This window comes from Ischnura elegans, chromosome 1 (genome assembly GCF_921293095.1).
Source record: "Ischnura elegans chromosome 1, ioIscEleg1.1, whole genome shotgun sequence".
Lineage (NCBI taxonomy): Eukaryota > Metazoa > Arthropoda > Insecta > Odonata > Coenagrionidae > Ischnura > Ischnura elegans.
Window position 1 is genome coordinate 168774156 of NC_060246.1, and position 130356 is coordinate 168904511.

Below are 130356 nucleotides of genomic sequence, written 5' to 3' on the forward strand. Positions count from 1 at the left end.
CATTAAGTGAGATTTTATTCTACTCCAGACTCCACGTACGAACGTGGTTTAGGACGATAGGATTTTGAAGTCAGTGTTCTGTAATTTCGCGATAGATGACAGCGCCGTAGCAAATAAATCTATTGGTACTATTGCTAAATCGGGAACAGGTGTGTTATTTATGTACATAACGACCCATAGAAAACCCATTAGGGGGGGCCGAAAACACTTACTTGGAGATGCCACTGTGATTATATTGAACTAATTACGTCGAGAACTAATTTAGAAGGCATGATTTGAGAACGTCTTGAGGAGAGATTTGCAAACGTGCCATATAAACCCAATCTATATTCTCGACCCCAACTTACCTCGCGCAAGGTTTAAAATACCTCGCATTTCAAGTTATAAAGTGAAGATTTAATATTTTGTGTAGCTATAAACATGGAAAGTGCCAGGAGGCTGCCATGCGCCCGGGTTCACGTACATAAATGAAGTGACATTTACTTGTACTTGAGTTCACTTGGAGCGCAATTGCCGAGGAAGAATGCGTATTCGTCGACAGCAAGAGGGTTGCAGGAGGAGGGGGGGAGACTCATTGACCCCTCTTCTGGCCCACTCGGAAGGGCCGGCTGGCTGTTGTCCAGCACGTGTTCTGCTGGAGGCGACTGGAGAGGGGAAGGGGGTGGATCTCCTCCCTTCGCAATGTCTTGCAGCGCGAAAACAAATGAAGGGGGCGATGCGGAGACGACTCCAATTGACGCCACACACGTCACCACTGCTCTGACCGCGCCAATATCTTGTTGACTCGAATTTGAGCCGAGAAGAGCTCCAAGGCGGCCAATTGATTTCGCACTTAACCCACATCATCTCTTCTGCAGACCTTCAATCATTGAGCTGAAATGTGTTTAAAAAAACTAAATTTAAGCCCCTTGCTCACGTTGAAGGTTCAGAATGCCATCAATTTTGCGCCATGCGTTAATTTTGACGTCTATCAACTATGAAATGAAGAGTTAGAACTGATAAATTTTTTCTAAATTAATCACTCTTTCTCATTACTCAGCTATTGTTTTCAGGTTATTAATTAAACTACATCTTTGTAGCAGACGCTTTTCATTAATCCGTGTATTAAAATGAGGTCGATTGTGATCCCACATAACAATGAGACAAAAGTAGTCATCTCTCTTATCTGGAGTGTACCACTGAGAATTAGCACGTATGATTCTGCTGATTCCCTTTGACGGAATTTTGAGCTTCTGCTCCTGGTGCGTGAGGAACCCTCGACGGCATAACTAAATAAATTTGGAGGCGAAATCAAATTTAGAAATGCTTCCACTTTTATGAAGTTCCATTGTGAGTACCTCAGTTCCCACGGCGTTATAGATTACCTATACAGCCTCCAATACTAAAGAATAGTTTGTGGATCGATGTCGATCTAACCAAAATTTGTGTTGCTGCTAATTTACTAATGACATAATTATCATGTTATGAGCGTGCTGCGCCCTCTCTTTTCAACGCAGGTCCACAGAGGGATAGGCGCGTTTCTAATTTTAAAATGTAGAAAAAAGGCAGGGTCTTATATACAAATTTAATTGGAATGTTCATGTACAAATTGAGGTCAGAGGACCTCTTTAAACACAACATTGGAAGTAATTATACTATCCTCTATTAAACGCACATGATGACTCATACTTATGTATCAACAGGAGACTTGAATGTGGAATCAGACGCATTTTGACAAAAGTTATTTAAAGAATGCGAGATATTCTTGCAAATGAACAAATATATCAGTTTGTGCGCCGTTAACGTCAGGAATATTTACAGTTTTTTTTATTATTTAAAAACCAATTTTAGGAAACAATAGCAATATTTAGGAATTAAGATATGCCGTCGCATGTTCTCTGATAAATTCTGTGCATTTTGGTACCTCATTTGTAGAGTTTGGTTGCGTATAAGTTGAGAAAAAGATATCTATACAGTAGAAATATTATAGAAGATTGGAGTGGAAAGAATGCGAATATAATAATAATGACATAATTGTAATGTTGTTGAAGTGGAAAGAATGCGAAAAACGCGGTGAAGGCGATTGAGGCAGATTGCGCGAACCGCACCTTATTCCATATCCTCTGTGACATTGGTGATCCGAGAACTGAAAGAGCCAAGGGCTGCCAACCGTGCTGAATTTCGTCTCATTATGATCTCTCCATACTGCTTCTTCAATTTCACGGTTTCCTCAAGCAATTAATTCCTCCTGCTCTTCAGATTCATTGCAAACCGATGCTCTGCGTAGCGGTGACCCGCACGATAGGAGTTCGTGACGTCAACAACTTAGCCACGATAGGGTCAACGGTAATAAGGCGACGTTTTCTCTCCACGAATAGCTCGTGAAGGAGGCGCGTGAAGGGACGGATTTTAAAAACGGAAATATGAGGGTCTCCATCTTTTTCAAATTCCATCTCAATTGAAAATGAAAGTAAATAGCCCATGGTATCAATTCTCTTGGTTGCATTCGGTTCAAAGAGGCATTCAGGGGAGCGTTAATGAACCAGATTTTTTCATTCAGTGATACGCTTCATCCGCACAGGTCAATCTCAATGCCATTCATAAAATATACTCAAGCCCCCGTGTCTTAAATTTGAACGATTAAAACTACGGAATGCAGATTTTTTTTGCGTTCTGGAATTAATCATGGGTTGGTGGATCGGTGTAATGACTACCAGTGTGCCCTGTCCCAACCTCATGAATATTCCAGCGGACGAATCGTTCGAAATTAATTATCTCTCTCCCGATGGCATCATCACGCCGCTGGAAAATAAGGGATTTGATAGCAGCTGAATGGAGGACTTCTGGTCTGTTTCACTCTACTTATGTCTACTGGACTGAATGCGCGTATTAACCCATTAATGCCCAGAAGATTTTTTCAAAATATTTTACTTTTTTCGCTCAAATTATGATTAGACATCATATCTGATGCGGGAAAAAATGTTTTTAAAAATCTCTAACATTTGCGTAGTACTTAATCCTATACGTATCTTAAGATACGCCTGGGCACTTGAGGGGTCAAATATGTACATTATCATCTGATTGTGTACATGCGCGTTTTTGCTGTATAATTCATTACTCATGTCTTCATAAGTAGTTTTTAATACTTGAATTTGTATTTTTATGCATCAATGCATCAAATATTATAATGCTGAGTATTATTATGGTATTATAACATGAACAATTTACATTTGCATTCTGAAATTTTACAGCAGTATGAGCCAGTATCTCAGTTTTCAATACCGTAGCCATCCCTGTACAACTACTTCATCCAAGTCTCATTTAAAATAGGTGAATCACCATTTGTTATTCTTATTGTTGTCCAGTAATTTGCCAGGAATTGATCGCACAGGTCCATTCCACTCATGAGAGAATTGAATTCTGCGATCGCCACTGGCATTGTAACATTATTTTTTTCTTTCCGGAAACAGAATAAAAAACAGCAGTTTTCATTTCATTATATATGCTATTGGTAATCATGGCAACTACGTTATTATCATTGTTAGAAACTATTCAATTTTACCTGAGCAGTCCCCCCGTTTTGATTTTTGAAGCTTTTTCTGGAAGGTTTGATGCTATTTTCACACTGTTCCACAGTGCCACACAAGCTCCTTCCAGTCAACTTTCTAAGCACTTTTCTGATACAAATAAGTTGTCAACAAATATGTTTGTACCTGGTGGTAATTTACACTCATCCACAAGTCCTAAAACTACATCTCCTCATTGACCAAGATCTGTTCTCTCAAGGTTGGCTCCAGCATGGTAAAGGTGGCCGCTTGATTCGTAAATACTCCATAATTTAAACTCAAATCTTACTAGTTTCCCTTATACATTTGCTTACAGCCATATCTACCATAGTAAGGGGTGATTGATTCATACACCAAACAGTATTTTCCAGTGCTTACAATTTTGAAAGTATTGTTCAAAATCTCAAGCAAAGGTTGAACTTCATCCTTCCCATCATTCTTCCCATTATCTGCCAGATGCAGAAACCTTAAAATTTCTTCAAACCTGTTCCTTCGCATTGACTGAGAAAATATTTTGATGGTGCAGTCTGGAGATGACCTCCAATAAAGCCATCGACTCGGTAAATGGTGATAACCTGAGAGTAGCAATAATCCAAACACTTAATAAATCTCTACGATTTGTAGCACTAAGAATGTACTAACATTTTTAACAATTGTTCAGAAAACTTTTCTTTAATTTTTGTGCTGACAGCGTTGATGGCTGAGCTATTTCAGCGATGATTCACCTCTGCTCCGTTACCAAGGTACGTCATATCTTCTCAATGGTAAATGGGAACCCCTATGCTGTTTTCTTGACTTATATATCAAGGGGTGTGCAACAAAAGCAGCAAAAAATCATTTACAAAAAAACAGTTGAGAAGTTATTAAAGCGCCGATTCCTCCTTGTGTCAGATATATCCTTCGGAGACTCGAACTGGAGTAGTTAGTACATAGTTTTGGGAGACGTAGCGTAGGGCATAGTTTATTTACCAATGGTCACCAAAGTTACTTATTTCCTATACTGATTTCCGGCTTGCAATCTCGATTTAATTTCCAGCGGAAAGTTTCATGAGAAACAAAGTAATCCGTTCCACCGTCGTCGATACAGAATAGCAGTGATGCCAGGACAGTGGCGGATACATATGCGGGGCGAAGGTGGCGCGCGCCCCTCTCTGACGGGGCCACTCGCATTGCCTAACATTGCAGGACTACAATTGTAACTCTTTTATAGCATGAGATGGCATTGCCTTGCATGTGTGTATAATCATTTTAAATAAGACTCTCCTAAACTTTGCATGTTACTTGATTATATTTCATTACGATAAAAGTAAAGGTAGCTCAAGATATCTTTTGCCCCCCCTTGAATTTTTATTTGTCAGCCGCCCCCCTTATTGTGCCAGGATAGGCAGTTTGATATCGCGAGCATTTACCATTCCAGAAATACAATACCGATTCATTTTATGCTTCCCATGAAAATACTTTATCACAATTAAAATGAGGCTACACCACAATTCTGAGAAAATACCTGTTTTTGCTGTACTTAAATATAAAATTGCCTTTGAGTCATCATACATTTAGATGGTTAAAATAATTATTTATTTATATAATCAATAAATAGAATGAAAGATAGCTGTAGGTCAAAAATTGAATTTTTAGTCCCACAAGTGCCCAGACGTATCGTTAGATACGTCAAAACTTTACTAATTAGTTTTGTTATGATCTTGAAAGAAAAATAAATCTCTTTAAAAATGTAATATTTCTTATACATTTAAAATAAAACAGGTAAAAACTGTATTCAGATAACTCAATGCTTCATAAGAAAATTTCATTTTCACATTCCCATAGCATGGCGATTTCTGAGTAGTTCATGACCAGGCATGTGAAAGTAAGCATGACAATTGCAAATATATGCTAAAATAATCTAAATCACTTGTATAACATTTGAAGGCTTTCTTCTGCCATATTACGTAAAGAAATAACATAATCAACAAACTAATGAGTATTTTGGAATTTTTAAAGTATGACGTATCTAAAGATACGGATGGGCATTAATGGGTTAAGAGGGCACACAACTTTCTCTCGTCCAATCGTATTTCGTCTCATTTGGTATTCATACTATTATTCCGTTTAAACTTACGCTACAATCAGGAACCTTTCGCAGCGCATATAGTAAACATTTTTCGATAATCGTCTCCTTCTCCCTCCTGCTGTAAAAGACTTCCAGCAAAAGGAAATGGATGGGGACATTTTTCAAATCTAAGATTCAGGCAGATTTCGGACTGGCTCCAATCGAATGGAATCGTTTCTGGATTGATATGGTGGAAGTTCGCTATATCCAAGATGAAAGAACACAAATGGTCATTTCCACGCTTTTTAATGCCAAAACTCAGCGGGGTGTTTGGCAGGGGGTGATCAATCACCAACATGCAGCATGCAATTGGACTCCCACATGCACACCACACGGTCCTAAAACGTCACGTATACTAGCAAATTATACTAACATATGCTGTTATAAATAATAATAAAATTAAGTTTTACATATGTTTGTAGGCTACACGACAAGTTATGCAATCTATTTATGAGTTCTATCGCTGCCGTTATATTCTCTCATTGATCGTGGAAAAAAGGACATTCTGAATCTGATGATTGAGCAACAATATTGGATCCACGCTTTAAACTACACCTTTTCAAAACCTATTGACGTGCTATTGACGTGGCAAAGGTGAAAACGATAAAAGAAATGGCGGCCTTGACACAGACAGATTCAACCTCGCGTAATGAACCAGCAGTTGAAAATGTAACCTCCACCTTAGACTCTCCTGGTGATAAGTCTAATAAGGGGCTGTGGTCCCATTACAAAGACTACTTTTGCAAAAGTGTTGAGAAAGTTGATTGTAGTGCTTCTTCTTGCGAAAATGAACTGTTGCAGTACCTAGGAGAAAAAACCTTGATCCAAAAGACGGTGAAAAAGTTTCCCATTTATGGGCTAACAGTGTCTTTCTGAGACTTAAAAATATTGCATTCAAGTATCTGTGTGTTCCTCCTAGCACTGTGTTTAGTGAAAGACTATTCAGTACAGCAGGAAATATATGCGAATCAAAAAGAAATAGACTCAATCCTGACAGAGTAAAAATGCTTGTTTTCCTAAACAAAAATATTGAATAGATTGTCATTTTGACTCTTACGTGTAACAGGTTTTATGTTTGTATTTTTTTATAATGTATGTGAGCATGCTTAAGCATATCACTTTGCTGGTTAAATAAAATACTAATTTAATGCATAATATATTATGTAAAACATCAGAACAGCATAAGTAATGCTGAATAGTCATTTAAATTTAATTACATAGTGCACGGTACATTATTAAGGTCACAATGCTTGTCTAAAACAGTCAGTGTTTATTATTTTATTTAACCTGAGGATATTGCTATCATAATATTTTGCTATTTTTAGTATATATACTTATTGGGCCACTTGTTTTGTTATTTGTTCCATTGAATTCTTAAATTTTAAGGACAGCAATGCTACAGATAAATCAGTATCCCACCTGTTAGAAGGAATAAGAATCGATGGAATCGGAATCGAGGATCGGGAATCGATTTGAAGGAATCTGAATCGAAAAAAAGTGGAATCGACTCATCCCTAGTTTATTTCCATTGATGCCATTTACATGAATATTTTCACCGTGTTGGTATTTGTAAGACGGATTTTCAGCAAGGACCCCGTTTAGGATAATTCTTCTTCGGAACTTGTCAAAAGATCATTTCAAGTTTACTTGTTGTACTGAGCATGTAGGAGCAATGGTGGAAACACATTTATCTTTTCTTCCGGCACGGCCACTGGTCTAGCATTGGCCCGAGGCGTGAGGGGAACCGGAAAAAGCCCGCGAGGAAGTGATCTGGAGTTCCATTGCTCTCTAAACGACGTTATCCTCGTGTCCTTTGCTCCGCTGGCGCAGCCGCTCTTATGGCAAGATGTCCGTGATGCACTGTAAAGTCAGTGGTTGGAATTAAAAAACAAGATTGTTGTATTAGAGTCGCTACAGATATATGCGTCCTTTTAAGAAGGCACCATTGCCGCTGCGAGATAAAAAACAAACGCTTTTCACAAATGTTATTTGAAACTGTTTTTCTGTCACAGACGATAACCATAGAGGGCCTCCCCTACAGCTACTCCCTCCCTCGGCTCAGCCCGTCTTTCTATCGATGAAATCGTTCTGGGAGCAGTTGCGAATTACCAAATCTATCATGAGACGACCTCAAAGTTTCATCTATCAAAGTATTCAGGACTGTAAATTTCCCTGAGCACAGAGGGGAGATACCATGAATAGGTCGACATCATTTGCCAACAAATGGTGTGGCGCCGCATAGAATTGTGGGCCGTTAGTGATTTCAACTCCTGCTGTTTGTTATTCTGAGGACATGACGATCGATTATACAAAGCCGTAATGATATATTTTGCCCTTAACCGAGATACATGACTTGGACTCGTGAGACATTGGATTTGTATGATGGAGGTTCTGAACTCATGGATGCCCTTTACCGATGAAAAATTGTAATTTTAATTTTGTTAGAAAGTGGTATACTCATAGCTTGTTCTGATACTAAATATCTACCAAATTTCAATATTTATATCAGTCTCTATATGGAATAAGGGTTCTTATGTTTGGAAAAACTGGCTCATACATTTGCTGGTATTGTTTCAGTTATACTATTAGTGGCTGTCCTAATGGAGCTAGAGAGCTAATTCCAGTTTTACAGAGCACATTATATGATCTAGTCTGAGTAAGGTTACAGTGATGAACTGATGTTTACAGTCAGAGTGGAACATGTCAAATTTAAATTTACTTTAAGGGAGTCTTACAAAGTTTTACGTGTAGCGGCTTCTCGAGGGCAATATTCAGATTTACCTTTGTCTCAATCAAATGGTGATCAGTTGAAATACTATTTCATATTGCATTGCTCGTTATTACTTAAGTTATTTTCTATACCACATTTTGCCTAGCATTGTCTCTGATTTATTTTATTACTTGGTGAGTTGAATATTCACAAATGGGGTGTGGCCACTCAGTCCAGCTAATAAATGAATCACTCAAGAGATTTGGTCACTATCATTACTTAATGTAATAGCTTATCCATTAAGTCCGTATGGAACTTTATTTTCTCTCCAATAAAAATGTATTGAAAACGTTTCTCCTACAGAGAAACAAGGTAGGCGTACATAATCTGGTAATTCTTGTGAACTGATAATAATACTACTCTCCTCAAATTGGCCTATAGTCATAAGCATGTATTTTTTCACCAGAGGTTTTATTTCATTATGCCTCAAACTCCTAAATAATGACATAATGTAGATATTCCAACTTTATTGACATTTTTTTATTTGAACGTTGACATCCGACCTGAAGAAGCAGATTGGAAAGCCTACAATTCATTCCATCTTCAGAGACGAATAAACACGGCAGAGAACTTGAAAGAGTCGCATCATTCATACCATCCTGCAAAACCCTTCTATCTAGTATGCTGTATCGTATCTCACTGGAAAGAGCATACAATATGTTGCTAAATGACACCTTTCACATCTATGTAACTCAATTAAGACAGCACAAAGAGAGATGGAAAAATACCCGTTATCCCTTTTTTCCGGTTTTGTGAAAATATTATGTGGCCATATTTCTGTAACTGCTTCATATAAAAATTGAAAATTTGGCAATTTTGGCTACAGCACTCACAATCATCCTATCGAATTTCAACAAAATCTAAAATGGCGAGGTAAACATTTTATTTAAAGTGATTTACATTGACATGGAATGGCTCGTGTTGAACTTGATGGAATTAGCAATGTACTCTGATATTCATCTCTATTACTATCTCTTTTTACCAGGTAGCGTATTTTGTGTTGCCGCGAGACTCGAGACTTTCTTGTCTCATTTCGAGTCTCGTCTCGAAAACGAGACGAGACTCGATACGAGACCGTTGGGTAGAATTCGAGACGAGACCACTTTTTGACGAGACGAGACGATACCACATCCACGAGACTCTCGAAAGTCTCGAAATACAGATGTATGTTTTGCATTGATATTTTATATAGCTTTATCCCTAAAACTATGTCCTTCTGATGAGATGAAGTAAATATTACCTTTTTCTTAAGTAAATTTAATTCAATAATAACTTATGAATAAATTATCTAACTATAAAAAAAGAATTTTTGCCGAAAAGTCAGTTTCTGAATTTAAGAGCCAAGTAAGGGGGTGTTAACCCGTCAACGCCGTCATGCTTACCCACTACGCTTCCTGATCTTCTTTGCCTAAAAAATTTAGATATCGTCGAGATTGTATTTGTCGTCAGATATTTTATTTTAAATGAAAAGGAATTACTCTATTTTTAAGGCATGTTTTTTTCATTCCAATAAAATATTCATTATGATTTTATGTCCTCAAGGTCTTTTATCGATTATCTTTATTTAAACCGGCGAGTTAATGAATTTGGCCTTAAAAATGAACGCCTTTCATCAACTGTACTATCTTGAAAACTGCTGCCTACTCTGCTTGTCAAGAAGGGTCAGCTCCTTTAAGCATGAGATACGATATCCATACATCTCTTTGTCCTCCCTCTAATGTTCCCTTGTTTGTCATCACCTCAAGCCCAAAGTGTTTATGGGAATCTCTGTCGGACCGTAGATTGAAAAATAGACTAAACCTTTTAGATAAATTCAAGAGCAGTGTCTTTTCTGACGAAGTTAACCATATCTTGCGGACGCCAACGTACTACGGAAGATCAGATCATATAAATAAAATAAGAGAGATAGATTGCAGAACAGACAGATTCCGAATGTCATTTTTTCCACGATCAATAAGAGATTATAACGGCAGCAATAGAACGCGTAAATAGATTGCATGACTTGTAGTGTAGCCTACTAACCTATGTAAAACTTAATGCATGTTTCTGAATTTCTATTCTATATTCTATTTCTAACTGCATATAGTAGTATAGTTTATTATTATACGGGACGTTTCTTGGACGGTGTGGTGTGCATGTGGGAGTCCAAATGCATGCTGCATGCTGGTGATTGATCACCCCCTGCCAAACACCCTAGAGGTGGCTCGCAGGGTAATTTGTAAATGTAGATAGATGTAGATGTGTGTTTGGTTCGCCTCGTTAGTCCTAAGCGTACTAAGCGGAGGGGCCATGCGCTTCGCTCTGCATTTCTTTATTTCTTCTTTCGTGGACAGTAATCAACGAAGATAAGAGTCCTTCTAAACAGTCAGCGTATACTAGGACCCCTTGGAGATATTTTGATAGAGTTTCGAAACCACGCGTTTTAGTCCCCTCGATCCATTCATGCTGTGTGTGTGGTGCTCTTTCAGGCAGTGTTTTGTAATTCTCGTCGGGTGTACTTTCTGTGCGTGGTTATTTTTATAAATAGGAATCCGTACTACTTATGACTTCAGCAAGTTGAAAAAGATTAAAAATTAAAATTGACGAAACATTGAAGATTTACCAGCAAGAGATTCAGACGGAAGTGTAAGTTCGGCAAGTGATAGAGAAAATTATACGAACGAACACTGAAATTGACGCAATACGGCTGAAGCTCTGCGCTATAAAGGACGCTGTATTTTAATGGAGAATTTTTATAGTTCTTCCGCTCTTGCAAGACCACTGAAAAGCAAATACAAGACTGACTGTGTTGAGACGTTGACGCGAAGGATGTCCTAAAATAAGTGAAGGAAATGAAACTGCAGAGGGACGAAATATGTGGAAAACATCCTAAGCTTGTTTTTATTCTCAAATTGTTGGAAAAAATTGTATATATGATATTGTATATCTCCGCATTCTACAATGGCTAAATGAGAATATTATTGACAGGGAAAAAAGAGACTATGAAGTCTGTCTGTGTGTTAGATTATAATAAATTCATGGGTGGGGTGAATCTCAAGGACCTGTTATTGACTTCGTTCCTGATGGAAAGAAAACGCCATAAAAAGTGGTCTAAGAAGTTATTTAGGAGATTAGTGAATGCCGCAGTCCTAAATTCATAGGTACTTACGTCATTCACAAGAAAAACATGTATAAAAAGTTGGCCCTCGAATCATTTCGCCTACAGCTGGTCAAGGGTATATTCTTTAAATATGCAACTTCATACGGACCGTTTGTACAAGGCCGTCACTCCTCAGACAATTTAGAACCAAGACTCACAGAAAGACATTTCGTATGGAGAGTTCCTGCAGATGGGAAGAAATCAAAGCACCAAAGGAGAAGCGCAGTTTGTGACGAGCATGGGAAAAGAAGAAACGGCGTGCACTGGTGTGAACAACGTGCAGTGGGCTTATGCTTGCATTGTATGAGCTAAGGTTTTCCCGGGGTATCAGTTGTAGAAAAGTTTTTCGGGTTTTCCATCGGTTAATGTTTGTCCAAGACATTTCGAACAACGACTTGGTCGACGACAACGACGAGAGGTTCATCGTCAGAGGATCATCTGAATGGCTATGATGCTTGCATTTCTTCGAAATATGTCACACAAAGCAGAATTTCTAAGGTAAAATCATTTGAATATTCCCGTATTCATGGGCGTACCCAGCGAGGGGCAGCAGGGGGCGGCTGCTCCCCCTAGAAGCAAAAGTAAATTTAGTTCAAAACGAAATAATTTTTTTATATCCAAGAAAAGTGATGTCAGCATAAAACATGTAATTTAATAAAAAATCAAATTTTCGAGAGAATAATTTTAAAATTTAATAAAGCGCTGTTATATGTATTTTTTAAAATGTTGGTTTCCTCAACCTTTTCTGTGTTACAACGTGAACGACCACGGCTTGCCCCCCTCTAGTTTTGATCCTGGGTACGCCCTTGCCCATATTGACGTTTGAAACGACAGAATGTTAGTAACTTTATGAAACGATTCGGTAACAATAGAACGAAGTAAAAGCAATGGGTGAAGTCATGAATTTTCATTTAGGCAAAACGGGTAGTCCTATCAAAAATATCCAATCGTTTATGAAATTTTTAACCGTACACTGAAAAAACACTTTGGATATGAGAATCGTAGGTTTGGGTGTCACAACCAAAGCTGAGGTTAAGGAAAGGACTTGTCCATACATTTGGTTGTGTCACCCAAAGGGAATGGGTGATGAGGAGTTGGATGTTCCAACTACTCCTTTGGTTGCTACGTCCAAAGAAGATGGACGAGTACTTTGGGTGTGAGAACCAAAGCGTTGGGTAGCACATCAGAACAATGTTTGGATGCCGAATGAAAAGTTTAGATCACCTGCCCAAAGGATTGGGCGCCTACCCCTTCCTCCCTCCTATTCAGCCCACTACATTTTAATATTGTTCTTTTTCAACCCATTTCTAAATAGGCCACTAGGACAGTGCAACTAAAAAATGAGAAAACCTAGCTCTGTAGTTGTCATAATACGTATCTATTATCACATAATTCAACATATTTTAATGTGCGTGGGTGGAAAAATAAATATCCCCATTTGCAGAACACTAGAAAGAACATTTATTTCCAATATATAAACACACAGTTACATAAAATTCACTCCAAACACACAATTTTTCTCAATCTCTTCTTGTTCATTCTCCTTTCCTCGTCAATAATCTCCGTGCCAACGCTCTCGATGATTACTCCTCAAGGCTCTCGATGAATCCACCGTTATAATATCATAAAAAGTGCACAAAACACAGTGAGTTAATATCACTATCAAATTCTATGCCAATAACATAAAATATTATTAAATTACGATCACAACATATTATAAATATCATCGGGAAATACTAGAAACGTGTGACAATTTAACGTCAATAACAGAAATAAAGGTCAATGTTAATAAGCACAGCAGCACTTCCGACAAAATATGATCTGAGAGTTTGAACTTTGTTTTAATAAGCACATAGAGATAACAATGGGAATCTGAAGAACTCATAAGCAAAGGGTGGTAGTGCGGGCATGAGAATTAATGCAACATGGCGGTGAGAATAAACACAAAATGGCCGTGAGAATAAACAACAACTCGCAACTTACCAGCGAACACATGGATATAGGCTCCAAGTTCAGCCTTCGATAAGAAATTCGCCGTCCCCTCGTCCATAATCTCGAGCAGCAAGAGCAACGAAGCACAAGCGGCAGCAGAGTTCGCCCGTTTTGCCCACAACAAGTCCACACGTGTCTACGGCTTCCACGGCTGAACACAGAACTGCGGGTGCTAGAGAGCTTCATGAGATTGCCACCAGAGCGCGTAACAATAGATTTAGATTTCGCACCTAAACCGGTAGAGTGCACTAACCATAACTTTGGTTCTCCCATCCAAAGGACGTTGACTGGACGTGTTTGGTGTGACATTCTTTGCCTTTGGTTCTCACATCCAAAGAGTTAGTTCTGACGTCGCATGATCCTTGATGGCGCATCCAAACCTCCCCGCCCAAAAGGGTTTAGGGTGTAGCATCCAAACGTGTTCTCTCAGTGTATATCACTGAACTATATCATGTAATTATTTGAAATTAAAGCATGGCATGCTGAAGGTCTCGCTGGTTTATGGAAACAAAATTTTAAAATTTGAAAACTGAAAACATATCCATTGTGTTTCGAGGACGAGATAATTAAACAATAATGTTTTTCCAAATTCTTTAAAAAAGTATCATACAGTAGCAAATTATTTTACGTAAGTTTACAGAAAGATAGCATGCCGAAAAGGCGTAGTCATTTAAATGTCATCCAGCCGCTGATATGGGATTCAGTCAGGGGCGGTGTGGCCAGGTCGGCTGATCGGCGATCGCCGAGGGCCCCGAGCTCAGGATCGCCGATAATGTCATAATGCATAACCCTTACAACGCTATGAGGGAGTTGTGTAGAGAACTGCCATCAAGAGAACTCCGAGGGACCCGAGCTTCGGGGGCCCCACACAATGCTCGCGTACATCATGAATCGGCCGGCATGCGCTGTTCCGCTGATAGCGTCTCTTCTCCCTCTCCTGCCCCACACTTAGGAAATAAGACGTCGAGTTCGTTAGAATCTCCCTCGTGAGATGAGACCACGATGGCAACCTCAAGTGCGACCTCAGGTGCGGATATGTTAGTATATTTTGGGGACCACTACGGATCATGTGACATTCCATTTTTTCCCTAGTCCGCTCTTCCCAAAGCCTCCAGTTCCTTAGCGAAACGCGATATCCCCGCAGGTGTATCTGTGTAGTCGATACCCCAATTCATTCATTGAGAAAAATATCAGATTACAATGTCCGGGGATAGTTCACATCTCTTTTGTATGATTTTTTTTACTAACAATAAGTGGTATCTATTACCGTGGGAATCAGTGCCAAGTAGTTCTCCCATGACTGGAAGTAGGGAAGGAAGCGTTGTTGGAGGGGGAAGTTGCGCGCGCGCAGCACAAATATTCTCTATTTTTTCCTCACGTAGATCGCGAAATGCTTTGTTCACCTTAGTAGTTCAGTGAATGCTGGTCTGGTTAGTGCAGGTTAGTGAGAGATTTTCATCCTCTTTGAAGTGTTAATATGAAACATTTTTACAGAAGCGGTGCGCAGAAAAGAAATGGGAAGAAGAAAAAACTCTTCTATGTTAATAATATCCAAAAATAAAACTTCAGTGCTTGGCTGAACAAGAACAGTGGTTTCTGTATCGATTTAATACACACTGAGAGGCTAAATGCAGATTCAGGTACGTTGGAATATTCGTATTTTCATTTTAGTAGTTTAAAAATACCTTTTTGTGACGCGCTTCGAGTGAACTTTTCGTGCGGTTCATTCTTCTCTCCATAATAGCGTTTTTTAGTTATTTTTGTGCGAGTATTTTAATGTTTTGTGCACTTAGTTTCTATTTTCAATATACGTATTGCGCCAAGCGCAAACAAAGGAAAGAAACGCATTACTATTTCACAATCTACAGTGATACGCCTGATTCCAAAGGGCGGGGGACCGGGGGTCTGGGGAATTCTTCCCTGCTTATTTGGGATTTTTAAGACTCAAAAACGGTTGTTTTTGGCAAATTCTTTGATAAATAAAGACACTCCCGTGCACATGTAGTAGGCCGTTTTGTTAGTAAAAGTTTTATGGTGGTCATCTACATCTGCATACTACAAGCTTCCTCAATAGGCGTGTGGCGGGGAATGGCGGGATACCCGCCGCATTCATACGTAAAGGAAATGTTCTAACGAAATTACGCCTAGCATTTATTAAAGTCCCTTGTCGTGCGTGGGAGATAAAGAGTTCCCTCACCTATTCTTTCGCTTAAGTATCTCCATTATTTTATCATTTTTGTCGTATCTGGAAATTTAGTGGGGTTATAATATGATCTACGTATCGCTTGAAGATATCCATAATCAATTACTCAAGCTATCTAAGCCTAGCTCGCAGCCTCCGAGTCTCTAGCGGCTCCCAACCCAATTCGCTTAACACCTGTGTAACGCCTTCTGTGCGCCCGTAGCAGCAGTGGCGGCTCGTGAGTCAAATGCTAGGGGGGGCGCACTCCACCGGGGGGTCACAATTTTTTAATATTTCGTGTATTTTATTAAGTTTTTACGGCAATCTAGGAATTAAATTCTGTGATGCCATACGTTCCGTTTTTTTCAACAAAAATACCTAGTTTTCCTAATAAAGCTTGATTAATAAATACTAAATACAGTAGACTCTCGGTCATACGGATCGGCTTAGTCCGGACTCTCGATGATACTGATCAATGATCTTGAAGACTAAACATATATTTGCTGCGATATTTTGCAAATACAAACGAAAATACGTAACTTTAGGTTTTAGCGCCTACATTCTTCGTGCGGATATGCCCGCAATACACTTATGGTGTTCGTTTTTCAATCATAATGCGTTATTTGTCAAATCTATTCAACATTTGCAATGATTTAGGTAGCAATGACACTTGTAACACCTGAGGAGGGAGGAGAGTGTCACTGACTTCCACTAGGCAACAAACACTACTAGAATGCGCGCGCTTTGCTATTGCAGATGTAAACTTTGATGGCGGTGTTCGTGTTGCTTCTTGAATAAAGTATGATTTAAAATCAACAATTAAACATTTCTCACACATTTTAAACAAAATATGAAATACTCACAGGCCTTTCGTTATATTGCAAAAGTCCATCCTTCTTTCATTCTGTCCAGCAAAGTGATCAATTACACGTTCGTTGAAATCAGCGCTGGACAACAATTTCTTTCTGATTAAACACATGGCAAGGGCACTAGTCTATAAATAAACAAGGGACGACACAAAATAGGCCGACGAAAAATACGAACAAAAAGAACAAGGTGCCTGGACACAGAATTGGGACAATTTTTCCCTATATTTCCCTTAAAAAAACGAGCACTGTTGATTAATTCAAAATTGTCTTCTTGAATGTACACACAGCACTAAGAAACTTCTTAATCGGCAATTAAGCACAGTTAACCCCTCAAAAATGATGTCTGAACTCATTTCACTCCGTTCTTTCCGAGAGTCTTGCCGTTACTATAAGGAAGACTCAAGGGAGTTAGAAGTCGTGGTCCACTAATGCTGATTCAGCTGAGGGACGAATTTAAGGTCAGCAAAGGCATTCAAGCAAACAAAGGACGTCACGGACCATCTCCTTGAGTCTAAGATTCATATGTGGTAAACACACGAGACGCCAACGGGTCGCATTTGGAATAACCGTGTCTTCGAAATCATTGCCATGATATAATAGAAAATAAGTTCTAGATCGTAAAAGAAGACGACTCGACTGAGCCACAGATGGGAGCTGTAAGGATTTCCGCACTGATATGAACTCTTCGAGGCCACATAAATCAGACCCAAGTGGGCATTTTCCGTCAGACAGCTACCGCTCTGCCGCTGAGGAATTAGGTGAACATGAACTAATACAACAAGGACGGCTAGAAAAATGATGAACCTACACACAAAAGGTGCATTGTACGCGGCACTTCATGACATTAATTGAATGACTCTATTTAAAGTCGCGCTTAACGATTTAAATTATATTTAATCCTTCACCCTTTCACGCACGCAACTATTTCTTAAATTATAAATCAGTGGGGAATGTTAGCTGATTTTTCCTAATACTGCAGGTCTTTTGATAAATTTATCTGAAAAATAGGTACCGCATTTCTAATCATCGGGAAGATATGAATACATTGTTAAGGCCTAAATATTATAATATTAGTTTCCCCAAGGTTCTTGAAATTCGTAATCATAAGAGAACTGTGTCAAATACTCTAGAATAGTTTTCCTTCGTCAATACGGCCTTTAACTGGCTGGATTTTATGTGTTCCAGAATTCAAACACCAAAAAACGCAAGCATAATGGGAAAATTTATTTACTGTAGCAATACCTACCAGTAATTAAAAATTAAAATCGTATAACTACACCCAGTACAGTGACCATTCTGATTCCGTACGTCCCTTTTCTGTGGCAGCACCAAGTAGACGCCAGTTTATACGCCCGCCGGCCTGCGCAGCGATGTCAACTCACACGTCGCTCTGCGCATTCTCGGACGACGTCCCAAGACCTCCATAAGACACAACGTTAGACGCGTCATAGCACCAGCGGCCCCCACCACTACCACTCTCCACATAACTGCATGGGGATGGATTGGGACGTTCTGGCCAGCGCCCCACGGCTACAAATACGAACTTCTCGCGCCATTTCTTTTCGTGTTTTTCCAACACTTTCGATGTATGGGACTGAAAAAACGCTTTGATTAATCAGATGTATAATTATAAATTAATGGATATTTATTTTTTTTACTTTTTCAAATATTTGGGAGGGGCGGCGTCCGAGAGTCCTTATGGGCAAACCGCCACTGCGAAGCAGTTTTTGACGAGTCTCGAATCTTGAAAATTAGGAGAGAATGCGGTCTTCAAGAGACTCCACGGGAACCTCTACTGTCTATCTTAAATATATTTCTGTCATAAAATGATCCAAAAAGTTAGGAAATTGATCTCCTGAACTATTTTTCTGGATTTTCTGCGGGCGCGTTGCTTCTGTTTATTTGACGTACGCATGTTCAGCTGAATTATATGGACGAAACATATCGTTAAACATTATCTTTAAAAAATAGTTTGTGATATGTTTGTTAATTCAGGCTTAAATTTTTCTGTAAAACTAGTAAATCAATTTTTGCACAAGTTTTTATCTACACTAAAAAACAATAGCCAACGAGTATGGATAAAAGCGACGTACTTGTGACTACATCTTTACCTATGCCATGCAAAAACTAATTAGGCATAGTTAACACATAACAACCAAAAGTCTCCATCTGGCCCCTAAATATGCTCCGTGATATTTTAAATTTTTACATTTGCTCTTTAAAAGCATTATTCGAAAAGGTTATTTTAAGGTTTCATAATGTCAGGGCATTTTCAAGAAGCAAATTCACCAAATAGATAATAGAACCATAAAACATAATTAAATTTTAGAAGCTATGAGTTGCTACTTTCCATTATATTTTTTCTTACTAATTTTATCTTGTTTTTAGAGCCATAATAGCGACAAAATGCATTGCCGGGCATGCAAAATCCTAAAATTTTCCGGAAGGGGGAGGCGGTTGAATCCTCATAATGGGCGCCAAACGAGGGCCCCCAATCACCTTCCCTGGCCCTTCGAGGGCCCAGACCTTCCCTGTATTCAGTTAAATGCTTGCCGCTCTTGAGAGGTTAAACGCTGACTATGTTTCCTTGTTTCCTGCGATAAAAACCTTAGAAAATTTATCCAGAAAAAATTGGACTATTTTCTTAAGTGGAAATTTTTAGTAAGTACTTACTTCTACGGAAAATATTTTTTGGATTATTCTTGCATACGTATAAAGTATCACCAAGCGGCATTTGCAAACCTTCTTATTCTTTGAACACTATGAGAAAATGATGAGGAAGTGATAGTTCCAATTTCGCAGAGCACATCACCTCGGTAGAAAGACGAATAATAATTGAAATAAGTATGTAACTCTTCCGGCATGATATATCTTTCGAGGTTAGTGGAAGGTATTTATAATGTCGCTAAATTTTGTTGAGGATGTTACAATGCAAAAGGATAACTACAATTGGTTTTCCTTCGACTTTAATTTCTTTCATTTACTTTTATTTTGTTAAATCAAAATGTCCATTACTGGATCCTTTGACCGGCATTTATTCATCAGCCTCTCATTCTAACACCCTTCATCATATTTTCTCCAGAATCATATGTTACGGGCAGGTAAACTTACTTTAGAAGCATGCAGTCCATTCTACTAGGAGCCAGAAACCCCTCGGAAAAATCTATTTGCAGAATAGTGAAAAATTCCGGGGAGGAAAAAATCATTCACCCAGACTGGGTTTCGAACCCGAATACCTCGATTTTCGGCCTATTTCCTAAGCATAAGGCCTTTCCTAAGTCAAATAAAAAACTTATGTTAATTAAACTTTAATGACTTAAGTCTGAAAATTATTTTAATTACGTTATTAAAGCGAAAATTATCTCTAATACCAATTACATTATATTTGCGATTATTTTCTTAAACCTTCTGTGGATTTATCTGCAGGATATTTTTATGTCTACATTCCATTTTTAGACATTTACCATTGAACAGTTGAAAGAGAATAAATTCCCCAAGGCCGTACTCTTTGGTGGGCAAAGTGGGGGGGGGGGGGATTTAAAAGGCTGACAGGGGAGGGGGGGTAAAACACGGAAATATATCCTAGGTTGGGCAGAAGCACAGGACACAAAAAGATAAAAAACACTCAAAGAACTAAATTTTCGGTGGTATACATCCACCTTCCTCAGAGTTAGTTTGTTGACTGTAGGTAAAGGATGAAAGATAGCTGAGGGAAGGCGAAATAGTGGGGAGATAGGGTCCAAAGGGGGGGGGGAAGAGTGTGCTGAGGCAAATAAGGGATTATCGGTTGATATTTAAGCCGGGAGGAAGAAATGCTTTAAATAGCCAAATGTATGTTAATTCGATGGAATTAAATTTGAGTGGGTGGTCTGTGGGGGGAAGGGAGGCCAAAACTGAAATTCATTGATTGTAGCAATCATTGAATTGTCACTGATGAGTGGCCGCATGTTTCGCCACCGGGAAGGACGCAAAGTGAGGAAGTGCATGATGCCCTGTGGTTGTTGATCCTTAGGTTAAGGGGAGTTGAGGATTTGCCTATATAAAAGGAAGGACGGTGTTTACATTGAATAGAGTATATTACATACCTGAGAGTACAAGAGGCCGAAGAGGGGGGGGGGGGTCGAGAGGGTACGAGATGACTGGGGATAGAAGGAGGGGTGAAAATTTGGCAGGTAATATATCTGGGACGAGCACGAGGCGAAGGTATACTGTTGGGAGTAGTGGGTGACCTTTGTGAGGGGCTTGTTGAGCCGAATAGATCGGAAAGATTTGCTGGTCGTCTGAAAGTGGTAGTAGGGTTTGGAAAAAAGATTGGCTGTACTCTTGTTATTTGTTTAAGATTGGGAAAAGGTCTTTAAGAATGGATTGCAGGGATTATATTCCAGGAAAGTAAGTGGTGCAGAGGGAAAGGTCACGTGGTTTGTTTCTATTGCATGTTTCTGGGGGGAATCTGTGTTTGAGAATTGTTTTGTACAAGAGGGACTCTGGGTAGCCTCTCTGGGGGAGGGAACGGTGAAGGTTGTGGAGAAAATTATTCAGGGCATCAGGATTATTACAAATGCTGTGGCCTCGAATTGAAAGGGAATAGGGAAGGGAGCGTTTGGTGTGGGAAGCATGACAACTGCTAAAATGAAGGTACTGCTGCTTATTCGTGGGTTTAACGTGGACAGAGGTGAGATATTTCTTATTGACAAGAGAGATATTGACATCAAGGAAGGTAATCCGGGAATTAGAAATGGTTGAGGTGAAAAAAAGAGAGGATGAGGAGTTGAGAGTAGCAATAAAATTTTCGAGGGAATCATTACCATGGGGCCATAGGAGGAATATGTCATCAATAAATCTGAGCCTAAGGAGGGGTTTCAATGGATATTGGGAAAGGGAAATTCGTTCAAAATGGCCTAGGTAGAGGTTTGCGGAGGAGGGACTGAATGTACTACCCATTGAGCAACCTTTGATTTGTAAATAATGATTATTGTTAAATTAGAATGAATTGTGCGTTAGGACGATATTAGTTAGGTCTAAGAGGAAGTCGGTGCTAGGGGTATGAGGAGTTGGGCGTTGGGAAAGGAAGTGGCGGAGGGAGGAAAGACCTTCGGAATGAGGAATGGAAGTGTAGAGAGAAGTGACATCTATGGTGGACATGGTAATTTGGGTGTCAGGAGGAATTTGGGTGGATTGGAGACGGTCTAGGAAGTTATATGTGTCTTTGATAAGGGATGGTAGAGACAAAACTGGCGGTTGGAGGTAATAGTCAATGAATGCAGATATTCTTTCCGTGGGTGAGTTGAAAGATGAGACAATAGGACGGCCAGGGTGGTTGGGTTTATGTATTTCTGGTAAAATGTAAAAATGTGGAGTACGTGGGTTTGGGGGGGAAAGGATGGAGATGTCAGACGAAGAGAGGCCTTCCAGTGGGGCATGTTCCTCGAGAAAAAACTTGATGTTTTCCTGGAAGGTGGGTTTAGGGTCATGAGGCATGAGTGTGTATAAGGACGTATCTGTCAGTTGTCTTTCAGCTTCCTAAATGTAGCATTAACCATCTATTACAATAGATCATTATTAGATTCATCAAACAATATAATAGGCATCTCCTCATATATGCCATCCGTCCTCATTAAGCTAATATCTTTTGTTTTAAGGTTGTAAATAGTGATCAATCTCTATCACTTAAGTTAATAAAATTCCCTCTCAAAAACCCTCATTGGCGTAATTAACCAATTTTCATTGTCCTGTTCTGCATTTGATTCCCTACGTCAGATTATCTTGCTTTTCAGTTTAGAATAAAAATTTAAATCTCCCTAAACAAGTTCTGTTACTTCGCCTACATTAAATACACAGACGCTTAGCATAGTAGGCATGCTGGGTTTTGGAATACTAATACGAGTTATTTATTGCTCTTAGCCGCTTCACATCATTCTCAGTTGTCGATATTCTAATTATTTCCCCAACCCTATTTTCCTGGCTTATTGGATAGCTTAAAATTCATTGATAGTTATTACAAATTTAATTAACCTTCCTTCTGTTTGTATCCCCCACTCTGGCACTCCCACACGAGAACATTTTTAAAGTAGGCATTAAATAATACATTGACGTTGTCATGCCCTACATATGCCATGCCCTTCATTTGTGGAGCCAAGAGTGGGGACTCGAACTTAATTTGAGCAAATGCATGGCGGTACATTTCTTGCGGAATTCGTCCAACTCTAACCACGTTTATGCAGTGGATGGTATTAACATTAAGGCAACAGACGAAGTGAAGAACCAGGGAGTTACGATAACCTCGAACCTCACGTGGGGAACACATATAAAGAATATTTGCGGCATAGCCCTGAAGAAACTAGGATTCGTCAAGCGTCTTGTGGGAAGATTTTCGAATGAGAAAGTGAAAGAAAGGTGCTATTTCGCTCTCGTCCGACTGCACCTTGAATATGCAGCGAGCGTATGGGATCCGGTGCAGAAAGACTTAATCCGCGAACTGAACAAAATACAAAGGAAGGCTGCGCGTTTCGTCAAAAACTGCTACGGGCGTACAGACAGTGTTACCCAGATGTTAAGCGAATTAGGTTGGGAGCCGTTGGAGACTCGGAGGCTGCGCGCCAGGCTTAAATTGCTTGAACAATTGAGAATGGATATCTTTAAGAGCGACACAGAGAACATAATATTAGAGCCACACTATATTTCCAGGTCCGATAGAAGCGATACATACGAGAGATTTTTTGCAGAACGGATAGATATGGAAATTCGTTTTTCCCCCGAACTATAAAGGACTTTAATAAACGCTAGTCCCAACCCCGTTAGAGCACTTCATTTTTCTTTCAGTTGTAAACGGCTGGTGTCCTAACACCCCCTGCCACACGCCTTTTAGGCGGCTCGCGGGGTATTATGTAGATGTAGATGTTGATATATTTCTGTATGACCAATTCTAATTTTTCTTAAGCACGCAAGATAACTCTTGCCCATTCTCAAGACGTTATGCAACTTCTTTCTCAAATTAGGCGTTTTGGGTAATCTATGTTGAGAGATAGCTTTTGTCTCACACTGGTTAGTGCAATTATAAACGCCGCACATTTTGTTGCTCATGAATTTCTCCTTGTACGTTTTCCACCATAATGCTATTGATATTCAGCTAAGAGAGTATACTGGCACAGTGCTGGCTTGCCATCGTTTCACATACATACAAACGTACCTACTAACGCAACCGATCACCTCTATTCGGCCATGACACCTAATTTAGTGCTGCCTCTTGGATTCCCTTCCGGATGCCAATATAATCTTTGGTTCCTTCGCTCTCTCGCAAGTGTAAAGATGAGACGGCTGCCGCCCACCTTTCATGAGTTGGTGGCGTCATTTACTCGCTCAACGAGAACCTTTCATTGGGAGGAGGAATCGTTAAAGAGAATATAAAAAAAAGCGAAGGCCCATTCACAAGACAGAGGAGCGGCGGAACCCCGCTCGGGTTGATTCGTGACGTCATCAACTTATCGGCGAAAGAGTCAAGGCCGTAGATTTTTTGTCACGAATAGCTGGAGAGGTAGGTGGTCGTGCCACGGAATATCTTGGTTCTCTCGAGCCGCCAAACTCCAATACAATCGACAGTAAAGAAAAAGTGACGAAGGAGCCCACTCTTCTGGAGTAAGCTCCAAACACCGCGAATGGTTTCGCGGAGGACAGCGTTTGACGAGTTTTGCGAATGCTTGGACGCGCCAAGGCAACTTTCATTTGCACATTGGGGAGGGCAGAGAATGGATTCGTTGTAAGTTCAGCCAACTTGTTCCTCCGTTCCCCGGTGTTAATTGTGTGCCGAGAGGAGGTTTTCCTTATCTCCTGGCGAGAGGGAGGGAGGGAGGGAGGGGGAATTAGCGACCGATGACTCGGAGGTGTGAGACGCAACCAATCTCCGGACGACCGTCTCACAACTATAAGTGAGTTTTCGGCGAAGACTTTCGTGATGATACATACATTCTCCTCGATTGGTGACTGATTACTCGCTCTACATCTACATAATACCCTGAAAGGCACCTCTAGGGTGTTTGGCTGCGAAAGATTAATCACCAGCATCCAATAGGATTCCCACATGCACATCACACGGTCAAAAAAACGTTCCGCATGCTAACAAATTATACTACCTCTATACTCTAAGTTAGGCTCTCATCTAGACGTTTTCAATTCATGTAAAGTACACCTCTGATTTACATTTTCCTTTGTCACGAATTTGAAACTTGTTTTCAGTAGTGCTGGTGGTTTGGTTTGCCTTTGGGTCACATATTAAACTTTTTATGATGGTTTCCGAAATTTTAATATTTTTGAAGGTTTCACGATTTCGACAGTGTGGTCAATGTAGCGTTATGATTACAATGCGCCGAAGTAATGCCTATTTTTTTCCTAGGGGGATATTCGCTACCTTATCGACTGCCCTGTTGACCCCTCATCTTGACCATTTCGTAGAATCACCACTACTTCAGTATTTTATCGATACAATTTTTCTCTATTCGAAGAACAGCCAAATATTCAAAAGGGTCAAACTTCTGTTATTCTCAAAGTATTCTACTGATTATTAAAAAAAATAACAATAATTCATTTTAATCATCTCATGTGGCATACGTTCATTTAGCCAGGTTTCGGACATGCAAATTATGTCATAAGTTGATTCATGAAAGAAAAGGCACATATCTCTTGAGATCTTCAGAGTGGCAATAGGAGGTGAACTCTTAACTTCCTCCCAGTTCCCACTTTTCCATGTCCTATTCTGATTGAATATGGCAGCGATCTTCTCCATCACGCCTCCGGACAAAGATTTTACCATTTCTTACCCACAAGAACTTGAATTTACGTCACCTTTTTAGTTCCCTAGCCATAGAATATAATTTTCTATCATATGGCGTCAAAGACTCGTTGGCAAATATATAGGAGTTAACACAGACATTTAGGTATCTTTAAGATTTAGGTTCCTTTTGACTCTTCACGCGTTAATAACATTTTGTGCTAATGTGGAGCGCAAAAACGAACAGTGATAAGTGAGTGATTAGCCCCATTATCAGCTGAGGCTTGGCTCTTCAGCCTACAAAACAACACAAACAAACTTTTCCGTTTCCTCTTGCTTTTTCAACCTTCCCCCCACTCACTCACCTTTATAGTAGAGTGCCAGTGTCAGTTGATCACCCCCTGCCAAACACCCTAGAGGTGGCTCGCAGGGTACGCACGCACGCAACGTATTTCACTTTCTTTGTGTTATCAGTAGTTCCCAGCCAATGGTTATCTTATACTCGTTTTAATATTTATAGTTTCCGGCTAGATGTGAGTCATGGCAATTCCGTTAATGAATGAATCAGGGGGAAGGGATGTGGGATGGAAGGAAAGCGGTTTTTGGGAGTTTGTGTTTAGTTTTATCAGGAAGGTTGTAATCCCATAGATGAGCGATTAGTTCATTGTTTAGGGCAGTGATTTGGCGAATTTGTGAAGAGAGCTCTTTAAACAGTGCAGCAATGGAGTGATCTTCAGGTCCTTTCGTAGGTTCCGGTTGCTGATGAACCACGGAGCGCCGACTATTTTACGAATGATGACGTTTTCGTTGGTTTGTAGTCGTTTTAAGTGAGATGCAGCAGCGTGGAGCCAAACTGGAGATGCATAAGAGAGTAACGGCTTGATGGTGCTGGAGTAAAGCAGAAGTTTTGTTTTTAGCGAAAGCGGCGAAGAATCTTTTATGAGTGGTAGTGGGCTGATTCTTACTCCTTTTGCTTTGATTATTTGGGTTTTGATGTGATGTGCCCAGGTTAATTTTTTGTCTATGTGGACGTAGAGATATTTAACTATTTGCTGTTGTTGAATTTTTGTTTTTCCGAAAAACAGTGAAGGGCCCTCGCCAGCTTTGGGACGTCTGGAGAAAACGACGTGTGTATCATGTAGATCCCTTCTTTTCTTCTCGCGACCACAGTACGACGCGTCGCGACGGTAAACGATGAATTTTTTTCACATCGTCCGTGGAAAACTTCTCTCTGAACATGTTGAGTGAAGTGAGTGCTGCTGTCGTTGTGTTGCGTGGGCATCGGGGGCTTAGTGTGGCGGCGTTGGAATCTCCGCGGTGGTGCTGCCGTCGCTCTGGGGGCATTTCCACCTCCGACCACGCCCACCCCGCACGCAACAGTCGCCCGCCCCCGCGGACATCACGCGCGCCGCCACCACTGTAACGCACGCCGGGAACAAGAGTCGATCCCATCGCTGAGAACGCTTCTTCTTTTTTTTCCCGTCAACATTCCTTTAGTGCGCTTTAGCCTTCGGCGTTCATCTCGTTTCCATGCCTACGCCCGCTCCCATCCTCCAGATTTCGGTGACGGCTTTTCCCCTCTTCTCCTGTATGGGATGTAAGCCTCCAAAGCGCCCTCTGAAACGGACTCTAATATTCTATTTTCTAGGAAACATTGTTTACCTATTGTCCTCTGTCGTGGCTTTCGATCCAACGTCAGTGTCCATCGTAGGCTCAGTCCCTTCGCGCTGATCAATGGAAAAAAGGATTGGATAATCCGCGGGGGCGTGAGATTCCTTCAGTGACTGAAACAATGGCCGCGTGCAGAGAAAATGTTATCGTAGAAATTGGACTAATTAGCGGGAAATTTATCGTAAAGGCGTTTGGCCGATTTTGAATCAACAGTAAAATTATCGTTGAAATTTGGTATGCGCAGTATCGTTCGCAGTGATTTCTTCTAGGAACTTTGCAGTCGTTTTTCGTTACCTCTGAAGACCTTTGATGACCTTCAGCGAAAGGCAAGCAGTGCATTGTTTTTCGATTTAGAAATCCAATCGCGGATTCCTATTTAATGTAATTTTCCAGCACTTAACGTTGTAAATTACATACAATTCACCAACGTGAGGTAATTCCAAAATGAGTTCTGAAGCACATTACGCGAAATCTATTTCATTAGATTTGTGGATCGTTCGACGAGGCGATGAGCATTAGTAGGATTTATATTGTCTCTGGAAGCAAAAAAATCTTACCTCACGGAAAATCTCCTCCTCCTCACAACAATAGCCTCACCTCGCCAGTCAATCTAATGGCAAAACGATCTCTTTGAGAGAAGGTAGCCTTCAGCGCAGACTCTGGCCAGTAAGGAAAACCTGACGAGGTCCGCCCATTATAAATTCATAACTCCGTTCCTAATCGAGATAAAGTAACAATTCTTTCACCGAATATGAATTTATAGGTTTATTTAAATTTCATAGGCAGCAAATATGGACCTACATTGTATGATACGCGTTAGTTGGCGACTGCTTCCCACCTTACAAAATTCGGAAGTTTAGGCCCAAAGATGAATGTAACAACGTCGAAACTCAGCTAAAAACATGCAAGGTTTGCCTATGGGGAAAATAAGACATTAAAAACTTTCCCTGTAGTTTTTAGACTGCTGTTGAGAACGGTTAGCCGATAGTTGAATGAAAAAGCAGTTTAATAATGCAGCAGTTTCATCAAGAGCTATCAAGAGTTTCGTAATGGGTATTCCGTATAAGAAAACAATCGTGCGCAGTATTTGTAATTTAAAAAATAAATAGGTACAACATATTGGCCTGAAAGCGCTAATCTGATAAAATATTCTAATTAAACTGTTTATCTTGTCAATTTGTTTTGTCCTGACGTCCGGAAATTGATGCCTTAACACACTGTATTATTGTGCTGTTCCTGACCTCTTTAAGTACTTTATTTCATTTCACTGTATTTTTTGCCCTTTAACTAATTTGCCTATTTATTTCTGGACTCATTTAATTCGTATTATTTTAAATTGTGAAGTGATCTCAAGAACCAATGCAAAAATTTCATCAAGAGCCGTCAAGAGTTTCGCCACGGATTCTAATGAAACTTGCCAATCTTGCCAATTGATTCTTGCCAATCTACCTTGTCTGATGTCTTGAAATTTATTTCTTAACACACTGTATTATTATGCAGTTCCTCATTTTCTCTTTTCTTGAGCATCTTTTTATCTCCAAATTCAATTTGTTTACTTCTTTCTTTAATTTGAAATAATTTTGATGAAAACGTTTGTTTCTTCAATTGTTGATTGGTGCATTAATACGGCGGAAGTTATTTCCGAAGTCGAAAGTTTCACGTAGCAATGTACAACTAATGGGGTTATGTAACCAATAGTTTAAACAAAAAAACAGTTAAGGTCTATTATATTCCCTTGGAAATACACTTTCTGTATCTAGGGACAGTAATCTAGTGGTTACGGTATTCGACTCCTACCGAGAGGTCCTGGGTTCCATTCTTGGAGGCGGTACTTTTTTCATATTAATTAATTGGTTTCTACCTTTCATGTTACAAGGTTCATAATTTTTTCCATGATTTTAAATGAAAAATTTATTTTTCTGCGTTGAAATCTTTTTCTGCAATGCAGCAGCGTCGTGTGTTCAAACATTTTTTCCCCACGGAGGCATACTTTCAATTAATCTGCTTTTAATTGTGATATTTCCGTGTCGCAAAACGAAGCGTTTTCGCAATGCACATGTTTGCTTACTCTAAATTTTAATTATTTGATTGTAACCGAAAAAAAATTAAGCAAGAAATTGTAAATATATTCCACTATTGGAGGATGCACGACTCCTATGAGCGAAGACCTTCTTTTCCAAACAGTGGAAGATAAAAAACCTCAAAACTTGCGAACGATTCATAAGGCAGCAACTAACACTTTTGTGCCCTATCTCCAGCGATAGGGTATAAATGCGAGTGTACAAAGGCTCATGAATATTTTTTCGGAAAAGAATCGTTGAAATCCTTTGGAAGGGCAGCCGGGAAGGGAAACGTGTCTTCTTCCGGAGGTCCGAGAGGTTATCTATCTTTTCAGCACATGTGTATCGTAGAAATGCTTCGTGTTGCGACAACGAAATAAGATTTTAATTGAATTAACATAATTGAAAGTAGGCTTCCGTGTGAATAAATGGGAAAGCATAAAATGCTGCTGCACTGCAGAAAAAGATTCCCACGCAGAAAAATAAAATTTTCAGTGAAAATAATGGAAAAAATGATGAATAACAGGTCTCTGTAAAATGAAAAGTAGAATCAAATTATGAAAGGCATCCGAAAGTAGATCTCCGGATGGGAATCAAATACCGCAACCATCGGGATACTGCTCATTCTTAATGGAGGTCCATTTTGTAAGTGAATATAATTCACCTATAAATTTTTAACTGCGTTTTTTGTTCAAACTATAGGTTATATATGAGCCCATTAGGTGGGGTGGACTACAACACTATAAAGTTTGATTGAAATCTGAGTCCCACTTAATGTGACATTCCCCTTGCGAGATGGTACGCACTCACTGCTCACTGTGTCTATGAGCGCCCAGCGGTCAGCCTTGCCCCCCTCTTGCGTTATTATCATCTCTACGTGCTCTTCCCAGCATTCCCTCCGAATTATCATCACCCTCGCCCTCACTAGCCATCCGCCCCACCTCCTCTCCACGGCCGCCAAACTCCTGTTGCGGCCATCTCTCTCACTCGTCGAATACCTACAAACACTACGTGCGCATTCTTCCATAAGTGGCTCCAAATCGACCGGTAACATATCTTCTAAGACTCCGTCAAAGGGTACTTATGATAGTTTATACGAAGCCACCAGCTGCCCACCCTCGACACATACAAGAGGCAATTGGTACAGAATTCTTTTTAGGGGCTCACCAGCTTCGTGTACCTACGTTTAAATGTTACATACCTCTTCCTCATTATTTCTGCGCCTCAGATTTAGTTAGCTTTCCTCACCAATGAATTGATTACTTCATTCTGACCCGTTGAATTGCACGACCTCAGACCATAATGTGTAATGTTGAGAGAATACCGCGTGGACGGCGATGAAATTGACAGCGATTGCCACGAGAAAAAAATCCCCGTGGGTGGAGAATTGAGCCGCGGACCTTTGGTCGGACAGACGTTCAGCACACTCATGGAAAACGGATTAGATGGAGTACAGCAGTTCACCGTGTCTATTCGTTGAACATTCATCACGTTTGCAAGGCCGAAGCCAGGGGGGGATCAAGGGGGATTGATCCCCCCTCCGAAATGAAAACAAAAATTAAATCGATATTACCTAATTTATGCTCGCTTGGTGCCTACACGAGATCTTATATTGCGGCCCACGTAGTGATACCACGTAGTATCACTATTCATTACTAAATGTCGGTAGATAGCACGTACTACACCAACTAAGGAAGCAACGAAACTTTGGGGTCGTGTTCGAGCTGAATTGAGGAATATTGGATAGGCTTATAGATTTTTCTCGATGTTTCGTTGTGCCGCGTCTGCGAAATAAATATGCGCGCTGGCAAGCACGGAGGGGCAGTTCCGTCTTGGAAAGTGATCCAATTCGACTTCAGTCAATAATTATCAAAGCGAAGTTGTAGGTGCAGTGCGTGTAGTTGCAGTGCAGTGTGTGAAATAATAGTGCTGTGAATTATTAGAGAGATGAGGGAGTTATGATTTTTTAAGAGTCCGTGATAAGTGAACCTTGCGAAGTGCAACATACCTATCGATTTATCAATGTCAAGCCGTTTAATGTATGAATCGGTAGGTATTTTAATTTGGCATTGTGTTTTTAGAGCACTGTATTAAATAAAACAAGCCGTTTCGGAGATAAAAAAGTTTAAAAAAAGGATCACGAATCTTTAGTGGTTCACACACGTAGATATTTGTGTTTGGATTTGTTTACTCTCGAGCTGGCGCGCCTGATATTTTTACACGACCGGGCGGGTGGCGTACTTTGTCCACGATAGATGCATTTTTATGATAAATCTCGATTTTTGTTAAAATTTATCTTTATTTGTGGAAATTAGTTCAAGCTTGTACATTTATAGGTGATATTGATATAAAGGGTACACAGGTGGTAGAGGTGGTACACGCCCGGTCGCGCGGCGTAATTTATACGCCACGGGTGTCGGGTTCCACTTGCCGATCTAAAAAAATTGCTACAATAATTTGTACTTTAAAAAATCACGCTGCAGATAGTGAAAATTACATTGTAAGATTACACGAGGCCATTCAAAGAAAAGCGAAGCACGAGGTACACGGCCGATCGTGCGGCGTACTTAGAGGGCGCCACGGGTGTCGGTTCCTCTTGCCGGTCTAAAAATAAATTAGCTGCAATACTTGGTCGAGCTTTGATAAATCGCACTATAGACCGTCAAAGTACATAATATTAATAATGGAAGAGGCCATTCTAACCCAGAATGTACGTACAATGTTGAAATCCTTGGTATTCAAAGATTGGCGTACTTTATAGTGCGCTCGCTCGAGAGTTAAAATCATAGCTTTAATTTGGCGATTACCTTGCCAATTTAATTTTTACAGGTCTGTTCAGTATTTGAAATGGCAAAAAAATTATTTAAATATTTATTTTAAAAATCTCAACGTGACAGTGCGCAAACAGCTGAAAATCGTAAAAGGCTCATTCCGATTACTGAAATAATAAAATTATGTGGACTCCAAGAATTGGCTCTGAGAGGTACATGCGACTCAGGTCCTATAAATATCAATGATCCTGAGCCAGAAACAAATGGTGGAAACTTTCGTGCTATCTTACGGATGAGGAGCAGATGCGGAGACTCGAATTTGATAAAGCACATGGAAAATATGACGTTAAACACTACCTACACAAGCCCGACCATACAAAATGAAATTATAGCAATTTGTGGTGAAACAGTACAGAAAAAAATGTGCACGCATTGAATTCTGCGAAGTTTTTTCAGTCCTTATTGATGAAACTACTGATGTTCACAACAAGAGCATATGGAAAATTATGTGAGATATGCCGAGCCGAAAGATGATGGATTTATCCTCCGTGAAGATTTTTTAACTTGTGTCACGGTTGAGAATACAAGAGGAAAATATTTAGCTAATGCAATATTTACTGAACTAACATTTTCAGGAGTAGATTGTGAGTATTTGATCGGGTAAGGGTATGATGGTACTTCTTCGACGAAAGGAAGTTTTAAAGGGGTACAGGTGGTAATACATGAGTCACAACCTTACAAGTACCCAAACCCAAGCCTTATACGTTCACTGAGTCCATATCCACTGAATTTAGCTTTGGGTCACTCTTGCCAGGGTCAGCTTATTCTAAATGCTATTGGAGTCGTAAAATCGATTGGAAATTTGATCTAGTGCTAGGCAAAACGATCAAAGTGCCTAAAACAGAATATCGAAAAAAAAACTTCCCCGAAACGCAATGGAAAATCCTTGCGGCAATGTGGCAGACCCGTCGGGTTGAAAATCATGATGGGTTGTTAAGATTTAAAGAAATCTGAAAAGCAATTGTTTCAACATGTACTCCTGAGAGGACTTTCTCAAAACTTACTAAAACGCCTCAACACTTATTTAAGAAACTACAGGCCAAGAAAGACTAAACGGTTTTCGGCTTTGATGTCAATCCACCGCAGAGTTGACATCGACACCGAGGAGTTAATTAATTTGTTCGCTGCAAAGAGAACAACAGGCTCTTTGGATTCGTCTCAGCCCCGGATAACATATAGGGCATTAAAAAATAGGAAAAGTTCACCAAAAAAATTCAACTTTATCTTAGAGATATGTTTTTAGGAGTTGATTGTTAAGACGGTCAAAAAAATAAGATTTTTTTTCGTTTTTACTAATGACTGATCTTTTTAACAATATTAAAAAAGTTTAAATGTTCAAACATGTTAAAAATATTTAAGTAATATTAAAATAGTATTAAAATAATTGAATTAGAGGTAAGCTCAGCTCGAATTGAGTTGTCAACAAACACATAACTACCGTGTGTGTATAAAATCTCCAAGCAATTGTTGATTATCAGTAATGTCCGTGTACTCTGCATGAATTCAAATCTTTTAACTTTGTAATAAACGAAGACGAAGTCACCAACTATCTACCTGAATATTTAAAGTCCTTGGACGCACCTGGCTTACCACGGCACGATTTACAGCTAAAGGTAGGCTCTGTGTTCATGATCTTTCGAAACCTAAACCAACCAAAACTACCCAACGGAACGTGTTTGGTTATTAAAAAAACTGATAATGAAAGTGATTCACGCCACTATACTCAAAGGAAAATTCAAAGATGAGGAAGTACTCCAAAGATTCCATGATCCCAACTTATATGCCCTTTTGAGCTTAAACGTATTCAATTTCCAAGTCGTGTTGCATTCGTGATAACGATTAACAAATCGCATGGTCAGTCTTTCAGTTTTTGTGATGTTTGTTCTCATGTGTCAGTGAAAAATCATGATTTTCTCATGGTAAATAATATGTGGTATGTTTACGAGTCGGTAAACCATCCGCTGTATTTCTTCCTTCGCTTCAAGGGCGCAGCTAGGAATCAAGGGTAGGAGCAGCTAATACTGGCGGGTCTGTAGGGCATAGAAAACTCGTCAAGGTAAGCCAGAGTTGTGGGGGCCCTCCCCACATATTTTTTAGGATAAAAGGTTCAAAATGGTAGGTTTCGCGGCTGTGTGAACAGTTAAACATTTTGTGACTCATCCGTACCCCTAATATTAATAACCAAATGTTTTACAAAAAGATTCTCTGAGCTTTTGCGGGGGTTTTAACCCCCAAAAACCCCCCTCGCTGTGTCCCTGCTTCGCTTCGCTATTTTTATTTAGCTTCATTCGCTTTATCTTGCGCCTGATAACAAAACAAAAACTGTTGTTTATCAGAAGGCGCTTGACGCAAGACATTAAACCCGAATGTGTAGGGCACACCGCATGCAGCACGTTTACGCAGTGCATTTTTTCCAAACAGAGATACTATAACTGGCGCACCTAAAGTCATTTGATACGAATGCTGCTTCATAGGGGCTTTTCTTACACTATTTTGAGCATCAGTCAAGCGTCGGTCTAGCGTTGCGTTAACCTGCCCCGTGAACGAGCCAAGTTTACGCTACGGACTTAGACCTAAAAACATTTTTTTACGGTTAATAACACAAATAGCCAACTACTGAATGCGTATAATTTTTATTTCATAAATATTTTCTCATTTAATTTATAATAAATCAAATATGATTACAACGATACAGCCGCTCTTTATTTATAAATGGTGAAACTAAACTATAAGTTCATTGAATGTTAGGCGGTACGAAGTTCGCCGGGTCAGCTAGTTTAATTATATAATAATATGTTTTTATTTTCCTTTAAAGGATTATAATAAATACGTGAAGTTAACCGAATACGGTATTTTATTTATGTTATTAAAATAATTTTATCTTTGTCTACTATTCCATAAGACCCCCGAAAATATTTTCTGGCTACGGCCGTGCACGCTTGATTGCATTTAGTACTTGGTTTATACGTATGATTTATATCCCTGTGGACTCAGAATTCGCATGATATGAATGATACTAGTGCATTGGAACTCGAAGGCTTAATTCCCGTCGAATGGCATGGCCGAGGTTCGAGTCCAGCGGATGTTGCTTGATTCATTCGATATTGATACTGAAAGGGGATTATTCCGAAAGCTCATTACGCTGTTGCGTGGTTGGCGGTCGCAACATTATTGGTGGGGAGCGTATTCTCAATAACTAGACAGTGGATTAATTCATGGGTTTTTAATAGTCAGATACACTGGACGATCAGGCACAGCGGGTAAGGGGGAAATGAGGACTCACATGAATTCAGCGGCAGACGAGACCTGTGACGGACGGCGACTCGGGTGCGGACGGTACGACGGCTCCTGGCGAGGCTGGGAAGGCAGGAAGGAAGTCCGGAGGAGGTCGGTATAGCGACCCGCGACCGAGGAAGGGAGGATGCTCGGAGGAGGTCGAATAACGACCCGCGACCGAGGAAGGGAAGGAAGGAACAAGGTACTGGCCGGAGGACGGCGCCTCAATATAAGTCAATCCTGAGGAGCAAAGGTTGCAGGTACCGCTCGGATTGATAGGAAGGTCATTGCCCGGGGTGGGGGAGGGGTTGAGTGAGTGACTAGTCGGCCTCGTCACAGGGGGAGGAGAATAGCTGGCTCGCGATAATGGTGATACCCTTTTCCGCGAAACTGAAGTTCCGCGAGTCACTCCGACAACGCATTGCGAGGTGTCATATCTTCTGGAAGACAGATTATGCCTCGTGAAATAACCATCGTATAAGTACAAAGTATCGCAATCCTAAGATTAGTATTACTGCTCTTCAGAGTAGGCCGCCTTGTGGAAAAATTGCAATAAATTATGTTATGGTGAAATACCATGCGCCAGCGGCGCCACATTTCAGTTAACATTACCGTGGACATTACCAGGTTAAATTGGCATGAAGGGGTTTCATTGATTTCGAATTGACGAGAATATCAACGTGAAATTTCGGAACGCGTCGCCGGGTCTTATGTTTCCCATGCGCTCCATCCCCGTATTCGTGCGAACTCATATCGTGAGTCATGGGATGGAAATTTAAAAAATGGTGTAATGCGGAATGGAGAATACACTGCGGGAAAGGCGTCACTGTTGTAGTTCTGCCGAATGATGGATGGCATCAAATTGGCGTTATAATAGCGCCCGAGAGCAATATAGCTCATTTTCGTCCATCTGTTCTTCATTTCTTTTTACGCAATTTGTTTATGCACCGGACTTTAATGGACATCCGCCTAACCCACTCATTCCAATTCTGAACTGATTTTACAAATATTATTCGCCAGGAAATCTCATGACCTCTAATGCATTGTGATTTTTTCACAAAAACCAAGGGATGCCTGTTGGTTGGCAATTTAAAGTATGGCAGTAAAGCGATATCCGTGATGCGGAAATTAGAATTTACCCTCAAAATAATGGAGCAGGAAAAGGCAACCTAGGTATTATGGCAGACAGGACTGGATTCTGCGAGACAATAGTCGAATTTTAAACGCCATGGATGCAAAAGTGCCCCAAAGGCATTCCGTCAAACTTATCCGTCAGGGGCGATATTATTATGGCTTGCGTCGGAATTTCCGCCAGAGCACGGTTTTCCCTTTAGGCGCACAAAATCATGGGCGCCGTCTCAAATTTTCGTTTTTTTCCCTGTCTCTCCTCTGGCCTGCAAATTGGCGACCCTCCGCTCAATATGGAGGGCGTAACGACGGCCCAGGGACACACTCACTCCACCCTCGCCTGCTACGAAAACCGGGGGGAGGAACACGAAGGGCCCCTCCCGGGGGCATCTTTTGGGGCCCATCCACGACGCATATCCCTCCGTCTGCACGCGATCCCCGAGGCCGTATCATCAGGGGGGGGGGTCCCGGTAATAACCCCCCCTCCCTTCCCCCGAAGTGAAGGAGCCTTCAACCACCCGAGCACAGTGCTCATCGAAACGTATAATGACAGCGTCTCCTCTTTCGAATTTAACATCGAAGGAATGCGCGGATTTCCTTTGTCCGGAGCCTCGTTTCCCTGGGAATGTGGGGGCCTCTCCAGCACGCATTATTGCTCGGGGGGTGCGCGTCGGGTGACGATGCAGGGCATGACGAGATATGAGCGACAAAATGCACCAATGGGCTGCTCCGTATATTCGGATCTCCGCCCGCACTTTCCGATGCATTTATTGCGCGCGGCGTAGCGTCGACGCGACGAGAGCTCCATGGGCGATATTTGCCCTTCACAGCTTAGGCCGTATAAACTACAGTAGCAGTTGCAGTAACTGCAGTTAATATGGTCAAAGCTTCACAGCGGAAACAATTGAAAAATGACGCGCTACAGCTTCTACAATCGATCCGCGAGCATGCCATCTTATGATTTCCAGCCATTTGCACAGTGTGCATGTTGCTTACAAGGTTGTGAGTGCATTTCGCGTATAATTACGTTGGAACATCAATGAAATATCACTGATGTGTCAACAGCATGGCCTAGTCATGATATTTACATTCTTTAAATGAAACACCTGAGGGTACAACTACGAATCATATGTTGGTATTTAAATGACCAAAAACGAGCCCCCATGCTGTAAGGTCGTGAAATTATACGCATCGACTATTTAATACCACTGGGCATATCATTCGCCAATAATTAGCAAAAAGGTTTAAACTAAATTATCCAACGGAATACCATTTCTCATTCCGTTGTAAATTTAGGGAAGAATGGATTCTTAAACCGAATCTATTTCCCTGATTTTGTATCCATCGTCCAGTCTGCTGTCGTACGTACGTAGGGGGTCTCAAACTGTCCTTGATTTCATCTCCGAATGGGACCCCCTGAAACTTATTCAGAAGATCAATTTTAACATTCACACGGCGCGTCGGGACAACTCTCTCCCATCTGTTGTATTTGATTCGCGAATTAATCTTTGTAACCACCTTTAACGTTCCATGCGGATCGCTGCAGCTCATTCATTAATCTTATCTCATTAGGCAGCCCTCTCCGAATGGCGTCTCACGAGGAAAAAGTAGACTCTTTTCCTTTGTCACACCGCTACCTGAGAATTCCTTGCACAAAACACAATTTCTGATTAGCCCGATCCATTATATCTCGGATACGTTGGCTTCAGGTAAGATCACCTTAACTAAGTGTTATAAATATAATCACTTGTGTAATGATTCAAGTCAAAAATCGCCTATTCCCCTTGCAGCAAGTGTGCATAGTGTGGCAGTTTTCAATACGCATCTATGTCTATTAGGACGGTCCTTATTTTTCACGTTTTCGAATTTCTTTAGAGAAGCCGCCCAGTTTTGTTCCATTGGTGAGAAAATAAATTATGAAAATATTTTTGCAGTCGGATACCGGGAAAACGTGCCGCATTGTACTTAAAGTTTTGAAATTTTGGTATTTTTGTGTTTTTCGCGACATAACTGAAGATGATGTCACTCACAGATTATTCTGTTTCTTACAACGATTCGTTGGACATTTGCATGTGTGTCACCTCAAATATCTTTCATTTCTGCCCGTTGGTTGAAGAGATATCGCACCGAGAGTGAGCACCCCAGGCAGACTTTTTGGGTGGCGAGCGGGTTGCATGTTAGGGTGGGCTGGAAACATTTTTATTTCAAGGTTATGTTAGCGCGGAAAAGTTGAGAATTGTGTGGACAAAGCAAAATAAAAAATATCAAAATCGGTTGACCTCTTCCGGTCGCGCATGGTTTGACAAAATATGAAAAATTACATTACATTACATTTTTGTGATTATTTTCTTAATTTTAGAATTAGATGTTATCGCAATATAATAGTTTATAATGTCTTCAAATAGAGCCTAAAAACATTGTGCTTTAATTTGGTAATATTCCAGTTGATATCTTTCAGTCGCGCGCATACGACCTAGAATTTGCCGAAATATTGAAAATTTCACATTTTCACGAGTTCTTTTTTATGACTTTAATATAATTATGTAATGCAATGGGTACTTCCGCATATTTATTCTTGATCACGAGAACATTTTGTTTAGGTATAAATTCAATGAATAAGCAACTTCCGTTCGCGCAATGACTCCAATGTTGTACAAAAATAATTCGTGAAAAAGGACAGACCTATGGCACGATAGGCAATGTACACCAAAGACCCCGTCTCGGGTAATATTCCTCTTCGTGCCTTGTGAAATGCTTTAAGCATTGAAAACATTGCTGGGGAGCTTGAAGAGGACATAATAAATAGGTAATCTTGAACTCTTTTCTTCCGGGATGGCTATTGGTCTGATAGCATTTGCCCGAGACGCGAGGAAACACGGACCCAAACCCAACGGAGATCGTCATTACAGTGCTGGTGATCATGTCACGTGACCGCAAAGGTGTTCCTCGATACCATGTGTGTGTCCTTTGCGTGACTGGTTTAGCCTGTCTTACGGTGAAGTGCTGTCATGCCAGAATGAATATTATGCATAATGATGCGTTTATGAGTTAGCACAAGTCGTCCATCGTCACAGTTTTAACCAATATTGCTCAAGAAACACCGGGATTGTCTTCAGTTAATTTATTTGACGAAGCGGATTTGCTTTTCTGTAAAGCGAGTAATCACGCGTGGAATGAAGAAGGGGAAGGGGTACATTGGGATTGGAATGGGGATGTGAAGTGAAGCACATGTGATTGGGAACGCCCCAATGACGCGGTGGACGAGGGGGTGGGGGAAATGGACCAATCCGGCGACCTCTTTCATCCCAATGGCGCGCGTCGTTTCCTTGACGATTGACACTCGGCCAAGATCACTTCCCAGCCTACATTTGCCCCCTTATTCCGTGGTTACTCGTTTCCAGTCTTCGATTTGGGTCCATCTCCATGAATAATATTAGGATAGCTGCAGGCGGTGGAGTGCTAGGCTAGTTGGTGAGAGGTTTTTCTCTGGCAATGTGGAAAATCTCCTTCGGCTACCGTCGCATTGCGTTGGAAGAGGACGCGAGATGAAAGAACCAGGCTGCTGTAGAGAGAAAGAGAGATCTAACGTGTCTACATCTACATAATACCCTGTGAGCCACCTCTAAGGTGTTTGGCAGGGGGTGACCAATTACCAGCATGTAGCATGCAATTGGATTCTCACATGCACACTGCACGGACACAAAAAATGTTACGCACACTAACAAATTATACTCCCACATTCATGCCAAGGCAAAATTTGCCATTAATATTGTTTGCTAACAGAGACAAAAAACATACTCTTAGAAATAATAAAAATTGGAGAAACAGTCATTAAGGAGTACATAAGCTATAAGGCTACACTTCAAGCAAACTAACTTATTTGTAAGTTCTATCGCTGCCGTAATAGCCTCTTATTGAGCGTGTAAAAAACGTTATTCTGAATCTATCGGATCCACAGTCTACCTCTCTTATTTTATTGATTATGATCTGATCTACCTCATTACGTTGGCGTTCGCAATAACGGGTTAACTTCGCGGGAAAGTAGTCTTGTATATATGTACTACGCGTCTTCGTTCTATGAACGGATAGGAAAAGTATCACAATTCGTGGGATCAATAGGGTAGTTTCCTTAATCAAAGAAAACGAAAGGCATTGATTGCGATTCGTTACCCACCATTAGTGTATTCATAATATACAAATTATTTGGTTTTAGAATTCCCAGTTTAGACGAATGGCAATTGTCAATTTTAACTGCATTAAAAAAAGGCCAGATTGGCGCCCATGTGATGCCACTTCACGTGACGTCACAGGGACCTAGTTTCTATACGAGTAGATAAGAGTTTTACATCGTCTGAGATTACCAATGCATGAATGAGGCACAGAGCTCAGGGAAACATCTCTTAATAATCACACATTAAAAATACCTAAGTTCGGAAAGTTTCCTTCGTTTGATAGGGGAATGATAATCCTTATTTAAGTCAAGCGCTACCTGCTAGGAGGGTACTCAGCTACCTCCTAGCATACTGCGTCGTATCAGCGCTCAAGCCTCGCCCCAAGGTCACCTCACACGCCGACAGCTGGAACCAGAAATACGTCACACGGGCATATTTCTGGTTCCATCATTCCTACTTAGCCGTCACGTTTTCGCGCGCATGAAATTTTTCACTTTTCATTTAATAGCGAAAAATAGATATCGTCATTAAAAAATCTAAAAGTGTGAAATGCGTACTCCAGGAGTAATAATCTTTCAATTTAGGCAATAATAAATAATAGGAAACTAACTTATTTGTAAGTTGGCCCTTCGTGATGATAGAAGGTCTATCATCACGAAGGGCCGACACCTTTTCCTCTCTCTCCCCATTGGGTGAGGTGGCACAGCAGGTGAGCGACGCGAGTGAAATAATTCCTTTGAATGTCGCCTTTTGTAACGGATCGCGGATTCATTGGACGCAACGTCGTCTCGAGACGATTTACAGGCGCGCGTTCCCTGCGGTCGGCACCCATTGCAATTGGCACCGCACTTCGTAATCGCTCGCCGACGGCACGCACTGACAATATACTCTCTCGACGCGCAAAAAAGCACGCGCACGAAGATGCAGAGTCACGCAATGGCCTCCACTGCAAAAACTAGCGCAGCGCGAAGCAGAGAGGGTGGGGTGCGCAAGAACGCCATCTTGGACGGAACACCACGCCCCGTATCCATGCAACGTCGCTATGTAACCGTTGCATTTCGTTGTGGAATGTCGCCATAGCGAAATGGGGTCGTTCAACAATTTTCTTCTCTCATCGATTGAGTTTTGAAAACTAATAGACCGTTTTTTTTTCATTTTTCGACGTGTCGCTTGCATCTCGAGCGATTCTCGGACAAAAGATCGACGATCTATGCCTTTAACAGACAAGAGGGTTACGTCACCAAATCATGCCAGTTAAGCATGGTGAAATATAGTTCTACATCATCATCATTAGTCAACAATCCTAAGATTGGTTTGACGCAGCTCTCCATTTCTCTCTCCTATCCGATAATCTCTTCATAGCTACATATTTATTCTCTTTTACATCCTTTATAACTTGTCCTATATAACTCATTCGGGGCCGTCCCTTGCCCTTTTTCCCTTCCACTTGTCCTTCAACGATTGTCTTCATCAGACCATCGTGCCTCAAAATGTGGCCAACTAAGTTGTCCCTTCTTCTGCTTAATGTTTATAGGAGGCTTCTCTTTTCTCCTACTCTCCTTAGCACTTCCTGGTTACTCACACGGTCAATCCATTTTATCTTCATCATTCTTCGGTAGCACCACATTTCGAATGCTTCCACTCTTGACTTCTCTGCTGCTGTCAACGTCCAAGCCTCGCTTCCATAGAGAAACATACTCCATATGTAGCATCTGATGAATTGTTTCCTTACTTCTATGCTGGTAATTTCAGCTGTAAGAAGATTCTTCTTTTTGTAGAAAGCCCTCTTCGCCTGCGCTATTCTACTGTGTATTTCTTTCTTGCTCCGTCCATCGCTGGTAATTCGGCTTCCCAGGTAAGAAAACTCGTTCACCTCTTCAAGCTTATGCTTTCCTAGGTTGATGTTTGTTTTAGCCTCCTCTCTTTTGCTGCAAACTAATATCTTAGTCTTCTTTTTATTGATTTTCAGCTGATATCTGGCCATTGTCCTCTCCATGTTTGTCAACGTCTTCTTCAAATCCCTCTCTGTCTCGACTATGACTGCTATGTCGTCAGCAAATCGCAGCGTACTAATTTTTTCTCCGTGGATATTGACACCCGAAGCTTTAGGCTTGATTTTGTCGATGGTTTTCTCTATGTAAACATTAAAAATTAAGAGGGAAAGCGCACAACCATGTCTCACCCCTTTTCTTATTCTTGCTACTGCACCGTTTGGTCCACGTTTGATCACAGCTACTTGGTTTTTATACAAACTATGAATAATTCTACGATCATTGTAGAGTACGCCGATTTCTTTCAAATTTCTAAGCATTGAATTCCAATCCACGTTATCAAAGGCCTTCTCTAAATCGACAAATGCTATGAAGGTTGGTTTGTTTTTCTCCATTCTCTTCTCTATGATCATCCTAAGAGCCAAAATTGCTTGCTTCCCTTGTGCCCCTGCTTTTCCTAAATCCGAATTGGTCCTCATCCAGGAATTCTTCTGCTCTTCGTTCAATTCTCCTGTAAATGATTCTTGTCAGAATCTTCGACGCATGTGTCGTCAGGCTTATGGTCCTAAATTCTTCGCACTTCTCAGCTCTCTTCTTTTTGGGCATGGGAATGATGATGTTCTTCTCGAAGTCACTAGGTAAATCTCCTGTTGAGTACATATCGCAGATAGTTTTATACAGTTGAGTTAAGACCTTTTCTCCTGCCTTTTTTATTAACTCTGCTGGAATGTCATCTATTCCTGGGGCCTTATTCTTTCGCAGGTCTCTTACTGCAGCGTCAAATTCCGATCTTAAGATGCTTGCTCCAATGTCATCCTTTTCAACTTCACTTTCCTCTTTCTTCGAGAACTTTTGAGCTAAGTTTGCTCCCGTTGTATAATTCCTCCAGGTATTCCTTCCATTTCTCGGCTTTGTCTTCGTTTTCAATTAGAATGTTTCCATTCCTCTCCCTTATGCTATTACATTTTGTGTTTCGTTCCTTGAAATGGTTCCTCACTATTCTATAGGCCGCTTCCACTTTCCCTTTTACGAGGTTATTTTGTACGTCCCCACATATGTTCCTTATCCACGCTTCTCTGGCTTTCCTCGCTTGGCGGCAAATCGCGTTCCTTATTCTCTTGTAGCAAGCCTGTCCTTCCTCAGTATTCGTATTCCTATACTTTCTCCATTCTTCAATGAGGTCTAGGATTTCATCCGTGATCCATGGCTTTTTCTTAACACATTTTCTTCTTCCTAGAACTTCTCTAGCGGCCTCCTGAAATCCACTTTTTATGGTAGTCCAGTTATTCTCAACTGAGTTTTCAGACTGATCTAGTCCTATCTTGCGCTCCACTACTTCTTGAAAGGCCTGTTGATTTTTTGGCTCCTTAAGTTTCTCTAATTGCCAGGTGTTCTTTGCTGATTTCTTCAATTTCTTGAATTTCAGATGGCATTTCATCATCACTAGATTATGATCACTGACGATATCTGCCCCCGGGTAGCTTTTACAGTCCTTTATCTGGTTTCTAAACCTCTGCTTCACTAAAATATAGTATAGTTGAAATCTTCTTTTGTCTCCTGGCATTTTCCATGTGTATCTTCTTCGCATGTGATTCTCAAATAGAGTGTTGGCAACCACTAATTTGTGTTCTGTGCAGAACTCTAACAGCCTTTCTCCTCTTTCATTTCTATTTCCTAATCCATATTTTCCGGTCATTCTTCCATCCTTGCCTTCGCCGACGACAGCGTTCCAATCACCTAAAACAATAAGGTTTTCTTCACCCCTTACCTTTTTGATTACTTCCTCATATACCACGCATTAATTGATGCGCGGCAGGCGAGATTTCAGCGCTCCCGGTGAACCAGTTCACCCTAACCAGCCAGTTGACAATTGATTAATATTGTGCGCAAGTGTTTGTTGAGGGGGGCGAGGAGGGTAGTGTTCTGCTTGTGTGAGCAGAAACTTATAAATGGGTTGAGCTAACAAGATTTCGTTTTGAACGCATAAAAATATAAGTATTTTATTTCCTTTTTTTTATTATTCACTTCTTTGAATAATTGTTGCCACATAGATTTTTATTTTCCTCGATCGATTTCAGCGACAATTTGTCATTTACAAGAGCGTAGGGGGACAGCCAAGCTTTCGTTCGATAAATTATACCAGGTAACCACATCTCAGCTGCTTGCGTGATTCCTGGCGGTTTGAGCGATCATTTCTATCAGTAAACGATTCGACGAATCAATGAACCAGCTCTCCAAAAACGTTATAACTATCATGAGCGGCAACGTTCGCATTTTCTTATTTCAAAGTTACGGCAGGATTACTGGCGGGGAAAGAATTATTTTGTCGCCACTTAGGATTTTTGCTATGACATCTACTGATGAATTGCGACAACGGATTTGAATGAGCGATTATATTCACATGATGCGTTTGAGTGGGAAAGAGCGATTATCTGTGAACTAATGGATGAGGCCTAATTAGGAGGCCTAAAGTATGACAAGAAACTTCAATGAAGGCCGCATAGGCAATGTGGCGGAAGCGTACCGAGGTACACGAAACAAATATTGATTTCCCAGCCGACGACCTTGAGTCTCGATCAGTCTGCTTGTGAATTCCCACTCTTAACGAATGCACTCCAAGGTTGAACCCATTGCAAAGTCATCCGCGCGGCTGGTCCAGAACCCTAGCTGAAATATAGAGTTCACTTCGCTTTCCGCGGATTCATCGAAAGATCCTGAGGGTTCATCGAAGTAAGTGGAATCGAGCGTATCCATTTTATAGGTATTATAGATTGGCCCACACGCCGCTTGACTGACTCTGGCCTCAGGCGAGTTCTTCTGAAGCTCCGCAAATGAGGGTTTCCCGATTTTTGCATTGATATTCCTAATCGGGCCTATTCCGGTTGTATCATTAGAAATTTAGGCTGGTAGGTTTCCTTCGAGGCCTATTATCATTGCCCATGACTGGTAGCGGAACATTTCAGATTTACCTCAAATTAAGATGGTGCTGTAAATTGAACAGAAGATTAAAACTAATCGATGCGGATATCTAGTTCATTATCCTGGATAGCCTAGCATAATAATCTATCAGATATATCAGTTGCCGGGGATTGTGGAGAAGAAGACAATTTAAGCACTATGGAGGAAATTATCGAGGCCACCTCCCATTGTTCGCCCCGCCCAATCCGACAGCAGCGCACCTGGCGGCACCCAAGGCCTCTTCCTTGATTCCTCGACCGTGGGCCGCGTGCCCTTCATCTACATCTACATAATACCTCGATAATACCCTGCGAGCCACCTCTAGGGTGTTTGGCAGGGGGTGATCAATCACCAGCATGCAATTGGACTCCAACATGCACACCACACGGTCCACAAAACGTCACGCATACTAACAAATTATACTACTACATGCTGCTTGAAATAATAATAAAATCAAGAAACATGCATTAAATTTTACATAGGTTAGTTGGCTACACTACAAGTCATGCAATGCATTTATGAGGTCTATCGCTGCCGTTATAATCTCTTATTGATCGTGGAAAAAATGACATTCGGAATCTGTCTGTTCTGCAATCTATCTCTCTTACTATATTTATATGATCTGATCTTCCGTAGTATGTTGGCGTCCGTAAGATATGGTTAACTTCATCAGAAAAGACACTGCTTTTGAATTTATCTACAAGGTTTAGTCTATTTTTCAATCTACGGTCCGACAGAGATTCCCATCCGAGTTTATCTAATAGGTCAGTTGCACTAAAAAGACTATAGTAACGACCTTTCACATACCTGGCAGCTCTTCTTTGCACGCGTTCTAACTCTGTTACTAAGCCTTTTTCATGCGGGTCCCTAACACTGGCAGCGTATTCCAAATGTGGTCAAACGAGGGAAAAGTAGCTAATTTCTCTCACTTTGTCGTGGCACTTTCCTAATATTCTTTTAACAAAACCCATTTTACGATTAGCTTGACCGGTTATTTCTCGAATATGTTTATTCCACGATAGATCATTATTGAGTCTAACTCCTAGATATTTAACGGATTCAACTGCCTTTAATTGGGTGCCCCGAATGATATAGCTACGTTGTAGGGAGTTGTTGTTCTTCCAGAAATTCATTACGACGCATTTTTCCAAATTTAATTCTAACTGCCAAGCATTGCACCAAGCTTGGATAGCTGCAAGGTCATTCGTAAGTTCATCTATATCTTTGCTGGAACGGATTTCTCTGTAAACTACAGCGTCGTCTGCAAATAATCGTAACTTACTGTGTACTACTTCGCCAATGTCGTTTATATAAAGAAGGAATAGGAGTGGTCCAATGACACTACCCTGAGGGACGCCAGAAGTGACTCTAACCTCATTGGAGACTGCACCGTCTAATACTACCCTTGGAGCCTTGCGCCCGACCAAAGCGCATCCTCAACGTTATGCAGGAAAGAAAGTGAGGCGTCGAACGTCGAATGGGCACTGTTCTTCGTGGCGAGCCGTCAATATCATATTTAGTCGCCGCCTCAAAAACTTCATGAACTTCGATCGCACTCGAAGAATGTTTCGAGTCCCTGCGATATTCATAATGTTGTTGGCATTCGCGGGTGATTTTTTTGTCGTGAAGGTTCAAGTCAGTTTCGCTGGGATTGTCCTCGTCTTCTTTAGGTCGCTGAGTCGGAACTCAGACTCGAGAACTCAGCGACCTGAAGAAGACGAGGAATATCCCAACGAAGCTATCGTCCAAATGCATGGACCGACGCGGAGTCGATCCCGGAAGGCCTGCATATCCAGCCGTCAACCCTTTCCCGAGAGTCACTGCGAATCAAAACAAATGAAAATCGGAGGAGAGGGAACTAGCGTGGAATACTTTGTAGCGACGGATTGCGCGCGTACACGGAGATGATGGGCGATGAACGGAGAACGTAAGGGCACGGACAATTTTTATCTCAAAGCTTTGAAAAGTGTTAATCTTAAAAAAGCAATGGCAGCGATCACTCCTCTAAAAGTTCTTTCGCCGATGTATATGATGCGTGTGGCCTCAACACGTCCGCCTGCAGTTTGTTCGCTAACGCATCGGTGAAAAAATCAGAACATCCATTCGTATATTCCACACCGGATATTCATATTTATAGGGCATAATACTCACTGTCCATCTTGATGGAAAATTTACGAAAGCGCATGATATTAGTAAGGACAATAATTACATTTAATTAGAGAGTATACGGAGTTCAATGTTTCTGGAATAATTATTATATCATTTTGCCATTATTGCCAACGAGAGGTTGTTTTCTTGTCCCTCGGCCAGGAAGGATGCGCAGGGCGCACGACCAATCAACTGGCTGCGAGAGTGCGGCCCGCGAGCCGTTGGACGTGGCACACTATTTGTAGGGGCCGACGTATCGGATGCTTAGATATTTTTTTTCTCGATAAAGGTGTCTCGGATGCCAAGGCGGAGTAAATTATGGGCCTTATAACATTTATGAACTCTATAACATTTCATTTTAGCTTTATAAATGAACTCGGATGTTCTATTCAAGAACATGAGTTTTAATAGCATTTAGTGCTTTTGAGTGACCTCTAAATGTTTAAAAATTCACCAGATTTAAAAAATCATATTCTATATTTGAATACGGGACCCTCTGATCATGACTGAACTCCCGAAAGCACTTTTGAAACATTTATGATAAGAATTCGATGGATTGACACATAAGAAGGCAGAGCACGCCGAATAAATGCATCCATTCTCCCTTTTACCCATTCTCCCTTTTACCCATTCTCTACTTAGAATATAATTAAAAAGAAAAGTGAACTTTTCCGCCCATTTTCTAAGAGTTGGAGATGACATTAGAGCTCCGGTTGATTATCTATTTGAGATTTAACTGTTGATTGCGATAGCTTAAAAGACAGGACAACCACGAGCCACGCGAGGCCGATGCGCGATGAGTAAGAGTAGCGGAGAAACAGTGAAGCAGGAGCTTGTGACGTCATCAACGTATCTGCGGAAGGATGAACATTTTTTTGGCTGTGAATACCTTAACACGGATTCGAAACGGAAAAAGTACGGGTCTCTGTATATTGAATTATAATCATTAATAATAATTAAAAAATTGCGAATGAGCTGTTTAAAAGTCTGTTTCCTTATCAATATGATGATTTAAATCAGTGTTTCCCAAACTTTTTCGAGCCACCGCCCATAAATTGGATCCATAAACCTATACTCAACGCCCCCCTAATCGGTATCTTTCAAACAATAATCAAAATCATATAATAATAAACAAAAGGAGGAACGTTGTAATAATAAAATTAAAAACAATGACTAATTAAATATTTATTTAAAATCCAATGGATGTATAGTTTTTTAATCATTTATGCAAATGATTTAATACACAATAAAAGGATTTTAACTGAGAATATACTTTTGACATAAAAATAAATGATTTTAAGAGATCTTTTTTTAGAATCTTACATGTCATTTTTTACTTAAATTAAGCAATTAAATGGTATGAAAATTTTCCATTTATAGTAATGGAATGAATAATCCTCTTTTGTTAAAATTATTTTAAAAATTAAGTGACTTTTTATTATAGTTGTTCATGGCGTAGAAGTCATTTAAGAAGATTCTATTGCTAAAATAAATTACATATTTCCATCAAATAAAATTTTAATGTGAAGGATGAGCTTGATAACATGATTCAAATTTTCCAACGTCCGGTTTAATGTCACTTAGCAGAAGTCTTAAATCACCGCGTTCGCAAACCTGAAGTCTGTTTCTCTGCTTGGAATTAAGCTGAGTGACCGCACAAAAACCACTTTCCACCAAATATGAAGTCGGAAATGCAAGACGGAGTTTTTTTAACCACCATCCATAATGCAGGATAACGATTGGAAATCTCCTTCTGTAGCCAAAACTCTTGATTATTTTTCTTAACCTTTGGTTTAAATTCAATGTCATTTTGTAGTACAATTAATTCTTCCTCTGATACCCCAATTTCCTCAGTATCTACAAACGGATTTATCACCCAGTCTGGTATTTCCAACAAAAGAAGATCCTCAAGTCTTTGCGTCATATTTTTATGTAAGGTAGCCAAATGGTCGCAAAAGACGCTCAAATCATCATCACATAAACCATCTTGCTCTTCTAGCTCAAGCAGGGAAGGAAATTGATAAAGCTCGCGGCGGCCTATGTTGTAACTTAATAAAATCAACTTGGGAATAAACACAATCACCACAGATTTTGCCTTTATAAGATTTTTGTCGTTTCCCTGCAATTGTAAATTCATTTCATTAAACTTTCCAAAAAGTTCAGCCAAAAATGCAACGTCACTCATAATCTCTCTAAGGTTGTTGCTGAGAAGAGCATATTTCTCCTCAAAAAACTGCACGACAGTGTCAAAAAGTTTATAGAAGCGCTTTATACAGTTGCCTTTTGACAGCCAACGAACTTTCGTATGTAGTAACAAAAGATTTAAATCTTCGTAGTTCTCATCACACAACTCTCGAAAGAGTCGATCATTAACAGCATAAATTTAATTTTGTTAACTGCTGTAATTACAATGTTTAAGGACTAGTGAAGGCGATCACTCAGTATTCAACTGTGGGCTGAACTAACAAAAAATAATCTATTTCTTTGACTTTTGGTGGGCATCCTCTTAGAGTTCTGCTATTCAATCCTTGCATTATATTCACTTTTCCTATTGTATCCCGAATATGCTCTATGAATGATGATCTCTTCGCTTTCCCAACTCATGGTTCCGAGTAGTAGTTCCGAGCAAGTGCTTCAACGAGCGCAAAAGAACTACTTAAAAACTCTGCCTGTTTTTTTTTACGAATGCTTCCACAATTCACCACAATAGTTTTTAAATTTCTCGCCTCATTAAATACCTTTGTATCTGAGCCACTTATTCTATGGCGCTTCGCTTTTTTAGGAGCTGGATTAGCTTTAAGTATTCCGTTATAATGGCTGATTAACTTTGAAGGAAGTATTTCATAATGATCTTTGTTGGTGGCTATATTTTTTCCTAAGCTGATCAAGGAACTATTCCTTTCGTCGACGGGTTCGATTTCTTGATTTTTACAATGCGTTCTTTTTATTCAAAGAATTATTGTGAATATTACCCATTGTTTGAAAAAGCTCCAAGGAAATGCACAATATCAGAAAAATTGTGACCGATTGACTTAGATCAGTAAACCGGGAATTTATTGAATTGATATCCAACCAGCATAGGCAAAATTTAATCGTATATATACGAAGTATGAGAGAATAGGTCCTCGTTTCAAATAATTTAGTACCATTTAATGAAAACGTAAACAATATACTGGTTTAGCGGTTTAGCCGTTTATTTTTGTAATATACTTCGCCATCGTAAAATAATACAAAATATTACATAATAGTACTATTACGATATCATCTGAAGAATGAAAAATCACTTACCATAATAGCCTCGATTATATCGCTGGAACAGACTTTGGAAAATGATTATTCTGGTAACTATTTGGTGTAAAACTACCGAATCTAGATGACCTGATTCCTCTCCGCATTCACAACAGTTTTATTCACACTGAACTTTGCTGCCGGTGTTCTCTGTGTCGTGAAGTTGTACCAACGATAAACCAAATGATACTAAGCCCCTTCAAACATTTCGCTTGTGCTAGAAAGGCTTGGAAATATTTTTCAACCGTTCTTACTTTAAAATGCTAGAAAACACATGGTTTAAATTACTTCCAGATGCGGGCAAAAAGTAAACTTCAGAAACAAAGCTGGAAAACAAATACAAAAGGAAGGTTACGGAGCCTTCGCATTTGTCACATTATCAGGACCCTCCGGCGCCCCCCTTTCGCCCCCATAGACTACAGCAACGCCCCCCAGGGGGCGGTAGCGCCCACTTTGGGAACCACTATTTAAATGAACGCTCGTCTCGTAGTGAGAGCACGCATCCATTTGAGCTGAGTCGTTCATCTGTGAATCGCTCATTTTGAATGGCTCATTTCAATAAACCGTCTCGATTGAATCGCAACGTTCGTTTTATATGGATCACTATGACTCAAATGCTTCATTTCGACCATTTAGTTAATATTGAATCGTCGCACGAAGGGAAATGGAAGCACATGGAAAGAATGGACCAGTTGTAACAGCCCTCGCTAGAGGTTCTGCTCTTATCACTGTGAGATATGAAAAAAATCAATAACGAACATAATAATGACATTTAAAGAATTTCAAGGATGGCATGACGTAAAAAGAGCAAAAAAATAATATGTTTGTTTTGGCAAATGCAATTGAAGTGAAACAAGATTTTCACGATTGCATTATTAAAAATTACAATTTTTCCTCGGAATTGCACAATTAAAATCACAGGAAAAAATCCGCATAATTTCGGATTTTCTAATGATTTACCATTATCATGACCTGCAGATTTACGGAGGGCAATCTTCCATGGATTTATTGCTTGTCATATTATTTTCTATCGTATTAGTATTCGGTTTGCTGTCATGCAGTGTTCATTTTGATTCATTTAGTTCGAATAGTTGATTGTGGTCACTTGTTTCATTCTGAATGTCGTAACACTGAGACGGCCATGGACATCCCCTCTAACCTAGCTACAGATACATGCTGCAACTAAGTCTCGATCCTTTTCCAGTGGCAGAATTCCACAAAAGAGGGCCTACAAGTGAGCGGTTCTGCTACCGTCATAGAAAGACTGAGGCTTCCTTCCATTCTTCAATATGTGCTCACCATTCATAACTAAAGTAGAACGGTTCTCAGGCATCTACAGTTCGCGTCGGTTCTCGTTTCTAGCTTTTCTCTATCGTCGGAGCCCTGCCAAAGTTCGTGCACTTTTTTACGAGGTTATTTTCACTTAATTGTGTTGTTAGTGTAGTAAATAATTTCTCTATTTTCAACATGTCTCAACTAATTCATTGCTAAGCATCCTCTATTTCAATAGGCATAAATTTACCGATGATTTTTTTGCCTCCGGTAATTTGGAACGGAATTCTTTGATACAAGTAAGTTCTATTACGTAGAATCTCAAATTTTTATACTCTTATATTTAGTTATTGTTTACGAAGAATTTTTATTTTCATTAATTAAAAATAAAATAAACACTAGCTCGAAGTCTCGTGCAATTAAAATTCAGGATAATTTAATTTTAGTGTGGAGTGAGCCACCCATCTCGGCAATCTTTCAGCTGCGGAAGAAGGAAGGGCATCACGCTTTGGTTATTCTTTTTGATTGAACAGATAATAGACAAATACTTAATTATGTAGAGCATATTAAATCGGAACAGGATTGACATTGTCTGCATAATGCTTATTTGGCAAGACGGTAAGAAGGTTATCTCGTCATGTAATGGATTCGTGGGGGGCAATGTCCGCATCGGCCATGGCATATGTTCTCTGTGATCATAAACATTTTACAAGGTTCCGGAGATTATGGATTATGGATGTAATGCATATAATGCTTTTGAATTCCTATCTCCTGGACCAAAAGCCTGGCTCGCAAAACTGAGCTTGAACTCATTCAAGTTGCCTATAACAGACACCTTCGCCAGGGCCAAACAAAAAGAAATTGGCCTTTATCACGAGGTTCTTCCATATTATCAATTACGAAGAATTTCGAAAAGAGGAATAAGAGAAGGTACAAAAACAACGCATGCAGTGCTCAAAGATTGGGAGTAAGACCCTGGTCAACACCTTCTCTGCTGATTGCCGAGAAGAACCTGGCCTCAGCTTGGATCCTTGCTTTCAAGATCATCACTGGCGATCCCTCTGCACTGTCATCGTAAAATTGTACAATATCGTAAAAATAGTTCTACTTATATTTTTAATTATTTTGTAATTTAAATTGTTAACATTTAAGTTATTTTAAATTTGTAAAATAATTAAGAATTTCATATATTCATTCGATATTCATTTGATGTATTAATTTTTTTCGATTTACGGTAAATTTCCTTTTTTATCTCAATATTCATAAATAACGTTTGCAACGTCTTATGAAATCCTTTTTTCAGTATTTGTTCGCTGCATAACGCTATTATCCATTTGATAAGGGTAAAGGACCTTGACACACAAAAAAATCACCCATCTCAGCGAAATAGAATGTATTCTTGATTTATAACAATTTTTACATAAAATCTTTAACATAATATTCACATTTAGGAAATTACAGATTTATAAACATTGTATCCACACAACCGTGGCAATGAAGTCATTGCCTGGTTCATTATACACAACAACTTCAGCTAAAAAAAACAGCATTTCTAGGAACATGATAAGATGGAAAAGTAACTCTTACGGGTTAATATCAGCATGGAACATGACCACAAAGCACAAAAATGAAAAGGAATGAAATTAAAAGAAAAACTTCCTCAGACAGCCGGGTGGCTGCAGAAATAGAGCGATATAGGTATCAAGATTTTCAAAGCAGGATTATTCACAGACGTAAGTAGCCATGAATTGTCCAGAAGTTGAACAATAATTAGACAAATGAAACAGCGTTTTGGCACGACGAATTCACTAACAGTATGGAGGTGCGTTATTCAATTGGAAAGATAAAAATGAAAAATCATCTAGGGGCATCCCTTCTTATGGCTTCTCATTGCCCGCCTCAGACCTCACGGTTTTGATTTCGATGACCTCAGCATAAGAGGTCAAAACAGCCAAGCATTTCAACAATGCTCTTTGTAAATAATGAGTGATAATTAACAAAAATAAACATCTCTTTAAATAAATAAGAAACAATGTTTCCTATTGCACATAATTTTAAGAATTCTCCGTTATGCTTCATAAAAAAAACATTAAAATCTTTATCCACGATCAAGCCTTGATCATGAAAACAGAACTTAAAAGTGCTCTCTCGTCTGTCAAAGAGCTAATCCAGAGGAAACAAAAACTAGATACCTCACCAAATAATAAGTAACCAATTGATGGCACATTTAAGTAAAAACTCTGATGGCAAAATGTCGTTTCATGGCAAAATTCCTTCATATCAAAAAGATTATCACGTGATTTGCAGACTATATCCCGTCCAGCCCATACACACACACACACCCACACACAACCTCTCAGCAGAAGTCAACTCTCTGCGACAGAATCCGAAGAATGACTTCTCATTGGTTTTATTGAACAGAACACAACACTAATTAAGGATTACTTTGAGATCTCCCTTTCAGGGCTCGCATCATCAAGGGGCTTCGTTTAAGGTAGACGCACAATGGTCCGCCCTGCCTTATCCTCCGAGGGAATCGTCGATCGCGCGCGCGAGCGTTATTTCATTCGGAAATTGCTCGCGGAGTGGCATTTCCGACAATTCCACATAATCACTTGTCCCGAGCACCGAGACGGAATTATTTACACAACAACTGCTTCCCCTCGATAACTAAGTACTGCACGAGAAGTTGCTGTAGACGACGCCAGAGCGACCACCGCCTTTCACCCACACGGCACTCCAATTCCGTTGACCCGCCACTCGAGTCTTTGACCTCAAATGGCACTTTAAACGCGAGCAAACGCTGCTGCCTCCGACGCTGGTGACTTCAACGCCCGCTGACTACTCATACGACCCGAGCGACTTCAACGGCCGCCGCTCGTCCTTTGACGTCATATGGCACAGACGCGAGCAGACACTAGTAGTGGTGATTCGAGCCGTTCACGGTGATTTGGCCTCGCTGCTTGCGTCACGCCTGGAGGACGCATGGCGAGGCGGCGAGGCGGTTGGCCCTGCGCGCCAGCTCGGCCCAGTCTTCGAGGCGCGGCGCGCACCGGAGGCGCAGCTGACCCAGCTTCCGCTGCGCCATGAACACGAACTCGCCCGCACCGTGGCGCGCCCCGCAGTGCGCCGGGACGTGCAGCGTGACCGAGGCGCCTCTGTCGGCCGCCGCACCCGACCACCACCCAGCACCACCCTTATCCCTGGGTTGCTGTTGCTGCTCCTCGTGGATCTCGTCCTCGTCGAGCGCGGGGTCCCCCTCGAGCGCGGGAGGCGGCGCCCGCGTCCGCCGAATCAGCTTGGTGACGCGCACCTTGAGCTCCGAGGTGTCGGGGTCGTCGCGGCTCTCCACGCTGCGGATGCTGCCCCGGGTCACTGTGGAGGGCAAAGGGAGACGTCAGGAGGAGTCAGCAATGGGAGGGGATGGAGCGAACATAAATTCAAATGCGCGCAAAGAGAAGTAGGGGATGGCGGCGACGGGGGAATGTACTCACCGAGATCACTGCTGCAGAAGGCGTGCGTCATCTCCTCCATGGTACACGGTCTGCATTCTGCAAGAGAAGAGAGGATCCGTTAGCCAGGATTTGCCAGGAGGGATTTGTTAATGTATGGCCATTGCAGCATAATATCATCCCATAATTGAGTGCTTGTCAATATTTACTGAAATCTATCTTGGATACTAAATAATGAACGATCTTTAATGTGCATTAAAATCCCTGGAAAACCACTAAGGCCAAAAAAACATTACAAAGGTACCCACTTGCAGAGGGTGGCATCTCATATGCGGTAGAATTGCCAGCCATTGAATCTGTGTTTACCATGAGTAGCAAACGTACATGTATATGGTGAAGATAACGATTTGAAATGTTCTATCAATAACGAAAATAGTGGAGGTATTCGAACAAGAATTTATGACGTTCATACAAGTATATAGAGGTCCTACTCTGGGATGTGGATTTAAGAAAGTCCGTTCTGCAATTCGTGGGCTATCTTATGAAGTCACGGAGAAGTTCGAGGAAAAATAGTGCTTTGTAAGTGGAGCTTCTATTTTCCCAGCGTCAACTGCCACATCCTTTTTCATGCAAGCGAAGAAAATTCGAAGAAAAATGAACGAATGCAACAATGAGTTGCTAATGATATTGAGAACAAATAAAAATGCATTTCCTTACATTTCCAGTTTGATGTATTAAAACCGATCGACTATTTATTGAAATATAATATTTAAACTCAAGTATCTCGCCCTTTAGCAGGGACTGTTGGGCGCTTCAGCCGATTTAAATCGGCTTTCTTGCTTTTTTGAACGTTTCTAGCCTAGACACACATTCCATGAAAATGGATAATCTAAAAACGAGGGAAATGCAGATTAAGGAGAGCACTCACCTTCGGAGGGATCGAAGGTCTTGGCGCCACTGGGCAGCGGCTGCAGATGGTACTCGAAGGAAGCAACGGTGCGCCCCCTGGGCGACTGGCCGCCAGGCGTCGCCTCCACATACAGCGCCGCCTGCCCGCGCCGGCTCTGGAAGCACCGCACCCCAGATCCCCGCGCCTGGCCCTCCTCCGGGAAGAGCGGGTGCAGCGCGCGGACGCCCTCCAGGAAGAGCCGCGCCCCGCGCCACGTGCGGCCCACGCGCACGCAGCCACGGAAGTCGCCTTCGCCGCCCGCGAGCCGCAGCAGCACCCGGAGAGCCCCACGAGGGTACGCCCACGAGACGGCACCCTGCGAGCAGCGCAGATAGACGGGCCGCACCCCGACTCCACCTCCGTCTCTCACGACCTCCGACTCAGCCATCAGCCCACTGCGGAAGAAAGGAAGGGAATGGACGTGATGGGATTTGCAAAGAGCTGCTCTTAGTTTCAGACACTACCTTATGACCTCATTTCAAATATACATCTCAAAAAATTTATCTCAATCAATTAAACAAAAATAAAAAATTAATTGTCACGATAGATGAGGAGGAATCATTGGCGGAATTTGGGAACGAATGAATATTTTCGAAATTGTACACCCACAGGCAGTCAATATTTGTCCACACCATGCAAAAATCAAGCATAAAAATTTATGACATGATATAATTTTTTTATCCCGCCATATCACGTGAAAGCGTCGAACAGAGCATTCAATCTATTTTCCAAAATCTCCACGGCAATAAATTGCTACATATTAATGGAAGGCCGATGAGCACAGTTGCTGTTTCTCATAATCCTTCATGCATCCCTCCTTAGGCCGTAAAAATAACGCTAGCGTAGGTTCTCTTAACGGAGCATTTGTCAAAGCAAGTGTACACTCGTGTGCAGCTGCCTTTTTGGCGATCGCATCGACTCGAAAGGTAGCGGCGACTGCGGAGAGCGCGACTGCCAAGGAAGGCAAAGCGCTCAGTCCAGATTCGGAAGGGGAGCAGCGCCGGGACTTCGGTCCCGTCCGATTAAGGGACGCAGGCCCGCGGGACGCGCAGTCCTCGAGCACCGACAAAGGCTGCAAGGGCGACCGGGGGAGAAATCTCCTCTCGGCAAAGGCGTCGTCCTCCGGGAAGGCGGCCAGTGGCCTGTGTCGTGTGGGCGGAGGAAACCGGATGGCCGAGGGTATGACGTGGTGGAACGGGTCTCGAAGCCTAGACCCCCATCCTGAGAGAGCATCCCGAAATAGATATTGCCAGAGTGCAAAGAAAGGACATCCGGCGACTTCCGGAATATTTCGTGCGGATCAAAAATCGCCGTGGGGAAGACGAGTCGTGGTGGGAGGGAGCCTTTCTATCCAAGAATACAAATCCCTCTTCAATGCGGTGAAGAGAGGATTACTTGAAAGAGGTCGACAGGATTACTTGAAAGTCGAGAAGTTTTTCTCCAACAACATTGAATTTAAATGGTGAACTCTATCCCAAAATGCAACTCAGACAAAACCCCAATGAGAGCCTGCTCGCGAATGTCCCACAGCATAGAAATGAACACAAATCATGCATACCAGATATAATCGCGACTTTTGCACTCTGCCTTTCCATTTATTATTATAGTATTTCAAAAATAATTCTTCTCGAATAATGTTATTTAGTCTTGAGTCTCATTATTCGGTACATAAGGTACAGTATTTACATAAGTCAACGTTAAATGATTGAAACGTGCAAAGCGATTCGATTATAAGTGCGAGGGCTGCGGAGGTGTAATTGTAACGGCAGCGAACGTGCCGAGACTAACTGAAACTACATCAGTTCACGTAAAAATGGGCTGGGCCCAAGGAAGCTCTCTTCTCTCCAGACATTTCTCAATTTTTGCCAAAACGTAAGCCAAGTCACAATTAATCCCTACATTCTGGCACACAGCCTCATTTTTCAATAAAATCCATTGGCTTTGGAGCTAGCGGTTAAAATATATGTATAGTATCAACGCTTATTCACTATATACCTATATTATGTCATATTACATTACTATTAAAAATATTTTGCGCAAACAAACCTAATACTTTCTCCAGAATTGATGCGGAACAAAAATCACCAGTGGGAACAATTCACGATTTACAATTATCGATGGCTGCAGTAATAGATATTAGAATGATTGACAGCGAGAGCTCATCTTAAAAAGAATGACAAAATTTGTAATTTTCCCAATTATTCACTTTCGGTAACTCACGTTTATTTCCCAATACTTGTGCAATGTGTAAGGACGAAATGGTAAACACGACGCGGAATACGTCGAAACAATCTGAGTACACAAAATAGTCTGGAGAAGTACCAAGTTGTTTTCTGATTGACGTGATTTTTACACCAGGGATGGAATTCGCCAAGACTTCAATAATTCGGCTGAGCTGGGATTTGAATCCGGGTATCTTGATTGCCAGCATTGCAGGTATGTTACCACTTACACCACCAATCCTGGCAGAACATACAAGTGGAAATCGGGACGCAGTTTCCATTTTGGGAGGCAATAACTTTGCACCCGCGGGCGTGACTGCTTGGAGTATTGCTTGCTTCGTGCGGCTTTCTGAATTTGCACAATGCGAGTTCATCAGCCACTGATCTGATGATGGCTTTCTTATCGTGTTGATGTTCCATTCCTAAGGGAAAGGGGCAGGGGGCTCTGAGTAGGGGGCGGGGTAGAATCTGGAGGAGAGGTGGGGGTAGAGCGTGAGCAAGCACAAATAAGAGTGGGTTGAAGGATAGGCCGAGAGATTTTCCCACAGTGAGAGGAGGGACGCGAGGAGGTTTTCAAATGGTTTTTTTCCTCTCTCTCGTTTCGAAAAAATAAAAGCGGCGGTTGGAGAGCAACGTGCCGCTACTACGGAATCCGCTATTGCGCTTTTAGGGTTAATTGCCGTTTCCAGCACTCACTCACACACACACACACACTGGACTGGACACTCTGGACGGAGCACTCCAGAGCAGGAGAACACGCATCGCAGAGGTGGAAGGGTTGAGCCCTTGGAAGCGAGGGCAGCCGGAGGGATCGCTCAGCAGAGCTTGAATAAATACGACTAATAACATGTAAACAAGAAGATAAATATTCACGCTTATGCAAATGATGTAAGAGGGACTCGCTCAATGGTATGCCATTTGTTCACGTCCTTCAGTTTCGGGCGAAGAACATATTGTTCCGATTACTGCTAAAACAAGTTCAAGCAGCATTCATCTCAAAGAAGAGCTGCCGGTTTACGTTCAGGAAATAGTTTGCGATAACATGGAGCAAATAAGGTGAACCTGGCTTGGATTCGATGAATTACGCAGCATGGAGGTGGAAAACAACTATGGCCAGGATCAAGAATACCTTCGGCGACCACACTTAAGTTTAGCGGGGACGATGAATTCAGATACACGTGAGACTGGACCGAGAGCAGAGTGTCGCTGCCCCCTGGGGCGGGGCTGCTGCCCCCAGGGGCGGAGCTGCTGAGAAGGCACTCGCATACCAAGGCGCATCAAGTGGGGGGGAATTTCAATTGGAGATTGCGTACGAATACGTAAGTGTACAATTGACGTAAGGATGCACATTATTATGAAATCGATGTTCAAACAAAACGTAGGAATCTCAGTGAGGGCACACCTCAAAAGACCACATTATAAATAACATTTACGACTCCCGTATAGCACGCTATGAAAGCAATTGTTTTATAAGGTGTATGCGGATTCTTTGTCACCACAGGTACCATGTTGTGGTACTCATTTTCAATATTTTCTATTGCCGAAACGGCGGATTCGCTTTTCAGCCCACACCAATGCGCCCTGAGGTGGTTTTGGCGGTGATTTGGTGGAATTTGCTGATGACTGAGAGTGAGAAGCAAGGACACTCGTCACGCAATTCATTTAACCGAACATTGCTTCGACGCAGAATGTCATCATCAGCTACAATCACAATTTATCAAACACGTAGGTGATTACACGACGGTGAAATCGGTCAAATAGCTGTTGTTTATAAATGTTTAATTCCCAATATTTTTCTTTTCATCCACTATGATAACAGCACGAAAGCCTGCAGAATGTTTCAGTTCTAAATGGTACTTCAAATGATAATCGTAGCAATAACAGTTTTCTCATAAGTGCAGAAACGAAGTCCACCGATCTCAACAAGAATCGCTTAAGGAAAACGAGAGAAGCTAATTTAGGACTTTTCAGGAAAGCGATGCATTTCTTAGCTGAAGCCTCGTAATTATTCACAATTCAGGCTCTCACAGCTTTCCCCTGGATCGACTCAGACACCAACGAGATAACTAGAAATCTGCCCCCCACTCCAATTTTTCCAGCTTAGTTCTCCAGCGAGCAAAAAATCTGACTGCTGCAAAGCGTTCAATCGCCAGTCTTAAAGTAACGGGAACGATCTCACGACCGCCATGCCAAGTGGTTTTTACAGCCTGCCTCTCTCCCTGGAGCCGTATTTGTTGATTAAACCCAAAAAGACTTTGAAAGAGACGAAATTCCACCGTGGTCCGCAGTCGCGGGGCTAAAAAAAAAACATACAAATAAAGCTTGTTCTCGTACGGTCGACCCTAATGAGGTCGCAGTTGCGAAATCATAATAGCGTAGTGCTATTGAGCGTTGAAATTTTCATCACGTGATGCCGACGCCGAAATCTCCCTGATGTCAGACCACAATGAAGGGAAGGAAATGTGGATTGTCGATTTTCACCGAAATAAAGAGCTCTGGCGATTGGGGAGGCACTTTCACATTCGGCCGATGGCGCTTTACGACCGCCATTTGATGCCTCTCGAGCTGCTCGCTTTCCTACGCTCAACACGAGCGCAAAGGCCGGGTGATCGAGCGAAAAATAATTGCGACACATAAAGCGCATTTTGCGTTAGATCAGTGTCCTAAGGTCATTGGTAACGTCAACTGCATAGTTAGCAAGAAACATCGATCATTGATCGTAACAATTAGCAAAACCATAGCAGAAGGCTCCGGACATAGCATAAAGGCAACCGCACAGGAAAAAAAACACATCTTAATAAAATAAATTTGTGCTGTAGTTTTCCGATGGTTCTTTAGAATACTGCAGGGTGGCGTACAGTACGTGTCGATTGTTTCAGAGAGACCGAATGCTATGCAATATGGCTGGGCACCGCAAAGAGTGTCATTCATTTTTTGTTCATTGTTTTCCCGCAGACGAAAGCGGAGCCATTTCGGGATGGAACATTCGCGATTTGCACTGCCAGCTGTCGCCACCTTAGGCAGCACCGGCGCACACCATCAGCGGTCTCTCTCTATTCTCATGCGGGCAGATCTAGAAAGATGGCGTCTCTCTTCCCACGCGATATATATGTACAGTCAATTTTAAAAGTCGGTCCACATACCTGGCGCAGCCGTCTCCTTTACTCTCCGAAGTCGACATTCGCGTATTGCCTCGTTCAGATTACGATGGTTAAAACCTGTGCTGCCCTCTAGTGCTGACATCTAAAGTGAACGAGAAATCGACGGTTAGCAAAGCTGTTGTGGCATGCGGGGTCAAGATATTACTGTGTTCAAAGTGTATTTAACGAATAATTTTTCTTCCGCCCATATTCTTCCTTGCTTGGACAAATCCATGAATAAAAAATTCAGTGAAGGGAGCTTCGCGAACTTTTCGTATTTCTCTTGTCGCTTCCTCTTCCGGTCTCCCAGCGCCTAACCATAGTAAAGTGGCAACGTTTGGAACTACGTGAACTATTGCCCAGACATGCATTCACACAGCTAATTCTGCCAACTATCGTTATGACGATCGCACGGCCAATCGTAATGTGAACGGGATTACGCGTTTCTTGTCCACTGGGGATCGATTTCATTTGATCAGGTTGTGCAAATGGTGCAACTTGACTACTTTAACCCCCGCCAGGAGCCCCAAACACAATTTCTGCGGGTGGAAGGCGCCGTGAAGCCTTCCCCTCCCTCCACATCCAAACAATTCGGAGAAGAATTTAAGGATTTTTCCGACGAGTAACCCACCGCGTGAGGAAGAGAGAGGAACGTCCGAGACGTTTGGTAAACTTAGAAAGCACATATTGTACCTACTAATAAAATTTTCGGAGCATTTCGAGCATAATACCATAGAGTAAGTATATACTTACTCTATGATAATTATCAATATTATTTCTCCACATAATCTTGTGAAAAATAAGTAAATTTATACGCCAATGCTAAAATTGTCGTAAGCGACGCGGTTACCATCAATGCTCGCGTTCACCCGTGTCGGTGGCGAAGGATTGTCAGTCATTTTTCACTGTTTAGTAGTGGAATAGCGGTTACTCCCCAAGAGTGTGTTTATTCAGAATACAAGCAGTGCCTACATTTTGATTACCGCAACGTGCTCTCATCCTTTAAGTGGAAAATATGAAGTATCTTAATTTTTTACCTAATTTACCTAACTTTCTACCTAATTTAAACATAATTAAATGTCCATCTGAAATTATAAAGGGAATGTATTTCATTATCATTAAATGTATCCTGGTTATGTTGAATTGCATGGAAGATTTTACGAATCGCCCCGCCTGCGCCTCTCCCAACGTGAACTTACCACTCTAATTAACAGTAACGACCGTTCGCATTTGGCCCTTCCATTCTATCCGTATCCTTACTTTAATCCTTCTCCTCCCCCTTTACCTCAAATATCTCCTCTTTTAAAAACTTTTTTTTTTCTCTCTTACTCTCTACTCAATCATTTCTCACCTCTTCCGTTCTTTTTTATACTCACATCTGAGATCCCTTTATACTTTTCTTGTCCCACTTCGTCGTCGCCTAAATTTCCGCACCGTAAAGCGCTACATCCCTAGCAGTAAAATATAGTTTGTATTAATTGGGCAGAAATAGTCATGAGGCACCCGACACGGTATATTTTTATCGGGTGAAAATTATGAATGCGTAGTTTTGAGTTAGTAGGAATGTGATCAGTATTTTTTCACCCGTAAGACAGACTCAAAATATTCATTACGTGAGTGTAAGTTCTATTATTGATGTGAAACCACATATATGTAATAATATGGAGAACATTGACATGCATGATATCACCAGGCGCCAATTACAGCAGAAAAAAGAAACAAAAAAGGGCTTGACGTCTCAATGAAAGGGGCAAAGATAAAAGATATAATACATGTGCCTTAAAATGTGAATAAGTAGGCAAACAAGTCATTTAATTAATGCTTCGGTCGGTTTTTTAACTATCGAAAATATATTTATGATAACTATTAGGACATTCGAACTTTTGATGAAAATGAACATGTGGGTTAATTACTTACTGATACCTGGAATATATTAAGCATCACTTAAATATTTACTTAGGGAAATATTGGTAACGACTGGAATAAATACCATAACGAAGTAAACATAATAATTTAGTGCAAATTAGTACTTTTGATTTCTCGTGTGATAAGACACGTATAAAACTGTAGGATGACATATATCCCAAGAAAATGCTTAGAGATAATGAATGCGCATATCGGAATGTCTAAAATACTTAAAAAGAGAGCAATATGCATTGATGGTGTTCGGTAATGATGTGTTGAAGGCATAATCTAGAAGGTTATCTTGTAGGCAACTTTTAGAATACTCTTTCAGACTTAAATTCCGAATTTTGTTTATCCCTTATACATGTGTTGCGACGCCGACACGTCTCGGTATTTTTTTGGCCTACTCAGACTGTCTCTCTCAGAATATTATCAGGGTGAGAATCGCGTGACTGAGAACTTATGCTTCGCCTTGCGTTCTGGCACTGGGAGGGTGGGAGGTCGCGTAGAATTTAGAAATAGAGAAGAATGCCTCGGTAGGACTAAGGTGGATAGTGAGGTGAAGCGAAACTGGCCCTTTCAAGGCACAGATACCCGAAGTTAGAGGTCAGTGGGAAACGCTCGCGCAAGCCGCGGGGACCGACTTTTGAAAGTGAATGTACACGCGATAGGATGTGACGGTGGATCGAGTTGTACTGAAAAGCCTTTTTCTGTGATTCGCTATCCTCGAAAGCGTCCAATGGTTTACAGACAGACCACCAGAGGTCTAGTTAACAGAAAGCGCCACGGTACTCACACTCAGCAGTTTACACACATAGAGGCACAATTCTAACTGATGGCCAAACTAGCATATCATACCTTCAACGAAATTACTCATATTCGACACTTCGATTTCAATATCAACTACTGTAATAGCTGACCTCCATATAGTCCCCTAGTGCTGACGAGCGGTTCCTTCAATTACCTCCATAGCTAGAGATCAGAGCAGTTATTCCTCAAGTCAGTCCGAGGTTCAAACGAAGGAGTGACTACCACTGTGAAGTAGCAGTAGTAGTACTTCGACTAACTAACTCAATTTTGAAAAATCTTGAAGATAGCAAACCTCTCCGGGCGTGCATATTTCAGAGTGAACACAGTTCGACTCCGGGATCCGTTTCATTACGCCCGTTGACGTCGGGTGACGCCCAAAATGTAACGAATGCATGAATCAGTTACGGCCAAAGGGCGATTTGCTCTCTCGAATGTACACCCACGCGGATAATGCATTGATGGATGTCCTGGCCCCGGGCAGATCACGACTCGAACGAACACTCTCACAGTGGAATATCTTTAAAGCGGTTGTTTGGAATCCGAGGAAAAATCGGATCTACGCAGGCTAGACAGATTTATATCTGCCGTTCCGTCGATCGCCTTCGTGAAGATTCCGTGCAGCCCAAGGCAGGCTGAAAGGAGTCAACTTGCCTGGATATCTCTCGATCACGGCCCCTCCACGCCTATTCGGCGATTTGAAATACATTTAGAAATTTAATGCCAACAAAATCTCGTGTTTTTATATTACGGTTCGAAAAAGTAGCCTACTGATGTTGAAGGGATGAACGCGCACTTGAAGCCAAGTACTCCCCAAAGAAGAGACCACGGGGAAACGGTATATTTACATTTTATCACTTGATAGTTCCTTTGTTTAATTTCAATCAGTACCTGTCATTTCTATGTAATTTTGCCGGTTCACATAGTGGTAAAGATGCACGTAATTAGTGCAAAAACGTCTGACCCAAAACATTACATCAAATTACAAAAGAGCTCCAACACAGCTTGGCTTGAGGTGACGCTAAAAGGCTATAAATCTGCAGCCGATTATGCAGAGAGCATTTGTTTAGAACGTTTGTTTTTCATTCGCTAAACATGGAACTGTTTTCTATCACACAGTGATGTCTGGAGGATCGTGGTGGCAGAATATAGAGCAATCGCCCATTCCACAAATAACAGATAGGTGTCGCTGAAAAACGAAACGGGTCTCTGTACTTGTAGGTCGCTATGCGTAGTACGGAGGGCCTTGAGGAGATATTCAGTTATAGAATTCGGTAGATGAACGGAAGGATACACATTGACGATAAAAAGGACCTCAATCACATTCAGCCACGTGCTTAGAGATCTTTGGGTTCTGCGAGCATTTAAAAAAATAATTATGTGATTCCATAAGGGAGGATATAAATGTAGAGGATGGCTATACGCTACCTTAAACGTGGGAACCACTTTTGGGATTTATAACTTTTTTCTACAACTGATGCATTTGTAGATTTAAAAAATGACGATTGTTGCTCATTGTAGGGCCTACAAAGACTGCGGAAGAGCAGGGCGAAACGATCGCAAATATTTCTTTAAAACAAAGGCACTATCAAAGGCCATGCATTGCCCGATATTTCCACGAGCTGCGCAAAGGGACAACAAGATACGTTCACCCAATCTCAATTTTAAACTAACAAATCGCCAAAGTTGGCGCCCGCTATTTTTGAGCTCGTGACGTCATTAGAGATCTGGCTTATTTACTCCATCATGAAGAACCGCTCATTGACGGAAGGAATTGCTCACAAAACACAAACAACAACGATCCACACGAGGCCCGTCCAAAAGACCGAGAAGAGAACTGCAGACATTTGTACGTGACGTCATCAACTTACAAGCGAGAGGGACCACCCATTTCATATGGCAGCGAAATGAGTGAGAGAGCAAGCCCATTCAATGGCGAAGTGCTTCCTTAATATTTCGCTCTTAACATAATGCCACGGCATCGGCTATCAAACTAGATATTACCAACAAAGTAAGTTCAAACTTTTTGGAAACAAACAAAAAAGAATTTTGAAGCGCTCTTTCTCATGAGAGCCGTCACTTGTTGATTAGGTGCTGGAGTGGACTGGTGGTTGTGAAGCCGCTCGCTTCCGTGTTGAAGTGTAAAAGATTAAAACGAAAGCTCTCCTTCCCCGCACATTTCCGTCAAGTGGCCGATAGGAGGTCTTTTCGCAGCCATCCGCGCCTTGCGTCCACGGGCCTTCCGAAATTTCCCAGCATCCTCTCCAGCATCAGCGGAGGGTAGGAGCCCTTCTCGAGAAGCGGCTCGTTTGAAAGAGTGCCACTCTGTCGCGGCGGGCCTTTTAAAAGGGGCCCTTTTAAGTGGGGCATATTTCACGATCGCAGGGCCGCCAAGCGAGAGGAGATAGCGGCACGCCCACGGAAATGAGGCGACGTGTCAAAGGCGCTCAGACGAGGGGCAGACCTGATTGGGGAGAAACGAGCCCAGTGCTCACACGCTGACCGGCGGAGAGCAGAGTGAGTGCATTCCATGAGAGCCTGCATTGCGCTGAGGCAAATGCTTCTCATTTTATATAGGGAAAAGTTGAACCTTTCTCTTTCTTTAATTATAACCTCAGTGAGGCAGGTATTAGCATTGTTATGTTGAGTTGAAACATTCCCAAAACAGTTTTAAGACCATTTGGCAATTTAAAGCAGAGCCCCTGGGAAATATTCGAACGACGATTTTTTGGTATCATGGTACTGGGCAAACATTACCTCGGTTACATAGACTCGGCCACATGACATTAAAATTGGGTCGTTGACAAAAATTTTCCTTGGATTAAAAAAGCTGGATAATGGTATCGTTTGAAATATAAAGGTAACCGCACTTTTTCCTTTTTCTCCATCCGTCGCATGCTTCTCGAGATCTTTCCAACGAAGAATCGACGACGTTAACCCGTTCCCAGACAAGTTGATGACGTAGCCAACTCATCCTGAGCGTGCCGCCGTGAGCGGCAAGCGTTGTCCGGACTTCAGAAAGAAATTCATTAGAATTTACAATTGGAGCAAGCTTCTTCACGGTAACGAGGGATGAACTATGACTGCAGATGATAAATTGTGGTGTCATGGAAGAATGATGAAGATCAAATGGATGGATCGAATGAGTAATGCGGAAGTTATAAGAAAGGTAGCGGAACAACCTTTTGAAACTGTGGGTGGAAAACAGAACAATTGAATCGGCGGTTCAAATGAAAAGCATCTTTGAAGCGAAGGGGAGCAGGGGATGAGACAGAGCACGATGAGGTCAACAAATGAGGAAGGCATTGAAAGATGGGGTGAGCGTGGAGCTGAGTCAATGCGAACTTTTTAACCAGAGTGGGATGAGGACGTTCTCCGAAGCCCGAGACCCTGTTGATAAGCTTCACGAGATTCTTGTTAGTGATTGAGGGCGGCACTGGGTCTTTCCAGAGTACAACATAGACTGTTCTGGTTTGCTCCTTTGATTTGGGATGAGCCCTGAAATCCACCATTAAGCAGAGGTAACAGACCCCCTCACAGCCCTGGTTACTCATGTTTATTCGCAATGATGATATTTTCATAGATGATATTTGCCTATCTGAGCGTGGCGATGACAACAGGCGTGAAGATGCGGTGTGAAGACCGAAGGGGGATGTTTTATTTCTCGCAATGACTAATCTTTCGCGTTCATCTGCCGAGAAATGTCATTAAAATGGTGTTTCGGGTCCGATTAACCGACGCTATGGTCCCTATACATTCAACAAATGGTGCGGCGGCGCTCACACTTAAGTTAAGGCGCAGTGCAATGAAAAATGCTCTTCACAGATATCGAAGGATATTCTCTTGGGTACCGCTTTCTTTGACTTTCCCACAGGAACCCTTGGGCACCCTTATCGCAGGGCTGGCACCTGGCGTGCGACCAAATGCTCATCGCCTCGAGATAAAGGGAATTTCTTCATGCGTCAATGGAAATAAACAGAGGTTGAGAGAGAGAGAGCAATGCTGTGTATACGTGTAAAACCGCTTCAAAAGGGCATTATGGGGATTTTGAGAGTCGTAGAAGTTTCTCAATGCAACTCAAAATGTTTGGGTGGTCGTCCGGAGTGTATTAACCACGCACTCACTTTAAGGGCATCCATCTACTGCAAAGCGAATACTATTACTCATCTATTGCAATACAATACCTGTAACAATATATCTCGCACATTGTGTCATAGCGATATGGCTTCGAAAAAGAGGTTTTCAAAAACCTTTGAAAAACATCTGACAGCAAACAGTCTTCATATTCCGACCGCTCAGAAGGAAAGAAAAAATTAATAGGATGCTTCATTTGGAGCATGCTGCGTTACGGGATAGAGATCGTTAGGAATAGATCCATTTGACTTAAATCAAAATTAAAATTTATGGCAGCAATAAGTACGGGAACAAGTAAGATGGGCGAGGTGATTTTACGCACAAATCAAAGGGGTACTTACAACAAAGGGGTACTTTTTCGGGAAAACGTCAAAAATACTACGCTACGGAGGATTTTTTAAAAGTACATGATGAATCAAGGTTGAAATGAACTTCTTCCCTTCTGCCTTACGTCATACTGGAATTTCTTATTTCGTTTAGACGATTGAGCTCGTACACCTCGGGTGAGTTTCTTTTAATTAAATCAATAGTTCGAACTCTCTATTCGTCCGTTGAAGAGAAGGCAAAAGGCGGCTGTGTGTTACGATCCGTTGTTATACTATATGGTACCTACGATAGACTATCCGGTATCAATCATACGTAATTCTAAATGCAGTATATGCAAAAAGTAGACCGGTGTAGTTATGTTTACCGAATTATATAAATTATATCTAGTTCTTTAAGCGCTAAAACTACAAATATGCATCGTCCGAAGGAAACTCATTTTGAAAAGTTTTTTTTTACATATGCGATGCAGATCTATAATGAATACTCAGATAAAATACAAATCACTCCAAAGTTGAGCGTGAACTAATAACATAACCGTTAGGCAAATTAGCGACATTAGGCGTATCCGCTCCCGAATTAGGAGGCTTGGTGCCTTGGCATGCAATCAACCACCAAGGCAAACCGAAGATGTTTACGATGAAAAATGAAAGAGAAGAAACTTCGTTGGAGGATCGCCTTAGAGCGAGCGAGCGAGCCATAGAGGGGAGGGAGATGAATGTGAAGCGAATGAGGGTGCTCGCGCGGCTCATTCCATTCCGAGCACGATTGAGCAATGGAGCGAAATCGCTTCCGCCCCACCCCACTCCCCCCAATCACCATGACGACGGGGGAGGGGGTCGCATTACTATTCTCCCTCCGCCAGGCAAACGGGAGCATTCGGAGAAAGGTCTTCATTTGCCGTGCACGTGGACGGCCCATCGCCGCTCCTCCGCACCCGGCGCGGCCCCATGTCACCTCGACTCAACACTCCCAGTATCTACTAATAAATTACTCCCTGCGCGCCACATCTATGTTGCTCAGCCAATCACCAACACGCTGCATGTAACAGGATTACAAGTACAATGTACAAGTAACTCTCTTGCGTGGCTTCTCATCTGCTATCAATCCCAGTTGCAAACTACTCACCCGCTCAGTGAATCAATCAATAGATAATTTTGGATTGGTGAAGGGGGATCTCAGCACGGATTAAGCCTCAGGCGTGTGAATTCAACGCATTCAGCGTGGGGGCCACTTGCTTTCCCTGCACAACCTCACATTTCCGAGGATGTGTGAGACGGCGTCACCCAAGATCTGAACCCGGGACTCTTCGGACAGAAAGCAACTACGCCCCGCGTTGCAAACCGATGTAACGATCGAGTGAGTCGCAGGGGAGGGAAGCGGACTATAAAGCGGCTGAAATCGGTGCTATCGCAGTATATATATCCGTGTGGTTGCATCGAAGGGGGGCGGCGACGTGGCAACGCCGCATTGCCACACGAGGTCTCGCCCTCGATCATGAATGCCTTGATTCCCAATTTAGTCGACAAATCACGAGTGGAGCGGAGGAGCGCCATCGATGCCCCGCGATCCTCAACTGTTCATTCCCCTTCGCTCCCCAGAGATGGCGGGCCCACACCTCCCGTAATTACACCACTTCTCTCACCAGATGGCAATGATTTGTGTCCATCCGACCGCGAGAGAGCGACTCCTCGAGCTGCATGTGCATTTTACGACGTTCGTTCGAGGTCTCCTCACCGCGCGACAAATAAATGCATTCGATGCAAGGGTGATTCGACCGCGCTTCTACGTCATCTACTTTGTGTCCTTAACACAGTTGAATATTTGCCGCTTTCCGAATGGAATGTCAAAGCGGCGAGTGCCGATGCATTTTTCCTTCGTTTCCGTTCGACAAGGTTTCAAGAGACATTTACGCGACAATACTTGGCACTGTGATAAAACACTTACTTGAATGCTGATCGATATGAAAATACGTATTTTTCTTCATGCAGGAGACAAATGATGGTACCGCAATTGCAGTATATCAAACACCTTTTTTAAAGAGTTCTCGAGCACATTTTCCAATACGAGATCCGGAAGTCACAGAATCGATGACGCTATTTCACTTTCTCTTTTACCGTCTTCCTCAGATAGTTCCAAAACTTCAATGATTTCTGGAAGATGCGCTCGAGTTTCGTGGCCATCCCACTGTCTTCTACAAGGAGGTTGTAAATATACTGGAAGGGGGGGGGGGCACCAATGGTCCCGTGCGTTGAGCGCAGTGTGGCAGGAATGGGGGTGCTTGGGTAGGAAAGACACGCCTACTTTGACATTGATAATCCCATCAAAGTCAATGCTAACTATTCGGTGAAATATTCGGTCATGATCGTTGTTACGTTAAAATAAACTATCGCAACGAACACAGTAAACCTTTTTTCCATCATTATGGGAAGGCTTCGTGAAAATATGCCTGGAATGTCTTCTTCCAAGGAAAAATTATTGTCAATCACCACGGTTTTACCACGAAAATAACATTTTGCAAGAATACAATATCCATTCCCCTGCACTTATACCGATAATTAATAAGATTACAGCCGATGGAAATCTTATGATAGCGAACAGGTCGCAATAATAGTATAACAGTATGTTCACGACGATATATTATCACCACAATATGGACAGTTTAATATAAGTACACGGTGGTTTGACGAACGATCGGAAAACTCCTACGGCAATCAAGAAGTAATGTTGCATTTTAATTTTATAAATCAGAGGCGATATAAGGAATAGAATTATACACGTACTCTGTTTGGGACTAAGTCCGAAAATTGTCAAACCAAGATGGCGGAATTCCGACCACGATTAAAACTCGAATACCTCACCTCCAGATATTTACAACCCCCTCCTATGAAATGTCATAACCTTGGTCAGTGGCCTGGGTTTAACCCACTCACACATTGGACGTGACGTTCTTTAAAAGGGGGCGTGGCCTTCGCATGCGGATTGACCGAGCACTCGGACGACCACCTGCAGCAAGTGGAGGCAAGTGGGCACGCCCCTTGCCGCCCGAAATAGCGCAATTACTTAGGAGCAGACACGCACGTCACACGAATCGGTGTCACTCTCCCGCTTAACGTACAACGAATCTAACACTCATGCAAGCCCTAAGCATACGTAGGCCATGATTTAAAAGCTCCTGAATTGTGGCATGAATTTACATGCATACGATAATCAGCCAGCCACCTCTAGGGTGCGTGGCAGGAGATGAGTGTTTCTCGCTAATGTGCTCTTCGCTACTTGCAGCTGCTCTCATAATTTCATGTGAAATTACGTGGAAGGACCAACAATCATGCTTTTAAATTGCTTATTCTGCCGTGAAGGAATGGATGATATATTCCTTGAATCGGTATACAATCCGAAATACATAATCCAAGGGAAAACGTTAAAAATTGCATGCAATTCAGATAAATAAAAATGTAACTCCTGTTGCACGGATGTTGTTCCCAAGACGGCTGGATGCACAATTTCGCAATTTTGCTAAAAAAAGAGAATCATTACATTGCATCTATTCCTATGGCTGTCCGCCCTTCATAAGCGCCAACACACAAGAAAGAGAGAGTCACGGAGACTATTGTCATTGGGAGAGGGACGGCCGGCGTGCGCCGTGGCTGAGGTCAAGGGTCAGCACGTGCATCTGACCAGCTGCTGCCGTCTCCAAGACGACCATTCGTGGGTTGAGAGAGCGCCAATTAAAACGATGAGAAGAGTTGCTGCGGGCAACAGCCGACAAAGCGATGACGTCATTCGCCATGGCGACGCGAGTAACAATGGCGAATAGAAGAGATGAATCTCTCGATGAGTCTTTCGGCTAAGTCCCCTAGCGGCGGAGTAAGAATCACTATCCACCCGACAGTAATCTTTCGAAGTCCTTAACCCTGGATAAGTCTTGATCCCGTCTGTTGAGTAAATACTCCCTTAAGTCTCCAAATAGCTACTTTATTCTACCGGGGTTTCTTATGTTATTTTACTAGACGCTAGAATCACGAGGTACTGCGTATTATCCGAAATGGATCTATTTGGCCAGCTAGATTTCTTTACATTACTCAGGGACAAAGTATGGATACTGAGTCATTTTCTACTCCAGTGTTCGGGCAAGCAACGCCATTGATTGGGACTATGTGAGAACTTCGAACCTAAAACACCTGGCGAACCAGCACGGAGAAATCGGCCGCATGGAGGCTCGCACTCAGCATCCCTCGTCGGAAAGGCGGACACAGTCCGAAGATCTCACCTGGAGGCGCTGATTGGAGATTGGGACAGCAGAGTACGGGGCAAAGGGTGCTGCTTCCGTGGGGGTGCAAACCTGGAATTAACCACGACCCCTTTCCCGCGAACCCTTCATCTCGGGGGAAGCACGGACAAAAAAAACGGATGCACCCTCAGATTAGAAGCGGAAGCCTGAGTACTCGCCCATCTGACCAGCTACCAATTTGTTACTTTTTTATGATGTATCCCGGGTTCTTCTTCACTCACGCACGTGAAAAAATCTGTTTAAGTTGTGATGCAGTGACACTGGACGCAGACATCTCTTCACTAAGAGAATTCGAACAATCGGGGCGCCCGGAAACGACGTAAGGGAGCAGTTTAAATGGCGTGTATTGGTTGGGAAGGAGGGGGAAATTGCTTCTGTTCGGTAATTAGGAGGTGAGGGGGGGGGGGGGGGGGGACCTGTCAGTGGAAGGTGGAATGGATAGGGAAGAGTGTGGCCAAGGAGAGGAGGAAATAAGAGGTTTTTTGTAAGCCACGAATGTCGCCGCCCTGGTTGACAGCGGAAATCGTGGATGACTAGCTGAGAGAAGGGAGCAATTTCCTAGGATTGCCGCAATTACACACGTGCGCTCGTGTTTCAGTGGGGGGGGGGGGGGCGAAAGTGTGAGAGAGGGAGCCCATTGAGCGGACAACGCCCAGCCAAAGTGAGAGCAGGAATGTGAACAACAACACGAAGCCACTGCCTCTGCTCTAGTCATCGCATTTCTACGGACGTCCACTTCGTAACTGTGGTTGTAAACACATTTTGGTGCTCCTTTCCTTCGGGTCACCGTTTTCCTGTTGGCACTGACCGACCGCTAACCGATATTTCACTAGTGTTCGCTGTATCACCAACGAAATAAACTTATTTAGATCATCCGGTTTACCGATAGCAACACCGATCATGCGTGATAGGATATCAGAATATACAGAATAATCACAGGCGCAATGGACGCAATTCATGATATAGTTGTGGTTTAAATGAAACTCTACTCAGCATTTGATGTTTTGTAAACGTCTCCATTGATGAAGGTATACCGTATTCATCGAAGTGTATGTATACAAGTAAGGCGACCACGATCGAGTATTCTTCGGAGGAACCCATGTATTCATTGCGAACCAATGCCCAAACCAAATATGTCCTCCTTATTCAATGGAGTCTTCCAAATCCCTAGGCCACTTTCCGGATTGAAAACGTTTGGGAAAAAGCAGGAAATCTATTCGAATGAAAGGAAAGTCCGTCAGACTGCCCGTCGCCCATGTGGTCCTATCCTTCTGGAAGGCGGACAATGGCCGGCCCTACAACGGGGCCCTTTCACGGCCGAGGTCATCAAATGGCGACAGTAGAGCGGTTCGCACATCCCATAATGGACGTCAGCTCTAAAATTATACAGAGGGTAAAATCAGGGAAAAAACTCTCTCTTTCAATGTACCTAGTTACTTATCAATCGATCTAATTCTGTGTTGTCATGCCTCTCCGTCTCAAACCGAACAGAACCACGCGAAGGCGTCCAGATCCAAGTCCGTGGTGGTCCAGAGAGAAATCTTAGCAGCACAAATCTTGGCAGGCAGCTAACCGGGTAACCATGAAGAGAACTGCAATCCACCAAGGATTGCGAGAGGTGTGGTACAAGGCACCACTAGGGGGAGCGGCACGGGGCGATTCCACACCACTCACGCAACACTCCACCTTAGCCTTAATCAGACACGCGTTCGCTGGCTGGACACGGGCCAAGCATACACGGGGCGGCGAGATGCGGTCGGACCAGAAACTACAGAAGATGCTAATGACGCGAACACCATGCGAATAGAAGTGCAATCTCCGCATTTAATGTCAATCGATGGCAAAGATCTAACAACACGTGTCACAAAAACAAACGTGCAACTTTTCAGGAGAACAAAAAAAACTTATTTTTTCAATTGTAAGTATATAATTTCAGTTGAAATTAAAAACCAAAAATACATAAAAACTAAGTATACATTTGCAAACAAAGAGTTGTTTTTTTCTTGAAATTTTAAATAACAGTATTAGCAGTAATAACTATTAACTCAAACCGGCCAAATTTTGAGATACGTGTTGTTAGAACTTGGCCATCGGAATGCTGGTTCAGGTGCTTTTTCTGGGGCCATGTCGGAGGTATTTTTCGGTTGGGTGTTGAACACCTTCCCAAGGGTCGCTAATCCGCAACCCTTTCCCTCACCCTCGCTGGCTTCTCTCCTCGACCCCCCGAACGGGGGACTCTCTCCCGAAACCGACCGCTCTGACTGCAGTTCTAAATTTGGCAGCTACAAAATTCAGCAAAAATGATCTTTCTTTCTACTTTCTAAAAATGATTCTTCTGCTTACTAGATATTGCGTTTCCACATCTTGATTAGTGGAACTACGAAAAGCATTCCAAATACCTTAACGTTATGGTTTTCGTGAAAATATTTAATTTTTTCAAAATACTTTTCTAATGCATGTCTGAAAGTATCGAAATATGCTTAATGTGGTAAATGTACTTTTATGAAAATGGGTATCTTGTTATCCAATTTTTCTTTGAAACAAGACTTTACGGCTTTATGATCACTTATTCCATTTATTGTTGAAATATTAAGGAAGCTCTCGGGTATATTTGTCGCTAAGAGGTTTAGATTATTATTTCCTCTTGTCGGTTATTACCATTTGGTGCTAAAAGTTGGACCTAAAAGAAACGTGGAGTATTTGGTATAATTTCTTATCCTTGCATGAACTAGTACGTACCACTGAAACTTTGCTTAGGCAACGAAAGGACGCGAAAGGTTTAATGTTGATATAGAAACTCGGATGGGAATCTCTGTCGGACCGTAGATTGAAAAATAGACTTAAAATTTTAGATAAATTCAAGAGCAGTGTCTTTTCTAACGAAAATAGCCATATCTTACGGACGCCAACATAATGCGGAAGATCAGATCATATAAATAAAATAAGAGATATAGACTGTGGAGCAGACATTCAGAAGTTATTTTTCCACGATTAATAAGAGATTTTAAGGACTGCGTTAGAACTGACAAATATATTTGATGATTTGTACTGTAGCCCATTAACTTGTGTGTACCTTAATGCATGATTCTTAATTTTATTTTAATTTGTTAGCATGCGTGACGTGTTTTGGACCGTGTGGTGTGCATATGGGAGTCCAATTGCATGCTTGTGATTGATCACCCCCTGCCAAACACCCTAGAGGAGGTCGCAGGGTATTATGAAGATGTAAATGAGGTTTTCCACAGATTTTAAAATCTGTGCATGTTACTCGGTTTACTTATTCAATCATAAAATCATCGAGTACTAATCACTGGCGATTACAGACTGCATGTGGTGGAGAAAGCAAGGAATAGCGAGACCAAAGTGGTCTCTCCTCAAATGTACCACTCTCAGATGCAATCGACAGTGATGCATACGTTTCGCCCCATCCAACCTGCTGTAGTGCCACTACGAGAGAGAGCCCCCCCTTGTTTATGCAGAGCCGCCACCCTCCCTCCCCGGAATGTCAACCCCCCTCACGTCCTTCATGCCTCTTGGAAGAATGGGTGGGTGCAGAGCCCCCCCCCCTCGTAGTGCGTCTATTGGAGGGAGGGCTTCGGTCAGCGGTGAGGGCTCTTCTGTGGGGCTTCCTTCGCTCTCACTCGCTTCCCTCCCGAGGAATTTGGTCCGGAGGGCTTGTGGTGACGCGGCAGAAAGCGGAATTGATGGCCTTCGTCTCCCCACTTTCCTTTTTTTAATTCCTACTTGCTCGTCAACAGCACTTACAACGCATTTGCAACGGTGTTGGCGAGTTAGCAACATCCATCTCCTGAATGGGGAACACCCACCCAGGCGGGATTCGAACCCACGACATTCGCAGGTTTGAAATAAACCATATAAACACAGAGTGATGAAAAATAATTCAAGAATATTTAGAAGCCAATTTTCTCTGCAAGAGAGACTTCACACGAATTAAGGGGGCAGGGAATTGGCTGCAGCAAGGCACTGCGGAAAGTAATGAACCACATGCCATTCCAACCCACTCCCTCTAAAACAACGACCACAATCAGAACCCTGTGTATCGAACGGCGCTACGCTTAAGTTTTAGTATATTATGATCACAGTTCCAAACACCAGAATATTCTCTAAAGAACCCATTTTTATCGTTTGTTTCCCAGCAAGTATATTATTCAATGCGCTTATGCTCGAAAGTGCGCAGTTACGCAAGCTCAACCGCCATCGCGTAATAATTAATAGGTCCAACTGAGTAAATTACTTGTTGTTATTAAGTCTTTGCTTTTCGATTATAATGGGAGAGGATACACGGCGTCGGCATTAGCTTCCTCAAAAACGAAAGGCGGCCAAGGGACCACTGTTGACGTCCCATCCGAAGGACTGAGAGCCCCAAGTACACTCGAAGTGCCCCAAGAACCATGAGGAGCGACGCCGGCCGAGTTATCAGAAATATGTTTCCCTCACCTCATGCGATTGGCGAAGGTCAAAGGCGCCGTTTTAGTGGACCGATTAAAATGCTCATCACTGCTTTAACATGCATGGCAATAAAAAAAACAAACTGGTATAATATGATTTGAATCATCTACATCATCTACATCTACAAATTACCCTGCGAGCCACCGCTAGGGTGTTTGGCAGGGGGTGATCAATCACCAGCATGCAGCATGCATTTGGAGGAATCATGATGTCATTCGACGCCCCCTTACTTCCCCCTCATTGGCTCAAATATTTCCCTCATTCCATGGGGTGGGCAAAGAGAAGAAGAAATTTCATTGAAAGGCGAAAAGAAGCCCTCGTCATTTGGGCAGACAAGAATAGCAAGTGTGAGGTCAGACGACCACTCTCTCCCCTTTAGAGGATTTTTTCTTTCCTTCTTTATTTGGGAATGCTCTCGTGCAGGATAAAGGACACAAGGGGAGGGGTCAGGGGTTAAATTGCGGGGCAGAGGGAGGGGAAAAGGATCGGCCAGGCGACACATAAAGCGGAGATTAGGGTCTTTTTAACGAGGCTCACGCCAACTCGGAAATAGAACGGCAAATTGTGAAGACGCGCGGTGAAACGTAATGGCGACAGCCGGGATAAAAAAAATGCATGGGAGGATGCAGCGCAAAACGCAATAAATGTGTCACTTACTGCAGGGGCGAGAGAAGTAGGGAATACAATAAATCACTGAACATTGAATGGGAGGAAGGAATCTGGTCGTCAACGGACGGAATGACTCAAACATCCATTGATGAACCAGTGAGGGTAGCCGGCCATGAGCCAAGTCGTCATGGCAACGAAATAAACACACTTGCCGAAGAGGCGGTGGTCAGGGCACGCAGCAAAACATGCGACTCCGCCGAGAATTCAAATCCGCTCATGTGTCAAGCTCAGCCTTGACATGTTTCTTTTATTTTCTCCCCTTTATGATAATAGCCTGCGAGCCACCTGTATGGTGACGGTGAGCATTAGCTCCCCAACATGCAGTCAGCTCAACACAGGCGATACCACGTTAGCAATCACGGGGCAGAGTGGCGGGGTTATCCCAACCAAGGCATACACGCCTTGCACTCCGTCACCTTCGACTGAACTTCTGCCCAAATGAACGTGCATCACGTGCAACTGTCAAGAAATCTACGCAGGCCATTCAAGAATGACATGTCGCTCTAGTGTTGAATACAAATATGTAGAATACACGAAGTAGAGCAATCAAATCCAATGTGACCCGTGTATGTACACAAAGTGACGTGCGCCTCAAGGAGTTTCATTAACTTGTGGGGAGATTACCGAGTGAGAGAGTGAGACAACCCGCTGGCGACCGTCATCCCTCGCGACGGCCTCTCTTCTCGTGGACGTTCCCGCCCTTCCACACCCGTGGGTTGGCCGCCCTGATTGTGTTTTCTTTGCCGAGGAGAAGATGGGTGGGTGCAAGTGTGTGTCCCTGGCGACGTGGGCCGCCCGGCACTCACTTGAGTGGGTCTGTGAGTGGTGGGAGGGGAAGGGTCACTTCGGAACACGTGTGTGCTTGAAAGGCAGGTAGGAGAGGATATCGGGTGACGGGGGTGGTGTCGAAATGAGGGCACCACTGCACCGCCAATGGGGGCAAGTGCACGCTCCCTTCGTGCTTGGATGGTGCCAATATGGCATTTGCTGCTCCGCGTGCTTCCGACTCACTTGACTGGTAGAGGAACACAAAAGATGCATTCATTGACCTGTTGATGCGTCAAAAGGCGTCGCGAATGACCAAGGCTCGTAACTAATAAAAAAGTGGACTTTCAATCATTTTTATTGAAGTCATTCATCACGTTGTTTCATTAAATTTCTCCTAATTCAGATGAACTTGTCAAAAATAAAGTAGGCGTAATTGATGTAGGTTATTTGCTTTAAAGCGAATCAGCAGTCTTAGAGATCTTTGAATTCGGGAGACAGAATTTTACAACGGTACCAAGGGTAGCCTTAGGTCAGATATATTTTGCGAGAGATATTCGAGGCAAGCATAGCCGAAGAGGACTGACCGACATACGAGCCGTGTTGACTGAACCTGAGCGTAAGCTAACCTCCGAAGCGATTCTTCGGTCAGTAACGTGTGTCAATAAAGGGAGTCTAGTGTGTTGAGGAGCGTGATCTTCCAAATAGCATTCTTCACCCGTGCTAAATGTCCGCCGAAGCATACAACAAGAGAGTTAAACCAGAGTATCCACGACCCCTGCCTCCACTACCGAGTGAAGTGCAAAGGAGGTGGCTCAATAACTATCGCTACTATCATCAAAAAAGAAGTGCTCCACGAGTTACAATGCCATTCGTGTTAGCAAATGTAGTGAAACAAAAGACGAGGCAGCTAAGAAGTGGAAATAATTTCGTCTCCACTTACTTACGAGACCATGAAATCAATTACTGCCTTACCCATAGTAGTACTCGATTGAAAAAAATCAATCTCTAATTATTGTATTACCTGCCAGTGCCGGTAAATCAACAATTGCCGCTTAGCGATATATCCATAGCCATCGTCTGATAGCATGTTCAAAGTTGAACTGCTTCAACTTCGCTAATAGGTCGAATCTAGACCTCAATCGATTCGTGCTCGCAGTCGCAGTTCACTCGAATGAGTCGATCCCAGTAGTCGACTGCTGTCAACTTGAAAGCGTCAACCCGCCTTTACTCTCGACTCGAACGTTTGGACCCCGACGGCGAAACAATTGAGCACGTCGTCCATCTTGATTCCATCAATTAACGATGCTGAATCAGTTCAAAAGCTGGTTTCAAAGCGACATCACTCACCTGCACGAATACGTACGTGTAATTTTTACCATTATATGTTTTTTTACGACGATGTGGTGTGCATGTGGGGGACCTATTGCATGGTGGTGATTATCCACCCCCTGCCAAACACCATTGAGGAGGCTGGCAGGGGGTAATGCAAATCTTAAAAACCAATCTCTCCAAAGAAACACGGTCTCGCTTAGTGAATTATTCGGCAGAGAGAATTGAGAAAGGGTGCCAAATGAACGAGATGGTAATTAGTTCAGTGCCCGGATTGGCGTCACGGCCTTATGCATGTGTTCGTGGTGGGCGCGATATGATGAGACGCCGTTATAGTCACGCTCCGAGCGTGCGGCCTTGGTTGAGTGCGTGCGTGTCGTCTGTTACGTGACCACGGGCTGTGGCGCTCCAAAAACCAGTTTACGCTCATTGTCACGTGCTGTCCATCGCAAGTCTCATGGGAAAATCCACTAAAATCGGTAGAATATTAATAGCGTACCCTTGGTTTCGCTAATAGTAGGACCCGCCCGCCTTTGTGACGGTGCGGGATTCCTCGTCCCTTCCCTTCCTTCCCTAACCCCTCCCAGGAGGCGTCATCGGGCTCTCATCGCGGCGGCGCCTCCATCCTTGTTCCTTCCCGTCCTTCCCCTTCTAAGGCGCAGAGGAGAAAAGCTACCGCTTACAGTCCCTGCCCCAGGAGTGTATCCCCGCGAACCCGCCCTGGAGTCTCGTTTCCACTGTCCATCGCAAGTGTAATGCTAACGTAGAGAAAGGGACCCTCTAAAATGAACGGACTTAGCAATAGGATAGGAGGATTAGGAATACGACGCGAGGACGATATAAAATATAGAAGCGTGGTAAGGTAGCGGGAGGAGCTCTTGGTTTTGATCGGGGGTCATTGGTTTGAAACCCGGTTGAAGCATCCGATCTCTACCAAACATAAATCCTCGGGAGTGCTATGTGGGATTGCCACCATTAGTGCAAGAAATACGCACTTATGTGGCTTACATCAGGATGAGCTCTACCCTCGCATATCCAAACCAAACATTGGGTGGAATCAATTGTAAGTGAAAATTAATTGCTTGACTTCGACTTGACTAGTGACTTCGAACGCTGAAAATTGACAAACGTGCTTGCAACATACTGGTGAATATATGTACTTAGGGTGCATTTAGAGTAACTCGATTCTCTTGTTGTTTCTTTGAACCCTGCACTTTTCTTACCAAGTCATACGCCAGGTTTCCACCAATAGCTCATGTTGGTCTTTATACTGAAGAATATTTAACGCAATAATGACATATTTAGCACCATCGTACTTCTGCAATGCAAGTTATGAAATTATAAGGTTTCCAATTTTTACATATTAGTAATAATACTTATGAAGACTCGCTAGGCAAATTTGGAAAATTGAATTTTGCCCTTCTGAGTTGCCAAATTTTTCCGGAAAAAGCGAATCTGGCAAGACACTTAAAATTCATACAAAAATGTATTAGTCGCAATTTTTTTTCTCAAGACTAATATTTTTTCTAAGACAATATTTTTTAGTCTTTCTCTAATGGATTGGCTAAGAGTTGGATAAAGAATGATTCACGAGTAAAATGTTCGAACCTTAACGACTAGACCACTGGCTACCTGTACCATTAGAATATCAGACACATACCGCAATTGCAAATGTGATCTGTAGATGGAGAGGTTGGAGATTTGTAAGAGACCGGTTGAGTGTTGTGTGGAGGACTCCTCAAATGCAACACTTGGTCCATCGGATGGGACGTAGAGCGGGCTTATGTCTACACCGGGTTTTCCTCCTCCCTTCCTTTCCGCAAGTGACCTAAGCTATGAGTCGCCTCGTCTCAATGCCTCACCCCGCCATCGAGGAGCAGGCGACGCAACGAGTAATGCCTCAATCAGAATCGCCAATTAACAAAAGCTGTTGAGAGGACCCATTTTAATGTTAACTTTTCCAACTTCTACCCTCACCGATTACGTTTTTGGGCTGATGTCATGAGCGTCTGAAGGCCGCCGCCCTTCTCACTCCTCTTGGACTGCGAGTAAATGGACGAATCATATCTGGGCGAAGGATTACTTTACGAGCGGGTCCATCCTGAGTAATGCATCGTCTCGTAATCCGTGCGGGGGTTTTGGGTTTTCAGTCAGATAGCGTCGAACATCCATTAAGAGAAGTCCTTGATACTGGACTCGACGAGGGCTTCGCTATCGGACGAAAAAATATAAAAAAAGGAGAAACGGGAGAGGGAAAAAAGGCGGCGAAGAGACTTCTCCGGAGCATTAGCATAATCCTCTCGCGGAGCAGTAAAGAGGCGCTGATATGGCGACTGGCCCCACCAGAGACTTAAGCTCGGCCGTATAGCGTGCGAGCGGCTAAGACCCCGCGTCGTAAGACTAAGAAGTCTGAGGGAGGCGTCTCTCCGGCAACGATAATGGACCAGATAATGAATCCTCGGAGCTGTGGGCCATAATCCCTCGCCCTGGGTGTCGCCATGACAATGAGTGCCTCCCCCCACTCCCATCATGCACCGGGCGACGGAGAGCCAGTCGCAAAGCCTCGGTCACGATCCGGCCAAGATACGCGCCACTCACAAATCCCCCAAAGAATAGGGAATAAATACAGATTTCAGTCTAATTCCCACTTCACTTAAGAGGCAGCACCTCGGATGCCGCTTATTTCAAGTCTAAACCAGTCAACGTCTGATCCCGTGAGACTTCGAATGCTAGCAAATGAATGATCAGAAAACACGTACCTAAGGCACTCACCAACCAAGGTAGTTTAGAGGGCGAATGAGCTTAAACCTAAACGGAGGAAGAATGTAATTTAGCCTTTATTTTATCCATGGTACTGAAGCTTCATTAAGCACAGACGAAGTCTGATTCACAGTGAACTAAATAGACCAAAAAGATAAAATTCGTTAAAAGACTTCCCCGATCGAACAGATAGCGTTACACGGATTTACACGAATTACATAGACTGAGAGCCGCTAGAGACTCCGAGGGCGAAGAGGACTTGGATTGCAATAACGAAGAGATAGCTTTCAGAGCGCCACGGAAAACACCATCTTCGAAGCAAACTGTGTTTCCAGATACGCAAAACGAGAAATGGAGAGCTCGAACGGGAGCATTAGAGGAATTCCTATTTCCCCGAACAATCACGACTTCAATAAACGCAAGGTGGTAAAAGACGTTAAAAGCTCACTTTTTGGTAGCCCCCCTCCATACGTCTATTAAGGCGTCTTGCAGCGTAGCATTTAGATGTAGATCTCTGGAATCACAAAGCACTACCGTGTTCTTAACATTTTGTGGTAGAGGCCAAATACTTCTTTGAAAGGGAAACACAGCCCTCTTGTGTGGGGCCTTTTCACGAATAGCCCTTCGTCCCTTGAGGGCCCTTTCCCTCCCCATGGCAACCTATGATGGCTGACGATCAGGGACGCTCAAGTTTTATTTTTTATTTTTTTTAGTTTTCGACCGCAATCAGGAAGCTGGACCCTTAGCAGCGGGGGGAGGTGGGGGGTGGGCTCAGACGCGTCACGGCGGGGGATTGGGTCGGGCCCTGGGGGCCTCCCCGACGAGGGAAAAGAGGCCCCCAAAGACAAGGGCCATGGATGCATGGATGGATGGGCGAGCCACCAGCCAACGGGATTCCATCATCGGGGCAACCATTAGCAACGAAGCCTCGCCTCAGAAGACAAATGACGACTCGGAGGCGAGAGCGAGCGGGAGGGTGGACAAGGAAAGGCAGGCAAAGAAATGCACGCAATTGCCGCTCTCATTCCGCAGATATATTGTTCCTAGCTGACGTCGAAATATGATTACTTATGCTGGAGGGTATAAATCATACCATGCATCTCATTGTTGAAAATCATCGGTTTTGGAAACTATTTCAGCAAACATAATGGGGGTTAAGGGTACTCATTATAATATAATTAAAAATGCACACTCAATATTTCATCATTATTTAACACTGTGATTTTAGAAAGACAGACTAGCTTATCATCAAGCATACATTCACATATCGTTATTCCGAATTTTTTCAATTAACAGTAAGAACAGCACGGATATAGGCTGAGCAGAAAACCAAGAAATATAATACAGTGAGAAAAGAGACCCGACCGTCAGAGACGTATAAGAGGACGTCAGCCTTTCGTTCGGTGGTAGTTTGCATTTACGGTGGCCATTCACTCCTATAAAAATTACGCTGCGTGTTGATTATTTAAGAGTATATAGAACGGTGGTATACAGGGGGATAAATAGTACAAATTGACCAGGAATACAAAATTCTTGTGTCAGATAAAACTATTCCGAGGCCAAATTTTATAATGCAAGCCATTAATGACCAGGGTCTCCTTTATATTCAGAATATTTAAAGATGATATCTTAAATTTGAAATGATAGTAGCTGTCACTAATGTAAGCCGGTCGATCGGAAAGTCATCTAAAGATGTCGAAGTGATTTTTGCGTAGTGGTCGCAAATGGTCGTGGTATCGAACGAAAGTCTCCGGCAAACAAAAGCACAGGTGTGCACTCTATGTGCATATGTGAGCCCTGATTCTTCCGCTTCGACGCACACACGCTTTCCGAGGCATCCGTGAGACACGAGCGGCCTTCCACACTCAGCTGTAGAAGTGAGCTTATCATTGCGCGACGAAATGGACAAATGCTTCTCGCGATAAAAGCCACGCTCGGTAACGACCTCGGCAGGGACGATCATTTCGGTGGAGCGCACGAGGATGGAACTCATTCTTTTAAAGGCGGGTGGGGGGAAGTGGATAGATAGATAGATACGGAGAGTGAGAGGGAGTAATGTTACCTTCTCTCTCTCTCCATAAAGTTCGGCCTCTGCTCCAGCCCTCCAAATTACAGGGGAACGGTCGGTGGGGCGGGGGCCGCTTCTCGGATGCCATTAGGGGCAAGGGCGGTGTATGGCCCACGGCGCTGAAGGGAGGGCTCGTCCATTTCGAATGCAAGGCCCCTCTACGCCACACTCGGCTTAGTTCGTGCTCGACGGAAGAGCGGCCGAGGGTGGAAACGATATTTGTGTGCGAAGCGGGCCAAAATATATTGTTTAAGATACTTCATTTATACTTCGAGGTTATAGTGAACGTCTCCTTACGCTACTGGGGCATTCCTCGCTCTTATTTTGATCTTTTCAAATTTCTTGCTACGACCATGTGATGTGCATGTGGGGAACCTAAGCCATTGGTCTCTCCCTCCATACCGAACGAATATCCTGGAGGTGGCTCGCGTGATATCGTATCGATGCATCAAAATAAACGACACTACGGGAGAGGAAATGCTACAGCCGCCAATGGTCCGTGCCACCAGTGACCATCACCGACCGGGGTATGGCGCTAGAATTTTTATGACCAATGGACCACGTGCGACCAAACAAAGTCTCTCTTTTTTCCACGGACAGTCGCGAGTGCCGAAGCCTGTTGAGAAGGGCAATAGGTGAGTGGGCCCTGCTGTGGCCGGCCCTAATCTGTGTCCGTCTGCAGCACTCTGCTCCCACTCAATTGTAACTGCATCATCAATTGGCTCTCCGCGTGTCCAGCCGGGGTAGAACCGCCCTCACAGCCCCAAGAATGCAGCGAGCCGTTCGTTTTTTATGCGCATTTTTTATCGGGGGCGGTAGAAGGAGAGGAGGGGGTGGCTGCCCCACCATTAAACCCCTCCCCCCCCCCCAGCACTCCCAGCTTTATCTGCGGGCCCATCCATCTCTGGCCCCCCGAGGCGCAAATGCATAGGATGATGGGCCCAACGATGATATGGCCGCGATTCCGCATCGCTCAGACCTTTATTTCTCTTCTTCACAAGACTCTAACTCACACATAGGTGCATTTACGGAGGCTTCCAAGGCGCACGTGAGTGGCCAATGACCACGCGATGACAAACTATGTATTTGTAAGTGTATTCGGCGAAAGTCAGGAGAAATGCCTAATATGCATGGGTTGAGAATGAAAGACTTTTGAAGTCGAATTCCACGCAACTTCATGATGACAGACGCGGTTTCAGCAATTTGTGTCCTTAACGCCTTGATAATGACAAAAATGTCGATACAGGAGGGTAAAATTGACAATATGCGGAAATTGACTTCTATGTCTATCATTCTCATCCCAAGACAATTGCATGTTTATGCTTTCAATGGACTCGTACACACTCTAACACCCAAAATCGTAGTTTAAAAAAAGAATTTGGCCAATGGAACGGAATGATAAGTTGCCACGACAGAAAAATCGTCACATTTCAGACATTATCTCGTAGTTAGTAAAATACGTAAACACTATGAAGTAATCTTTTCATGAGTTGTTGACGTCAGTGCACTACTAATTCATTTTCTTGTTCATAAAAAAAACTTTCGTTTAGGAAACGAACCAGTGCATAGCAATGGTGCAAACAACAGCGAACCACGCGAGGTCCATGCACATAACTCCTAAAAGAAGCTGAGAAATGGTGACTCGCTGGACATGATCTCGTGACGTCATCAACTAATCTACGGAAAGATTAAGGCCGTCCATTTTTCGTCGCGAATAGCTCAGTATAAAGGCGACTGATCGAAAAATATAAAAGTAAAGTTTGACTTTATTAAACAATAGCAATCGACGGTCAAACACTACAGAAGAAACCGAATAAATTGGGTATAAATCCCATAGACGTTTTTCCTTTTTATTAATGGTTGTCCTCGCATCGCCATTTTCTGCTCTAGCGATGGCTTTCACCTTACGGCTGACTAAGGTTCTTAGACAATGGACAAACAATAATCATTATCCGTGGAATGATGGATAGTAGCTCCATGTTGGGCTTCGTCCCTCCGGGCGTCCATAGATAAGCCGCAACTGACATTTTCCCCTTGAATAATATTCATCGCTCAACCGATTCGAGCGTGAAATCGTCATCCAATCCGAATGCTGGCCTCCTTGGATAATAGCTTGTCCCCGTCTTAATTGCCTGCCAAGATATTCTCATGTAGCAATCCAATCGCTACATATTGCGGGGTGCTATTTTGTGGCGATATCACATCCGCTGCGATGCACCCCCTCACACATTCCCGAAACGAGTTAGCTCTCTATGTGTGAATCTCTCACGAGTCAAGGTAAATTGGATTTTGTTTACTTCACTTTTCTATCCAGAGGTTTTTCCACATCCATACATTACATACAATATTATACAAACTAGAAGATATATCCCGCTTTTAACGAAAACAAGACAGAAGCAAAACAGCGATAAAGAATGTGTGACTGATGCGTGCGAGAGAGGTTCATTTCTCTTGGAGAGCGATAGAAGACAACAACAGTATTTAGCGTGAAATGAAAAATGGTCTCAGTTTAGCATATTCGCCAATACTGACTAAGTGTAACCGAATATTGTGCCCAATAATACTAAATGTTCGATGCGTGAAAAGCCCTATAAGTTTGTGACGCATATCCTAATGTAAGTGGAGTGAATCTGAAGGAATGGTGGGCCCTCGGAGAGAGCCGTCGCCTTCCACGTCATTACACGAGCAATTTTGGTAGCACCTAGTAAATGTAGCCGAGTTCGGGAAAGAATACCCAACCCCAGCCACACGCAGGCTGTGTAGATGTAGATGAGGTGTCAGACACACGATCGGATGGGCGCTTAGGTACCTGCACATGAATACATCCGTGAAACGATGGGAGTGGCCAGATAGATCCAATTCGGAGAGGCTGCCCCGGGCGGCTGCGCTGGGGCGGGCGAGACCTGGCCCGGGGCGCAGCGGCTATAAGTCATTTTCACCCGCTTTCCTTGCCTCCTTCTCGCTCCACAGATATAATGGATGGAAAGGCAGCGAGGGAGATTTGGGAAGAGCTGCTTCCCAAGTCCCGAACGTTGATGGCGACCAGCACGCATTCATGGCAAGTCAGACATCAATTCTCTCTCACTCGAATACTCGTCCGCATGCACCATATATTGATATTCATATGGCATCTCTCATTCGAATGAAGACTCCATTTCTCGCATTTCAACGCGTCGTAGTCTTGCAAAAAAAAACAGTTTCTTATGCATACATCGGGTCGAATTATGTGTTCCATGACTATAGTAGTGTTAGAAGTATGTGTTCTATCAGTCACTTTTTAAATTACATCTAAGAAGAGACCGTTTTGAAACAACCACGTACGAGGTTAAAATTGCAAATTTTCCTTGCCTTTGCAGAATATTCCTTTTTCACGATATGGTATCATTATTCAATAGTTTTTCCATTCATAAATCCTTTTTCGCTTATTTTTACATAGTTTGAAATAAGAATATTTTTTATTTATTATACCCGATAAATGCAGCCTAAAATTACCGCGAATCTCGGAATCCTGGTAAGAGCACATCTCGAGGTCATGCGTGCCTGGCCCGTGTTCGGCGAAAGAGCGCGTTTATGATTAAGGCCAGGATGAGCGCTGCGTGAATGCCTGCAAGTGTGCGTATACACCCCGTGCCACACACCTCGGTGGTGGCTCGCACCGTTCCACGCCGATGTAGATCCTTAAAACCATTTTCGCCTGTTCGTATGAACTAGTAATTAGCGAAAAGAATGCTGTTCTTACGAAATAGGTGAATTCTGACGTGTTTATTTCACAGAGGAATTCACAGAATAATTCTACCTTGACTGTTTGGATATCAATAGGGTGGTTTCCTATTATTTTTTTATTGCCTAAATTGAAAGATTATTACTCCTGGAGTACGCATTTCACACTTTTAGATTTTTAAATGACGATATCTATTTTTCGCGATTAAATGAAAAGTGAAAAATTTCAAGCGCGCGAAAACGCGACGGCTAAGTATGAATGCCGGGTAAACTCCGTGTGACGTCGTTCTGGTTCCCGCTGCCGCAAGTGAGGTGACCTTGGGGCGAGGCTCAGAGCGCTCATATGACGCAGGATACGAACAGGTAGCAGAGTACCATGCTAGCTGGTAGCGCTTGGCTTAATTAAGGATTATTAATACCTTATCAAACGAAGAAAACTTTCCGGCCTTAGCCAGTTTTAATAGGTGATTATTAAGACATGTTTCCCTGAGCTCTGTGCCTCATGCATGCATTGGTAATCTCAGACGATGTAAAACTCCTATCTACTCGTATAGAAACTAGGTCCCTGTGACGTCACGTGGAGTGGCATCGCATGGGCGCCAATCTGGCCTTTTTCAAATGAGGATAAAAATTGACCATTAACATTCGTCTAGACTGGGAATTCCAAAAAAAGTTGAATATTATGAACACAGTAATGGTGGGTAACGAATCGCAATCAATGCCTTTCGTTTTCTTTGATGAAGGAAACCACCCTATTATCGCTTTCCGCAGACGTTATTTCTGAGAAATCATTCAGTGAATCTGGTTGACCATTCCTCCGTCAAGTCACTTCAAGATGTAAAAGCCCTGGTGGTTATTGCATTAGCGCGACGAGGCCGCTCTTGTTTGCTCGCTGCGTTTCGGCGTGATCTCCGCTGAGACGCCTTTTTTTCGCACGCGAGTGAGTCAACCACGCTCGCGGTTCGCTTGTTAAAGTGCAGCGAAGGGATAAAAAAAGTGACGGCGCAGTGGCGTCAATTGCAAACACTCGGCTCTCGTTCCCATTTATAAAAGACCTTTTAGCGCTATTCGCGGGAGTTGAGGCACGCTCTCCTGCTTCCATTCGGGAAAGAAAGGAAAGCATCCTCCCTCGAATGAAAACGCAAATCAAATGTATGGGAGAGAATGCAAGAGCGCTTTGCGACCCGTTGAACATTGAAAAGTGTAAATTCCCAGGTCATGTGATAGGTAGTTTAATGACGCGACAGGCCATACATGCTGGGACCTGTAATGGGAAAGCACGGAAGATTGAAGTAGAAAGGTGAAAGTCAGGCTTCACTTCGGGCACGCTGAAGGTTCCTAATGAAGCAGGACTAATAGCTTAAATGGAGTACAGCGCAGGGCGGCCACATTCGTGGTGGATTGCTATGACAAACAGTGTAGCGTTTCCAATTTCTTAGACGAGTTATGCTAGGAACCATTACCGGAACGTAGAAAAAATATAGGGGATAAATTAAAATAGAAAATTAAGAGAGAAGTTCTTCCCGGGAGACATACGATATAAAGCATCACTCCTTATCTGCCGTACTGAACAATGATTGTTTCGTTTTCTAAGCAATTATTTTTCAGCCGGTGAAATAAAATCACTTATTGTTGATCAACCTTAAAGATTACCTTCTTTCTCTTATTGCGAAAATTGTGCGAGGGAGTGGTCGCCTTTGAGCCAGTTTCTATCAAATTTCAACCCCTGATGACAAGAATTTGCTCTCGGTATGAGGTGAGGAAGGATCGCCTCAAACGCCACTGCCATCTGGGAGACGCCACGCGCACTACTCCTCAATTTGCATCAATTGCCTCAATGTTGCTCCTTTTCTCCCTCTATCCGTCCCGTCGTCCCCGCGACACTCTATCGCCTTTCTTTTGTTTCAGGACGGCCCAAATGTTGTCGTCCTCATCTCCGTGTTCGGCGAGAGAGCTATGAAGCTGTGGGGAACGTGTTAGGTTGCACTTTGAGACGCCTGGATCACGTTTACTCTTGTCAGTACCCAAACCACAACTTATTTCGTAAGGTTTGATAAACTGGGATAATGCACGCTAGTTAGCATTATCAATCACTTATTTTTAATGGTATATAAAGATTGAGGGACTACTTTCAAAGTAAAATAATTATAATATTTGCATTGCCTACAGCGAGTAAGGAAAATATTAGCATGGACGCTTCCTTTCCTGATAAGTTCCAGTCTATTTTTCAAGTTAACAGTCGCGAAACATAAAATCTCTCGGCATGTGAGGAAAGAGTTTTTTGACGTCAGTGGTGGCTCTTCCTCCAGTCAGAGCTGACACTTCTTCTGAGGTGATGCTGAATGCAATTGATGTCTCATGAAAAACGGTCGATTGCAGTATCCAATTCCCATAAAAGGTTACTAGGTATGTTGACATTAGGAAAAATAGTGTTGTATGGAAAAAGTGGCAAAATCATATTACATCCTCCTTCTGAAACGATGCTGCAATTTATTCATTTATTTGACAAGTTCGTGTTGCTTCTTGTGTTAATATTGTTTGTATAGTAGACCTGAGGATATCAACTTAAATGTCGTAACGTTGATGCGAAAGTAGGTGCCTAGTCTTATATTGACCAACAATGAAGAAAAACTAAACAAAATACGTAAGCGTTGACGTCAATTGATTCAATATCCATTTTTTTGTGGTATGGGTCAAAAAGGTTTTCCAGAAAGTGGAAATGAATTCTAATTTTTAATTTCTCAACAATTTTATGTAATTCTAAGCCACGCATTTAGAAGAAAGGCACACTGCAACATATGTATTAGCTTAATTGGCAATCAGAAAAAAGATTAGCGGGGAAAACACTTTTCAAATACATCACTCTGAACTAAAAGCCATATAAATATACAAATTGCAGCTATCTCCTAGCATTAAAAGCTTTATAAAAAACTTCAGTGAGGCATCCTAGGGTACAAGCTCCGAAAAGTATTTCGATCTCCAAATTCTCGGTCAAAAGTTAACAAATGACAACAGAAAAAGTCGAAATGAGAGTTGATTTGCGCCAAAGATACGTGGGGAACTCTGAGTTGCAATGCGTTGATGGGCACGCATGCAGTTGGAGCCCATCGAAGCAAGAGCATTAATTAATCAGCGACACACTCTCAAGTGCACGCGCACGCGAGTGATGCACAGTCACCCTGAAAGGCCCCTACGATCGCACGGGTCCAATGAGAAGGCCCCAGAAGCAAAGGACTCCCCCCCCCACCCCACATCAATATGCATGAGGAGGTTTTCGCCCCAATGTATGAGTGCTATCAGGAAGATTATTGCCAAGACTTCAGATGGAGAGAGAGAGTCCATCGCCGCTTCCATTACCGAGGAAGTTTTTCTAATGGCTCCAATGGCAAACATACACGTAGACAATTCCATTCCCTTGATCACGCGCGATACAGCTCACTATGTTTCCGAAACAGAAATTATGAAATACGAGATGGAATGTGGAGAAGGCGAAATGTAGGTTGGTAAATATATGCAAAAACTGTATAACCCTTCATTTTGGATGTCCCGGTTCGGAATAACGGGAATTATGGATACAATTTAATTCATAAATCGGCAAGTTATGTCCTTAATATTGTGATTGTGCAGCCAAATTTAGAAGATAATACCAAGAGTAGCGAGTTTGTTTAATATGATACATCAATATATAAGATTGATACGAAATGTTGAAGATTGTCTTGAGTACTAATTGTTGGATCAATTGCACAATCCAAATGATCAGTCATTTTAATCAATGGTGAAATTTCCTTGAAAGCCACAAGTCCGTCGATTAAGTGAGGTGAACAATATAAACTTACAAACTTAATAAAACAGGATGGCATATGAACAGTCATGAAGTGAAATGCTAAGGAAACGGAATAGGCACATACCGCGACATTTTATAATGATAATAATTGCTGAGCATATGTTAAAACTGATTATGCCAAAATTATCGACTATCCACCACAACTCAGTGCTATCATAATAGTTTATTCGCAAAATACTGATACAAATGCTTTCAATAATAAAAATTAAGTTGCTACCGAAATAAATAGTGTATATAGTTTCTATTTCCAAAAGAACCGCAAGCACTGGCTGCGCATGCGTACAACAGCACAGCGTAAGGTCAAAAGCAAGTAAGTTTGACATCATTGCAACATTTGATTGCTAGGTAACGACCGTCCACAGAAAACCGCTCCTGAGGTATATGTTCAAAAAACGTGAGCTCATTCGCGAGGGAACGCAATCAGTTCCACAATCGGCCATAGCTTTGACATTGATTTTGCCTGGAGCAATGAATGACTCATAGAACGATTCATTTGAAGATCCAGCACCTATCCGAATGTGGTCATTTGGGAATTCGGATTGAGCTCGAGAACTGAGTCACGCGCGCGTCGGCGGAAATGACGGATATTGTGAATGGCGATCGTGTGAAAGAGACTAATTAGGAATCCATTCCCACGTACAATCTCCGCTTATCATTTCCCCGCCAAGATAGAGCGCTCGCAGTGGCGTAACCGTAGCCTTATCATTGAGTGGAGAGAATGGCCCTTTCCCGCTTCCCTCTGTGACGGATTGGGGAGAGCCACGTCAGCGTGCGTAACTATTTTTATAGAAACCATCACGTCGGAGCCACCGCATCCACAGCGGCTGATTCGAGCGAAACGGATGACGATAGGGCCGAACAATATCTATACCTATCTATCCTACATAATAGCCCGCAAGCCGCCTAAAAGACGTGTGGCAGGGGATGTTAGGACACTAGCCCTTTACAAATAAAAAAAGAGTGCTTTAACGAAGTTGGGACCAGCATTTATTAAAGTCCTTTATGGTTCGAGGGAAAAAGGAATTCCCATATCTATCCGTTCGGCAAAAGATCTCTCATAATTTATCGCTATTATCAGACCTGGAAATATAGTGTGGCTCTAATATTATCATCTCCGTCTCTCTCTTGAAGGTATCCATTCTCATTTGTTCAAGCAATCTAAGCTTAGCGCGCAGCCTCCTAGTCTCCAGCGGCTCCCAGCCTAGTTCGCTTAACATCTGCGTAACGCTGTCCGTACGCCCGTTACGACGTTAATTGACGAATAGATAAAACGAGTTTGTTCTAATTAAATATGCTCTATCCTATGAGGTTTCCATGTGAGATAAACCCATTTTTTGGCTTCTCATTTCGGGCAAGGCGCTGTAATACAGATTGAAATCGCACTAAGAGAACGGCATAGTGCGGGTGATTCTTCACTAGCCAGCGCATTGGCACTCCAGCCTCGTAATGCGTGGAGCGACGCGCGCTGGTCCGCACCACCTGCTCAAATTGATGCCTTTGTGCACGTGAAATGCCTACTGGATGCATGTTATGTGCCTCCCCCAGCCATACACTCCTGTCATAACTCGCAGGATATCATGTAGATTCAAGCCACTTCGAATGGTGGAGCTCAATAACTGAATGACCCCATCTGTAATAAATCCCGTACGCAGTGATTCCCGCATTGATGTTGCGAGCGGAGGAAGCACATTTGGGCCCAATCTGCGGGGAAATCAGGAAAGGCGTGGAAGGCGGTGAGGAGCCAATCCCAGGGCGCGCAATTAGCAGTGGAGGGGGTCGGGCGGACACCTGCCGAAGGGAGCGCACGAGCCAAACCTAAGTGGAAGGGGTGCGGCGTGGAAGGGGGGGGGGGGGGCAGCGAGCTGTTTTCTTCTCATCCACAAATGCGCTCGCTCATGTTCGCGAAAAACGCACGCCGACAAACGCGTGCCACCACTCCATGTTTTACGTGCAAGGAGTTTGAGAGTAGGGCATCGAAATCCGGAGACATGATCAGCAAGAAGGTATGACGAGACTGGAGGCCATCGAGATGAACGACGAAGTGTCGCACATGGTGGGTAATAAGAGGAAGCTCGCATATGAGATAAGAGGGTATGGATGGAGCGAGTGCTGAGTGGAAGGGGATGTTGATGACTGTGTGAGAGGGTTGAATGCGTGGAAGAGGAGGATTTCCACAGAGGAGGAAAGGGATGAGGTTGTCGTGAGTTGAACTCAAAGATTGGAGGCGACCGACTAAATGTGCCACCTCAACCGGCCGAGCATTTTCGCAATTATTATTCGCCAACGAGATAAAACATTTTCCTCCACCACCGCCTTTCCGTATAATCTTGTTCCAACACCCCTTCCATCAAATCCAAGACCACGCCCCCTGGCCTTCACGATTGCTTAAATTACCTCTTTCCCCGTTCTCTTGCCACTACTGATGCAGAATGTTTCGCTTTGTTTTGAGGAGACGGATCAGTGATGTCCGTTGTTTGAATGTCGTCCTTAGTTCACGAAATCGCGACACAATTGAGGCATTCGGGAAATGGGAGTGAGTCGAAAGGAAAATCTTCCCCAATCAGTCGTTCCACACGATGAGAAATTTAAAATAAGAAAACGCGAAGGTTACCACCCCATGTTCATCAGTCGATGACGTTATTGTTAATTTGAGTCACCAGGAAGATCTTTTCAATTAGGGAATCGCTCGTGACAGTGGAGCCACGCGAGACCGATGCCCAATGCCAAGGAATATGCGAGGACCCATGCTACTAGAGCCGGTGACGATTACAACTTATTTACGAAAGGGAGAGGTCAGTCGATTTTTTCTCGAGTACTGCGATAAACAGGCAATGAATCGAAAAACGAAAACAAAATGACTTTCTACCGAACTCTCCTTCACAATTTTTGGATTAAAAAAATGCTGAAATGGTCATCAATTGAAAATGTTTGTGGGAAACCATATCCGTCATAATATAGTGGAGTTGATGAACGGGCCAATCCTTCTGATTGGAAGACGAGCTAGAATATGAACACACGATCACACAATCAATGCACGCGGCGATAATGAAATGACGCCAAGGGATTGGTTTGGAGGAATGCTCATTCCATTGTGCGCAGTGCGATGCCGATGTTTAAAGAGGAGACGCCTTCTTCAAGAACAATCGAGCATCGCGGGGCGACTCTTTCGGGGTGGGATGACACGGAGGGCCAGCCAGAAAGACCCAAGTCATTTTCGTTGGAGGAGCTCTTCCCTCTCGCGGTGGGGAGAATAATGACCTCCTTGAAGCACTCCACCCATCTCCCGTCGATCGCCCTGCCCTCTGCCGGGACGACACGCACGCCCTCCATTTCCATATCCGCATATATTTCTCATCCTCCCTCGAAAAATAAGAAAGAAAAAGATGTGGGTCCAGTAAGGCCCAGGCACTCCGAGTATCCTCCTTTTTATGACAGGCCGATAATCCCTGCCGCGTGTATATATGCATGCGTTGTGTTGGGGGGGTGGGGGGTCTGGGCGGACCCCCAGGTGAGTGAGTGTTCAGGGCGTAGCTCATCTTACTGGGACCGGTTTGCCCCCCCCCCCCTCCGTTCCTCCCCTCACGCTCTCTTCTCTCTCTGCGGCTAACGCCCCACGCCTCCAACCTCGGCCGAGACGAAGCCGAGGGCACCTCCGTCCGGCAAACATGCATAACAAGTGAGCGAAGGGTCGCGATTGGAAGATCTAGCTCGAAACCGAGACTAGAAAAAACAAGGTTGCCACGGAGGCGACGCCTTTTATTTTCGTTGGAAACGAAACAACACAACTTGCCTGAGCCGTAAAGTAACGAACAATGTAATGTAGATGCAAAACTGGGGAACCGTACTATTGATCCTGAGCCATACTATTGATTGATCAACCCTGCCAAAATTCTTATCGGTGGTACGGCTAGAAAAATATTTAATAGCAATAACGATATGATTAATAAAAAATATAGTCAAAGCAAACGGGAAAAGAGAAACGTGCATAGAGCGATAGTGGGGCACTTCCATGATTGTGTGCGCGTAATATTTTATTATTGTGGATTATTTCTGAGTGGTCACCCCCTGCTAAACGCCCTAGATATGTCTCGCAAGGCATTTGCCAGGTTTAGATGAGCGCATGCGTGGGCATGGCCTGAAATAGGTAGGTGTAGTAATGGGAGCGAGGCAGTTGGAGAGAAGTGCTCTGATGTGAGCGGAATGACATCCACGACGAGACTTCGAATCTCCCCGGCAACGCCCCCGCCGCGAACAAAAGAACATCGCAGACGAGGCGGTAGACGCTGACTAAGGCCGTGTTCCAATCCATAGGGTGCACTCTACGCTCTTGCGCTCTAAACGGCCCTTTCGCTCTTTCCTGCTCTGATTGCAAGTAGTGCCACCACTGTCAAGTGGCAGATTTCGAAACTGAAAAAAGTTGAGTAACAAATTTGGAGGGTAAGAAAATAGTGCAATGTTGTTGTTGTTATGAAGTGAGTGTTGCTATAATTTATTGCCTTATAAATATATGTACTTATGTATATTCTTATATGTACTTATAAATGGAATTGCAGAAGTTATAACGAATAAAATACGGCATAGGCGACAGAGTTATCAATTGTAGGCTACTAATTTCGTGTAGGCAACCAATTTCTTACATTCAGACAAATTTAAGTGGTTTTTATATCTGAAAACAATTTATTAAAGATGTAGTGAAAATGAAAAATTATAATCACTGTAAATAGGTACCCGTCATAATATTTGAAATGCAGTAAGTCGACAGATTTAGGGCGTCCAGCCAAAGCAGAAAACTTCATGCATAATTCCAGCTTCTCCAGGGAAATTTTACAAATCCCAGTTTAATCTTACGAGATTACTGCGATATATACGAATTTTTTTACATGATTTTAAATCATTGAAGTGATTTCATGTTATATCATATTCATGTATTTACAAGGAAAAGAAATACGTTAGTTAACACATTGAATACGTTTGTTAGCATTGAAATTATTCAAAGCAAGCCTGACGAGCTGCTTCAAACTCGTAACTAGATGTCGACGTCACCTGGCATTCTATTCTTCGTGTTTTTTAATCTTACTTGAGTACATTGTTAGATATTTAAATTCATTCAGATAGAGTACATATATTAGTATATTTCGGTTCTGTTGTCTCGTCTGACATTGCATGTTTCGTTGCGGCTGAAAAAACTTTTCTTAGCTATTGCACTTAAATCTACAACAAACACATTTTAACCAGAAAATGGGCGTTGAACTGGAAAAATTATCTGTGAAATGAATTTGATATAAACGTTTCTACAGTTCCGGGTTGGATCAAAAATTCATGCATAATTCCTAACATTCCCGGTCGCTGGACACCCTTAAATTCACATCTACTCAACATTCATTCGGATTCGATATTCACTCGATTCCTTATTAACGATTTAAAGAACCGAATCATTGGTCCGAATCAAATCCCATCCGAATCCACGAAAATTCCACCTCAACGGCGGTAGACGAAGGGCTGAAGAGCGAGTAAGGGCGCATCCTTGCACTCTCTCGTGCTCTTCGACTATGCGCTCTTCAGAGCAGAACGTAGAGCGGATTGGAATCGCACTACCTGACGTCACTTCCGAAATGTGACGATCGAAAAGTGCGGGAAAGAGCGCAAGAGTGCATTTACGGTGGATTGGAACACGGCCTAAGAATGTGAGCATAGCGAGGATGAAGGCCTGGGCGATATATCGAGCAACAGCACGATATTTTAACATATGCCGGGAAGTCGATATATAGGGGAGTGAGGACGGACGGAAAATGACTGAATGGTCCGATTTATTGTAATAACCGTAATTGTATGCGAAACATTTAAAGCGTCTGGCAGGGGATGATATCCTGTAATGCAACAAGATATCCTTAGGCACTACACAATGTCGTAACAAGAATATTCCGTTATAAAAATAACACGGTCGCATTCATGCAAGGGGTGTAAGCGTAAAACGGGAGACGACAAAACAAATACAATGATATCGAAAACCAAAGCAAAGGTTAAAGAATACTCAATGCCCTGAGCAAAAGAATTATGATTTCTGGCACTGATATATTGAAACGGAATATCTAAAATATACACTCAGAACGCCACGTAATGGCAATAAAGTTGAAATAGGATGGTAAAGAAAAATGTATACAGAAACTATAGAAGGCGAAAGTATCTGAAAAATACGTGTAACGTCCGACACCAACGCACGGTAGATGATCCACAATCGACGAGTATCTTCTGTGTGTGACACACTCGACGGGCAACCTTCAAACAACCACCAGAGACAAATTAAAATCCCTGTCTATTCTGCCGTCAGTCACTGTAGTTATCTTTAAAGGGGGGTCGTTATGCGCGGGGTTTCGTCAGTTTCATGCAGGACTTGGACGAATGTCGAGCCAACCCGAAAGAAAATAGTTCCATATAATGTGTGTTGTAACTGCTGTCGCATGCTCACACACATCAGAGGTTAACTTGAAAATAACAGTTTGACCAGCCGTGATGAGGAAATACCCTGAACGGGGTTCATGCCATACATGGGTCTAAAAACTACATATACTATGCAAATATCCTTTGAACACTGGCAGTAGTGGAAATAAACCATGTATGAAATTAATTGTGAACATTTTGCAGTATTTTAATGATAATTATTCCAATTTACACTAACGGAGTCATTAGCCATTCATATTCCCGCTGGTCGTTCGGGTGTGATATCAGATAAACGATTGTTACCATTACATTCGTTACCAGCATAGGTAACCAACGCTGTCGCATTTACGATTGTAAACACTAAAGAAACAAATGCATGCTAATATTCAGCGTTAAATTTTAGCAACTTCAGTATAGTCTATAAAACATCATCAGTACAACGAAAGTAAACGTGCTACCAAGCATATAGTAGACTGGAGGAAAAGATATTTAAAGAGGAAAAATGTTTCACCCTTTCTACCGTTATCTCGTAAATCAGAAAACTCTAGAATTGGCGAGGTCATCGGAGCACTGGTGTATTAACTCGGACAGGAATCTTTGCTCTCAACCAAGGAATAGCTCGGAACAATGTAAACAACAAATAGCCACGCGAGATCCATGAACAATAGCGAGGAATAGCCGAGAAGAGGAGACACGCTAAGCATGAGTGCGTGACGTCATCAACTTATCCGCGAAAGATATGAGGCCTTCGATTTTTTATCGGCGCGAATAAAATTTGGTCATTGTGGAGCCAGGATATCTTCAACATGAGCCGAGAGAGAGAGAGGTTCGTGACATTTCTTCAACCGATCCGAAGGGAAGTCCGTTAGACTGGAAAATTGCAAGCGTTACACCCATATTCAAAAAGGGAAACAGACATGACTCAGGGAACTACCGTCCGATTTCATTAACATCGATCATAGGCAAGATACTCGAGCATATCATCGTTAGCAATATCATGACTTTCTTGGACAGACGTAAATTCCTCCATGACTGTCAGCACGGATTCCGAAAAGGTACATCATGCGAAACTCAGCTCGCCCTCTTTCTTCACGACGTTATAAAATCTGGCGAATCAAAAAGACAAGTTGACACACTATTTCTAGATTTTAAGAAAGCTTTCGACACTGTACCTCACAACAAACTTTTATACAAATTACAGTCATGCGGATTATACGAGACAGTTGTAAACTGGATACGCGACTTTCTCAGAGATCGTAAACAAAAAGTAGTTCTTGACGGAATTAGCTCTGATGTTGTAAAAGTTACATCAGGTGTTCCACAAGGAAGCGTAATCGGCCCCCTGTTGTTCATTATATAAATTAATGATCTCTGCTCCCGCATTAGCAGTAAAATACGCTTATTTGCTGACGACGCTGTCATCTATCGCGAAATTAGTGATCACTCTGACAATGAAATTCTATCATCTGACCTAAACAACGTTCATTTGTGGAGCCAAGAGTGGGGACTCGAACTTAATCTGATCAAATGTATGGCGTGACATTTCTTGCGGAATTCGTCCAATTCTAACCATGTTTATGCAGTGGATGGTATTAACATAAAGGCAAAACAAACGAAGTGAAATACCTGGAAGTTACGATAACCTCGAACCTCACGTGGGGAACACATATAAAGAATATTTGCGGCATAGCCCTGAAGAAATTAGGATTAGTCAAGCGTATTGTGGGAAGATTTTCGGATGAGAAAGTGAAAGAAAGGTGCTATTTCGCTCTCGTCCGACCGCACCTTGAATATGCAGCGAGCGTATGGGATCCGGTGCAGAAAGACTTAATCCGCGAACTGAATAAAATACAAAGGAAGGCTGCGCGTTTCGTCAAAAACTGCTACGGGCGTACAGTCAGCGTTACCCAGATGTTAAGCGAATTAGGCTGGGAGCCATTGGAGACTCGGAGGCTGCGCGCTAGGCTTAGATTGCTTGAACAATTGAGAATGGATATCTTTAAGAGCGACACAGAGAACATAATATTGGAGCCACACTATATTTCCAGGTCCGATAGAAGCAATAAATTAAGAGAGATGTTTTGCCGAACGGATAGATATGGGAATTCGTTTTTCCCCCGAACCATAAAGGACTTTAATAAACGCTAGTACCAACCTCGTTAGGGTACCTCATTTTTTTTTTTTTATAGCTGTAAACGGCTGGTGTCCTAACACCCCCTGCCACACGCCTTTTAGGCGGCTTGCAGGGTATTATATAGATGTAGATGAACCGTCGGGCATTCCCGTTGGCCGGCTCCTAAATGTCGCTTTCACGGGAAGGGCAATTACTCGTTTCCGCTGTGAGTAAACTCGTGCCCCTGGGTGGAGCAGCTGAGCAAAATCCGCTTACAATGAGCAATCCGAGAAATACTGGAGCAGAGGAAAGCGGATCTTCTTTACTGACAAAAGATCCCATGCTAAATAATGCTGATAAAGTTTCCAACTGCGTATAGCAATGCATCTACCGAAATAACGAGTAAATAAGGTTTGCCGAATGTGTAGCCGATTTGACGGTCCAATAGACAAGTTGCATAATGAATGATAAGAAAATGACGTTGTTGATGTTCACGGAAAAGGCGCGATCGTAGTGCATGAATTTCCGCGGTGTCAAAATTCCCACTGCAGGAGCACCACGGTGCAGTAACACGTGCTATTTAATGCGTATGAACGTTTGCATGAGTTAACAACCAACCTGTGTGCATGCATAGAAGGAAAACGGATCTAGATCGAACTGTGCACATGAATTCGATCACGCATGCTCCGTTCCCTGGTTACCGAAATCGTTCATGCCGACGCACGTGAACTCGTCCAACTTAATTCATGGCGCCTTTGTATATTGGCAAAACTATTGAGTTAATAGCATCAATGATAGGCAAAGTATTTCCTTGCAACTACTTCTCATACATCTACATAATACCCTGCGAGTGCCACTCCCAAGGTGTTTGGCAGGGGGTGATCAATCACCAGCATGCAGTTGGATTCCCACATGCACGCCTCACAGTCAGAAAACGTTACTAAACTTAAATAGGTATGTTTCAAGAAATAAGGAAATAATTAATAGCGAAAAGTAGAAGATTTAGGAACGAAACAACAGCAGAACACAGAGATTTGACATTTCATTCCTTAATCGCGCTATCAGGGATAGAAGCAGTTTTCAATTCAATATCGCAGGTACTCGCTACGAACAGGATATTTTAATCTCCATCAGTAGGTTTTTCTTCCTTACGCCGTATTTTATCTTAATCTTGGCATCGCAGAGTACTGTCTGATATGTATTTCTTGGCGAAAAACCATTTGTCTAAGTCCAGGCAAGGACACTCTTATATTATTAACAAACCGTTAGCAAATATTGGCTTTCAGTGAGTGCATTTGTGTAATAGTTATGTATGCTCAGCCTGAGCCCCATGAATGTGAACTTGTTATTTTTATAACGTAGTGTATTCATCTCACGACGAAGTAGTGTGTACGTGGGGGGCCTATGAATGCTCCATGCCGATTGGTCAAAATAATCGAATTTCACAGACACATAGCATTGGTGAAGATTGGAAAATTTCCCTTTAACAAACAGTAACAATGTCGCAAAACCACGGCTATGACAACGTTTACCTTCGGCCTGACCTAGCAGCTCAAAAAGTACTAATTTTTTGCGATATATTAATGACTTAGCTTTGAACATATGTTTAAATAAAATATAGAAGCACTTTTTAATTAAATGTGTCGAACTTCCACCATATAACGCCTGCATTTGTTGAACTCATTGAAAATATGTGTATGCGAGCTTATGCAACTTTCGCTTGTTTACCTCTTACTTTGCAATAATATACAAATCTCTGATAACCAAGTGATGCGCTTGTGGGGTATCTATTATATTTGCATGCTGTTCACTCCCTGCCAAACACTAAAGAGGTTGATATACAAATCTCTGATAACCAAGTGATGCGCTTGTGGGGTATCTATTATATTTGCATGCTGTTCACTCCCTGCCAAACACTAAAGAGGTTGATATACAAATCTCTGATAACCAAGTGATGCGCTTGTGGGGTATCTATTATATTTGCATGCTGTTCACTCCCTGCCAAACACTAAAGAGGTTGATATACAAATCTCTGATAACCAAGTGATGCGCTTGTGGGGTATCTATTATATTTGCATGCTGTTCACTCCCTGCCAAACACTAAAGAGGTTGATATACAAATCTCTGATAACCAAGTGATGCGCTTGTGGGGTATCTATTATATTTGCATGCTGTTCACTCCCTGCCAAACACTAAAGAGGTTGATATACAAATCTCTGATAACCAAGTGATGCGCTTGTGGGGTATCTATTATATTTGCATGCTGTTCACTCCCTGCCAAACACTAAAGAGGTTGTCGCGCAGGATAATATGCAGATCCCTGTGTAAACGGCTTTTAAAGCAGGCGCTGATGACGGAGTGAGAGCTATCGGGCAGCGGAGAGCACTGGAGACGCCAAGCGCACTGCCGACGTCGACTGCTCCCACTGAAACGTCTGTCTGAAAAGGCTGAAATCTACGTCACATGGAGGACCAGAATCCACCGACGCGTCGCGACGGTCAGTTTCCGCGTTTGTGGTTCGGGTGGCGAGGGAAAATCCACCGTGGATCGACAGGTAGTCGGGAGACGGAGTATTGTTGGCACATCTGTTGGCACCTGTTGCCTTGCGGACGGTCGGCGCAAGGGAAGGACGGTGAGTGCCGTGGCTGAGTGCGTGCGTGTGTGGGACACGTGAAATCAGAGCGCGCTGAAGAGCACAGGTGCACGACACACGCAGAGAGAAAATATTCGCGGGTCGAATAACAATAGTTCTAATTCAGAGAGAGTCGACTCCATTTTCAGAGTCAGAATGACTGCAGGCCAGAACGAAAGCTGCATTCGGCATAACTTAAACTAGCAGTCACCGCCACACGAAAAAAATATTCATGATTAAGCGAGATCATCGGCGGCGGTCCTTGCCTTCCTAGCCGAGGGTCATGGGTTCGAGTGCCGCCAGGGTAGGTTACCTACATCAGACCATGGGAGTTTATGTTGTAAATCGTAGGACGTTCGCACTCCTCTAAGTCAAAGATGAGATTTCGCAAATTATTTCAAATCATTCCAAAATTGTATACGCCCGTAATTTTTACATGGTTCACTTTAGAATAAATCGCAATATGATAGAATTTCTTCACGTGAGAAACATGGTTAAGCTCAGCAAGGAGCAGAGGAATTTGTTTCTATGTGATAATTTGATAAGATAATATAGAAATAACAAATAAGATAATGTTTAAGGTAGTAAGATGCCATATGCATCTGGAAATTAAGCCTAAAATAATGAGGTCTACACAATGTAGTGTAATGCGATGTTATCATACCAACAGTTAACCTGAAATAAGGATTATATTGGCTTCATCTGGCATTAGCCCACTTTTCCCACGTTTACAAGCCGAAGACAGGCGTCAGCACTTTGACTAACAGGATTTCTAATTCGCTTTTAATGACAAACATTTTCCCCCCACAATTATCACATATTTCCCTCCCAAATACCCTGACTTCACCCTGGCAATCCTAACCATTAACACCCTTGACGCAGTCTGGGGTTACGCGTGAGTAACATTTGGGAAGTGCAACAGTCGATCAAAGAGGAACACGTGAGGGCGGAATTCAATTAGTTTCGGCTTCCGGTTTTTAATATGCGCGTGTTGACACGAATGTGAATTAGACATTTCTATGGGAGCTTCATCAAACGAGATTTCGAACTTCAAGATAACTGACTTCTTTAGCCTAAGCCTAAATCCACGGACTTCGGTTTCTCACCCAGAACTTTCATATTTGACACAAGAAACTGTCTAGGAAGTTATTCACGTCGTCACGTATTCCACCAACATACCAAGTGCAATCAGAGCGGATTCCATTGAGCCATTTTTCGGATGAATTAATTACCTTCCGGACCAGTCACAGCCGTCGCCCATGATCGAACCCGAGGCTCCGCACACGAGCACCAACAGCCAAAAGAGTGAGATGAGCACCACGGATCCTGAAGCACCAAACCAGCACCACCTCCGTCGAGTCCTCCGCACCACACCGCCCACTGATAATCCACCTCTGTCCACTGATAATCCACTCGTGTCCTCTGCACTGTGCTCTCCACTACGTGACCAGTGTAGCGTTGTGCGGCCAGCGCAGGGCGACGCAGGGCCCCCGGTCGCCTGCTCAGCCCCGCCGCCCTCGTCGCCGTCCTCTCCGCAAATCCAGAGGCGCGGGAGGCGGTCGACGGGAGGGCGGCGAAACGTCCAAATACTCTCGCGGCTGTCGAGAAGTGTTGCATGGCGAGGGGGGTTAGGCTTCTGCTGCAGCCTCCTCCTTCTCAGGCACCATCGCTCCAAGGGGCGGCCCGCACCTCCGCCGACTCTGGACACGCAGGCGCAGCATGCGGAGGGCCGCTCCTCCGCTTCCCGCTGCATCGCCTACCACTTGTCGGCAACGGGATAACCCATGGACCAACACCACGAACAATCCGAGATGCAACGGAGCACTTGCCTCCACGCAGCTAAGCAACCACTGGCGGACTGAGGAGCGGGGTGATGCTCGTCGGCCACTTTCTCGCCCCCACCCCTGCCTCTGTTGCCGTGGAGACGGGTACGCCTGTTTACGGTCTGCGAAAGGGAGGCGGGGAGCCCTGACTGGCGCTCCATCTGGTGGTGACGCGTACGAACTACGGGATCGAGGGGAGGGGGAGGAGCGGAGCCAACCGTGGGATCACGGCGACCGCCCCAGCCAGAGAGAGAGAGAGAGGGTTCTCGTGTTGAAGGGGGGGGGGGGGCTTTTAACCCCCCCCTTCCCCTCCCACTCATCTGAGAGCGTGCGATGCTGACGAAGGGGTCTTCTGACGAAGAGTGGAAAGAGAATTCCCTCGAACGGCGGCGAGTCAATGCTGGTGGCTCTCTACGAAGAGGAACACCCGTCACTTGTTCATTACACCTCGCGCCCTCTGATCTTTGGTGCTTCATTTTTAATTACGCTCTTTAACATGAATGTACTCCTCTTTATTTTCAGTTCAGTCGCTTTGAGAGACATCTACACACTACTCCGAGAGTCGACTCAATAGGCTACATTTACATTGGTGGTATTACTGCACCAGCCGTTGACGAAGAAAAGGAAGTGCGTTCCGCCTTTCGATTGTTTTTATGGCCCTACCATTCCGTGGGAGATAACTCGCTCCATTGGTTTGAAGAACGTTTTGCTAATGCGATATACAAAGGTAAATAGATAACGTGGTTACCCAAGGGCCCGGGCGGCAACATGTTCAAGGGGTCCCAAAAGGCAAATCCCCCTGAACAAACTGAAAGAAAACATTTACATGAGTTTTTTTTAGCGATTTAAAGTAAACAGTGACATTTTCATTTTAAAATAGTAGTGTTTTCATTTCTTTTGATATCGAAGTAAACATGCCCGCAATACTATCCTTGTCCACCTAAAAAGCTTTCATCGCGTAATGACTTCTCAATATTCTCTTTTGACAAGATGTACACGACCCGGAAGTTAGTATCTTGATTTAAAAAGAACTCTCGCTCAGAAGACAGCCCAAATGCATTTTGCAGGTCCCGTCGGCATTCGCCACCCCTGGACAGAACTCCCTGGCCCCTGGAAGAAAGAACTCCCTCTCCTGATGCCTTCCTTCTGATCATTGTCCCTTTGTCTTCCATTACACCCTTCTTTCAACTTTCGCTGGAGTCACCCCCCTTTCCTCCTAGTTCTGAGCTGCACTCAGCTGGCAGTGACATTGCGAGCCGAAGCAGATATTACGCACCAACAGACTGAGTTTTTATTGTGATTTCGAATTGAGTATTCATTACTTTAGAATTTGTGGATATTGAAATCTTCGAGTTTTTAAGGATAACAATTTTTATTTAATGCACATTGAAAAACTTCTGAAGAAACAAAGTAAACTTCATTTCACGAATCAGTGAACTTAGCAAATAAGGCCTTTCGCTTTGAGCGCAGCAACAACCGCAATGTCGAAAGAGATGTGTATACTTTTTTATTTATTTATTTATTTATTTATTTAAGGAGTCGCTCACATACAGCATTTCTACAAATTTATAGTGACGCAGTAACAAACATAAAATTTTAACATAAAAAAATTTGAACAGAGAGCAGTGGCTTAAGATAGTAAAGAACAAAATAGAAGGCACGAGGAAAGGGAGGTGTAGAGGGAGGTTTATTTACTTGCTGAGGAATGGGACATGGCGAGTTTGATAAATGAGTTTAAGGGCAGAAAAAACGGATCAATATTGTCTGGTAATGAGTTGAGCAACGAGCAAAGGCGGTGTTGGAGGGATCGCTTAACGAGGGATAGTCTACGGATAGGCGTATGGAGCAAGAATGTGTACGAGTGGGTCGGCAAGGCACTCTGAAATTAATGGATGAAATCAAATCAGGACAATCAATCTGTGAATTTAGAATATTGTGAATAAGTTTTAAGTCTGTTTTAATCCTTTGTTGGGAGAGATCAGTCATCAATAGGGAAGATAAGAGTGAGCTGGTGGACATGCCACGTAAGTGAGGAACTCTGCGTCTAACGATTCTGGCGAAGAAGCTTGTTATACTGTCAAGAGAGGTGAGGTTAGAGGGGGCTGCGATGGACCATATGGGAGAGCAATATCCGGTGACTGGAAGGATAAATGCTGAGAAATATGATTTTAAAGCTGTGGGATCGGCTATTTCTGTGTAGCGGTAGAGGAGACCTAAAAGTGACATGGCTTTGCTCTTGATTGAATGAATGTGTTCCGAGAAGTTAAGTTTGGTGTCAGTAATGACGCCTAAATCCTTCAAAGCCGAAACGCGTTGAAGAGGCTCAGAATTAGTTGAATATTGAAAAATAATAGGGGATTTTTTAAGAGAAATCGAAAGGGAGTTACATTTACTGAAATTTAAATTTAGGTTCCAAGTATTGCACCATTTTGCAGTCAGGTTTAAGGAATCTTGAAGGACTTTGCAGTCCGAGGGAGTTTGAATTTGTTTAAACAGCTTACAGTCGTTCGCGTAAAAAAGAGTATGTGTCATGGATGGAGGCAAAAGTGTGGCTAGGTCATCAATGAAAAGGCTAAATAAATATGGCCCCAGGACACTACCTTGGGGAACACCTGATGTTACCGGGGACCAGTAGGACGAGGTGCCAGAGAATATAATTCTTTGGAATCTATTAGTAAGGAAGGATTGGACGAGATTGAGAAAGGTTCCATGCACGTTGAATCGTTGATTAAGTTTGTGAAAGAGGAGGGTATGGTCAAGTGAATCAAAGGCTCTGGAGAAATCAAGGAATAAAATATACTGTATTGTCTACGGGTGCCAGTGTGCTTACCTATAGAAATGAAAATTTTATTGCTCGAAAATGTCTCAAATTTGGTTTTGGTAATGTATCATTGCTCGCGGCTGAGATTTAAGCCACCGAGTGCGTCCACCGGGTTGCGGATGGTGAGTCAACCTCTAGATATAGAGGTTAGCTGCGATATAAGCAAGTTTACTTGTCGAATAAGCAGTCGTGGACAAAAAGCGGCGGTTATCCGAGGTGGTATGGGTCTATCCCTGGGTGAGATAGGCCATCTAAATGATACACTAAACCTGTGAAGATACCGTGACTTGGCGATGAGAGGCCGCCAACAATTATGCCTCACATCACCCGGAGGAGAGGGCAGCAGCTCTTCTTCATATGAGTGAAGGTGGAGATCACGATGGTCAGTACAGCGACACTCATTGCACTTCAGGCGTGGTAACATTTATTTTAACGGCTGTAGTACTGCGATGTGGAAGGCAAGGGGAAACCATTATTATCCCGAGGAGGCGCAGCTACTCCAACTTTAAATTGTCTGACTTGATGGAATTCTCTCAGGTAAAAAATTCCGGAGGTAAACTAGTCCCCCATTCGGATCTCCGGGCGGGGACTACCCGAGAGGGTACATCGGTCAATTGTGATAAAGTTATGAGGATAGGTACATGGAACGTGAGATCACTCAGGACTTGCGGTAAGCTAGAACACCTGAAAGTGGAAATGGAAAGATTGAATATCGACGTGCTAGGAATCAGCGAAATGAAATGGCCTGAGGAGGGAGACTTTTGGAGTGGAAGCTATAGGATTATACACACAGGATCCCTGAACGGTAATGCTGGGGTTGGGATAATGCTCAGAGAGAGCGCCGGAATGCGTGTGAAAAGCTTCCTACAGTAGAATGAAAGGATAGTTATGGTGAAGATAGAGACTAAGCCGGTAGATACCATAGTGGTACAGGTCTACATGCTCACGACAGACTACGAGGATGAAGAAGTTGAAGACGTCTACGATGATATAAAGGAAGTAATCAAAAAGGTAAGGGGTGAAGAAAACCTAATTGTTTTAGGTGATTGGAACGCTGTCGTCAGCGAAGGCCAGGATGGAAGAATAACCGGAAAATATGGATTAGGAAATAGAAATGAAAGAGGAGAAAGGCTGTTAGAGTTCTGCACAGAACACAAATTAGTGGTTGCCAACACACTATTTAAGAATCACATGCGAAGAAGATACACATGGAAAACGCCAGGAGACAAAAGAAGATTTCAACTAGACTATATTTTAGTGAAGCAGAGATTTAGAAACCAGATAAAGGACTGTAAAAGCTACCCGGGGGCAGATATCGTCAGTGATCATAATCTAGTGATGATGAAATGCCATCTGAAATTCAAGAAATTGAAGAAATCAGCAAAGAACACCTGGCAATTAGAGAAACTTAAGGAGCCAAAAAATCAACATGCCTTTCAAGAAGTAGTGGAGCGCAAGATAGGACTAGATCAGTCTGAAAACTCAGTTGAGAATAACTGGACTACCATAAAAAGTGGATTTCAGGAGGCTGCTAGAGAAGTTCTCGGGATAAGAAAATGTGTTAAGAAAAAGCCATGGATCACGGATGAAATCCTAGACCTCATTGAAGAAAGGAGAAAGTATAGGAATACGAATACTGAGGAAGGACAGGCTTGCTACAAGAGAATAAGGAACGAGATTTGCCGCCAAGCGAGGAAAGCCAGAGAAGCGTGGATGAGGAACATATGTGGGGACGTCCAAAATAACCTCGTAAAAGGGAAAGTGGAAGCGGTCTATAGAATAGTGAGGAACCATTTCAAGGAACGAAACACAAAATATAATATCATAAGTGACAGGAATGGAAACATTCTAATTGAAAACGAAGACAAAGCCGAGAAATGGAAGGAATACCTGGAGGAATTATACAACGGGAGCAAACTTAGCTCAAAAGTTCTCGAAGAAAGAGGAAAGTGAAGTTGAAAAGGATGACATTGGAGCAAGCATCTTAAGATCGGAATTTGACGCTGCAGTAAGAGACCTGCGAAAGAATAAGGCCCCAGGAATAGATGACATTCCAGCAGAGTTAATAAAAAAGGCAGGAGAAAAGGTCTTAACTCAACTGTATAAAACTATCTGCGATATGTACTCAACAGGAGATTTACCTAGTGACTTCGAGAAGAACACCATCATTCCCATACCCAAAAAGAAGAGAGCTGAGAAGTGCGAAGAATTTAGGACCATAAGCCTGACGACACATGCGTCGAAGATTCTGACAAGAATCATTTACAGGAGAATTGAACGAGGAGAAGAAGAATTCCTGGATGAGGACCAATTCGGATTTAGGAAAAGCAGGGGCACAAGGGAAGCAATTTTGGCTCTTAGGATGATCATAGAGAAGAGAACGGAGAAAAACAAACCAACCTTCATAGCGTTTGTCGATTTAGAGAAGGCCTTTGATAACGTGGAATGGAATTCAATGCTTAGAATTTTGAAAGAAATCGGCGTACTCTACAATGATCGTAGAATTATTCATAGTTTGTATAAAAACCAAGTAGCTGTGATCACATGTGGACCAAACGGTGCAGTAGCGAGAATAAGAAAAGGGGTGAGATAAGGTTTTGCGCTTTCCACCTTAAGTTTTAATGTTTACATAGAGAAAGCCATCAATGAAATCAAGCAGAAAGCTTCGGGTGTCAATATCCACGGAGAAAAAATTAGTATGCTGCGATTTGCTGACGACATAGCAGTCATAGCCGAGACAGAGAAGGATTTGAAGAACACGTTGACAAACATGGAAAGGACAATGGCCAGATATCAGCTGAAAATCAAGTAAAAGAAGACTAAGATATTAGTTTGCAGCAAAAGAGAGGAGGCTAAAACAAACATCAACCTAAGACTGCATAAGCTTGAAGAGGTGAACGAGTTCTCTTACCTGGGAAGCCGAATTACCAGCGATGGACGGAGCAAGAAAGAAATACACAGTAGAATAGCGCAGGCGAAGAGGGCTTTCTACAAAAAGAAGAATCTTCTTACGGCTGAAAATACCAGCATAGAAGTAAGGAACAATTCATCAGATGCTACATATGGAGTATGTTTCTCTATGGAAGCGAGGCTTGGACGTTGACAGCAGCAGAGAAGTCAAGAGTGGAAGCATTCGAAATGTGGTGCTACCGAAGAATGATGAAGATAAAATGGATTGACCGTGTGAGTAACCAGGAAGTGCTAAGGAGAGTAGGAGAAAAGAGAAGCCTCCTAAAAACATTAAGCAGAAGAAGGGACAACTTAGTTGGCCACATTTTGAGGCACGATGGTCTGATGAAGACAATCGTGGAAGGACAAGTGGAAGGGAAAAAGGACAAGGGACGGCCCCGAATAAGTTATATAGGACAAGTTATAAAGGATGTAAAAGAGAATAAATATGTAGCTATGAAGAGATTAGCGGATAGGAGAGAGAAATGGAGAGCTGCGTGAAACCAATCTTAGGATTGTTGACTAATGATTATGATCATTAAAGAAGCTTCAGGGCCGTAATCTCAGTGTAACCAGTTGGGCCAACCGACCCTTGATTCGTTATCAGCCCATAAGTAATCCCATCACGCCCCACACAGGCCATATCAAGCCCTGCATATTTGGCCGTTTTTGGAATTCAACTGCCTTTAATCGATGTAGGGTTCCCGAACCAGCCCTACACCCTACAGAAACATGGCGGTCAAATTTCATCAGCTGATCAATACCATTTAAGAATCTAGGTAACCATTTTAAATGTACAGAAACACGGTAGGCAGGCTATAACACCACTAAATTATTTCCAACAAGTGAAATAAATAAAATAATGGCCGAAGTTGATGTAGTGGTGTACGTGCACTTTGTTTTCGGAATATTTATTATATTTTTACGTTTGGATCTTGGTATGCTTTTTATAAATCATTAGCCGTTGCCCTAGAAATCCGCCCGAACATTATTGAACGTCTTTTGTCAGTTTCGTATTTAGGTCGCATTACGGTCACAGATTGGAAAAATGTTACAAAAAGTATTTTTACCCTTTATTTGTTTAATTGAACTGGGCAAATAATTTAAAATAAATAGTCCCCATATAAAGAAATAAAATTTTAAATAAGGAAAGATTAGGCTTAGGAATAAAAAAATTACAATTCCTAAGTAACTTAAATATATGCTTGTTTCCATAAATTGCCGGAAAACTACCTCTTCGAAAAAAATAGCTTTAAAGTTTTATGGACAAACATGTAAGTTTCTTAATGGCAATAACTTAAGAATGAAATAGAGGTTAAGAATGCTTAGAACGATTTTTATTAGCAATTATTCTAATTAACTTATTTTGAAGTGTTACTGCAGGGTTCAGTGTCGTCTAGCGGACCACACCCCAGCATATAAAACCGTGGTTTAACTAATTGCCAATCAAGGCGTGGTTCAAAATTACAGAAAAGTAGTGGGGGCGCTTGTGTCAAATAAAATAAAGCTTCGATGCAGAGCATCCTAAACCTCTAACCAAATTATTCATATGATGATAGTATATTTGAAGTATTGAACAAATGTCACACCTAAATATTTTATACTGCTGACCTGCTCAATTATTAGACAACTTCATTTCTTCCTTAAGAAGTCTATATCATGGTATAACAATTTAATATTCATCGCATAGCAGTTGATAGGATCAATAAACATAATTTTGTTTTTTTTCACTTACTTGAAGCCCATTACAATCAAACCATTTACGTATGAAAGTCCAAGTCCTTTTGAACGCCAATTGCAATGCTTATTTCGCCATAACCACTGTAAATTAAGGCGACAGTAAAAGTGGAAGTCAGCAAAAGCTGTTTATAGACCATTTAATTTTGAATCGCACAAATAATTTATGTAGATTCGGAGTGAAAATGGTCCAAGTACTGAGGCACACCAGAGTATACTATTTTGTATTCACCAAAATTTTGTGCCACCCCAGCACACAGCGTGCGTTCAGAAAAATATGATCTAAAGCAATGTGGAGTTACACCACGGATGCCAGTATCATGGAGCTTATAGAGTAAAATTGCATGTTCCAGCGTATCAAAGGCCTTCTTTATATCGATAAATAATCCTTCAGTAGGTACGTCTATTTTCAAGGAAGGCAATCAGCCTCTGCTTAACAAGCTTTTCAAAGACTTTTGGCAAGGTTGGCAGTATTGAGATAGGCCAATAGTTTTGAATTTTGTTCCGATCACCTATTTTAAGAAGAGGTATTGTAACTGCTCTTTTGAATATGCTTAGAAATCCACCTGCAACAATACTTAAGTTACATTCATTGGAAAGTGTCGGGGCTATGTCGTGAATAATCAATTTTAAGACAATGCTATTTTTCCATCAAATCCACGAGACGGACTTGAGGAAAGAGAATTTAAGACCAAGTTAATTATTTCCTGAGAGACAGCGGGATCGAAATAGGACGAATCACATCTACTTTTGGGAGAAAAATGTGATTTTCTATTGGTATGTTTTTTGTGCTTGTCGCCTAATTCTGGCTGATTCAGAAACACTAATAAAATAATTATAAAATTCCCTGGCTAGTGTTTTACCTTCAGTCCTGACTTTACCATCCACATGAAGAGACAAATCGGGAGATATCCAGAGTGCCCCCCCTTACAGTGATGAGCCACCTGTTTTATAATCCACCCCTGACTCGTTTCCGTGGGCACGGGCTCGAAGCGCTATCATCGGACGGTTCTGATTTCCCATTGGCTGACACCCTGTAAGAAGGGCTTACCCCATGTAACCGTGATCTCGTCTGGCTATAGCCTAGAGGACATGTCTCCTTCAGAGTGACTCTGCAGTAGTACCTACTAATGCCGGGGCGGTCCTCGTTTGGTGTTCGGTGCTATCCGAGGCGCATTGGTGCTCTGCAATGCCGATAATGCATCTGAGGTTTGAAATGCGTAGAAAAGTGGCTTTTAGATATTCATCTATTATATTAAAACATGTTTGGAAGGCCCCGTTAAAGTATCTGAGCCCCATCTGAGTATCCTTTATTGTGTTTCCGATTGCCATCCGTTTAGTTTTTCCATCAATACATCACACCAAAGGTGGTGAAACATAAAAACCGACTGAATGAAGTGATTGCTACTCTCTACACGAATTGAATGGAGCGTCCGCGGGGGCGTCTCATTTCATTAGCACATACGTTATTACAATCACTTGATACAATCTCACACACTTCACAATCTTACGTTTACTTCGCAGCGGAGTCAATATTTAAAAGTTCCCCATTAGGACCTAAGTATTCTTATTTTTCGTCACAATTAAGCGAATTTCCGTTTTTCATACAGGCGTAATTACTTAATCGTAGTAGGTTTACTACGTTGCTTCACCTTCGATCAAAAGGCAATTACAACCTAATTTTCTCTAAGTCTCTAAACAATGGAAATGGCGGAGTTTTCAAGTGCAATAATGTTTAGCATTGGTGCAATAATTACAAATGTGCTATGGCGATACGACGCGATTATTGTGCTCCTGCATTTCTCCTAGTGGCGTACGTACAGAGTGATCTCCCGTGAGATGGCTACCCCTCGTATAGACATCGGAGAACGTGTTCGTCTTTTGTTCCCACCGCTGAGTGTGGCGCGTCCATACATTCCCGATGTTTTCCTCTCCGGCATCACGCAATTTTTTTATTTTTTTATTTATTTTCATTACCCCCGAAAACAGCACAATGAGGCCTGTACATCGGGAGTTTTTAAACAATTAACAGCAGACGATAACACACACCCATGTCCTGGAAGGGTCAACCTATCCAGGCGGGACTCGAACCTGCGACCTTCGGTGTGGTAGGCGAGGAATTATCCCCGCCGCCACCGAGGTCGACAATGGCACGACGAACCTCACACGCAAGCATGTCGCTTTGTTTGTATCGCTTAGCAACCATCGTTTTTTCTCTCGAGTGGTGGTCGGGCTCACTGGCACCTATGTTCCCTTCATTCGGGGGGCTCGCCAAAGCCAATTGCGCGGCCGAAAAAAGGTTTATTATAATAGTTTTTTTAAGGTCTTACTTGTTCTTATCAATAAAAAAACGATTGATTTTATCGTGAAAGTGATTTCACGCCGTTTGTTGAATGCGTTCGAGTAATGCAGGCGGACATCCGGGACAACAGCGCCACACCTCGACGGTCGCTTTTTCCACGCTCCAATTCGGGGTTACACTATCAATCATATTGCTCATGCTTACGTAATTCATTCAATTAGGCATTTTATAGTCCATTTAACAATTATATATCGTTAAATTATCTCGTAATTAGAATAATAGACAAGATTTTTGAAAACGGAACATATTCAACGACATTTTTCAGAACATTAGGGCGTTTAAAAATATTTTAAATATTTAATTTTCTCACCTAATTCAAAAGATGGAAAAGTCTTTTTTTTCGAGGAAAGGTACATTTTTTATACCTCTTATATTCAGTATTTTCTAGGCAATGGGTTTCTGAGTTACGAGGCATGAGCGGGGGCAACAATGGCTCATTGTTGCGTGTCCCGTGATCGGTCTAACCTGATGAACGCACTTCTCCGCCCATTCTTAGGTGGTAATTAACCAATAATGCGCAAAACGAGGAAATGGAAGACCAAGGATAAATCGCTTGGGACGATGGATCACAGTTGGCTGATTGAAAGTTGCAGATTCACTTCTTGAAGGCGCGCAGAAATCACAAATCGATGGAAGGAAATGTACATGTTATGCGTCGAAAACATGCGATTCTAATAGGCCTAAGAGATATTGTTTGTGTATGCTTATTTGTAATTAGTATTCTAAATCGGTCTTGATGATATTTTTAGAATATCCGATCCAAGAGACCGTGTGAAACAGAATTAACGCTTTGTCCTCCTTGAAGCTCGAATTGGTCCCGATCTTGGGGAAAGCATTAGCAATGCAATGTATAGCCATACATACCATCAATTTGAATAAATCGATTTTTGGTTCTTAGACCACTGTGGCGGTCCGAACGCAGGATTTAGATTTTTAATATGTTCTCGTCTACATGTGCATGATGTCCCACCTCAAGAGGCGTACGGTATGGGATGTAAGGACGCCAACCCCAGTGGGTTCTCCTTGGAGATATTCGGCCACTGAGCCCCACCTATTATGCTAGTCCTTCATTGTTCTGGGGAAATAGGAATTCTTACACCTGACCGTTCGACTAATTATATGTCTTATTTTATCGCTTGTGTCGGAACACTGCGAGGCCCATAAATTGTGTCGTTCTGTCAGATATCTGCCCTTAATTGCCCAGCCAATCTTAGCCGAGACCCAGGAGTCTCCTTCCAGATTGATTGGTGGAAAAGGTGTGCAACGATCTCTGTTCGCTCTCATAAGTTTTTGACGAATCATGAAATCATTATCACCAGGGTGACCTTTATTCACATAAGATTCGCTAAATAAAATGATCCTCCGGCAGGTCTCTTACCCTAATTCCTTACAGATCAAGTGCTGATGTATGGTGTGCTTGCGCTCTTGAAGCATGGGTGTGTGCCTGCAATGCAAACTGACTCCCCGGAAGAAGGCACTCGGGGCGTAGACAAGGCAAGGAAAGGGGCCCCTCCATAGAGTTATTAGAGGACTATATACTCTTAGGGCCCCTCCCTGGGTCCACAGGGCGCATCTACAAGAAGGGGCCGCGCCCTTGGCCCACATTGGCCCTCCTCTTTTATGGAGGGCTCCGTGTGAAATAGGCGGTGCTCTTCCGCGGGACTCTTTCGTCATTTTACACCTCTTCGGGGGTGGAGGAGCATCGGAATGTGAGTTGTGCCTCAGTCACCTTGACGAATGAGGGCGATCGCTCACTAACCGAAAGATATCAACCAATGAACGTGCTGAGGCCAGAGGAAAGAAAGCATGTTGGCCAAGTTAAAGGATTGAAATACTTCAGGCTTTCTCACCTCAGCCCTGAGCATGCTGGGAAAAATCCCTGGCGAAACATTGGCCGGAAGGAGGGACAAGGAGGGATAATCGGTCACCTTACGTTCATCAAATTATAAGTGACGTCTGCTCCTGAATTAGAAATAACATTAATGTATTTGCTGAAGACAATGTCAGTTTCCGCAAAATCAGTGCACACCCTGAATGACTGAAATCTTGTCATGGGAGCTCAACAGCGCTCACGAGTGGGAACTGGAACGAAATGTGGTGAAATACACACCGGAGCATTTCTTGAGAAGAAAGTCCCCTCATGCATGTTGAGGATGGTCTCGATAAAAAGACCTCATACTCAAATATCTGGGAGTCACATCTAACTTATCGAGGGTAGGGAATATTTTTGCCAGAGCCCAGAATAAGCTGGAATTCGTCAAGCCTATTTATTGCATGAAGGTTTCCAGTTGAAAGAGAGGCGTTGCTTAGCAATCGTCTGGACGTACCTGAGGACACTCGGAGAACAAAGGGGATCCGTTCTAACAATATAATCAATGCACTCGCAAGTGAAAGTTCCAAGTTCGAAAATGGAGCGATTTCGCGAATAAGGCTCGGAGCTGCAAGAGACTCGCAGGCCAGGTGCTAGGCTTGGATAGTTTGAGCGATTATGAGCATGTATTTTTCAGATGGAAAGATCCACGATCCTCTCTACGTTTCTCGGTCCGAAAATTGCGATAAACTAAAAGAGATATTTTTCCAAACGGATCGGTTGGGCAATTAGTTTCTCCCCCCGAACGATTAAACACTTTAATGAATGTTGGGTGCGACTTAGAAGCCAGGTATCTTCAAAGAGCACTTCCGTTCCTTATTTTTGTTAACGTATCCTTACGCACGCCTATCGCAGTGGCTTGCGGAGTTCTAGGAAGTTGAAACCTTATTACAGCTTTCACTTGGATTTTCGAACGAACGTCTCCTGATGGAATGAACATCGAAGCAGCCTTCATGCCGCGGCGAATGCCACCTCTATAAGTGGTTGGAGGGAGGTTTGCGGGCACGAACTGTTAATATTTCAGAGAATAATGAAATAAAATAGTGCGTCATTTGAGATTTGGTCTGTCTAGGTTCCAACTAGCCTTTATTAAATGAGGAAATGTTTGAAATATACGAGTAAGTGTGTTTTGGGCTTTTATTTTGTGATTTAGGTATTTTTTGATACGAGTGGTGTCACCGCAATAGGAGAAAACTATGTTAACATGAGAGTGTGCGTAGGTAGCACTTTTTGTGCTCAGCTGGAATTATTTTGTTTCATATCTAATTTTGTTGTATTTTACGCGTTGGTCTTGTAGCTTACAAACATCAATACCTCATCTTTTCTTATTTTTTACCGTGGGAAGATAACAAAGTGTTCTCTCCCACGTTTGCTGTCGTATCAATTTTCACTTTTGAACAGCGTCCTCTTCGGTTTCATCGCCTCGAGTGTGGTGTCGTCGAATGTCAATGTCCATAGTCCAATTACCTCTCTTCCAGTTTATTTATTCTTTCTCAGAATTTTCTTTCTTAGTCGCTCAATGCGAGATGCAATGGATCAATGGCTGGGTAATAGTCGATTAATATCCGCAAAGTAGTCACTGAGGCAATAATAATAATAATTGCTACATTCTAGGGGAAAAATTGACCTCACAGATAAAGATATTTGGTTTCGCATTTTTATTGCATTTGATTTTTGATTTGTTGTCATCATTGTAGGTATATGCTGATTATTTGTGTCTTTTTTGACATAGCTTTATGTACTATTTTGAAAACATCTATTTAATATGCAAATCTTATTTCTTTTGTGATGGTTTAGCCTGTGAATACAAAACGGTAGTTTCTTTCAACTGGGCACCTTATTCCTGGTCATAAGCTGTTGAAATGCAAATATGGAATAAAATTTTACATTTTATTATATTAAATGTGCATCTAAGCGTTTAGGTTAACGTTGTATTTCCGTCATTTTTCTTTTCAGTGTTAGAATCCTCTGGAAGTGCGGCCTATTTGACCATTCGCTTGGCGACCCATTCGACTGCGCCTCACAGAGGAGGAGGAGCAGGTGCAACCGCTCGCTCGTTCACACGCAGACCATTCTCATTTGCGATTCGGGAGTTACATCTCCGGTTACGTGTATCATGTTACGAGATGGATGCAGCCAGCTTCTGCCTAGCAACGTGGACTCAGATCTCTGAACGGCATTGGCAATAGAGGCATCACCAGCTGATCCTTTTCGGCAGCGAAGTCGGAGGACTCGAGTTCGACTTTTGGCCTGGTGAGTTTAGATTTCATGTAGCTTCAGACAAAAATTTAGACGCCATTTTCGAATATCGTAAAAATTTGGATTTCAATGTCGATCGTCTATAGCACAAGCCTCTGCGTTGCGAAATTGGCGAAAAGTAAACAAGTAGGTGTTGTGTCGGAAGAAAATGTCGGATGCTGTGCTATCCCAAACTCTACATTCTGTGGCTACGTTTAGTTAAATCGTGTAACCCAAAATCCGCTAAAAGCAGCATTTGGAGTAACTTATTATAAAACGTAAAATTTACACAAAAACTAAATTTTCGTGAGAAAATGCTTCCTTGTAATAGATACCTTATATTTATCGCAATAAATCATTCACCCACACAAATACATCATTCCACTCACAATTAATGCCTAATATTTATTGTGGGTGGAATGATTGATATCTCTTGGATAAGAGAGGGTGAATATGTTTAGGGTTCACGGTCCGTATCCATGCATGATATCTCATGTACACGAAACACGCCGCCGCGGTGTGCCGGGGAAAGGCCCGCGTCTCAACGGCTCTCGTTCGTTGACTTCATGGAACAAAAAGGGCATTATTGTCAAAAAGCGCAAGTAGGCGCAAAATGTGATTAAAGTATCTATAACTATAAGGACGTTTCCACATGTGTTTGAAGGTTTCGCAATCCTACCTCGACATATATATTTTTTATAAGTCAATTTAAACAATTGAAGTCGATAAAGAACGAGGTTTTGAAGACTGAGAGAATGCCATTTGAAATCTAGTACTTGAAAGCAATTATATTTTAAGAAAAATCACTCTAAATAATGCTATATACCGATGGCTATAAGAAATTGGAAAAATAACTTCCCGTTAGAAATTGTCGTTCCTTGCGATATTGCTATCTAGCAGGTACGTGTTTATGCTAGCGAGTCAGCCACCGTCTGGGTTTAGGCGGAGGGTAGGCAATCTCAACGCGTGATTTTGCGGCTACATAACATTGTTATAACTTATATAAACGTTGTAAAAGTTACCAATCATGATGAAGCATTTAATTGCGGATATCGCTACAGCTACGGCGACTTAATTTTTAAAAGTTGCAAAACTGACTTTTGTCCCGCTAGATTAGCGATTGGGACCACTGTGCGCCGCACTGCACACAGGGGCTACATAAACGATATTAGTGGGTAACACTGATGACGATAGAAATGAAAATGCATAAAATGCCCTTCCATTAATTCTAATATTATATTTACGTTTGTGTTGAATGCTTTATTAAGGTTTGATGTACCCTTAAATATTGTCTATGTAGTCCTGAACTCGGAACAACCCGCAAGGTTGAACTCATTTAAGTGCGAAATATTAGCAATGAAAACTGATTTATAAGGACCTATTCCCGCTATGTAGAATGCTAAAAAAACTCCTTAAGAAAAAATGACGATGACCTTTACAGTAAAACAAATTATTTAGTTTGAATTTTTATTCTTGAATCGATTATTTACATGTCTCGAATTTCGAGTTATTCACGTAAAACATGTACAAAGTCATATGTTAGGGGGTGGCTGACCCCCACTTTCCCACTTGGATATTAGTGCTATATATCTTACTATAATGCTATACTACTTATTGACAACACCGCGCTCCCGGCCTTATGGAGATTAACATGGGAAACGATTCTCCATAAGAGCCCATACTGTCAACTAAATGTGGAACGCTCTATACCGCATAAACATTTGCCACCATTCCATCGTTTTCCCTCTCTTCGACCATTTTCAGCGTGTTGTCGCATTAGGCATACACGCACTTGGCTGCTGCTGAGCTCATTGGCATGTGGGAGGGGTGGTCGAGGCGAAATAAGTCGACCTCTGGCGAGAGAATCGCGAACGAAGGGAGGAGTGGTCTACGTCTCGGCGCGAGGATAAGTGGTGAAAGACAGGGGGGGGGGCTGCTCCCTTCTCCGTCCGTGTCTTTCCATTCCCAACGTTTCATCATGAATACACTTCACTCTTAATACAATGGAATGCTGCGCAGGGGGGGGGGGGGGTTGAAACAAGGTGCATTACGAACTACTGAGGACTTTTGTAAGCACGTCGATATGCACTTTCCTCGTATTGAAATTATTTACTCATCATTCTTACCACTGTTGAATAGAGCTTTGACCACACGCGCAAGTGGGCTGCCATGGCAACAGCTCAAATACAACATCTCGCTACCATTATGTCAACACACATTCACGAGAGCCAATGCGCTTCGTTATGTCAGCGGTAGAAAAACAAGAGAAGTGATGGAGGCGAAGGAGAAATAATCCCATCTGCTCCTCTTTATCAGAGAAAATATAATGAAAATTAACCTTTCCCTTTTTGAGTTATAAATTTAAAACAATCAGTCTGTGATTATATAATTTGTCGGCGTAATAAAATCAAAGTATACTGCATGAGCTTTAGCTATAGAAATCGAAAATTGACATTTCCATTGATCCCTTTAAGTAATACATTGGAATAAGCAATCAATACTCTTTCCTTGCATAAATAAATGTAATTATGCTGCTTATGACATATGCATAGCCATCGATTCCAACCGCGCTCCGCTGAACTCAAAACAAAAGAATGCTGGTCGCTTTGCATTTTCGGAGCACTTGAAGCCAGGCCGAAGAGCAGGCCGGAGCCAGTCCTGCAAACCTCTCCCATGAGTAATAGTGATTTGAAGGACTGGCACATGGGATCCAAGTGATTTATTTATCTTCAGCATTATATTGTTTAGAGTGTCGTGCTGGCCTTCGATAAATGCAATGGGGGATTTTCACGAATTGTTTTAGAAAAATCGGTGAAACCTCACATATGTTTTATATACGTAAGTATATGCATACTCCAATAGAAATCTTATATCTTAATATTATATCTATTTGCAAAACGATGTACTTGCAGCTGCACTACGTTGCCATATAAAGCAATATTTTTCTGTAATCGAAGCAAGGTAAGGTTTTGATAGTTTCAATAATCAAATGAGGGAATAGGTACTTGTATGCAATCCATCACTCTCAGTTCCGAGTTTGAAATTCCCGGTGCCTCGCCTGATCTGTTTCCATTCCATCGCCATTTGTTGTTGACGGATCAACAACTTCGATTGAAGAAACGGGATTGGGAGCGTTTCCATGGCGTCAGTCATGGTCATCTCTGTCTCGGCGCCGGCGCGCGGTTGATGCTCAATTGTTTTCCATCGCTTCGATGGACGAGTGGAAACCCCCCCCCCCCCAGACACTCGCAGGCCAGCGGAAGGGGGGCAGGGGTCACAAAGCCCCCTCCGTCCAATGTGGAACCCTCGCGAATCGTGACTGCCCCCCCCCCCCCTCTCCCCTGGGCAACGCGTGAGGGGGTGGGGTGGGGGGTGGAATGGACCGTTATCCAGATGGGGTCAACACTCATCTCTCTCTCTCCTGGACTCGCACTCGCAAACAGCCACTCCGTGGTCCGCCAACGGCGACAGCATCCGGAACACACTCCTCCCCGCCTGCAAATTAATCTTCATTAAGGACATTTAATAGGACGCCGCACGTGCATCAAGTGGATGGGCAAGACGTGCTGGACACTATTATTCATTTTTGCAGAGCACGCACTAGGCAACATTGAAAATTCAATATTGCTACGCGGTGATTCGGTAATTGGTGATATCTATATACTGATGATAATTGTCGAGCTCGATAAAATATCGGGACCGGTAAAAAATCGGACCGATAGCTAATCTTACTCGATAATTTTATCAATCCCGGTATATCAGGCAATCATTAATTGCTTATTCTCCAAAATCAATACAGGATTATGTTTTAATAGATGATTGGCGATGTAAATAGCTATTGTCGGGAAGATATTTATAAAGCCTGATTACAATATCGAGACAATTTAAAATATCGGGACCGATAACAAATATGGCCCTACATTATTTTCTGACCCGATGTATTGGATGATCAACTATCACAAAGTTTCGAAATTGAATGCTGGCTCCCTGTAACATTTTAATATATTTAAGTAAATAAAAGATCGTAGCACTTTCCCACAAGATTTTAAAAATTCTTTTCTTGTGGAAAGATTTCTTAAGATATTTTCTTGTGGAAAATTGCTACGATCTTTTATTTATTTAAATATGTCTAACTTCCACCAATTGAATCCTGAATCTGTTGAACATTTTAATATCGTTATATTTCACAATACCTACGTGAACTGGAATATTACTGCACTATTTATTTCGTAAATTATAAGGCAAGGAGTGTTTTGAGCGGGACTCCCCTAGGACCTTGACTACTGACATTAATATCCTGGGAACCATTGAAATTCGCAAGCAATATCGCCATTTCAATTATTATTATTAATTGGATAATTAAAGATATTTTTCATGAACTGCATGCCTAGTAATTCTAATAACCCGGACTCGTGAAGCTTGAGTAAAACGCGCATCCAATGACATCGAAAAATTTCTAAAGTAACCATAAATATCGCACGCTTTACACGTATTTTAGAATTCAGGCCAATGGAGCAGACCTTTTCAACGTTTGCCTGTTTCTCTGGTGCGTGAATGTCCATCTAAGAATAGTCACGAGATATATTTTCTGATTTGAAATACAGCCTTTTATTGATCCGGGTCTTCTTTATTTGTATAATCTAAAAATTTCAAGACGATAGGCTAAGTTTGAGGCGAATCCGTCACCGATATACAAATGTAGGGAGATGTGTGTCCTCTCTTGTCATTGGTTGAATAATGCCGTGGATTGCGTTTTGATCTTCATTTGTTCGGGGCCGTCTTCCGATTGACCTCACGTGCTGAGGCGTGGGAATTCATCACGCAATCGAAAATGACTCTCCGACCGCCATTTTCTCGCCCGACCCATAGCGGTATCGCACATCTGCCATAGACCGAGGCCCGTTATAAACGAAGCTGTCGAACTTTTCCCAGAGGCCCTCCTTGATAGGGAAAGGCTGGCGTTGTGCTTCTGGGGGCATATTTCCTTCTACTCTTCCATTGTAGTTTGGCCATTGATGAGAGTAGGTAGACACGGATTTTCATCGCAAATATTTGCGTATTACCGTCCTGTAACCTCACGGAGGTGGCTTTGAACTCAATTTTTAATAATAGCGTGTAGATTGACTGCAAATAAAATTACCTTCACGAACAAATACGGCATTTAACGATAAATCAAAACTTGGCACAAGTCATAGCCGTAGTTGACCGTCTGCTGCAGACGACAGACAAAGGATTTACGGTAAATGCAACCGCCACGGGCGGCGAGCGCAGATAACTAGGCTTCGGCCATTTATATTGTTTAATCGGACAAATTTTATTTATATAAATCATCAGTGATGGGATTGGATTTGGATGGAATCTTTTTTTTACCATCCTCAATGAATGGGATATGTTTTTTGTCATTGTGTTTCGACACCGTCTTCCGTCAGCATGTGATGTTTTGCCTAATTCGCAGCATCCTAAATGATAGCAACTGGTAAAGGAGTGCCAATGTAATACGTTAACGCGTTAAGGAAGGTTTATTTTCATGGTGTTTGCCGTAAAGGCCGTCTTTTCCATAAATAATACTCCAGCTTCGATACATGTATACTTTTTAAAATTAAAATAGATACTTCGAAATGTTCCTCGGCGAGGTAAATAACATAAAAATACCCCAGGTTGGGCAGAATCACAGGACACAAAAAAAACTCACAGTACTAAATTTTCGGTGGCGCATTACCACCTTCCTCAGAGTTAGGTAGGGGACCAAACCTCTCAAGGTAGTCTCCTACCTAACTCTGAGGAAGGTCGTAATGCGCCACCGAAAATTTAGTACTGTGAGAGTTTTTTATATCTTTTTTTTGTGTCCTGTGATTCTGCTCAACCTGGGGTATTTTTATGTTTTTTAATTAAAATAAGGGTATCCATGCAATAGAGTAGTTTCCTTCATCGAAGAAAACGAAAGGCATTGATTGCGATTCGTTACCCACCATTAGTGTATTCATAATACACAAATTATTTGGTATTTTAGAATTCCCAGTTTAGACGAATGTTAATGGTCAATTTTAACCGCATTTGAAGAAGGCCAAATTGGCGGCCATGCGATGCCACTCCACATGACGTCACAGGGACCTGGATTATATACGAGTAGATAGGAGATTTACATCGCCTGAGATTACCAATGCATGCATGAGGCACAGAGCTCAGGGAAACATTTCTTAATAATCCCCTATTAAAATTGCCTATGGTCGGAAAGTTTCTTTCGCTTGATAGGGCACTCTGCTACCTGCTTGCAGCCTGCATCGTATCAGCACTCAAAGACTCGCCCCAAGGTCACCTCACACGGCGACTGCGGGTACCAGAATGACGTCACATGGGGTTTTCCCAGCATTCATACTTAGCCGTCGCGTTTTCTTGTGCTTGAAAATGTTCACTTTTCATTTAATCGCGAAAAATAGATATCGTGATTAAAAAATCTAAAAGCATGAAGTACGTACTCCAGGAGTAATAATCTTTCGATTTAGGCCATAAAAAAATAATAGGAAACCACCCTATTGCTATCCCAATCTCAGGGGTTGCCTTGATTACAATACTTCATGAACATACTGATATCATTGCAGTTTGTTCTTACATTATTTAAGGTTGGTATATTCATCTTAGAATTCATTCAAAAGGTCAGGGCGTTAACGAACTTAAATCTGTATTTTGAAAATTGTATAAGTGAAAGTTACAAAGTTGTTTACTTGATCAAGATTGTGAAATATTGAAAGTAAAAATGCTATAGATACCCCATCAAGTAGCTCGGCCTAAGAATTATCTATGTATTCTCTTTTCTAATTCTCCAGCATAGCTAAGAACATCAAGATAGTTTGAGGAGATGAATATTTTATTCATCTCTTATTAATTTTTTGTTCCCTTTCTTGTGGCCCTATGCTAAACACTTGCAATACATCCATGTGACAGATCATTGGGGCAAAGAACACTTTTGTGTGGCTCACATGCTAACTACGTATGTAGTAAATGCATATTGCATTCAGGTTTGTGGAGAACTTTTTATAAAGAGTAAAAATGCCTTAGGGATGATGTTGGTGCATTATTCTTCACTTCAATCCTTTCACTGCAGTTAAAGTACAGTTGAATTAAAAAATATTGCAATGAATTGAGTGGTCTATCCATTTGAATGCACATTAACCACTGCTTTCATTATAAACTATTAATGGCAAAATTTAATTTTTTTTCTGCAGAAATCGTTATTTATTTGTCTGTACATCTGATTTTGCGAAGAATGTGGGAAAATTTTCAGGCAGGGATTCTTATACATCAAGTCCACTGTTGTAACACTCAAATTATTGTTATGTATTTAATATTTTAATATTACCTTCCTCAAGGGTTGTGACTTTATCATCATGCCAGTCGTTGTGAATGATGGAAAACATAGATATTCCTCTTTTTTCTTATAATTCTTTACTCTATTATTGTGCAACTAATCATTAGTTCATTTATTTTCTGTTGGCAAATCGAATTTTTCTTTCTATTTTCCTAATTAAAGGTAGTGCACATAAAACGGATTTATTCTAAGTTCGCAATGTCCCAGTTGAATACAAGTACATACATAGTAACTAGTTCTTTCAAGAAAAAAATTCTCAATCCTTATTTTTAAGGATGAGTCGGTTCTTAAATTTTTTCGGTTCTCTGTACCAGTCCGGTTCTCCCTAATCGGTTCTCGGTTCTTGATACTCGGTTCCAAGAATGAGCTCTTATTATATGAATTAATGACAAATGTAAATGAACAACCACAAGAAGTGAGCGAAAATAATTTCACTAAAGATGTATATTAGGAGGAAAGCTCTGTAAAAAAAACTTCAGATCGTCTGCATAATTTGATTTGCCAAGCAGAAAAGTTTAAATAACACGTTGTTAAAAAATACATGATCGACCAAATTTTCACTTCACATCAGGCAGCCTCTGGTTCTTTCTCCAAGTTATGATTTAAAAAATACAAACAAAAATAGGAAACCACCCTATTGTAGAACTGCACAGAGGATATCCCGCGAAGGTTAAAACAATATGCAAGAGTGATAAGATGATAGAAAATGAAATGCATAGAGAAAATGAGAAGAGAATTGGAGAAAAGACAAACTTGACGTGAGTCGTCCTGGCAAGTGCCCAGATTAATGTTATAATTTGAGAAACTCTTTCTATCCAAGATATTGCGAGGGAAGAATGACATTTGGAATTTCTTTTCTCTACATTCTGTATCCTTTCCCTTCTTCTCGTGATGCTCTCTATGATAGGATGACGGCAAAAGAAATTTTTCGTGGGTCCTTCCATGAATTAATCGGATTGGGCTTCTCCCTTCGCGAGAACTATGTACAAAAGTTACTCCAAAAGCAGCGGAAACATGTCGTTTCAATGAGTGCCGCGTTTAAATCTATGGATTGGTGGACGTAGGTATGGCAAGAGTCAGTTGGCCGCTTAGATTGGTAGTCTAGCGGCTAGAAGAGAGCAGAGGCAGTGGAGGAGAGCCCCCCCCCCCCCAATTGCCAGCTGGTGACCCCATCGCAGCAGTGACCTTTCAATCCTTCGGCCAGGAGAAGGGGGCGGGGTCATTTGGAGGGGAGGGCGTCCCCCACCCCCTGCAATAACCCTTTCCTCGTCCAGGCGTCCGCATATAATCAAGAATATGCGCTCTCTCGCGTTTTCAACATTTCCTGTTCTTTTCAACATTCGTTACGTTGGTTAGACGCCGCTCTCCATGTGATGGCCTCTTTCTTCTTTGAGACGCATTTCTTCTCTTTCACATCCTTTATTTACCGTCCTATGTAAATCATTCGAGGCCGTCCCTTGCCCTTCTTCCCCTCCACCTGTCCTTTCACGATCGTTTTCATTAGGTCATCTTGTGTCATAATGTGGCCATCTAAGTTAAGTTAAGCTAAGTCTTCTCCTCAAGGTTTTTAGGTAGCTTCTCTCTCACTCTCCATATGTGAGCCTTTCCTCATTACTTATTCAGCCGAACTGTTTACCTTCATCATTCTTACACTCTTCACCACTGTTGTCAACGTCCAAGACTCGCTCCCAAACAGAATCATGATGCCCATGCAGCACCCCATCAATTGTTTCTTTTCGCAAGTGATTATTAAATAGCGTGGTTTCCTATTATTTTTTTATTGCTTAAATCGAAAGATTATTTCACGCTTATAGATTTTTAAATGATGATATCTATTTTTCGCGATTAAATGAAAAGTGAAAATTTTCAAATGCGCGAAAACGCGACGGCTAAGAATGAATGCCGGGAAAACCCCGTGTGACGTCGTTCTGGTTCCCGCTGCTGCAAGTGAGGTGACCTTGGGGCGAGGCTTTGAGCGCTGATACGACGCAGGATGCTAGCAGGTAGCAGAGTACCCTACTAGCAGGTAGCGCTTGGCTTAAATAAGGATTATTAATACCTTATCAAACGAAGGAAACTTTCCGGCCTTAGCCAGTTTTAATAGGTGGTTATTAAGACATGTTTCCCTGAGCTCTGTGCCTAAATGCATGCATTGGTAACCTCAGACGATGTAAAACTCCTTTCTACTCATATAGAAACTAGGTCCCTGTGACGTCACGTGGAGTGGCATCGCATGAGCGCCAATCTGGCCTTCTTCAAATGCGGTTAAAATTGACCATTAACATTAGTCTAAACTGGGATTTCTGAAACCTAATAATTTGTTTATTATGAATACACTAATGGTGGGTAACGAATCGCAATCAATGCCTTTCGTTTTCTTTGATGAAGGAAACTACCCTATATCGTGTCGGCAACCACTGATTTGTGTTCCGTGCTGGATTCCTGCATCCTTTCTCCTCTTTCATTTCGATTGCCTAACTCATATTTTCCGGTTATTCTTCCATCCTGATCTCCGTCGACAACGGCGTTCCAATCACCTAAAGCAATAAGCTTTTCTTCTTCATCCCTTACCTATTTGATTACTTCCCTGATATCATCGTAGACGTCTTCAACTTCTTCATCCTCGTAGTCTGTCGTAGGCATGTAGACCTGTACCACTATGGTATCTACCGGCTTAGTCCCTAACTTTACCATAGCTATCCTTTAATTTTACTGTAGGAAGCTTTTAATATGCATTCCGGCGCCCTTTCAGAGCATTATGCCAACCCCAGTATTACCGTTTTGAGATCCTGTTTGTATAATCCTTTTGATTCCACTCCAAAAGTCTCCCCACTCAGGCCACATCATTAAGCTGATTCCTAGCACGTCGAGATTCAATGTATTCATTTCCTCCTTAAGGTTTTCTAGCTTACCGCAACAGTCCTAAATGTACCTATCCTCATAAGTTTATCACAATTAACCGATGTAACCTCTCGAGTAGTCCCCACCCGGAGAT

The 130356-nt window shown here is 42.4% G+C and overlaps 1 protein-coding gene across 1 annotated transcript; it reads right to left on the reverse strand.

Moving 5' to 3' along the window:
• Nucleotides 1-53538: 53538 nt before the first annotated feature.
• LOC124173602 (meteorin-like protein) lies at nt 53539-106162 on the reverse strand. Its single transcript, XM_046553029.1, has 4 exons — nt 105428-106162; nt 56541-56956; nt 55655-55711; nt 53539-55535 (listed from the first exon to the last, which is right to left on the reverse strand). Exons 1-4 carry the CDS (start codon nt 105946-105948, stop codon nt 55129-55131), a joined length of 1401 nt encoding a protein of 466 aa, XP_046408985.1. The 5' UTR covers nt 105949-106162; the 3' UTR covers nt 53539-55128.
• Nucleotides 106163-130356: the final 24194 nt, after the last annotated feature.

Coding starts and splice junctions, on each gene's coding strand:
- LOC124173602 (XM_046553029.1), bottom strand. CDS start 105,948: ATGCAGCGGGAAGCGGAGGAGCGGCCCTCCGCATGCTGCGCCTGCGTG. Junction 56,957..105,427: donor GGCTGTGACTGGTCCGGAAG/GTAATTAATTCA, acceptor TTTCTTCCGCAG/TGGGCTGATGGCTGAGTCGG. Junction 55,536..55,654: donor CTTCTGCAGCAGTGATCTCG/GTGAGTACATTC, acceptor TGCCCTCCACAG/TGACCCGGGGCAGCATCCGC.